Genomic DNA, 144,179 nt, shown 5'->3' with positions numbered 1-144,179 from the left:
AAGGTTCCTGACATGGAGGGCGGCAGACATTGGTTGGGGAGAGTTGAATCAAGCAGCAACCTTGCCTGGAGGTCCTCTGGGTTAAACGCATGCAGCGTTCCCACGAAACACAGTCAAATGCTCTTGGAAGGATGTCAAAATACATCTCTTGATCCCCAAATACTCCTCCCCCAAAGATGCTTCCAAGGATAGTTTCCAACTAGCCTCGTGTTCCATGAAGATCAGGGCAGCTCAGATTAATATCAACATTTCATAGAGTCTAATAACAAAATGCTCCACAAAGATGTTGTCTATCAAAAAAGTACATGAGACAAAGACTTTGTAATATTAAGACCAGATGTGGGAAATATCGGGGAAGGGATTTACTTTCGGCATACCCGGTGAGATACAGGAAAAATGTATGTAATATCAAACGAATGTGGCTTTTGCTGGATTTTGTTCCCCACAAATATTGACCAGTAACAAAGCAATTTGTGCTTAAAGATATAATCCAAAAAAGAAAAAAAAATGGTGGTTTCATTCTTGGCAGGAGCTCCTCTTAGTGCTAAGCCATAACAGCTCAATAAATAAACAAAGTCACCTTTCATTGCGCTCAAGTGCTGGGGAGGGCAAATAGTTCACCTTCTCTCCAGCACCCACCATTTCCATCATAATTACTCCCCCGGTGACAGCCAACAGGGTTAGAGAGGCCAGCAAGCAGGACGGTCCCCAGATGGACAGGTTTCTCTCGCCTTGAAAGGCGGATCCCATTAAGAGAGGGTCGCCTGGGGCCCATGGGTGGGATGCTCACTACCTTTCCCACCTGCTGCCCCTTGCGACACAGATAGAAGGACACAGGTTAAGAGCAGGTGGGAGCCTCACAATTGCCAAATTAATGCTTGCTGGCACAACAGGACCTACTGACGCGATTGGCAGAGACACCCCCAGTCTACTGATAGGACTTTCCAGGCTGCCCCACCACGCCCTGTAGCTAGGTGGTGGAGAGCTCGCAGTGGACGCTCCAGCAGAGGAGGAGGGTGCAGCCCTGTGTTTCAAATTTCCTGGCTATTGTCAATTTGTCTAGCAAGCTCCACATTATCTACACTTAAGAGACTTTTAATTTCCTTCCTTAATAACAAAAATCTGTCCGAGGTGGTTATAAAACATGTATTTATTTACCTCTGGGACTAGGGCTGAGGGTCATGTGAACATGCAGTGGGTTAGGGAGGAAGAAGGGGATGAGGGAGAAAATCTGCTTTTCCTTTTCTTGACCGGCTCAAGCCTCCTGGGTCTCATCCTCCCTCGCTCTGGCTGATCTCAGGAACAAAGCTGTCAGACCCCGGGGCTAATTCACCTGAGTGCCCTGGGCCACTTGAACCTTTGCTGAGGTGATCCCAAGTCCCAGCAACAGAGGCTTGGACTGATCATGGGAGGAGAAGTCGGGAACACCCACCACTGGGCAGTGGGGTTTGTCTACTGCAAACTGCAGTCGTAAGCTCGATGTGACCCACGGGAGATTCTGGAAGGCTCTTCAGGAACTCCGCAGTCACCTCTGGGCAGGGAACTGCTGCAGAGATGAATGATGGGCATGTGGCCTATGTCACCTCAAACGTCTGCTAGCTGGTTCTTTGCAGAAAAAGGCTGCTTGCTCTTGGCCAGAGAGGGAACAGAGCACACACACGAGGTTGTTCTCAAGGAGACAGTCCTGTCTTGGTGGATGCTGCCAATTTTGACAGTATATTCATGGAGGAAAGAGCTGCGAAAGCACTTAACATCCTCTGTTCTGTCTGTGATCCAAGATCTAATGAGAGAGGGGTGGCCAGGGGCTAGGGCACCAGAGAGACATTCAGTGCAGGGTAAGGGAACTAAGGTGATAGCTGGGCTAGAGATGCATAACCTGAGAAACCAATGTTCTTGGTAAGGGTTCAGCACCAAATGGAAGGAACTCCCCAAGGCCTGTGAGCCAGCTTCAGAGGAACACAGAACCCCAAATACACAGGAGCAGAAATGATAGCTGCCACCGATCATGTGCTCGTTAGAATTTGTGCCTTTAGCAATTCATTCTGTCCTCACAACGGCAGCCTCCCCTTGCAGATGAGGCACAAGGGTTAAACAGCTTGCTTAAGGTCATGCAGCAATTAGCAGGAGGGTTTGTGAGTCTAGAAGAGTGAACGTGGCACAAGCCCTAACCATGATGTTGCAATAATGCCAATTGGGCATTTTAAAAAAGGGGGGGGATTAACTGGTTTGATGGGATGATTGGTATTTGTGATTTACTGTTTTTAGAAAATTGTCTCTTGTATATTGATATATTGAATATTGAATGTAAGTGTTCCTACCTCTATTTTTGTATAAGAGTATGTTTATAACTTTGTCTATATTGTATTGATACATCTACCATATTACAATGTACATTTCTACCTCTGATACTATTTATATAATAACATTGTTTACATTTAATATGTAATGACATTGTTTACAGTTAAAGATCATTGTCTTCATATATTGCACAGTTGTTTATTCTCTTAGTCTTCAAGTTAGATAGGTATTGAAAATTATATGCTTGTCATATTTATTTTTAGGTTAATCAGGTTTTTTAGATAAATAAAGATTATATTTAGTATAGATAGTATGATCTTCAGCCTCTTTGAAGAGCTGTAGAATATGGCCTTTAATTTAACCTAGAATTCTGTGCCAACGAGACACAATCACTCCTGGCAACGCCACTCTACTCCCGAGAGAACGTTGAGCACCAAAGACACTCCATTGGGAGCTTGTCTTCTTGGCATAACTGGCCTTTGGGTTAAGAAAAGCCCATACCTCGACTACTGACAAAGATACAGAATATCCATAAGTGGATAAAACAGGATTGTTTTATCTTTCCAAGACAGGGTAGGATAATTCTAAGAAAGTTCTTTGCCTTTAATAATGGTATGTCAGTTATGTTAGGCCTTAACCAAAGTTGGTTGACTCAACATTGCAAACGAGACTTTGGGTGATTGCCCAGGTAGTCAGTTGTCTCTGTCATTTGTTGCACATTTTGGATATCTCTCGTTTGTTAAGTAATATTAATTCCCTTCTCAGATCTTTGACGGAGTTGAAGATTAGATAATTGTAGTTACTCTCTACCTTATTTAGACTCCTTGAGATAGAATGTTTAGCAAAACTTTTGTTATATGTTTCTTGCTCAATATTGATTGTTATATTTATTTGTTACTATTGTATATATAATTGTATTTGGTTTAGTTCTGTCTTATTTAGACAAAAAGGGGAGATGTAGGGGAAACTCCGCCCAATGGGGGGCGTGTTTGCCTTGGGCTAATGTTTACTTATAAATCTGGCGGTGTGAGCCCCGCCAGTCTCTCTTTTTTGTATCTCCTGCTCATCGCTGGATCCCTGGTGTTGTAAGCTATTCCTTCATTAAAATTTGCGGTTTCATATTAAGCTAGCCTGGTTATTACGTCGCCTACATTTTTTCCCTAAGAGCTGGTGTAACCTGGTGGTGGGGGTGGGGGAGTAAGATAGTGATGGGCAGAGACTCAAAACCAGAGGAGACCCCAGTGGTGATCTAGCTTTGATGAGCAGTGCATGGAACTCCATAGTGGCGACAAGAATGGGAAGGAAGCCCACACATCACTCTCCTGTTTGCCTCGAGACGCTGATGTCTCTCTCCCTTCTTCAGAGCGAGTTCTGTATATTCTCTTGATGGCTTTCTTGACTCTTCTTGCCCTGAGCCCAACCTTGCCTCCCCATACAGGGCAAACATTTGATAGAGTTGAAGTTTCTAGCTGGAAACTCTGGGAAACGAGACAGGAGCCCTACAGGGACACCCAGAAGAGCAAGCCACCTTGCTGAGTGTGAATGGGACAGAACCCTCTAAGGTGGAGAGGCCTGCAGGATACAGGAGGGGAGATGACCTGTCAGCAATTCAAACTGTTGTCTGGGGCCAGGGGGAAAGGGTCATTTCATGGCTGTAGAGGTCATCTGTAAGGAGGTGTTAATGAAGCCATGAGAATGGATAAGCTCAGAGAGAGGCAAATGGTAGTGAGAAAGGACAGGGCCTGAAAGAAAGCCATTGTTGGAGAAGACAAAGGAGGTGAGGAGAGGAGACTGGGAAGGAATGGCCCAGGAGGTAAGGGGAGAAGAAAGCCAGGGCAAGCCAGAGGGCAGCCCCCTCTTTGGAGCTGACAGACATTCTTATCAGCTGGGACAGGAACTTTCACAGCCAGAGGCCCACCCCTCCCACCCTGTCACAAGAGCTCTCTGCAGAGAAGTCCCCCTTAGGGAATAACAGAAAGTCAAGAGGACCCTGAACTTGGAGAGCTTGGGGTCACTTAAAGAAACTAAGCAAAGCCCTCCTGGCCTAAGGGGCCACCATTTTTCTTGGACTCTGTTCCAGTTAAAACAGGTTGTACTGCACAAGAAGAACACCACAGGTGAGTTACTCTGTAGTGATCGCAGGCTCTGCAAGCAGGCTTTGGAGCAGAGTCCAAAGATAAGGATCAGGTCACTAGGCTCACAAAGGTTCGAAAAAAGGGGTAAGGCAAGAAATAAAAGACTGAACAGTCAGTAACTTTGCCAAAGCAGGAGCGGTCAGAGGGCATCAGCCAACTCCTGGTGTTTATTCACTGAGGGGTCAACATGCCAATAAGATCCAAGCAAGCAAGTGGTTGAAGCTCACTATGACCAAATTAACTGTCCACCTATGACTAGCCATTTCTAGCCTGTCTGCCGAGTGGAAAGGCAGACTCCAGGCCCACGGAGGTTGCTCAGTGCCAGGAGTCATGGGAGGAAGAGACAAAACCTGGCCCTTCAGATGAGGGGTGTCACCTATATAGATCTGAATGTTGCAGGAGCCCCAGATGGACATGAGGGTACCATCCTTCAGAGCCTAGTGGAAGAAGAAGCAATTTGAGTCTCCTCTTAGAGATGCAGAGATCTTTGGTGGAGATAGAAACAGGGTCTCCAGTCTGAGGCCAACGGTGGGAGAGAAGTCAGGGATGGATGAGGGAAACAGCACAGGACTCAAGCGTCTGCTAAGGGCTGACTGGTCTCTGGCTGAGGAGGGCCTTGAATGTCAGGTGAAGGAACAAGGCTTTGGATGGGTTAGAGGCTGAATGCCAGAAAAGACCAGAGCGAAAGCAAGCAAGGAAGGGGGTAAAGTGGGGAGGGACGGAGGGAGGGAGGGAGGGAGGGAGGGAGGGAGGGAGGGAGGGAGGAAGGGAGGGAGGGAGGGGGAGGGAGGGAGGGGGAGGGAGGGGGAGGGAGGGAGGGAGGGAGGGAAGGAGGGAGGGAAAGAAGTACTCAAGTGCCTCCGTGGAAACTGGATAAGCCCTTCGAATTCCTGTTGCAACTCAAACACTGGGGTCCAGGCATTCTTTAACCTGAGAAAGCCCAGCCAGCCTCGCCTCTGTGACCAGGGCACTTATGTGTTGATTTCAAAGACTGATTAGAAAACAAACCAGGACCATGCACACCCACAGGGTGCCTCTCATGCTGAGAGCCTGATCATCACATTTGAGTTACTGAACCTGCAAGAACATTAGAGACATGAAGTTTTCGGGGACCCGTCCCCCCTGGTCATGACTCGAAGAAGCTGATGTATCTATCCAGACATTAAGAATCTACCGGCTAAGCAGATTCTCTCTGTCCTTGGTACATTAGTGGCCAGTGGGCTGGGCAGGGCAGGAGGCAGGGTCTTGGGTGCAGCCGAGCAAGCCCAGACTTGGAGGTCTCCCGACATCAAATGTCTGGTAGCAGTTTCACTCTGTATATGCTGACTCTGGTGTCAGGCACACCAGTGCAGGTAAAAAGTAGTTGGGAAGATGGAAACATGGGATCTCCGTGGAAACCCTTACAAGTCTTCCAGTTCCCATAGGATCCCCCCTCCCCGGCTAATTGCTAAAATGTCCATGAATAATTTGTAAGATTGAAAAGCCCACTCTGGGGGCCAGTGGATAGGGAGCCTCTTTGCTGTCAAACTGAGGTTCCATCCTCAGAACCCACATGGTGGAAAGATGGAGCCAACTACTTCAAGTTGTCCTCCACCCTCCACATGCATGCGCGTGAAGGCTCAGGGGCACACACGCATTCACACACACACAGAGTTGACTGTGGCTAACACACACACACCTGCACACGCACACACACACACACACTTTAGGCCATCTGTGGGTGAGTTTTAAAGAACAGCCTTAACATGTAAAGGAGCTAGGAGAACCCAGGCCAGTGATGACAAAACTCAATCAGTTTCAAAATGTCACTCCATTGTTATTATAATCTATATTTCCCCTTCTTTTTTCTCTTTCGCTATCAAGATGTGAACTTACATGAACGATCCAGAAGGGAACAAGTTTGAAATTCTGCTGGTAAAAGCTGTCCATTCCAGCTCACTCACTGTGAATGTAGGAAAGTCACAATCGAGGGGTTACACCCAGGTGACAAACAGCCACTGAAGCCACCCTTACCGTGAGCATCCACTTAACACTGTTTCTAAAAGCTTCTAGGAAAATGAGCTTTTCATATGTGAGTAAGGAAATAGCTCAGAGCAGGTGAGATGGCCCCACCCCAATGGGAGAGTGGCCCTCACACTCCATAGCCATGTCCCCACACCACACCACAGACAGGGATGTAGAAGAGCTGGCCCCTGCAGCATGGGCCTAGGAGAGCAGGCTCTACATCTTGCCTGTGGGGGAGGGGGTCCCAGTGGCACAGACCAACCAGCACAGCTACCGCCCAGACCCACATTCTAGGCCCCTTCAATTGGCCCACCCTAACATCCACCACATCTATGAGCTGCTGAGTGGGGGAAGGGACTAGTCATGTGGAGCGATAACCACAAAATCACCATGACTTGGGGGCAACAGCGGTATGTCTGAGAGGTGTTTTGGTGAGGGTCCAGTGATGACGGTGTGCCAGAGGCTTTGACCAGACCAGTGACTCATTGTAATGGCCATTTTGTGGGTGGCACTGATTGAACAAAAGGGTATACTGAATGACACACTGCAGTGCCCAGTGCCATTAGGACGAATGAAAATGTGTTGGAAAGACAGAGGAGTGAGTTGGTGTGTGTGTGTTGTTGTTGTTGTTAATTGGTTTGGAGGCCTCTGGGGGGAAGCTTCATGGGTGAAGGGAGGATACAGAGGAACTGGGAGGTGAACAGGACTGGGGTATATGATATGAAATTCCCAAAGAATCAATAAAGAATTATGTTTTGAAAAGAAAAGAAAATAGCTCAGGCACTCTTGATGCCCTTCAGCAGAATCTCTCATCCCCTTAGGAGCATCTGCTGCTGTTTTCAACTTTACCATGAAGTATGCCCTAGATGCCTCTGGGATACAATTATCATTTGCCTCTACTGCTCAGGTCTCCCTTGTACTTTGCCTCCTTACACTTGTAATTCCCAGGGACATCAGAAATGACGTGAATGTGGAGGTAAGCGCACATATGCTTCCAATATGCCATTCATCCCTGTTACATTTGGAGGCCGTTTAGCAACAACAACAAAATTGGAACCTTGAACTTGAGAAAATGTCTGGGAATGTTGTGAGTCAGGATCCCCACACGTCAAGGCTTCCATAAACTGACCTTCAACACAGATCCAGGAGGTTTGAAGGTCAAGAGAGGGGTCAGAGATACAAATCTAAGCGTTTCTCTTTACACAAAAGAAATGTTAAGAGTATGGGTGAGGTAGTTCTACTGTGGAAGCCTGGGCTCTCTCTCACCACTACAGCTCTTAGAAAAAATTACCCAAACCTATGAGAGACAAAGAAGACATCCTAAGAGGAAGATTTTCAACTCTAAATGCCTATGTAAGAAAAAAGCGGAGAGATCTCAAACAAACAACCTAATGATGCACATTAAGGCAGCGGACAAACAAGAACAAACCAACCCCAAAAGCAGTAGATGGAAGAAACAACTAAGACCAGAGCAGAAAGTCATGAAATTGAAACAAACAAACAAACTACAAAGAGAATTAGGTAGAACTCAATAGTAGGAAAAGCAGGGAACAAATGGGTGAAAAGTTTCTCAGTTTACATTTGCTTGGTGGTTCCTTCAAAGACGGCAGTGGATGGACATGTCCCTTTTTCATTTTTAATATTTCAAGATGCCTAAAGAAATTGCATATACATTTATTTTCTTTGTATAGACTAGATGTCCATTCTGTGAGTGAGTATGGAATTCACAATGAGGGGAACTGGTAGTGAACACGTCCTTGGGTGCATAACCAAGCCAATTGTTATCATGTAAGTAAGACTGCTTCTGAAGGAAGTCCTAGCTGTGTGTGTGTGGGAGGGATGAGTGTCAGAGCCATCGCTGAGGAAGAGAACAGAACACTGGGTGGGCTGCACTGACGTGAGCAGAGTCAACCAGCCATGTGGAGTTAGTAGGGATCTATCACTCCATTCAGATTAATGTTTTTTTTCTTAAATGTATTTCAAGTATATTTTATGTTCCTAAGCCTTCCAGGGGGTTGCAGGGAACATGGTGTGTTGTTTTGCAATCTGGATGCTGGAGAGAAGCAGAGTCAATTTGGAAATAAAAGATATTTAATTGAATTGGCTTTTGTTTTGACAGATGTTTTATACAGTACTTTGTCTGTTAAGAACAAGATGTTCCAATAAATACTGGATAAGTGGGAGAGAAAATTTACTATGGGGCCGTAAATCAATTGGCAAGAGGTCGTAAACTGAAGATTGGTGCTCGGAGCATTTATTAGATTATCAGACTCTAAGATTGATCTGTAGTTTTATCTACCTTCCCTCATCCGTCATTTTTATGGGATGTGAAAAAGAGTTATAAAGGATAAATTGCTTCAAAAATTAAAATATGGGTTTTAGACAAAGCAGTCCAGCAAGATATGGAGCAGAGACGTTTTAAAGTGATGTACCCAGAGAGATATCCAAAATAGAAATATATTTGATACTTTGTAGGAGGTAATTGCCAGTTTAATAGGAAATTAAACACTAAGATGGAGGAATGACAGAAGTCTAGAGGGTATTGCATCAGAGCCCCACCATCTCACAAACGAGGGGACTACAGTCTTCAAGATCAAGGGCTTGTATGGAAACTGTCAGTGGCATCAGTGGCCCTCTCTGTACTAGAGATAACGCAAAATGTTCGTGATTTTTTTTTCTTTTTGGAGGAAAGATAATTTTAACAGATATACACACACACACATAATATAATTTTAACTTAATACACATGCATGGGTTGGGGAGATTACTACATAAATAGAGTGCTTGCTGCAGAAGCAAGAGGCCCTGAGTTCTATCCCCAGCACCTACATAAAAAAGCCAGTATCATGGTGTGCAACTGTAACCCTGGCACTGAGGAGGTAGAAACAGGAGTCTCTCTGAGCTTTACTGCCCAGCCACTCTAGCCAAATCTGTGAGCTATGGATCTAGTGAGAAGCCTTGTTTCAAAAAACTAAGATGGAGCTATTGAAGAAAACAGCCAATGTTGACCTCTACCCCTGCCCCACAAACATACATGACAGACACATGTATAAACTACTCCAGACAGAAATCAGTTCTCCCATTCAGTATGTTGTTTTCAGGGTCGATGAATATCTGTCTACACACTTTGGTATGTTTCTGAGAACCTTTTCTGCACCTCAAGTCTGTGTTTTGTGTGCTTCTCTGTGTTGGCAATGCCCTAGTAGCCCTACAAACCAAGAAAGCAGACCTCTGCACCAAGTGCTGTGGATGAGGCAAGTGGTCAAAACCAACTATTGGAGGCTTGTGAGACACACCTTTCTACTAGGGTGATCTAAAGCCTGTGTCAAACTTAGATGTTAACTAATCCTCTCAACCAAGGGCAGGGCCAAGCTAAAATGATGCAAGCCAGACATTAAGGTGTCCAATTTAAGGAGCCAGATTGGGAGAATAGAGTGTCTGCTGAAGGAAGAGCTAGCAGGTGGGATCAGCCTCACCATGCAATGTCAAGAAGAACCAGGAGACACAGAGGACCTGAAGACTGGCTGCTTCCTGATCAAAGTTGCACTGATCCCAGAGTCCTGGACAGGAGCACTGTGTATACAGTGTCCAGATTAAATGCAGACACTTAGTTGAGCTGGAATGTTAACAAATTGCTAATAACCTTCTAATAGAGACGTAATGGGACGTACTATAAATGTTTCTTATATGAAATTCAGATTTGACTCATTGTCTATATTTTTTTAAAAAATTTATTTATTATGTCTACAGTGTTCTGCCTACACACCAGAAGAGTGCACCGGATCTCATTACAGATGACTGTGAGCTACTATGTGGTTGCCAGGAATTGAACTCAGCACTTCTGGAAAAGCAGCCAGTGCTCTTAACCTCTGAGCCATCTCTCCAGTCCTAATTGTCTCCAATTTTATTTGCTAATCCTGACAGTTTTATCTAAAGAGAGCTGAGAAAAGCCCACAGAAGCAAAAAGATGCAGAGTTATGAAGGAACCGGTCCAAGGAGACTCACAGAGAGATCCAGACTGCCATACTGCAAAATAAAGAGGAAGTGATGGAACATTCTGGAAAAGTACAAACATAGACTCTCAACCCAAAGTGCATGTCAGAACCTCGCAGATAGCCCCACCCCAAATTAGCACACACATTAAAAATACACTGTCAAGCTCTTTCTACATTTTACGAATCAATAACTATCTATTTGGTGTCATTTTATGTATGTACTGACTGTGTAAACGGGGCTAGATGAGTCTCTGAAGACATGTCATTTGGTCCCATTGTGCTGGGTTAGGGGTATCCTCCACCACTGCCCAGCTTCACTGTATTTTTCCAGACAAGGTTTCTCACTGAACCTGTAGCTTACTAGTTGGGCTAGATGGACAGACTGGTCAACAAGATCCAGGGAACTTCTTGTCTCCATGCTGGTGTTAAAATTTTTAAAAATTTATGTGTATGGGTTGTTTTGCCTTCAGGATCCACAGAGGCCCATAGAGGGTGTTGTATCCCTTGGAACTGTAGTTAGAGATGGCTGCGAGCTGCCCTGTGGGGGCTAGGAACTGAGCCCAGGTCCTCTGCAAGAGCAGTCAGTGCTTTTAGTTACTGAGTCATCTCTCCAGCCACTCAGCTTTTTTAATTAAAAAAAAAAATGTGTTCTGGAGGATCCCTTATCTGAAATGCTTAGAATCAAAGTCTTTCAAATTCAGGACTTTTGTTGGGATTTTTTGTAGATTTACGTATCACGAATGAGAGTTCATGGGGGGTGGAATTCAAGTGGAAACATTGAATCATTCATGTTTTATATTTACTTTATTCCAGGGGTGAAGGTATTTTATACAGCAATTAACAATCTTGCCTGTGAAATGAAAGCTCATGGCGCATAGCATGGCTGCTTGTTGCTCACTGCGTATAAGGCAGCATTGGAGACTGCATTTGAGCATCAGGAAAGCTTAGCCTGAGCAGGGGAGATGGCTGCAGCGAAGGATTGCTGCACAGGATGTGGACGCCAGTTTGAGCCCTAGAAACTGTGACTTAAAAAACAGGAGGAGGAAGAGCAGCAGCTCACTGGATGTCGTGGTGCACACTTTAAATTCCTGCACTCAGGAGGCGGAAGTAGGTACAGCTCTGAGTTTGAGACCAGCCTGATCCACATAGGGAGTCCAGGCCAGTCGCAGCTACATAGTGAGATCCTGTCCCAGAGGGCACAGAGGTGTGTATTTGCAATTTCCGAACTGAGGAGGTAGAGACAGGGAGATCCTGGGGCTTGCTAATCAGCCAGCCTAGCCTAGTTAGTGAGCTCCAGGCTATGGAGACTTTCTCAATAAACAAGGTGGACAGCCATCCTGAGAAACAGCACCTAAGGTTAACCTTTGGCCTTCACACACATGTGCCCACAAATGCAGCCAAACACACAAATGTGAACACAGGTAAGCACAGAGCACGTGCAAATAAACGAATGCTAAACCCATGTCGTGTCCCGAATTTATAATTAGACAGAATGGAGGCATCGTGGCTTACCTAAAGAGTCCTCCTCCCAGAACTCTCAGAGGCAGAGCTAGATCTTCTGTACTCAGAGCACCATCAGAGCACATCGGGGTTAGACCGGGGGTGAGGTACACCTGCGCACGGGTGTGCAATTTGCTCAGGGAAGAGGAGCCAGAACACACAACTAGTTCTACCAAGCAGCTTCATCAAGCTCTGGGTAACAAGGTCCCAATAGTCTGGTTTAGGAACAAGATGTTCCGTTCACATCCTAATCTCAAGGCCAGAGTGGGTCATAAATATCACTAATGTTTAATCAATGAATCCTTGGGCTCTCTGGGAGTAATGCATGCAATTCATCACGTTTTCCTATTGTTTTCGATTCCAAGCGGAAATCCTGCATTCACATTTTAAACTTATTTCTTGTGCATGTGCGTGTTTGTTTCGGGGGTGGGGGGGCAGTACACGGGTGCTTGTGTACATATGCATGCAGAGACCAGAGGACAAACGCAGGTGTCCTTCCTCGTGAACTCCATCCACCCGCTTTCCTTCCAGACAGGACCTCTCACCCGGCTGGAGCTCCCTGGCAAGCCCCAGGATCTCCCTCTCTTGGCCACCCCAACACTAAAGTTGAAAGAGTGAGTCGCATGCCCAGCTGTTTTGCTTCAGTTTTGAAACTTAGGTTCTGAAGACCCAAACTCAGGTCCTCGTGGTTGCAAGGCAAGCAGCGACTGAGCTCTCTTCCCAGCCTAAATTTTCAAATGTATAGCAGCTGCTACATGACTATCTTCATTTCTGACGATTGTCGTGAAGCCGGGCCCACTCAGCACCACCAGCCCACACTGCCCACGGTCATTCTGCTGCTTTTCCCACTGAGACCAGCACTCCAGACAGTCAGAGCCTGGTGCCTGGTCCCCTTTTACAGTCATCTGAAGGTCCCTGGCTGGGAATGGCCATGCCTGACAAGTTCACAGAATGCCTAGAGTTCTAAAAGTCTCCGAAAAATAAAATAATAATAACAATAATACTAAAAAAAAAAATCAAGCTCAGCTGGGTTCTGAATTTAACAGCATCTGGCAGGCTAACTATATTATTTTTGAACACACAGACATAAATTTGATATGAATAATAAAACAAGTATACCATGGACAAAGGAAATATAGAATTCACCTAATCTTCAAAAGAAATTCTATACTTGAATAATTAACTACGCTCTATTTATAAAACTGGAGTAATTGAAAACAGAATTTCTCAGTTGATTCATATAGCCTCTGAAATATTTATTATTGCAAGTCGAAAGATCTGTCTGGGGTTTGTCACCGAAAATGTCTAAACTCAGTGTCCAGATGTTTATTTAAGTCGCTCCCACAGAGTTCTAATGTCAATACCAGGGGTTATCAGAGAGCATCGCTGTGTATCTTCCCTGACTAATATTCTCATTTCTCCTGCATCTTTGATGTTTTCTTTCATTAAAATTCCTGGCCTAGATCCACAAAAATCTGCTGAGCTTGCATAAAAATTAGTCCGCTGATTTGACATCCGAGGATGCCCTGCATCTCCACAAAGATAAAATATATCAGTGGTTATCACTGAGGCATCACCGTCAGCCGTGTAGGGTCAGCTTCAGAATGAAAAAGAGCTCAGAACCAAGACTTTAGAACACCTAGGTCTCTGAGAGCATGTACAGTCTTTGCCCCCAGTGTCACATGATGGGATTCCTCACCATTAGCCCAAGTGCAAACTTTGCCCTCACTCTCACACACCGGGTCTTCTTTTGAAAAACATGAAGATGATTTTAAAATAAAGGAAAGCAGGCTCTGTCTCAACTCACTTCCCACAGGCAGCTGCAGAATATGACACCTGGGAGCATGTTTTAAAGATGTATTATGGGTGTCTCTTCCCTTGGTATGAGGCTTCAAAGACAAAGGGAGTCTGTCTGTAGGGTGACCATGAGAATGCAAACTCCCAGTTTTCCCTTCCCCGAATGAACTGCTATTATCCAAATTGAAGCATCTAAAACCCGAAGAAAATGAGTCAATGACGTTTGCATGGATTCTCAAAAGAGCCCAGTGCCCCTGAAGGCTGGTCTCTTCCCCTCAACTAGGATGAGGTGGGATGCTAGGAGAAACTGAGGCAAACCCAATTTCCCCCCCACTCATCATCTCTGGCTAAAAAGAACGGCAGTTTGCACTGGTGTTTCAAAGCCCTAAGAGCACTAAACAATGGCCCCTGCAAAGAAGGGGTCACTCCTGTCGGAAGGTTAATTAGAAAACGTGATTAAATTGTCATAAACTCGATGCAGTACAGCCCAAGAAGTAACACCCGAGCACAAAAGAGTCAATGAAAGTTTATCGGCTTCTCCTGAACATGCAGTCTAACATTTCCGTGTTAATAGGTATTATATAAAATTGGGTCTGTACACAAACGTCTTTGTGAAATGCTGGGTGAAATAAAGGTAAGTGAACTCTTTATCTCAAGGCTCTCAAACCTTCTAATTATGATAAAGTGATTTTGAATTGCCACAGGGAGAGGAGCGAAGCTGTCTCCCAGATGCATTTCCCCACCAAATTCTGATTGTTTCTGTTTTGAGAGACCCATTTGGAGACCCTTCCATTTGGCAAGTGATGATTCAGATGCCCAGAAGTTAACTGACTTGGCCAAGCACTCGGTTTGTTAACAGAAAATCCAGAACTCTGCCACTGCCCTCACCTCCCACCTCATCCTTACCCCCACCTCCCAGCCCACCCTCACATCCTACCCCGCCCTTACCCTCACCCTTACCTCCATCACTCGGTTTCTCCTGACTTGTACCTGAGAGCCCAGAACTCTTCCTGGGAGCATTCTTGCTTTTGCTCTTTTGCTAACAGATTCATTTTCACTTCAGGTTGAGCCCAAATGGAACACATTTATTTGTTTACTTTAAATTTTATTATGAGGGTGTGTGCATGATGGGGTAGGTGGGGCATGTGTGCCTCTGCAGAGTGCGGAGGTCAGAGCTCTCCTTCCACCTTTACCTGCCAAGCCACGTCGACAGCAAGGAGCACATGTCAAAAAGCAACACTTGAGGGGACACAGCGTTAGCCGGAGATGTGCCTCGGCGTGGTGAATAAAGGCCTTGGAATAACTTCAGTACTTGGGATATGGAAGAAGGTAAACAAAAGCATTTGGGGGTAAGACGGGTAGAATGCCTGTTTCCATAGCATGTTTCTATTATATTCTATTAACTATTGCGTTTTCCACTGGACTATTGATTTTTAATAAGAAAAGTTATAGTTTATTGTGTGTCATGGAATAGATGGTGACAAGCACCAGTGGGCAGGGAGGCTGGCCGGGTGGCTGGCCGGGTGGCTGGGTAGCTGGGTGGATGGATGGATGAATCCAACTAAGCAAGCCACCATGCAGTGTCTTGCTTTAAAGAAGACCTCAAAGGTCTCACTCTCTTCCAGGTTGCTAATACAATGGGACAGGCCAGCCTTACCTCTTGCTGCCATGTACTGCATCCCCTCTGGAATAATAAGTCAACATAAACCCTTTCCCCCAGGGTGTGAGGGTGGGGGACACAGCAAGAGAGGAGGGAGAGACAGCCAGCCAGCAAGAGGGCTTTCCGGCCTTTTGAAGAAGACTCAGTGATCTAAAAAGAAAATGATTTCTGTGCCCATTGATGATCGAGGCTGTGCTACAGGGGCTAGGCCTGGACACGGAGAAGGCCGACGGCTAACCGTATTGACCTTGGGATTTCACAAAGAGTAGCTAAAGAGAAACAATGCAGTCGGTACCCACTAAAGAAAATATGCAAACTTGAGGCCGGAGAGATGTCTCAGCGGTGAAGAACATGAGCCGTTCTTGTAGAGGACATGGATTCAGATCCCAGCATCCACCTGGTGAGTCACAACTGTCTGTAACTCCAGTTCCAGAGGATCCACCGCCGTCTTCTGGCCTCCACAGGACCTTCATACATGGTGGACATATGCAGGCATGTATGTGCATAAAATAAAACAAAAATGAATCTTTATTATAAAAGAAGTTTGCAAACTATTTTTTTGTGTTGGTCATTCTTTTAAAATATGGAAGAGAATCAAAAGCACAGAACCGGGGCATGACTAAGGTCAGAAGTGACAACAGTCTCAAGGTAAGGTACCCAGTTTGGAAGATAGTTTTGCCTAAAAACCTGGAAATTATTGACTGTGTTTGGGACATCAAGTGTGTAATTAGGGTCTAGCCCTCTAGTGGTGAAAACTCACAGCATGGTACTCGCTAGTAAAAGAGATGCCTATGAACATTTCTGGATGGCCGTGGCCCTTCCTGTTCCCCAGACTGAGGCACTGTAAATTTTATCTAAGAGTTTTGCTCAGGGCAGAAATTCCTTTTAACATTAACAATTTGGCTAATGCTTCTGTATGCAGATTCTTCTGAAAAGAAATGCGTAGGCTTGGCCTGAAGGAGTCTCCTTAGTTCTGAATGTGCCATGCCAAAACTGCTTGACAAAAGAAGTGTTTAAGAACATTTAAGCAAGCTGCATCTATCTTTGTTATTCTCAATAAAGTGACTGCTTTCTAAGGGTGGGAAATTTAGTTTCTTTTTTTTTTTCTTTTTTTTTTTTTTTAGAGTCAGTGGAACACAAAGGAAGCAGTAACCCAGGGACACACAGAGCAGCCACCCACGAACTCAGCCCAGGTGCACATCCTGGGACCCAGGGTCGGGCAGGATCCCAGCGAAGGAATGTGGCAGGGCCTTACTGATGAGAAATCCCATCTGGGACCTCAGAAATCTGGATCCAATTCTGGGCTCCATCTCTAGCTCACCACATAATTAAGGGGGCAACTTGGCTAATCTGTCCTTCACTTTGTCCTCTTTAAAACGATAGGATCTGGCCTCTCCCCACGTCTCAGGAATGCCATGTCAGCAGAGGCGGGGGATGTGGAGCGCCAACGGCCAAGGAGCTGCAGGCAGCCGGGAGCTGTGCCCAGCCCCAGCTGCCCTCCTGCCCCAGCCTGTCTCACAAATCAATGCCTTTGGTCACACAGGGTCTGCTGGAGAGAGCTCAAATGAGCTGAACACCACTCCAAACCTTCCTTAGATAACGAGGCAAAATAACATTTCTTTGGCGAAGCACAAATTTCAGCTGCATATAAATACTTCCGTGAACTACAGCCCTACATAGACACACATAGGGAACGGTTTGTTATGGAAGCAACTGCCCAAGTCTTGGGAGATGTGGGGTCTATCACAGCTCTGGCAGGTGAGTGACCTGGGAAGTTTTTCCTCAGCAGCTACTGTGTACTGGAGGTCTAACCTATGCAGGGCATTTGGCATGTCTGGCACACATACAGTACGTGCTCCATTAATGCTATCTGTATAACCGACTAATTAATCCCCTGTGCTATGCAGGTCTTATTCCCATTGTGTAGATGGGGAGAACTGGGGGACAGGGAGTGGCTCTTCTGCTATTCTGCCCAGACCTCTCCAGAATAAAGAGCGCATTCCCCCAGCTGCTGGGAATGCTGCCAGACCAAGACCTGCCAGCCCTCCTGGGAGACTGCCGCAGTTGAAGAAGGCTAGCTCACTCAAGGTCATGCTTGCTGCCAGGGCCCTGCTTTCTACACCCAGTGATTGGTCAGACATGGTTAAAGGGCCTGGCTTCCTGGATTAGTTTCCCGGAGCTGCCATAACAAATTACCACAAACTGGGTGGCTTAAAACAGCAGAAAGGTATTTCCTCAAAGTTATGGGTACCAAGGCCTAAGTTCAGTTGTTGGCAGGTTGGCTCCTTCCGGAGGCTCTTGCCTCTTCAAAACTCTTGGGGGCAGCAGGTCACCCTTGGCACTTCCAGCTGGTCTGGTAGATGCTTCCTTCTGCTCTCTGCTCTGACTTCTTTCGTCCTGCATGCCAGTCTGAGGAGTGACCAGTCTCCCTCCCCGTCACCCCCCCATGTGTGTGTGTCATATGTACTAGTTCATGGGTGTATGTGTGTGCCAGCCTGAGGAGTGTCCAATCTCCCTCCTCCTCCCCACCCGTGTATGTGTGTGATGTGTGTGCAAGTGTGCATGTGGAGGTCAGAGGTCAAACTCAGCATCTTCCTCACTCACGCTCCACTAGAGATAGGGTTCTCACCTTGGAACTAGACAGGCTGACCAGTGAGCTCCAGATCCTCCTGACTTTGCCTTCCTAGTTCTTGAATTTTAGGTGAACACAGCCACACTCTGCTTCTTATGTGGGTGCTGGGGATCCAAACTCAGGTCCTCACATTTTCACAGGAAGTATTTTACTCACTGAGACACCCCTGCCCCCAACTTCCCTCTCCTTTTTCCTAGGAGGACCACAGCCATTGTTTAAGACTAAACAGAATGATTACATTTCATTTGATTCTGCTTACAGATACCCAGTGTCTTGATTCATAGGTACTGAGGGTTGCCACTAGGGCCATTATTCAGTCTGTTCCACTCCCAACAGGTTTCTGAAGTACTGTTCCATCTCTGAGATCACCTGAGGCCTTGGCAGAGACCTCATCAGAGCCCTGTGATCACCCTTCTAGGCCACTTCTCTCCTTTTCCTTCTACCAGGTCTTCTCCCTAACAAACATCTTCCACACGACTCTCGGTGTGTGATCATAGGATGCATTTCAGAGATTTAAAAAAAAAAAGATTTTTGGGGATGGAGAGATGACTCAGTCAATGACGTGTCTGCCACATAAAAACGAGGACCCAAAGTCCATGTAAAAAGTTAGGCATGGTTTGTGCCTACATCCCAGCTCTGGGGAGGCAGAGCAGGAGAATCTTTGACCTTGCTGCCTAGCCAGTGTAGCCAAACCTCAAGTTTCAGGTTTAGCACAAACCATCAGAATGTTTCTGTTGCAACAAAGAGCAACTTGTGTGTGGAAGGGCTTGTTTTACAGTCCTAGGTTACAGTCCATTATTGAGGGAAAATGGATAAGAACTTAAAGAAGACTTGAAGCAGAAGCCATGGAGGAACATGGCTTGCTGGCTCCTGCTCAGCTAGCTTTCTTACTCAGTCCAGGACCACCTACCTAGGAAAGATGCTGCCCACAGTAGACTAGGCCCTTTTACAGATATTGGCAATCAAAGTGCCAAGGTCCCAGGCCAATCTGATGTAGGCAATGCCTCACTTGAGGCTCCTCCTCTCAGGTGACTCCAGGCTGTGTCGGGCTGATGGTTAAAGCTAACCAGGACAATCACCCTTCTCCGCTCTCCATTTTCCATTCCTCTCTTTTTCCCTACCACCTATCCAGTCCCATAAAACTTTCCAGCTTCTATTCCCATGTAAGGCCAACTTCCCTCAGGAAGTCACCTGAGAAAACTAGTATGTTCCATGAGACAGTAAGGTCTGTATGAAGCTAACCAGCTGGCAATAATGGTCAGGGTTCAAAAACCTTCCAGAAGGTGATGGAAGACTGAAACATCACAGTAGAATGGGTAAGACATTCTGTTAGGTAATGCAATTCAAGCTGCTAACCTCCAGGAGGTGTGGTGAAGCTGGGCTCATTCAAAACCCCCAGTCAGGCAATGAAAAGAATGGGACTGTATTTATAAATGATACTGCGGGCAGCACACCCTCCAGACGAAACACTTGTTTGGTTAGTAACTGGGCTTACCTGCAATAATAGTTAGAGCTATGTAATGAATATAAAATTTTTAAATTAGAAAAGGCTTTTCTAATTTAAAAATTTAATTGTGACTTTTCTGTAATTGTAAATTGTGACTCAGTAAGCAAGGGCATTGGGCAGAGTTGGCACTCTCAGATACAGCTGCACAGCCATAAGCAAAGCTTCCTTCTGCTTTGTGCCTCAATTTCCCCATTTGCAGTGTGGAGCACACATACGGCACTGAAAAGGAAGACATTTATTTCCTAGCTATGTTTTCAGATCAAATGCACATGTATAGAGTCAAGACCTCCACGTCCCCTAAGGAATGCACCTAAGTGCTCAAAATACTGTATGCCTCCCTTTTGCCTTACTGTGATTCTTTTTTCCTTATGAAGCAGGGGCTCTCTTTATGTCAATGCTCATCCAATTAACATAAAGGAATTCTCCATTGTTCTCAATTGTTTTTGTCAACATAAACTATCATACATAATGGGTTTCACCATGACATTCCCATGTATGTCTGTGATGTAGTATGACCGTATTCACCCTCATTACCCCCCTGTTCACTTCCTACCCCCACTGATCACTGGCCTCCTCCCACAGACCCCAGCATTGGTTACTTTTCGTTGCTGTGGTAAGACAGCATGACCAAGAGAACGTACAGAACAAAGCGTTTATTTGGATTTTATAGTTCCTGGGAGGGTCCACCAGGGTGGGGGAGGCATGGGAGCAGTGGCAGGCATGGCAATAGGAGCAGGAAGCTGGGAGATCACCTCTCAACCATAAACAGGAAGCAGCACACTGGAAGTGGGGAAAAGCCTGCAAACTCCCCCAAGCTACCTTCTTCGGTGACATGTGTCCTCTGAGGCTCCACCACCTAAATCTCCCCACCAGCAACCCCAGCCAGGGACCAAGAGTTCAAATAGATGAGCCTATAGGGGCATTTGTCATTCAAACCACCGCAACCTCTTCTATTTCGTGTGCATGTTTTATGACCCAACAAGTTTCACTAAGGTTGCTTACAGGAATATGAGCCTTGCTCATGGCTACATTACTAAAGAAAGTATCTTTCCCTCCCCCAAGCAACTATTAACTGCCTACATATGCTCAGGGAGGGGTGAAGCAACCTGAGACCTTCCCACTTCTCAATTGACTTAAATACTAAATTTAAAGTTTACTTTCTCTTTAAATTGACAGCTTCTATTTTAAATTTTTGCATTTATTATGTCCACATATGTCTTTGTGTATGCACCCTCATGTGGAGGTCAGAGGACAAGTTGTGGGAATGGGTTATCTCCTTCCGCCGTTCCAGTCATCAGGCTTGGTGGCAATCTGCCTTTACCCCCCACCCCTTCCCAGAGCCATCTTACGAGCCTCAGTGGCCATTTAAGATTTTGCTTTATATCTAACATGTCTCAGTCATTATTGTTACCATAGATAGAGTAAGGCTTTCATCACTTTTCTGCTTTCAAAGAGGTCTATGAAGACCATATTTGAAGCTGTGTTCTCCCCAAACATATCCCATATCTGCTGACCCCATCTTACAGACTTTGTAGTTGGGAGAGCCCACAACTTCCCATTGGAATAAAAGGAAATCATGGTATTTAAATCCTGAACCTAATAACCCAGTGCTATTTCCAGTGGCTCACTCTCATTTGCTTTTTTTTTTTTAAATTCCAGTTTTCTAAAGTCATCTGGGAAGTAATAGATCATGGTTAATTGTCCAGGCTTTTGTGCTGTGCTTTCAGAATCGGGTCTGATTTGTGGTCTGGCTCCAGTTCAGTATTATCCAGCGTGAGCTTTATTTCATCAGCCCAGTATCAAAGCTTCCACACTTTAGCCAGAAATTAAAATAATAGCTTTAAGTTTCTCCCTGCTGTCAGGCAGCTGGTCAATAATGAGACATGCCGTGCTTTAAAAAATGATTTTTCATGCTCCCTATAAAAAGCTAGAAATATAATCCTTTTATTGAGCACAGACGCTCTACTCTTCCCATATAAAGACAAATCTTTTTATATTTTCTAACAACCTCATCTCTTGTAATATTACAAACTGTGCCATTGAACCCACTGAGTGTACAACTGTCAGGTCCACCTGGTTGTCTGAGCAGTCTATGATGCCCACACCATTCCTCAATGTTAATCTAGCCTAAAGGGGACGCTCTAAATACTGTCTCAAAAACGAAGGTGGAGAGTAATTAAGAGAGACATTCAACATCAACCTTTGGCACATGTGTGCATTTGTGCGTGTATGTCACACAAGAAACCATTCTAAATAGAAAAATCCCAGAATGAAAAGTTTGTAGTGTCCAGGTTATCTGAAGACCTTACCAAGGACTCACTTTCGAAAGCCCACTGCAGCCTTGACGTGTTGGTATTCACCTCCACCACCACGCAGCCCAAGTCCCCATATTCATGAGTGCTGGTTCCTTTCCTGGTGGCGTCTGAGTGGCCCCGAGCAAAGGAGAGCTATCCTAGCAGCTATCATCTGCTTCCACCTCTGCTTGCCGCCATCACCCCGGCTGCCCTGGGAATGCGGTGCGGATGACAGTCAGGGCCGTGAAATGTGAAAATGGAAGTAGCACTATGGACAACTGTTATGGGAAGAGATCAGTCTTGTGCTGCCCATGGCTCAGATTAAGCCCAAGCGTTAGTACTCACCTCCTTTTCTAGATGTAATCACTTAAATGTAGACGGCTGCAGACTCGGCCCAGTCTTCAGTTTTAAGTCTCTAACTTTTAAAATAGTCGCGCTGTTACCTCTTCTTAACCAAAACCACTTGACACTAGATATTAACACAAATGCAGCCTTCTGCAATTTCTATCTAGATTACGGAAAACAGGAGGCACCCTCATGAAAATGCCAGTAGACTTCAGGAGAAAACGTGCTGCCAACCCCCACCTCCCAAGTTTCACAGCAGAATGTTAGGGGTACAAACGTTTTAAGTGAGCTTTAAATAAGCTTGTATTCCCAAGTTATTGTTTGTGGAACATGACAAATTGATCCCTAAAATTCTATATTTTTATGAAAATGGAAAGATCTGTTTAAAACTAACAAAGAGGGACTGGAGAGGTTAAGAGCACTGGATGCTCTTACAGATGGTCCCAGGTAATTCCCAGCCGATATGGCAGCTTACAATAGTTCTTACCCTAGTCCTAAGGGGTCTGATGCCCTCTTTGGCCTCCTCAAGCACCAGGAACATACATGGGACATATAAACATATCCAGGCAAAATACTCAAATACATAAAGCTTTTTTAAAAGCTATTCAACATGAAGAAAAGGAGGCCTTGCTTCAGCAATTAAGGCAATATATTGTTAACACAAATAGGTTAATGAGACTGAAGAGAAAATGTACAAAGTGCCAGACATGTAAGTGTGCAGGGGAGTAGGTGAGGGCTGTATGTGCATTCCACAATGCTAGGAAAAGTGGCTACCTAAGTCCCACCTTCTCCCTCACACTATAATTACTATCTTCTAGGTGACATAAAGACCTAATGCAAAAGGCCAAAGTATAAAGCATTCTCTAACCAGAGAGGTTTTCTTGGAGGGATGGCCCCATGGTCAGAGTGCACAATGCACAAGTATAAGAATCAGACTTCAGATTCCAGTTCCACAGAACGCTGGCTGTAGCTTGTGCATGCTCGTAATTTCAGCACTGAAGAGCCCAGAGACAGGAAGGGCCTACTGAATGCCAGCCTCGCAGAAAAACATCCACTCTGGATCAGATCCAGGGAGAGACTGTATTTCAAAGAAATAAGGCAGTATCATAAAGGAGGGACTGACCCCCTCATGAGGACATCACACACACATGCACACACATACTCACAAGCACATGCACACGCACATCACTTAACTCCTCTGGAACTAGAGTTAAAGACGGTTGTTGGTACCATGTGGCCCAACATGTGGAATGGAGTAGTTTGAGTAAACAGGTACCCCATAAACTCAGATATTTGAATGCTTGCTCCCGTGGGGTGGCAGTATTTGGGGAGGTTTAAGTACGGTATTGCTAGAGGAAATATGTCACTAGGACAGGCTTGAGTGTTCATAATCTCATCCCGTGTCCACTCCTGTTCATGCCTGCAGTTAAGGACTCTAGTCACTGTTTCCACCACGATGGATTCTTATCTAAAATCATAACCCCAAATCAATTCTTCTTTAGGCTACCCTGGTCATGGTGTTTTATCACAGAAACAGACACATAACTAGAGGAACCAATGCCCTCTTCTGACTTCTGCAGACAAAGTATGCACAAGATAAAAAAATAAATTGTTAAAAAAAAAACTTTAAATTGGTAAGTTCAGGACAGGAAAAGAATCCTTTTAAGAAACCATGCACATTAAGAAAATTAAAAACCTCCACTAAACAAAAAATTTAGAAAGATTTGCCATTAAATTACTTTTTATCAATACACCATAAAAAGGATAAAATACCAAAAAATGCAGAGGATATGTATAATAACATAACTAAACAAAGTACTTTGATTGAGTACCAAAAATTAAATCCATGCATCTGTATATGCACCAGTAAGAAAGCAGAGAGCGAATAGAGCACAATAAACCAAGTGGACAGCATGCAAATGGACAGTATCCCAATGGCTCTTCGGAAAAGAGCTAAATGTGTGACATTCCTAATTAGGGGAATGCAAAATAATAAAACCAGTGTTATCGATATGAAATGCCCCCCACGGGCCATGTGTTTGAACACTTGATCCCAGGCCAGAGCACTGTTTGGGAAGGTAGAACCTGTAGGAGATGGAGCCTTGCTGGAGGAAGTATGTCACGGGGGCTAACTCCACTTCTTGCACATGACTTGTGATTGAGCAGCCTCACATTCCTGCTGCCAGGACCCCCTGTCCCCATAGGAAATGCATCCCCTCTGGAACTAAACCAAGTAAACCCTTTCTCCCAAAGGTGCTTTTTGACAGTTTTCTATCGCCACAGTAGAAAAGTAACAAACACAGCCACAATAACCTACAATCTGGCAATGCCAAATGGAAGGGAATTCTCATACCATCAAGAAGTAATGGGAGTATAAAATGTTAGAGGCAAGCCAGGAGGTGGTGGTGCACCCCTTTTATCCCAGCACTTGGGAGGCAGAGGCAGGCTAGTTCCAGGACAAGCTCCAAAACCACAGAGAAACCCTGTCTTGAAAAGCCACACACACACACACACACACACACACACACACACACACACACACGTTAAATGCAGGCAGACATCATAACCCAACAACTCTACTCCTGAATTACATTCTATAAAATGTGTAAGAAGTCAGGCATGGTGGCACATACTTCTAATGCAAGCCATGGGAAGGCAAAGGCAGGCCTATCTCTAGTTCAACTCTAGTCTATACAGTGAGTTCCAGGCAGGCTAGCCAGGCTAGAGTGAGACTCTGTCTCAAAACAAAACCAAAAATGTCCAGGTGTGCAGAGAGACTGTCACTGCTTTCCACACCCCAAACTCAAATGTCAACCACAGAAGAAACCACATACTAATGAAATAGCACGATATATTAATCACAATGAGAATTATTAACCACACCACCTGAGATGAATTTTCCAAACTATGTTGAGTGAAAGGCGCAGGGCACAACAAAGAATGACTGGATCTTTGTAGCAGTCCTTAGTGGACATGCATGGATGGTAACTAACAAAAGAGGACTTAGGTGACATTACCATTATCAGGACAGCAATTACTCCTTTGGGGAGGAGAGCATGTGGACATGCGGAAAGGTGGGGAGGGCTGGGAGCAGCTTCTCTGTATCTGCTTTGGTCATAGTTGTTGCTTTATCTATTAAACTGATCATATTTTATGTAATTTTCTGTAGGTTGTATCACAGAACTTAAAGAGAAGGACTTGTTCTACTGAGTATTAATACCAATTAAAGGCATAATGAACAGTTTGAAAATATTAAAGGCCAAGAAATAAGCTCAAGAAATAAAAAGCACTTTTATAGGACTGTACTATCCCCTGAAAGCAGCCTTAAAAAGCACAGTGGTTTCTGATACTGAACCAATGATTAAATATTCTGCAAGCACCGACATGCAGCTCTTCCCTCACCCGGTGCCCACGGGTAGATGAAATCTGATATGGCGCCAATATTGCTTTCACCCCAAAGTTGTACAGACTAAATGAGTTGATATATGGAAACAAAAATTAAAATTCCTTCCCAGTGAAAGGTTAACTATAAAAAATGAATAAAGGGACTGGAGAGACGGCTCAGCAGTGAAGACCCCATACTGCTCTTGCAAAGGATACCAGTTCTATTCCAACACCCACAACCATCTCTTGAGTTCGAGGGCAGCCTGGTTATGTAGTGAGTTTCAGGACAGTAAGAGCTACATAGTGGGGGGAGGAGGAGGACAACGACACGCAATGACATGGGCATAGCACACAACATACAGGAGATAGGAGGGGGATGGGAGAGGGATGGGGACACCACAATGGGAGCGCGGAGATGACATAAAAACAAGTTCTTTGAAGTATACAAGCAAAGGCAGACTTCTGGATAAAGCCAAGATAAACATCATAAACTATATTAAAAGGCAAATTTTTTAGGTTCACTAAAAAAATAATTGCATGACCAAGGGTGAAAAGTGAGAAGCCAAGGAAAGGGGGCAAACTGTCCAAAAGATTGCAAACATATGGATAAAGCCATTCTCAGACAAGTGCTTCAAAGAGGAGCAGTCACTTGCCTAGTAAGCCAGTAACATTAAAAAAAAAAAACCCACTTCATTCAGAAACACGCATTTTAAATGTAGCCCTTTTCAGCAATTATTCAATTTGCAAATCTCTTTTTAAGAGATTTTAATTATGCTTATTTCTAGTAAGACTATAAATAATCTCTGCAGTAACACACATGAAGATCCTCAAAAACTGACCTGCATTCTCACTTAGAAGCTTCACTTCTAAGCTGTGACTGAGGGTGCAGACTGTCACCCCAACTTCCCAGAGGTGGAAACAGGAGAAAAGCTCAACCCGAGTAACTTGGGGAGACCTTGTCTCAAAAATGAAGTTGAGAGAGAGCTCAGAGGTTAAGAGCACTGGCTGCTCTTCCAGAGGTCCTGAGTTCAATTCCCAGCACCGACATGGTGGCTCACAACCATCTATATTAAGATAAGGTGCCCTCTTCTGACATGCAGGCACACATGTCGACAGAACACTATACATAATAAATAAATACATTTAATAAATAAATATTTTAAAAACTGAAGTCAGCTGAGGCTGGTGATACACATCAGTGGTAGAACATAGGCTCAGCCTGTGCTGGGCCCTAGGTTCAACCCCAGCATCATGGGAAAACAAGTTCATTTCTAGAAAAAGTCTGGGAATAAGCAGATGTGAGGACCTTCTGAGGTGTTGGTCCCATCACCATTCACTGATTATACTATACTTAGTGAAATATGCAATTGTTTAAAGAGCTATGGAGCAGCCATGAAAAGCATTTTGTGGCTGAGATATGAAATATTTAACACAGGAAAATGTTAGCAAAGCGAAACACACTGAGAATATGCATAAAATGACTGTGTAGTTAAGGATATCAAGGAATGAACACTCAAATATTAGCAGATGGAATGAATGTCAGCTCACAGGGATGGACTTGGCAACTTCATGCATGTGCATGAGCTCTCCTTTACCAACCACCCAGAAACGCTAGTTCACTCTATAAAGAATGTCAAACCATCTATTAGTAGTTTTAAAACCACAGATTCTGTCTAGTTCTTACTGCAGCCTTTTCTTAGTGGGAGAGATATGGAAAGTACTTATTTCAGCTAGAAGCATCCACTATGGAACCGTCACATGTGTATCTGACCTGAATGCTTTCAGTCCATTTTCATGTACAAACATAGCTTTTAAAGAAGTAAACTTCAAACAAGTACCACAAACCATTAGCATGTGAGTTGCTCTGATTGGTATTTTATTTCTCCTTTACAGGTTCCACATAATAGACAAAGGTTTTTTGATAACATATCGTTATCTTTGCTGGAGATGATCATATGATCATTCTAAACAACACAAATGTATACATACAAGAGACTGAGGTTTCTGCAGCCTATAAACACCTCTTTGGGTTTAAAAAGGAAAAAAGCAATATACGACAATTCAACCGCAACTCTCAGAAAAACAAGTTTCCTGACCAAACATGAGCGCCCTGTACATGGACCTATCATCAAAGACAGCAAGGCGCCGGAGGAAGCCAAGAGCAGCTCCTCACACCAGCTCAGAAGACCCTCCCCATCCAGCACCTCCTCAAGGTGCTCCATCTTCATCACAGGAAGATAGCGGTCACCCCAAAAGAAGACAGGAGCAGCAAATAAACATTGTTGTAAAATCTGAGTGTCTTCCACAGTATTTCACACCAGCATCTCAGGAACTCCATGCAAGCATGCGTACCATTCTCTAGATTGCTCCCTTCATTTCTCAAGAAAGGGAACCAGGTCTTCCTAACTGATTTTAGGTGCCTGGGAAAACTAAGTATTTCACCAGAAGGGATATAAGCAATGCTATCTGATAAGAGTAAGAATAAGGAGAAAGCAGCTATCTTAAAGAAAAGTGTGCTCTACTCACACTAAAGTATCAGACCAATGCACAACATACTGCAAAACTGTAATACAATACGGTCAAACACAATGTCAAATATGAAACTGTTCAAGCACATGAAGATCATCTTCGGAAAGACAAGCTGGGTTCTTATTTGTAGCTACCTTTGTGTAACTTTAAAAACTGTTGTCCCTCAACAAGGTCTGACACTGATCTTGATACTTGTTAGGAAGTTTGCTATGAGGCAATGGCGGCTCAACAGTCAGGTTCAGAGTTCGCCCGGTGGTCATCTTCAGAATTCATCCGAGGACTGGGCATCATCTTCATCCCTCACTTCTCGGTATCTCCCTGAAGACTCCCCTTCTGGATTGTAGCTCTGCATTTTAATATTCAGTCTCTCAGCTAGTTTCTGTGCTGCGAGCTTTGCCTGCATCTCCTTGAAAATAAGAACAAAGCCCAGGTTACGCGTGTACAGCTTCCCTTACAATATTTCAATATGACCTGGGGAAAAGGAGCTTATACAGGAAGTTGACAGTTGTGTCCTGTCAGACATGAGGTGATGTGTCTGAGAGTTGTCAGCCTGCTGCAGGTGCTAGTGAGTTCCACTAACAAGCCATGCTGCAGTTGAAACAGCTTACTTCTGCACAAGAAACTGAGAAATCAAATTAGCACTACGGCAGCTAGGAACAGACAGATATACTAAGTATGCGTACACACTGAACCAGCTGCCTATATTAGAGATCACCAACGTGGTGCCAACGTCTCCATCGGACAAGACTTTCTTCTCTAGATGAAATCATGTTGTCTAGGTTTGAAGAGTATACCTCAAAGGCACACACACACACAAAAAGCCAAGCATTAATGCTGCATGCTGACTGCTCCTTGGTAAGTTTTACAGAAATTAACACTCAAGAAGGTCCAGGTAAGTTTCAGACTGGCAGTGGACTTTTCCATACATAAGAATTACCACCAACTGCTGGTAGGCCTCAGGGCTCATCTCTGATTCACCTGACACCCCCCGCCCCCACTTCCAGAAAGTCAACAGCCCCTTACCTCAGCCCACAAACATGGGTAGGCATAAGTGGTATCTACTACTACTATTCTGTCAAGCCAACCCATTTCAGAAGGGTTCAACCTAAAAATATCTCAAGACAGGTATTTAAACTACCCCTAGAGACAATTCAAAGGCCACTCCTCCAGCACAGCAGTTGGATCTGATACTAATTTTAATGCAGTGAGAAAAGAAACACAAAGGGCCAAAGGGCTGTAAAGATCCATGCCAGCTGAATGTTTAGGAAAAGCCAAGCAGAGTCAAAGCTAGTTTGACTTTAGAAGATGCAGGAACCTGACTAAAATCCAACTAAATAGTTCAGGAGACGAGGGGAACTCTTTCTTTCCCAGAAACTCAGAATGTTATAATCTAACCATAACTAATCTCCACACTTATTTCTCCCATCCTGCTAATCTGAACAAACTATATCAGTATTATACATTTTATTTATAGACAAGGTCTCACCATTTATTTGCTGTGTAGACCAGGCTAGCCTCAAATTCAAAGAGATCTGGCTGCCTTCACCTCCCAACTGCTAGAATTAAAGTGACAGAACTATCGGTGTACACCACCACACCTTAATATCCATTTTCAATGTTATATGCAAAACACAGTGCTATATACAACTGAGTAAGACCCGAAGTAGGAAGGGCCATGAATAATCGTCTCAAGCACCCCACCAGCAGCTGGCAACCCAGCATGATCTCCTGTCCTTCTGGGCTGGCTCCTGCACTGTGGGAGATGGAACTAGAACTGTCTCCCTAGGCAGGTCACTGAGACAATGCCGCATGGGAGAGGGACATATGCTGTCCCAGCAGCAGCAGCAGCAGGTTGATTCACATCACTCCAATCCTCTCCCTGGGTCTACTGGCGAATTACTACTAAAGTTTCCTATAGTTCTAGCAACTTTGTGACTGAAAACTAGTAGCACATCTCTAAAACCTGATCCTTCTATTCAGCCAGGGTAATTTCTGACTCCTGAAGCAGTAGCCAACACAGACAAGAAAAACCCAAGACTCCAGAACTACCTCGTAATTTTGCTTCTGTTCTTTCTGCAGGGCCAGTGACTCTTCTATGGAGAGCAGCTGTGCAGGTAGGTGGTGGAGCGGAAGGAGGCGTGCTGCTGTGATGTCATCAAGATGCTGCCTAGCCCTGCGTCGCTGCTCTTCTGAGGAAGCAGGAGATTCACCCCTCTGACAATGACCTGGTGAGTCACTCTGCTGAGTGGGTAACCTGAGAAAGGAAGAGCAGGCACAATCAATGCACGGGCCAAAGATGGTCTTTAGCCCAGAAGCCTACTGCTTCTGTAGGGTAAAGAATGAAGTCTGTCCATGTTCAGTGCTGACAATGGGTACATGTAGATTCCTGCCTCTCCTCCTCACACCTTACACGCCCCTTCCGTTCACCCAGAGAACACTGTAAAAGAGCTTAATGCCTAGTCAAAGGAAGTAAACGTGGTACTATTCCTGTGGAATATATAATAGGCACTGACAGACTGACCAGTTCTGAAGAAAAGGGAGGGGTTGGAGGTGGAGGCTCGAGGGAGGAACTGACAATTATAGCCCCAGAAATGAGAACCTTCTCCTTCAAAGATTGAAGAATCACTGTGGACAGGAGATGGTAGAAGGGATGGGGTGGTCATGTATGAGACAGTGCTGTCACTATTAACTTCATGAATGAGTAAGTCTCAGAAGAAACTGGCATTCTGCACTGTAAATGAACCTGAGATGTCACTGAACACTCAGGTACTGTTTTATAGCTAACTGGCCATGTACATAGCAAGTTCTGCAGAGCTGTGAGCAGATGAGGCAGTCTCTAATATCCAGATAGTACACAGATCAGAAAAAGAAAAGTCAGAGAAACTAGCAGGGGTTCTCAACCTTCCTAATGCTGCAACCCTTTAATATAGTTCCTCCTGTGGCGATCCCCAACCATAAAATTATTTCATTGCTACTTCATAACTGGAATTTTGCTGTTATGAATCATAATGTAAATATGATATGCAGGATATCAGATTTGACCCCTATCAAAGAGTCATTCGAACACCCACAAAGATGTCATGACCCCCAGGTTGAGAACTGCTACTAGCACACCCCCATCTCACTGTGCACACAAAGCTCCACTCACACACAAGCCCAATGACACATATTGGTGGTCAGATGCAGCCTCTCTTGGTCTCTTTCATGCACAGGCTGCCCCTTCACTCTCCAACTCACCAATCCTGGTGGCCCTCACTGCTCATTCCTCACCTTCCCTATTTCTAGCCACAAGGCCATGACTGGGCCACCTTACTCTTTGACACCGTGGCCTTCCAATGTGACCTCCTAGGAAGACGGGGGCTGGGCACCGAAGACGAGACTCCTTCAAGACACCTTTATCAAAGGCTATTTTTCTAGCTAAAAATTAATGTACCAGGACCTTGTTTCTAAACAGAAGAAACCACTGAAGGTTAAAATGATAGTTAGTGGAGTAGGATTAAAGTCTTTGCAAGAACAAACATGATGTTGGTTTTGGAAGCTTTCTAAGAAAATGCCAGTTCCCCTTGTGTCTGGCACCACCTACGTATGTCAAGATGGGCAATTACCCTGCACAGTTGGCCTAAATGCTACAAACACAATTCCTTTCTCCTCAAAGAACTCGTTTTTTTCTCAGAAACATTATAGCAAAGAACTTAAATGCAAGATTTTTCTCCCCCATTTCCACCAATCTATTTTTAGTTAATTTTTTTTTTAAAAAAATCCTTTTAGCTTCCCTTCCCTGGGAACTACTATCACCTAGTTTAACGTTTCTCCCAAATTTGGAAACCTTGAGTGGCTCTCTAGCTCCCAGCCTCTTCAAGAAGGAAAATCTTTACATCACCCTGCCCCACCGCTCTGCTGTCTACTTGTAGTGAACTCGCTTCATTGTGTTTTGTTTTTGCTGATGAGGAGCCCATTAGTTCCTGCAATTGCTTCTCTCGGCTTACAACACAGTTGAGGGGGAGCTGCACATAGCAAATGGTACCAAAAAAAGTCATGATCCATCTGCCCTCCCACTGTGTTTATTATGAAACACTGGCTAAGTATCTTGATACACACTATTCCCCATCTGCTTCTTAAAACCCTGTTAATAACTTGCCTTCAAAACTAACATTTTCCCAAAAACAGTCCTGCCGTCGAGCCATGCTGGTCTATTTCAGTCTGCTCACTCCTGCTTACACCCCTCACAGCACACACATTCCCAGAGCAAGCCTGTTCCTGACACTTACACATTGGTCTTAAACTTATGAGGAGGGGGCACTGGGTTTTTGGCTCGCATTTCTAGCACTTCCATGTAATGAGGCCTCTTAGGAGTCTCGCTCTGGAGCCCTGGCACGTTTTCAGTGCTGGTGTTTTCTTCTGAGGGCTCACTCTGGTCTGCAATTGTGATCTTTTGCAACTTAGTGAGAAACAGACTGTCAATGCCGCTGGAAATGTCTTCCGCTTGACTTGAAACAGGGCGTTGGGGGAGATGTTCGTTAACTTCAGATGAGGGTGCCCTGGCTTTGCTGCCGGGAGCTGCACCCGGGTTCACTGTGCAGCCAGCCTCCAAAGTCTCTTCGTTGCCTCTGGGAGTGAGATGTGCAGGTCCTTGTGTTTCTGAGGTTGTTCTGAATGATTTGTCTACAGAGGAACAGTCAGGAACTAATGATGAAGTATCAAGCATCAGGTCAGAATTCTGGGCCTTGTCTACGTCGGTATCGACTCTTGTGGCTGCTTTTTGCCTTAGCTTACAGTCTACACTAACAGGATGAAACAGTTCACTTCTCGCTCTAACCTCTTCGTGTTCTGCAATGGCAGCTTTCAGTTTGGCGATGGTGTCTGAGATCTTTTTACCTTTGTCGGGCAATTTGCAAATGAATTTTCTGTCAAGTGCAAAAAAGAAACCAACATGTACACATTAGAGCCATGTTTTTAAACATGAAAACACAGTATTTAAAAGACAAATGTAATCCTCGAAGAAAAGACAGGAGGAATCAAATGAATAAAATTATTCTTATGCTCCCCCAATCAAGGGAGTGCTTTGAATGGGTAATTATTTCAGAAATAAAAGTTGAATCTTACTAAGCTAAAATCTGAAATTCTTCAAGCCCAGTCATCGACTGCCCCATGGAAAGTTATACACCCGACCATATGTTGAGATGCAGTCAAAACCCAAGCTATAAAGAACACAGCACAAAACTACCTGAGGCACGAATAAGAAACACCTGAAATCCGTCTCTGCACACGCACACATTTATTCTGAGCCCCCTAAAAATATGAAAGTCTGTTATTAAGCATTTAGAAAAACAGACAGTCAACCAGTATAATAAAAATAAAGACCAGTGATTTAAAACAAACAAAAAAACATGATCTCTGAATGAGGCCACTCTTTTGGGTCAAAGGCACAGTTTGCCATTTCTGTCGGGAAAGGAGAGTACATCAGGTTTCACAGAGGTCACATAATGGGACGACATCACTATCTTACAAAGGAAGATGGACTTGCGTGTTTTTGTGTTTGAAAGACTGCTTAGTTGTTTCTGATAAATCGGTAATGTTCTAGATTCAGTATACACAAACAGGATCTCTTAGGGATGCCCAGTAAATCATAAAGAATCTAAAACTGAGCCAGCCTTTAATCCCAGCACTCAAGAGGCAGAGGCAGGCAAATCTCTGTGAGTTCAAGGCCAGGCTGGGCCAGAGCGAGTTCAAGGACAGGTTCCAAAGCTACACAGAGAAACACTGTCTCAAAAACACAAAACACACACACACAAACAACAAACAAACAAGAAGAATTTAAAAATGTCCCATGATCAGCAGGACAGTGGTGGCACACGCCTTTAATCCCAGCACTCTGGAGGCAGAGGCAGGCGAATCTTTGTGAGTTCGAAGCCAGCCTGGTTTATAAGAGACAGCCTCCAAAGCTACAGAGAAACCCTGTGTCGGAAAAACCACACACGCGCGCGCACATACCACACAAACACACAAAGAGGTCCCATGATCAAAAGGTAAATTTATTGCTAATATTAACAGCCCATCTACCTGTCTCGAGTAGGAACCCATCCTGCAAAGTGATCACTGGCTCCTTGCGCTCAGTGAAATTCCCTTTCTGGTTCTTTTCTTTGGTTACGTAACAAATGGAGCCCTCTTAGGTCCTCTATTCATCGGCATACCACGCATTCTTAAGGACGTTTTCAACGGTATTAATGCCTCTCTGCACCTCAGCGTCCTCTGCTTTTCCAGCCTTCTCCCCTTCGAGCCCGGCGCCCATTTGTCAGGATTCCATCAGTTTGGCTTTTAACTAACTAAACGTCTGCCATTATTCCCCTCAACTAAATAGACCCGAAATAAAAATAAATAAATAAATAACCTTGAATCCATTCCTCTCTCCCAATTTTCTCATTATCCTTTGTGGCTCCCCGAAACTTAAGCCACCTGTTAACTATGAATACATATTTATCTCCAAATTATTCCACCAGCACTTAGTCTTCCCAGTCCCTCGGCTGCCTTCATAGTTCCCTTTCCCCCTTGCTGAAAATCTCTAGAAAATTATCCTTTTGGTGTCTTTTGCCTCTTATTACTTCAATTCCTTTCCAGAACAAAGCTGCCTTTCAAAAAAAAAAAAACAAACCAAAAAACAGCTATCGTCATCTACCCGTTTACAGGGGAAACTTTCCAGGCCTAATTGGCCACTCTTTACAGCTCGTTCTCCCATCTCCTTTGGTTTGGGAAAATGTGGGGCTCTAGATGGAGAAGGGGGAATCAACACGTTCTGCTCAGGAGGATTGGGTACCCAGACTCTCTCAAAGCCGTTGTGGGAACACGGAATCAAGCAGGCACTGCTGCCTAGTGAGGGCCAGGCAGCATGGAGGCGCGCCGCGCGCAGTACGGGCCTGGCCAGGAGGCCTGAGCACGCAAGGTCACCTTCGCCCAAAAGGCCGCAGTGGGGAGCGAGGGGCTGGTCCTGGATCCCGACCCCCGAGGGCCTAGTCCTTGATCCCCATCCCGATCGCCGGCTTCCGCGACCCCCCCCCCCCCCGCCCCCGGGCCACTGCTTACTCGTTGCGCAAAAGTCTCTCCTGGCGCCTCAACCTCTCCCGCAGCTCCGCCGAACTCCGCTGCCCCAAGTCCTCGGGAGCTGGGGGCTCGAAGCCGCGGGGCAGCGAGAACATTGTGCACGGGCTGCGGCTGGCGCGGCGGGCAGGGTTCCGCGGCGGGGCCCACAGCGGGCGCAGGCTCCGCGGCCGGCGGCGACTCTGGTGCGGGAGCGGGAGTCGCCATTTTCCCGGAAGAGCGCGGCTTCTTCCAGCCGAACGGAGTTTTCTGGAAATGCCGGAAACGGACAGCGCCAGGAGCAGGGGGCGCCCGGGGAAGCGCGCAGGGGCGGAAGTTACATCACCGCAGACACGGGTTTGGCGGGCTTTCGCGGGGTGTGTGTCTTTTGCTTTACTGGTTTTTCGCCTGCGATTTGAGAAAGTATGGGACTCCCACTCCAAAGACCTACTGACTCACTTCTAGTAAGTAAAATATGGCAGAAGTAATAGACTGTCTCATCTAAAATTAAGCAATACAATTTTTGGACAAACATTTCGCAGGGATTTCTGAATGAACAATAACCACAGTAAAAATAAATGACGGGGTTGTAGAGATGGCTCGGTAGTTAAGAGTGCAAAGTGTTCTTGCAGAGGACCAGAGCTTGGATACCAGCACCCCTGTTGAGTAGCTCACAATTGCCTTTAACTGCACCGCGGAGCATCTCACAACCTTCTCTGACTTCTGCAGGCACCTGGTTCGCATGTACACACACAATCTAAACTTAATAAATCTTTAAAAAGTAATGAATGACCAATATAACTAGTCATAATAAAGTGCATATTATGAATACAATATAGCTAGGCGTGGTGGTTCATGCCTATAATCTCAGCATTTGGGAGGCAGAGGTAGGGTTATTTCCATGAGTTCAAGACCAGCCTGATCTACACAGTGAGTTCGAAGCTACATAATGAGACCCTGTTTCAGACAAAACAAGATTTGGTTATTTGACCAAGTCAGACTATCAGAAATTAGAAAGATTGACTGTGTCAACTTAGAAAAAAAATGAAGAACAAGTGAGATTCTTATAGACTGCTAATGTTCGGAAGGGGCTTGCAAAGAACCTTTCTGAAAAATAGTTTGATAATTTCTGATTCTGGATTTATTAACGTTTAATGATCTTGAGGTTCATCTATGCCAATGCTTTTTATATTGCTAAGTAGTACTGCACTGTATGAGTTTGTTTATGCTGAAGGATATTTGAGTTGTTTTCAGTTATTATTGGTCATAAATCACTGTCAATATTTTTGTATAGGTGTTCATGTCAACATAAACTTTCATTTTTCATAAGCACAGACTTATTAGGCCATATTACCAAAGGGGACAGGATGGAAGAACAGCATCATTCTGTTGCCCTCCACAGCCTGAGAAGTTCCTCTAATCTTTTAAGGACTTCAACTCAGGCCAAAACACGGTTTGTAGCTTTAATGCAGAAAATATTCAGGACTAGCAGAGTAGGAGGCTAATAAAACTATTTTAATATAGGCTTAATTAGGAGTGTTAAGAGAGGTGCTCGGACAGAATGTATGACAATCCCAGATGCGGACATGGGCTTCTCGAGGGAGAGTTGCCATTCGTTGTTTTTACTGTACTTATACTTGATGGGTTTTGAAGCTATTATCTTTGTAGCATTGCTAAGAAAGCTAAAAGAGACCACAGGGTGTGGTTCCTGACTGTTAGCTCTCAGGAAGTCCATATATCCAGAAATGAACTCAAGATGGACTATAGAAGGATTTCTGGTGGTTAGATAAAAGCCAGCATTTTTCAAGAACTTGTGAAAAGGACTTTCCATCCCCAGAAGGAGTACACACACACACACCTACTTGCCCTATTTATAATCCGCATGATTTAGTCACCCCAGGCTTCTCTAGCACTCTCTCACTATGATCTATCTGTTGCTATTTCCATTATTCTACACCCCCCACCCCGCTACATCCCTAACCCTGGACATGTTCAGTCTGCTTTTTCTCTGGATAGTTCTCTCTCTCTCTCTCTCTCTCTCTCTCTCTCTCTCTCTCTCTCTCTCTCTCTCATTCTCAATAAAAAACCTTGCCTCTAATAATGGAACAGTAATGTTGAAAGTTTCTTTACTGTGCCCCCTCACATGCACTGACAAGACTACAATTGTTTGGGTAAAAATATAGACCAGAGGGATGCAGGAAGGTAGGGCACCTTCACTGTAAACAGAATTGAAGTCTTGTTTGAGATTCGCAGAAAATGTAAAGACCTGCTCAAAGTCAAACATGTTCAGAGAGCTTAAGCCTGGTTTATGGCTATTTTAGCATAAAGTCATTCCCAATGAAAGGGATATTCTCTCTGGTACAGCCTTTGTAGCAAGTGTGCTAGAGTGCTTGCTTCTGAGCTGGCACGAGACTTTAACAAACTCCAGGGTGAGAGGATCCCTTCCCTTCGCATGTCCCCATATTTTCCCCCATCTTTCTATACTGCTTCAATATGGGGTAAATGAATGTTTAGCCTCTTAAGAAGCCTTGGGGTAGTGAATGTTTAACTTCTAAGAAGCCGCCAAACTGTTTCCAAAGTGTCCCTATCATTTTTCACTCCACAGGCAATGTATATGAGCACCAGTTTTCCCACCTCTCCCTCATCAGTTGGTTTTTCTCTCAGTTTGCTTTTAAGATTTTAGGCTCTAGCCCTTTGCCCAAGTGCCCTGGCTTAGATACACTTAAGAAATTGCACAGAACTTGCACTAAACATTTTTATGGTGTTTTAGTTAATATTGTCAACTTGACAGGCTTGACACAAACTTCTGACCTTCCTGATTTTCTATCTATTGGCCACTCTCACCCTCTTCCCTGTCACAGCCTCACACATTCAGGTAGGAGAGAGTAAGAGAGGGAACGGGGAACTAGAATGGAGGTATGAGGAAAACAGTGAGAAAAGGAAAAAAGAATGGGAAGAGACTGATGTAAGAAAAGAAAGACAAGGGGATGAGTGAACAAGAGTATATGCTTTATTTCAGAAAAACCTCCCAGGGGCATCTCTAGTGAGAGCTCCAGAGAGCTCAGTGCCTACTTATATATAGGCTGGGACAGATATTGTCTCGGGACAAAAGGTAAAGAGTTTGGGGGGAAATTTGGGGTGTATATTTGAAACTTCCATGTCTACAGTCCTGCTAGTTAGGAGAGGGAAGTCCCAAGACCAGGGAAGAGAGATCCCTCCCTCAGGAATAGGCAGGTGGGGAAACTTAGCAGTACTTATCTGAGTTCGTTGGACCTACAAAGGATAGATCCAAGTTGACTTCATGAAGCTTACATGATTTTTTATATTTATTTATTTATTATATATACAATAGTCTGTCTACATGTATGCCTACAGGCCAGAAGAGGGCACCAGACCTCATTACAGATGGTTGTGACCCACCATGTGGTTGCTGGGAATTGAGCTCAGGACCTTTGGAAGAGCAAGCAATGCTCTTAACCACTGAGCCATCTCTCCAGCCCCCGAAAGCTTTTTTCATAAACAGTTTAAAGGTCATATTCAGCAGATCGCTGAAGAGTTTGAGGACCATAATCTATAGGTGCACCTGAGTTAAATAAGCTTTGTTTTTAGTTACTTGTTTTAGACTTAACCTTAAAAACACATACAGGAGGCTAACTAAAGCTTGTCTTCAAATGAATCATGTAACAGTTTATAAGTTAGTAGTTTTTAAAAGATCAGAATTTTATAGCTTTATTCCTACTAAGCGTCTGCCTTTAAAAATATTGAGTTGAAGATTTAATTGAAGATCCTTCAGTATCAAAATAAAACTTTAAACCATAAATACAGTTCATAGGGAGACTGGGAACTTTGCTTTTCTGATTCTAATGTTGTTTCTTATTCTACAATTTCTAGAAGCCTGGTGTTGAACACAGTTAGCAAAGATATAAGTAGTTAGACGTGCAGTTTTAAATTGGTTTTTGTTAATTTGAGTAGACCTTGGTAATCTTAGTAATTTATAAACCTTGATTATATTTAATGACCCTTATCCAAGATAGTTTGGAGACTTGCTGCTGTCTCCTCAGTCTAAAACGGAAATACAACAATAAGCATGGAGCTCACTAGGACTAAGATGTTTTAGTTGCTTTATGCCATGTGGTCACCTTAATCAAGATGGTCATATAGTCACATGGCATGTAACCTTTGACTTTAGTAAAGATGACTGCCAGCCACATGCTTTCTTTTATCCTGATGAAGTTATCAGGTGAGATGGAGATAAGTCACATGGTTGCTATTTTAAAACATCTATTTTCTTAAACAAGAGTTGAATCCAAGTTACATATGTGTATATATTCTAAACAGAAGTTGAATCACATCTATGGTATGTTGTAGCAAATTAAAATTACCTATGTATATAAAGGTTTTTAATTATCAGCCTTTTTGTTATAAGTTTTAAGCCAATTTTCATTACAGATTTTACAGATTATTTAGCCACACCCAATGAACTTACAAATCTTATACAATAGCCTTAAAAGATTTCTTGAGAGCAGAGTAGAGAGAAATCATAGATAAAAAAAAATTTCAAGAGTGGAAAGTTGAAAATCCTTAGAGATAGGAGACTTTAGGGTCATTTGCTTGTGCGGTGACAGAAGTTGTTACAATCTGTAAAAATTTGGAACTCGAGTATGGCATCTTTGGCCCGTTGAGCTCTACTGAAGCCAAGCCATTTGAAGTAAGACAGTGAGACTTTAATAAAACCTCTGAGTCTGAAGAAGGAATTGAGTCCAAGGAGAAAGGAGGAAGGGTCGTGGAAACAAACTCTCTCTGCCATGGAGAGAGTTCCAATATGCTCCAAGAGGAAGCTGAATGTCAGTGAGCAGTGTAAACATGAGCAATAAGCGAGGACAAGCAAGTATCCTTCCCGAGAGAGGGTTCCAATATTTTAGAGGCCATGAGGGCATGGAGAAGCTGCAGGCTTAGTAAATAGAGAGTTGCCCAAGTGGTGAGGCCCTGGAGGGTATGGTGGGGGCTGGAAGCCAGAGAGAGAGAGAGAGAGAGAGAGAGAGAGAGAGAGAACCCAGTGATGGGTGCCCCAGAGGGCATTGCAGGGTCCAGGAGTCAGGGACACAGAGAGGTGCCCAGGTGATGGACATCCCAGAGGGTGTAGCAGGCTCCAGGAGCCAGAGAAAGGACACTTACCAAGTAGGCAGAGAGACAGATAGAGTGGGTAGAGGCAAGAAGCCACTGAAGAGGTAGACTCTAGAATTTGGAATCAAATGTGGGGGTGGCAGAAGCCAGCAGAAACAAATGATTTACATATACCTTAGGAGAGTTAAATCCACAGCACGGTTTGGAGAGGCTGATTTTCTTGGAAGGAAGCTCATTTATTGCCCCCCACCCCCACCCCCTGCCCCATGGTTTCAGTACCAGATAAATGAAAAAAAATGAAATAAAAGAAGGAAGACATAGCTACTCCTAAAGCCTGGAGATTTTCATTGTTGACATGAGGGAGAAACAGGCAGAAGGGAGAATCCAGGCTAAACTGCACCTTGAAGGGGTCGGGCGGGGGGGGGGGGGGAGAGGAAGAGCAAGAGAGGTATCACTGACCAAGGGAGATAGCCAAGGCCAAGAGACCAGGAGAGCAGTATAGGCAAAATGGCTGAGCTCTACAGACATCAGTGAAATTGATTACCTGGCTCGAGTGAGAAGGAAACACGAAACGTACAACAAACCCACTTAGGAGTTTACTAAGGGTGTGTGTAGGTGTGTGTGTGTGTGTGTGCAGGCCTAATGAGGTCAGTGAGGTGGCGGTAGATGATGCAACCATGCCCAACGTGGGTCATGACTGAGGGCTTGTCCGTGAGTGGCCCTGGAACCCAGAAGTGTCAGCCATATTGTGGCTGGAATCATAACAATCAGACTGAAGGAGGGAGAGGTTTAGGGTACTGATCAGTCAGGTGAGGGATACTGAGGGAGACTTCTCCTGGGTTTGAGACCTAACAAGGAGAGAGAAGGAAGCAGGTTGTTTGTTTTGTTTTGTTTTGGCCTTCGAGATCACTGCTAGGGATAACTAGGGAAAGAAGGTGAACTGAAGAATGTCAGGTGACTGGTGTGAGACCCTCACCCCTTATTCTCAAAGAAACAAGAAGGAATTTCCTGGCAGGGTGTTTTAAAATCAAAAACCCAGACTAGCTTCATGTTCCCAGAAAAGATAGTGCCCCTCCACTCGGGTCCTGAGAGCAGCCAGACCCAGGCATGGATGGTGCATGAGACCATGCCACAGGTCTCCAAAGGTGACTGGTCCGGGGGAGGGAGCCACCTGCTGCAGACGAGAAACAGAGACATGGATAGGCACACCATGCAGACTGAGGTCAGATATTTATTTAGTGTTAATGGAGGGGAAAGGGAGAAGGGGAGAAGAGCAGAGAGATGGGGGGGGAGAGAAACAGAAAGAGAAGGGGTAAGGGGAGAAGTGGGAAGAGATAGAAGCTGCCTCTTCTAGAGGGAGATAGAAAAGGGCTACAAGCAGGAAGATCTGCCTGCCTCAGCGGACAGGGGAGGGAGTGGGTGGGGCTTGTCTCTTAAAGGGACAGGACAGATCATTACAGAAATTGTTATTGTTTAACCAAAATAGAAGAGCTTTATAAAATGGCATGGTCATGGCTAACTGGGGACAAAGGCATAGGAAAGGAGGTGAGAACACCAAAGAGCTCTGAAACATAGAGGACCCTAGGTCCATAGGAATTAGGGTAGAGTCATTTCTGGTCCAGCTCTAAAGTTGAGAACTTCTATAAAATGACACATTTCCCCCCCAGCTAATTTCCCTGAGATTAGGACACTGAGCTGCTTTCCTCATCTACCCCAGGGTTTGGGTTGTAAAGAGGCAATCCAGTAGGAAAGTAAATCCTAGCATTAGTTATCCAAACCGAGATGCCGGACTGAATGCTCGCCTCCTATCTCCCTTTTTATCAGCAAATAGTAATTTAAAGTCATTTGCTGGGTTATGGTTCCTGGGCGGCAGCCTGCAGTCTATTAAAATTAATCCTGACAGAGGTCCCTGGTTGCTTGCTTTCTCCGGGCCCATCCAGGCTCCTGTTTATGGACAAGATGAACAGCCCACCCATCCCAGAGGGTCTGGGAGAGGAAGCACATTAAAATGGCCGCCTGCATCTTTGTTTGCTCAGCTGCTCGGACAAGCTAGAACTGGGGGAAATGGGATTAATTAAGGGGCAGTTGCCCATGGGGGAAAAATAATACAAGGACTCTGGTGAGAAAAATCTCAACTAAATAAGTTTCAAGTCAGAGGAAAGAACTCTTTTTCTCTTCAGACATTTGCATGGTTGAGTGCTGGTCAGTGAGGAATTGCTCATTCCAGGCCACCGGTGTGTTTTATGAGCTGGACAGTGTCAGGAGAGCTAATCTGGGGTGAGGAAGGATTGCCAAATGTATGGTTCTTTGAATCTTCATCTGTCTTCATCTAATTTTCCTTTTTATGCGAAAGTTAAAGGACCATTCTTAGTTAAATATCATGGCCATTTACGGATACTAAGCATTGGTAAGATTTTTTTCTATGAATAAATTCATAAACCAGAAATAAAAATATCCTTGAACATGTCCATGCCCTTATCTTTAGTACAGATCACAGAGGCACTCTGGCTCCGACCCCTACTTCCTCTTCAGGTCAGAAAGTCTTAAGGAAGAGTTCAAATGCTTTTTCCCTCCTTTGTCCTGTTTTACTTCTCTTTGGCACATTGGCTGAAATTCCACCTCTAAAAAGACAGTTTGGTTAACAAAGATTTTCCTTTGAGGCCTTAGAGCCTTCTGGAAGGGCTGTGGACTGTCAGTCATCTGCATAAGACCCTGTCTTAGTTCCAAATGATCCTGCTCATAAAAACTCAGCTGAGATGATGACCTACAGTTAAAAAAAAAGTAGAATTTAATGGGGGAGGACAGAAAATGGAGATGACATTGAGCCCTCTGAGAAGGACAAACCAGAGAGCATCACTGAGCAGAGTTTCGGGCAGTAGGAAGACCCTGGGAGTCCTTACCCTAAGGACTGGGGAGCAGGCAGGTAATACTTAGAGTTTGCTTAGAAGTCATTCAAGTTGCTTACTGGAGTCCAGAGCCCTTATACGTAAGGGCCTCCTTGAGTGTTGTTTTCTCATAAAATATCTAGTACATTTTGTATCATAATTCTGGCTATAAAAATTATTTTAGGGCTGGAGAGATGACTCAGTATTTAAGAGCACTGGTTACTCCTCCTGACGACCCAATTTGCTTTCCAATGCCCATATGGCAACCAGCAACAATTTATAACTCCAGTTCCAAGGGATCCAATGCCATCTTCTGGTCACTTAGGGTGCCAAGCACGCACATATTCACATACAAATACACATACAGGGAAAACACATACACATAAAATAAAAATAAATAAATCTTTAAAAATTATGTAAGTAATAAAAAGGGGTCAAGTGAACTATGCTGGCAGTTCTTTTCTGCTGCAGGAAAGACAGTTTGTACACACAGAAAAGGGGAAGGGTGGTAATTAACAAAGTTTCTAGGGCAAGACATTTCAGCCTTGCTCCCAGGCTCAGCGGCAGACTGCGGCCTCTGTAGCGACTAGAAACAAGCGAGTCTTCATTGTAATCACATCTCTCACTCTTTTAAAAAATATTTATTTTGCTGGGCAGTGGTGGCACACACCTTTAATTCCAGCACTTGCTAGGCAGAGGCAGTTGGATCTCTGTGAGTTTGAGGCCAGATTTGTCTAGACAAATCTGTCCAAGACAGCCAGAGCTGTTAAACAGAGAAATCCTGTTTTGAATATATATATAATTTGATTAAAAATCAAATACGTATAGGTGTACATATATGGCATATGCATGTGTCAGGGTGTGGCTGAGGAATGTAGACGAGGTTGTTGGACCCCTGGAGCCAGAGTTAACCAGTTTTTGTGATTTCCCGACATGGATGCTGAGACCCAATCCTGAGTCCTCTGCAAAGGCAGCACACATTCCTAGGCACGAAGCCATTGTTCTCGTCCACATATTATTCTTTGGAAGGAGCTCAGAAGCCAGTGAGATAAAGAAAGCGGTAATCCACAGCCTAGAGCAGGGGAAAGCTGACTACCCCATCCTCTCAGTATCCCTGACCAGAATCCTATATGGTCACCTTACATGAAAGAGAAAAGCTCTGAACCATACCAACCAAGAGTTGAAAAAGAGGAGGCATATGGGATGCCTACAAATATACAGTCAGAACTGCTCAGGACAAAACAAAACAAAAAACCAGAAAACAGAAAATTCCCCAAATGGAAGAGACATGGCACAAGGTAATCCAGACAGGATTGAACACAGTCTTAAGAAAATTAGTCCATTTCAGGCCAACAAGATGGCTCAGTGGGTTAGGGCACTTGGGTACAAGCCTGGAGACTTGAGTTTAATCTGTGGGACCCACATATAGATGCAAAGAGGGAATCAATTCCACAGTGGTCCTCTGACACCCATTCTCAGACAGACAGACAGACACATATACACACCCACACATACACACATTCACACACACACACACACTGAATACCAGGACAAAGGCAATCTACAACTAAGCCTTCAGGGATATGATCTGCATACATTACCTTCGTATTAAGTCCATGGACTTCTCAGAGCCTCAGTTTCCTCCCATTTAAAAGAAGGGTGCGGAGCTATCCTCCAACAGGCCTCTCAGTACTCAAACGGCACGATTCTAAGATGGCTGATCTTACAACACATTCTTTGGCAACATCTGCATCTATTTAAGCTCATAAATGTTGAGAAGAAATACTTGGTATGTTGTAAAGCAGGAAGCAGGTATCTCCTTTAAATAAACACCCCTCCAGTGCTGATGAAGTTCCAGGCTTATCAGCTCCGCCACTCTCCCATGCTCATCTGTATCTGTATCTTAAGGGGCTGGCTAATGTTTTCCGTCACCTAGAATTCTTGAGCGTAATTTGATTTTCATATCTAGGGGATGACAGCTTTGAGTAGTTTAAGATTATTTATAGGGTTAAAAATTCAAAATTTGTCAAAATAGCAGAAGACAAGCAAATTATAATAAATGGTGTGGGAAGGATGCCGTTTGGAATGGGCTGAAAAGAGAGGTCATTTTCAAGAAATAACCCTCTCTCCCTCCTCTCTCTCTCTCTCCAAAATCCAAAACTTTTTTTTTTCAGTAAGATCAGATTCAGAGGTAGTTTTTGTAGCTGCGATGGCCCATCTGCCTCTGGCACATTTGAACTTGCGGCCCCTGGGACGGATATAAGGTTTAGTGTGGTTGGTGTGGTTATGTGGGGTTCCTGGGGCCTTGTCAAAATGCCAGTACACCTCTTGGCCCTTCTGAGGACCAGACAAGAGCATGGTGCCACCACTCTTGGGAGACTCCAGGGCCAGGGGGTTGGAGATGAGGATCTTACCCCCAGCCTTGAGGATGCGACTTCCCGCCTGGCTCACCCTCAGTGCACACACCTTTAGCTTGGGTACTTCCAGAATCTGCACATCATCTGTGACTGTCCCCCATGGCCACAGTTGTTTTGATCTCTCAGCCAGAAAGCTTCATCTTTCGGATTATCCGTGACAGGGACAGAAGTGGCTGGAGAGTGCAACTCATAAATCACTTTCAGGACAACCTGATTGGAGATGGAGTTGGTTTGTCTAGCCAGAAACTTGAACAGCTTGACTAGCAGTCATGGGTGGATGTCCTGGCTCTTGGGATCCTTGTGCCAAACACTTTGGTCCTTGTGGCGAATGTCAACACCCATGATGGTGCCTCCTGTTTGGTCAGGTCCAGAAAGCAACAGTGTCTTGATAACATAAGACAGGAAACAGTTCATGTGAACTGGGGGTTATAAATTGTGGTTTTTCTAGACACATTCAGTCTCCAGATGGATGTACAGTGTTTCTAAAGTTAAGAGTAGGTGAGATTGCTCAGTGGCTATTGAATGTGCACAGCTCTTCCAAAGGACCTGTGTTACGGGAGGTCCTCCCACTCCTCCAGCCTATCACCGCTGAGATACCAGCCCCTTGGGGCGTGGTCTCTCTCCCTTTAAAAAAGCAGCCACTTCCCTCTCCTCTCTCTCTTCACTTCCTGCTCCACCGGCGACTAGACTTCCTTCCTGGTTGCGCAGAGGGCTGACGGTGATCTGTAAGTTTTTTCCCCTTTAAATAAATACCACCCTATTAATCATAATTCCAAACTTGTGTGGCATTGTTTATGACTTACGCCTTCAGACCTGAGTTCTAGCCTCAGTACCCATATCAGCATTTGATAACTGCCTGTATTCTAGATCCAGGGGACCTGATACCCTCATCTGGCCTACACAGGTACCTGAATTCACGTGTACACGCATACATGCAGATGTGCACATAAGACACACAAATAAAAATAAAATAAATCTTAAGGAAAAAAAGAGTTGGGTTTAGGATGAAAAATGTCCTTTACAATCTGGGAACTCATCCTTTCAGACTCCACCAGCCACTCACTCTACTGTCCTGCCCTTTCCTTCCTTGTGTGTGGGTCCCTGAATGAGAAACATCTATACTGGGACATGTGTAAACTGTTTTCTGTTCTGAGAGGCTGTACCAGGATGGAAATATCTAGAGTATCAGTACAATATCTATACTTGTTACAGGAAAATGATCTTTGCCTCAAATATCGCAACATTTTATAAAGCTTCTGCATTTCCAGAACTATCACAGGGCTGGTAGGAGTTCAGCAGGTAAAGGCACAAACCCAACAACCCGAATTCAATCCCAGAACCATGTAAAGGTTGAAGGAGAGAACTTACACCACACAGTTGTCTTCTGACCTCCACACATACACTGTGGCACATGTCCCTCAATAAATAAATGATCTAATTTGTAAAGGAATGACTGCAAATGTAGACCAGTTCTGTGGTCTACACAAAACAATGCAATCCCATGTTCCAAAGTTAGCTGGAAGGCAAGAAACGGTAGAGTTACCCGAAGCCTTCAGGACTGCTAGCCCAGACTAGCCTAGAGCAGAGACCGGGAGACCCTGCTTCATCAATGTGGATAGTGAGAACCAAAAGCTATCATATCATGGCACATATGTTCTCTCTCTGTCTCCCTCCCTCTCTCTCCACCCCCCCCCCCACTTTTAAAAATGAACCATCCCAACCAATGTAGGACTAGCCCTCCTCCACATTATTTTTTGTTTGCTTGCTTGCTTTGTTTTTTTTTTGGGGGGGGGAGGGAGGGGCGTTGTTTTGTTTTGTTTTGAGACAGAATTTTACTGTGTAATCCTGGTTGTCCTGGAACTCACTTTGTAGACCAAGCTGGCATCAAACTCACAGAAAACTGCCTACTTCTGCCTCCCAAGAGGTGGGACTAAAGGGGTACACAACCACTGCCCAGTCCCTCCTCCAGATTATAAACTTTGTCAAGACTGCAACTTTTTAGTACCATTTATAGAAACTGAATTTTAATTCCTTTTCAACCTTACTAAGCCTATTTATAAGTAGAGTCTTGGACTTTGGAGGGGAGCACTGGTTTCCTTATTTTATAATCCAACAACTAAATGCCCTGGTCAAATGTCCAGTCTCACCACTTCAAACAATCACTGTGTTTGCAACCAGCTCAACTACATATTGATACATTTACTAATTTGCTTCCACACTCTTAGTGACAAAAGCTGTTTTTAAAACTTCAAAGAAAGGGGCTGGTGAGATTGCTCAGCAGTTAAGAGCACTGGCTGTACTTCAAGTGGTCCTGAGTTCAATTCCCAGTAACTACACGGTGGTTTACAACCATCTATAATGGAATCTGATGCCCTCTTCTGGTGTGCAGTTGTACATGCAGAACAGAGCACTCAAAAAAAAAAACTTCAAAGAAAATAGAAATCTTTATGATTACTGTGAAAACAGTATCTTTAATGCCAGGTCTAATACTTTAAATTTCATATTGAGGATTTTGTAAAAAAGCAATGCAAAACACAACAATAACAACAATAAATGGTCAACTTGAGACAATCCTAGTTTTTCGTCCCCAGGTCTTCAAAAGTTTTAAAATAAATCTGTGGGTACTATAAAGATCTTTTATTTTAGGGTAGGGCTACAAAATGATCAGCTAAGTTGTTTTCAGCCTGAGTATGTTTTGTTTAAGAGGTGGCAAAGTTAAGAGGAAGAGAGAGCATTAATATTTGCAAGATGTCATTAATCTCCAGAAAGAGCCCAGGACAGTCTGCCCTGCCCCCACCCCAGCTCTCATTTCAGAACTAACCCAGTTTTCTGTTATTTGGCTCTGAAAAGTCTTAAATCTGTAACAAGAGACTGACTTCCTGTTCTCAAGAGTGTGCCTGCCAACAAAAACATTTACAAGAAAAGCCCCAGGGCCAAAAAATTGCCTACTAATTATTTCTCAGCACCCCCACCCCTAATTCAGGAAGGTGAATGCTGTAAACGCTGCATCTTAAAACTCTGAAGTATGTGTTGAAAAATTAAGAGAAAGCCCACAAGAACTGTTTGCTGCTTGCTTATATTTTATTGCATTCAAATTACATCAGTTTTATGGCCCTTGGGCACAAATGATGGGTTTTTTATATAATATTTTATTTAGAATTCCACAAAGATTATACTATATAGTTATCAAAAGTGCCCACTGGACGTTGTATTCCCATTACCTTTCCAAGCGAGGAAGCAGCAGCCTTGACACCTGAAGCCGCCCTGAGCTCTTCCAGATGGCAGAGTGTGCCCTAGCTGGACTGACAAGGCTAGGGCTGGGTGTTCTTCATGGTCCATCCATCCAGGGTGAGCCCTGTCAGCATCCTAGCAGCCCCCGTGTAAGAATGCACAGACTTGGTAATCGGTGTGAGCATGGAGAAGACTAGAATAGGGACAATTATGAAAAGGACTGGAGAGGAGACACTACCTGATCCCATGGCCCGCGGCAAAGCTACCATCCTCAGGTGTCAATCCATGCAACTGGGTCACAATAACAGGACCAAGAGCATAGAAATGAACCCAGGCCTCTTTAGCCAGTTGACATTCAAGAATTGTGCAAGGGAAAGACAATGGTAAATGAGTTGTGTTCTCAACAACTGTGCTAGACAATCAGATACCTACATGCAAAAGAAGAGAGAGGGACAGAGGGAGGGGAGGAGGGGAAAGGAAAGAAGGAGAAAGAGGCTGCAGGAAAAAAAGAAAAGAGAAAAACACCCCTTGCTTTAACACATACTTTACACCAGGTTTTAGAGAATTTGCCCCGTGACTCACCCCCAAGGCTTCAGCATTCATCCCTTTCAGATTCCCTTGTTTTTGACCTCTCCTTCTAGAAACACATCAGTCTCCTCTTTTCTCTAACAGGACGCACTCTTTGGAATTCTCATCTTTGGGGCTGAGGAAAAGAAGGCATGCTTTTTAATCACCTGATTACTTGACCACATCTCCTCTCACTGGGGGTTGGATGTGGCTTGTTCCCTGAAAGTCCATTTGCTAGAATCTTGATTCCTAGGGTGGTGATGTAGAGAGAGCTGGGATACTTGGGGGAGGGAAGCTGAGGGAAGGTGGGTACATCACTGAGGATACTGTCTGTAGAGTTGATTGACATATTCTTGTAGGACCCTTTAATTGCTAAGAGAGCAGATTGCTACAGAATAAGAGAGTCTGGCTTCAGAATCTCCCCCAACTTCCTGTTGCATCTTGTGGCATCTTCCTCTCCCACATGCCCCCACCATGAAAGACTCCAACAAAGTGCTGCCTCACTGAGCAGCGGGTCCTGGATCCCAGGGGATACTGGTTCCTTCTGAGTCCCCTCTTAGTTCCCATCAGCTTCTGAGACCCTCTCTGGGCCCTGAGAGAACACAACTCACAAGTGAAGTTCTTGAACTTAGCTATCCAAGGGCAATATATCCTGCAGGAAATGTTCTTACTGCTTGCAGAAGGACGGGTCTCCCGAAAACGAGAGATTCCTCATGTTCTCCATTTCTCATTGCTAATGTTGGCTGAGGGGTCAGAGAGTCACTTCCTTATAGTATTGGTGAGTTTCAGTGCACACAAATTTCCACAGAACAAATGAGACTTTGCGCATTGAAAGATTTAACGCTTGTACACTGTCGGGTCTGGCAATTCTTCTTCGAGGAATTTAACCTGAGAAAACAATTAGGAGAATGTCCACAGACGTGTGCAGAAGATGGATTGCTTAAGAAAGAGTAAAGACAACCTTTGAAATTCCAGTGTGGCAGGATAGGTTAATTGAATCACTGTGCTTGAATGAAATAGAATCCAATTCATTATATACTTTTTTTTTAAAAAAAAAAAAAAGGTAGAGCTGGAGAGAGGGCTCAGCAGTTAAGAGCACTCGCTGCTCACTTGTGAGGAGCTGAGTCCAGCATCCACATCAAGTAACTCACAACTAATTTTAGGGAACCTGATGCCCTCTTGTGGCCTCTGCAGGCACCTGTGCCCGTATATGTGCATATACTAACACAGACACACACACATCCTTTTACAAAGATGCAGTGGTGCAAGGGTTATGGATGTGGGTCATTTGACAGACATTGCCTAGCAGGCACAAAGCCCTAGGCTCCATCCCTAGCACCGCATAACTGGGCATGGAGGTGCATACCTGGAATCTCAGCACTGAGAGGCAGAAGCAGGAGAATCAGAAGTTTAAGGTCATCTGTGGCTACACAAGAGTTTAAGGCCACATTAGGATACATGGGATTTTTGTCTCAAAGAAGAAGAAGAAAGAAAGAATGGTGCAGCTTCTATAATATGTACACATAAACTTTAACTGCATTAAGTCAAACTGCTTATGAAAGATGTAATGACACTGGGTGGCATCGAGTAAGGGCTTGCTGTGTACCAACTACTATTCTAAGACCTGCCCAAGGACTAGCTCAGCCATTCTTCACATCAACCCCACCAGGAAGAAACTGCCACTGTCCTGTTGCAGGGGGCTCTGGCAGGTCACATGACTTACATAGGCACACACAAGGGAGTGCACTCAGGCAGTTGAATCTCAGAGCCTTACTTAAAAACCACGTGATTCTACTTCTCTATGGAAGGTCATATGTCCCTTGAAAATGAAACAAGTAAATGTTATATATGCTTGTGTGTTATTGACAACGCAAAGGAGGACTGAAATGTGGTGCAGAACAATTGTCTATATTCTGTCAATTATGTTTTAAATAAGTGTTGATTGGCCAGTAGCCAGGAAGGAAGTATAGGTGGGACAACCAGACAGGAAGTAGAGGCAGGTCAATGAGAACAAGAGAATTCTGGGAAGGAGGAAGCCCATTCCTCCCCAGTCCTGTCCCAAACACAGAGGAAGGAAGATGTGACTGCCCCACTGAAAAAGGTACTGAGTCATATGGCTAACATGGATAAGAATAATGGGTTAATATAAGTTATAAGAGTTAATAAGAAGCCCGAGCTAAGGGCCAATCAGTTTATCATTAATATAGACCTCTGTGATTTCTTTGGGGCTAAACAGCTGTGGGACCTGGTGGGAGGACAGAAACCAGGCAGGACAGAAATCCCGACAACAGAAATGAAAATATTAACTTGAAGCACCATAATGAAATTGATTCATTTTCTTTTTTTGAGACAGAGTTTCTCTGTAGCTTTGAAGTCTGCCCTGGAACTAGCTCTTGTAGACCAGGTTGTCCTCGAACTCACAGAGATCCACCTGCCTCTGACTCCTGAGTGCTGGGATTAAAGGCATGTGCCACCACTGCCCAGATGATTCATGTTTTTAAAAAAGCCCTCCTATATATTGTGGTTCTGTACTCTGGTGAGGTAAATTCACTGTGTTAGTATTAGAATCCTTCACCCTTGTTCTACACAATACTCAGGTTCCTGGTGGGAATATGGGCCCATGTCTGCCACTGTGTCTATGGAGGTATGAGACAACTTTCTGGAGCTGGCTCTCTCCTTCCACCTTGTTTTGAGGCAGAGTCTCTTTCTCTTTCTGCTTGCTGTATACTCCAGATTGTCTGGCCTGGAACCTTCCACATTTCTCCCATCTCTCTGCCTCACATAAGACACTGAGGATCAGACTCGAGTCGTCAGGCTTACGGACACAGCAAGTGCCTTTACCAGCCGAGCTGTTCCACTGGGCCTCCCTGGATGTGATGTCAACCAAGGATCTAAAAGACTTTTCTCAGATTTTCAGTCTGTGCAATGCAGCAACTCTCTGTAACAGTCTTCCTGGATAGTTCAGTCGTCAGAGTTCACTACGTGTTATATGAAAAACACAAAGACAGATATGTTTAAGGGGTCAGCAGAAAGACCCCTTAAACATACCTGTCTGTCTGCCTGCCTGCCTGCCTATCTTTGTCATGCTTGTTTTAAAAGAGGGACAAGGAACTATGGAGTTGTTTACAGATGATTTCCATCGCCACCTCTGGTCACATTAAAACTGGCTTTCTTTTCTTTTCTTTTTAAAGATTTATTTATTTATTATATATACAGTGTTCTGTTTGCATGTATGCCACCAGACCAGAAGAGGGCACCAGATCTCATTACAGATGGTTGTGAGCCACCATGTGGTGGCTGGGAATTGAACTCAGGACCTCTGGAAGAGCAGCCAGTGCTCTTAACCTCTGAGCCATCTCTCCAGCCCAAAACTGGCTTTCTTTGAATCATTGTCTTTCACTTTGAAATCTCTTCCAGACTAGTTTCTCCAGGGACACTGACTTCCGAGGATGGCCAGCTCCTCCCTGAGGGTGCAGCTTCCCCATCTGCTGCCGTGATGGCCTCTGCCATGGCCACTCCTTGATGTCAAGAAGGAGGGTTCCTTGTTACCCCTGGGGACCACACAGGAGCCAAAAATGCTTTAAAGCAAACCTGGAGTGACAGCAGCTGTGAACTTCACTCCCACTTCCATCTACCTGGCAAGTTGCTGTGACAGTCATATTAGAGGAGGAGCTGACCTCCACAGAGCTCTTGCCACTCATCTAAGTTCCTTTAGCCAGAGTTTAAACACAAATTTGACTACAGAAAATGCATATTTTGGGTAATATCTCAGGTGGTAAAGTATTTTCTGTGCAACCATGAGGATCTGAGGTTGATCTCCTGGAATCCATGTAAAAAACAAAAACAAATAAAACCAATTAGGCCCAGTGTCATGCACTTGTTATTCCAGCACTGGGGTTGGGGAGGGGTGAAGAGAGGATCCCTGAGGCTCTCTGGGAGCAAGTTTGGCCTACTAGGCATGGTTCAGGCCAAGGAGAGATTCTGTCCCACAAAATAATAAAGCAGGTAGTACCTGAGGAAGAATACTTGACATTGTTCTCTGCTTTAAGTGTGTGCACCACACACACACACACACACACACACACACACACACACACACACACACTTTTCACTTTATCCTGACTCGGGGTGATTTATTCAATGGAACTACTTTGTCCACTTGCTTTTTCCAAACTAGATGACGTAAGCCTGTGAAGGGAGGGAGATTTCAAATTTTTATTTCTTTATTTTTATACGTATATTTGTGTGCATCAGATTCCTCAAAACTGGGGTTGCAGGCAGTTGTGAGCTGTCATGCAGATGCTGGGAACCGAACCCTGATCCTCTGCAAGAATAGCAGTTGCTCTTAACAGCTCTGCAGGCCTGGAGGGTTATTTTTAAAAGGAAGATTTAATTATTTGTGATCATGAATGTATCTTAGTCTTTTCAGAAAGTGTGTTAGCAAAATGTATTTCAGGATTTGAAAACAAATACAATCTTAGACCTCACCACTCTTCTGTGGATTAACTGAAGAAAGGTCATTGGTATCTGACCTTGACACCATTCCAGAGCCTGGTCTGCTAAGTATCTATTCCTCCTACATAGTCACGGACGAAACAGAACAGAGACAATGTTAGAACAAAATAGAAGGCATTTATTAAATATATGTGACGTGGGTTTTAATATCAAAGTAGAGCGTGCGTGAATAGACTCCTCATCCGCTTAACAAAAATATCAATGGTTACTTAAACACGAAATGACTAAATGCCACAACATACAAAATTCTTCTTTAAGTGAGAAAGGAAAGAATCACAGCTTGCATAAATATAGTGATCTCAGGTGGTCCAATCATGGCATAAGGCACACATTAAAACAGGAATCAGTGAATCAGAATGCAGTTACTCTGGCACACCCAAGTCTCTAAACGCGGCTCCCACAACCAGGCCCACATCCTCCCGACCAGAGGAGAGAGCACCGGATGCCAGGAATCTTCCCCTCCAGGTTCAAGTTTTTCCAGGTGCCCATGCTCCTTGTGCACAGGCTTCTCCATGCGGGAGAAATACTGCTGCTAATACTTTACGGGTAAACAAAGCCTTTATGCTGTAACAAACATGAAATTTTTAATTAATGCCCCTTTCTCTCCAAACCGAGTAAAACAACATAGACTGTAAAGCCAGGACTTCAACATCCACGTGGAAAGCAAATGAGGATTCTGTATAACAGGGTTGGGCGGGTGTCTGAAAGAAGACTTCATGTCCACATCCTGGCTTGTTCTCTCTGCCTCCACTGGCCTGAGATTCCCTTTCTGGCTTACACCGTGTCTATGAGGAAGCAATCATCACCCTCTCCAGACCTTTAAGTCGCAGGTTTGCAGGGCTTTTCAACGCCTGCAAGAAGCACGTGTCTCTGAGTGCCTAAGTCAGCGTTTTCTTTGAGGTTAACTCCAGGACTCGCGTGTATGGGGTGTAACTCCTGGAAGGCATCGTGAATTCGCGGGTCCTGCCTGTTGGGCTGAGAAATGAGAAAAGAAAGAAGAGGAAAATGAGACAAAACTCTCTATGTGCTTCATGTAGTAAGAACTCAACACTGAAAGATAAAAATGTGATGATTTAATAATGCAATTGAATATTACGCAGAAACACTATAAAAGGGTTTGGCTATGGACTGAATATCATTTCCCTGCAAATTCAGAGCTGAAATCCTAACCCTGGGAAGGACAGCATCAACAGGTGAAAAGGCCATGAGGGTGGCGCCCTCCTGAGTAGGATTAGGTCTCAGGGTGCTTCAAGTGAGAAATGGGAAAAGCATTGTGAACCAGATGCTGAGTCTGTTGGTGCATTGGTCTTGGACTTCCTGACCTCTGGGATAAGAAGTAAATTTGCCTGCCCTTTAGCTTCCAGTTCATTTTGACCAAATAGGAAATTACATTTCCCAGCCTCCTTTGCAATTAGGTGGACCATGTTACTGAATGGGCAGAAATGAGTCCTCTCACTTGAGGTTGAAATGGTCCATCCCTATGCATTATCTTGCATGGTCACCTTCTTTTCTCTTTTATGTAGAGGTTTGGGTTGGGGAGTGAAGGGATACTAGCCCACTTGAGCACGTAGCTCTGGTGGACTTTACCCTTCTCCCCATGCCCTCTGCCTTGCTCAAAACCATTAGATGACATTCCTAAAGCTAACCGCCAAGGTCTATTCCCTTATTTGGTTACCTCCTCTTCCCCAGGCTGACTTCCAAAGTCCAGCAATCAAAAGCTTCCTTTCACCTAGTTAACATGTCCAATAAAAATTAAACACCTCATCCTATCACAGGGTTTCCCATTTTATCTCTATAAACCGCCATTTTCCCTTGTGTCTTGTCTATCTCCTTTCTATTCAGAAGCAATCCTTTGTCCCTTGGGGACAAATACCTCTTCCCTCTTTCCCTTGTTCCCTTCCCCTTCTTCCTCTTCCCCCTTTCCTATACTACTGCATCCTAGCCCATGCTAACACAGACCTCCCCTTTTCTTCCTCTTAAAAATTACACCCGCAAGGTCATTTGCTGCTGTTTTCCTGCCTGAGTCAGAAAGCAGCCACTTTATCTTCTCTTCCCCGCTAAATAAAGGGTCTCTCTGTGAAACAGGTGTTTAGGTGTGGGTTGTGCCTAACCCAGGGTCTAGGAGGGAGTCCTCAATGTTAGGGAGTCCCCTTCATGGAGGGTGGGTCCAAGGAAGTCATTGGTGGAAGAATCTTAGAACCCTGGATGACATTTCTACCTGTCTTGATCTGTGGCATGGAAGTGACAGTTACATCCTTGACCCCAATAGCACAATGACCACATGCACAGGAAGCATAGCAGTTAACGTCCTCGCCACTAACTTTCCATGTTCTGTCATTCACAGTGGGACAGGCTGTATCAGGAGTATGAGGGGCAGGGATATCAGAGCTTACACATTGCATGTCTCCCCTAGGACATAGTTGTGTAGTAGCTTATTTCAAAATTAAAACTTTTCCTTTTGGAGGGAAGCTTATTAAGACATAGGATGTTAGGACGGAGGTCAAACAACATGATGTGGGATTCCCCTCTGTATGCTGTGAATATATTTTATTACCATTGGTTAATAAAGAAGCTGCTTTGGCCTATGTCGGGGCAGAATATAGTTAGGCTGGAAGATATCTCTCTCTCTCTCTAGAGAGAGAGAGAGAGAGAGAGAGAGAGAGAGAGAGAGAGAGAGAGAGAGTGAGTAGACAGAGTCTGGGAGATGCCAAGTAACTGCCTAAAGAGAAGGACAAAAGAACAGAGTTAAGCATGGTTTCTTGTAGCAGCATTTTCTTGATAGGGCTCTGTTTGTTAGGTGCAAGCAGAGGCGTGACTCCTTTAAGAGAAGGCTCCAGGACTCAGCATTAGCAGCAAAAACTGTGTGGCTCCTTTAAGAGTTGGCTTCCTGGTTCATGCTGGTCCTATTATGGAGAACTTCAATGGGATCTGTGAGCAGTGTGTTACAGATTGATTAATGGCAACATAGACCCGCTGTGTCTTTGGAGCTGGGGCAGTGAGCATGGATCACAGAAGCAGCGAATATACCTCTGCCATTTTGGACTGGGCAGAGCCAAAAGGCAAAACTGCAGCAATTCTGGCCATGATGTTTAGCATTTTAAAAAGTGCTCCTGGTCAGAAAAGCATTACAGATACACAGTAAAGGCAGATTCAGACAAAAGAAAAAAAGACCTCTAAGTGGGTCACAATGTTAGATAAATGTACATGGGCTTCAGAGAGAGAAGAAAGTACAGAGAGTCATAGATTAAAGGAGTAAAGATAATAAAATAAATATTTAAAAAGTAATGAGTAAAAAAAGCCATGTAAAGATGAAATATACACAAGGAGTCTGGATTATGTATATTATTGTGTTTTCTTTGAATTTTTTGACTGTTAATGAAATAACTGCAGAGAGACATTTGATTGTGGGAGCTGCTAAACTAAACATATATATTTTAAAGGTATCTTGACTTCAAAATTTGAGTCTAAGGTTATGTTGCTTTGGAAAAGAGGTTCTGCTTTTGTTTCCACAGAAAATGAGAACCTGTGGATTTCTTCCAGGCTAGCATGATCTGATGGAACAAGACCTCCTAAAAGGTCTTAATGAACCCTAAGAATACTTTGCCCAACAAACAGCAGGAAGCAGTCTAGAGAAAACAACACCCAAATTTCCAAAATGAATGTTTAAAAATGTTTGTTTTCATTTAAAGGAGATGAATATTTTGCATTGGTGTGGATCTTAGCCTATTAATAAAAATTTAAGGTCAATTTTGTTACATTGTGTATATGTATTTCTGCTCTTGTTTAAGGTATTGTGTTTGTGCAACTGATTTTAAAAAGTAATGTGTAGGGCTGGAGAGATGGCTCAGTGGTTAAGAGCATTGCCTGCTATTCCAGAGGTCCTGAGTTCAATTCCCAGCAACCACATGGTGGCTCACAACCATCTGTAATGAGGTCTGGTGCCCTCATCTGGCCTGAAGGCATACACACAGACAGAATATTGTATACATAATAAATAAATAAATATTTTTAAAAAAGTAATGTGTAGTTAAAAAAGAAATATAGATAATCCTTTATAATAGTCAAACTTGTGGTCACGTTAGTTAGGTTTTCTAGATATACAGAAATATATTTCAGTTAGATCTTCAACAGTTTGAAGACCTACAGAATGTGGTATCTAAAATGTTTTAAGAACTTAAACTTTTCTCGACAGTAAGACATGTCTGCTTCTGGCAGCACCAATTACTTTAGAGAGGCTGATGGGCATTGTAAGAAACTCATTATGAAATTTGCCTTCAATTTGACAAGGTTAGCCATTTGCACAACAAACTGCTCTTGCCTGGACTGCTTGGTGGTATGCTGTATAAACTGGATATGCAGGACCCACAGAAAAATGACTATTGAACTTGCCTAAAGAAGGTGAGACAATCCTTCAGGGTTCCTGATTTATAAAAGAAACTGCCAGACATTCTGCAGAACACAGAAGAAAGTTACTGAACAGTTTTTCAAATTTCCTGTTTCATGGAAAAGTCTGCCAGATACTATGGGCCTGTAGGCTGAAGATGGATGCCCCAATGTTACAGAAAACTTTGGGTGACTGTCCAGGCAATTAGACATCTCTGTCAATTCTAGAGTTTTGAAATTTGCTTGCAATTCACTTCCTGTTTACTTGGGTAATATTATAACCTTCTGGGGTCTTTGAAGAAGTTGAAGACACAGAGTTACAGTTATGATAAAAGATAAATTAGATATGAAACTTTAGATTCACAAAAAAATACTGTAATTCTTGCTTGATACTTATTTTGTTATATGTAATTTTACTATGTTAAAGTTAAAAACCTCTTTTATTTAGACAGAAAAAAGGAGATAATGTGGGATTCCCCTCTGTATGCTGTGAATGTTTTATTACCATTGGCTAATAAAGAAGGTGCTTTGGCCTATGGCAGGACAGAATATAGCCAGGCTGGAAGAGATATAGAGAGAGTAGGCCGAGTCAGGGAGACACCACATAAATGCCGAAGGAAAAGGATGCCTGAACCTTACCAGCCTGGGCAGGCAGGAAACAAACAAGCAGTATCCTTTTACAACAACAGGATGTTCTAAAGAGAGATGAAACATTCCATCCTGCAGGGTAGCCCCTTAATCTTAGGAAGTAAACAACACCAAGGCATCAGGAAGTTCCTGAAACTGACCAGATCCAAGCCTTCCCCAAGTATATGTAAACAAAGAGTAAGACATTCGCAGATCTGTTGAGCTTCCTTTGAGAAGCAGAGAGTAAAGGCAGGAGTGGTGGTACACATCTTTAATCTCAGCAGATCTCTGCAAGTTCAAGGCCAGCCTAGTCTACATAGCAAGTTCCAGGTCAGCCAGAGCTATACAATAAGATCCTGTTTCAAAAATAATTAAATAAAATGAACAAAAACAAAAATGGAGGAGGAGGTGGTGGTGGAGGAAGAGGAGACCTGAAAAGGGCTCAGGCAACTGAGCTACCTGGAAAGGACACTCTCCAACCTGCTGAGCTACCTTCAGGCTGTGCAATGTTCTCCAGCTACCCGCAGGCTGTGCAGTGTGCTCCAGCTACCCGCAGGCTGTGCAGCGTGCTCCATCTACCTGCAGGCTGTGCAGTGTGCTCCAGTTTTCCAGCTGGCATGAGCTGTCACCCATGCTGGAGGGGGTTTTGGGTGACACAGCTGCCTTCAAATCATTTCTGGTCCAGTAAGTAACCCCAATAAAACTCTTCGGCTCACCATGTTGAACTTTGATGGTATCCTTACTTTGTGTGGCATTATGTCCCTATCTGGGTAAGCAGACACTTGTTCCCATCTCCCCAGGGCCACACAACAGAGATTCCCATATGTCTTTTCCATGCATTCCATTCCCCAGGCACACTGAAAATGACTGTTGCCTGGGCTGTGACACACCAGTGGCGGTGTCCCCTATCACGCTGATTCGCATCTGTGTCCATTGCTAGGCCTGATTTCCCTGGGAGTGAAAACCATGTCTCACTCATCTTTGTGACCTCTGCAGGCCAGGCTGAGCATGGAGCTTTCAGCTCACACAGACATGAAGACGGAAACCAGCGGGAGTTTATGGAAGGTGGCAGTCACAGTGTCACTGCCCACAGACAGGAATCTCTGGGGTGCGGCACTTCAAGAAGGCCCTGGTGACCTGGCGAGGCAGATTAGAGGAATAACTGGAGCAGAAACCAGATGGGCCTTGTGTGCCAACTCCTATGAAAATTCCATGCAACAGAAACGGTCTCCTGTGACAATATCCTAAAAGCTCATAAAGTACAGAAATATTTATAAAGGTGAACCTCCTGTGTTTCAAAAACAGGCACTCACATCCCAACCTTTCAAAAATGTAAAGTGACAGGCGGGGGGTGGGGGGGAGGTGCTTTATGAAGCTGATCACTAGGAAGCAATAGGACTTCAAGAGCATAAGCCATTTCAATCACAGGACTGAAATTTGCTTGTTTGAGAACAGTTTCCCTGGAGGCAGGGAGCGCTTGCAGAACCAAAAAAAAATTATATTTTGATCTCCACAACAAAAAAATAAAAATAAAAACCTTTAAAGCACTTACTATGTGCAGGGCATCAGTGGCCATGGGAAATATCTGCCCCCAAACTGCACCAACTCAGATATAACCGAGGAGCTTGGAGAGATGGCTCAGCAGTTAAGAGCACTTGCTGCCTTTATAGAAGGTCCAGGCTCAGTTCCCAGTTCCTACACGGTGACTTACAGCTAGTAAGTCCAGTTCTGGGGGATCTGATGCCCTCCTCTGGCCTCCACGGACACCGAGCATGCACACAGTGCACATACATGCAGGCAAAACACTCACCACACATGAAATAAAATAAATATATCCAAAAATTAAAAGTAAATCTAATTTTTTAAAAAGTAACTAAGTTTACTGGAAACTATGTTTCAATACATTAAGGAGCAGAAGAAAGAAAAGTCTCATCGTTCATTCTTCCTTTTTCTCTGTACTCAGAGGCCAGATGACCTTAAGTAATTCTCAGTGACTAATTAATATGGATCATGCTTTTCAAACTGAATTCATTCTTAAAAACCAAAACTGGGTGTTTAAGACTCTTGAACTCACAGTGAGTCACGCTTCATATTTTCATTCCACGATGAGATCCTCGCCCACTAGAAATAAATGCAACCCAAGGATGAGACAGAGGAGGAGCAGCAGGCCAGGAAACTAGAGACAAGGAGGAAAGATGGCTGTCAGGCAGGCTGGAGAGAGGAAGGAAAGGGTCTTTCTGAGGTCACCCAGAAGGAAAGTGATAGCACAGGTAAGTAAGCGAGCCCACGGCTCAACCATGGCTGAAATACAGCTCAACTACAGATCGCTGGAAAACGGTGGAACCATCCGCAGATGATGGACATGCAAGTGCTTGAGCTGGCTGCCCTGAGTTTCTTAGCTGTCCACTTGGAAGCCAACTTTCGGGGTGCTGCACAGGAATGCTCTCATAGCCGAACAGCCACCATCTGCGGGGGTTCTGCTGTGCCTGTCGGCACCTGACCATCACAACTGGGCTGGTTGACTACTGGTCTTCCTTACAGGAGGCAGTGGCAGGAGGATCACATTCCTTCCCCTGAGTATCCAAACATTTTCCTAACCAGCTGTATTCAGCTTTTCTCTGGTCGATAGTGTCCTCGGGGGCTTGGAGTGGGGCTGGAGTACATAGGCTCGGGAGAACTAGGAGAAGGTGACTCCATCTGTGTGTCTATGGGGAAACTCTCACACATGCTGGGTGAGGACTTTCTACTGTTGCTGCCTGGGGTCACCCATGTTCCTATGAGAAATCCTTCCCCATCTCTGTAAGGAGACCCAATAGACTCACTGGTTCCCTGGGGGATGCTCTGGAGGAACAGAGTTTTGGATCGCCATTGGGACCTCCATCCCCAGCAGAGAAAATTCTCGACACAGCGCCGACCACCAAATCTCCCCTTCTTCCTTTCTTTACTTTTGTTTTTGACTTTGAAAACGGGTCTCACTATGTGGTCTCGCTACAATCCTCCTGCCTCAGCCTCCCTCATCAAATTTCCCTTCCAAGGTGAGGAAACAGAAACTCAAAGAATTTAGAATTTTCCTCAAAGTCACACAAAAAGCAAGTGGCAAATCTGAGATACAGATCCAAGTCTAACACACAAGCAGGCATCTTAACCACTTGTAAGAACTGACTTTGGAGAAAAGGCCGATACACTTAGCCTGGAAATGGTCTGTAGAGGACCAGCCACCAGTCGGAGGACTCAGGAGCTGTACAGAATGAGGGCTTGTGTTCCAGAAAGGCTCAGCCTCAGGGAGGGAAGGCAACACTATGGCCCGGTGCAGTCTTGGCAGAAATAACTGAAACCAAGGCAGAATCACGAGGTGTGCTGAGGAGAATGAGGCACGCGCCGTGGAGGAAGATGGAGGACAGGTGGGGAGGGCAGGGAGAGCTGCTTTACTCTTATTGAGTGAGAGGCCAGCATCGTTCTGCCTAGGAACTGTGTTGAAGCTCTTCAAACAAATGTTCAGAGCTGTTGAACACTCTAGGGAGATGGTGCTGCCCGAGGATGTACTGAATGGCTATTTCATGGGACCGTTCTGAGCATGCCTCACGGAGACCATGACTAGGAAAGGGAACAAACCTTCCGCTCGCACACCGGATGACAAATACAAGCAGCAAAACATGAGCCGGAGCTGCTTCTTCTAAGCCCTCCACTAAATAAACAAACCACATTTTAACACAGCGAGCTGCCTAAATCCCCACTTGGTGCAGACTTCACTTATTCACCCCCAAAATGTTTACTGAACTCAAACTAAATACACGATCCTACCATCTGAATGCTTGCTTTCCAAAGGTGTCCAGGAATCAAAAGCCCAGGCCCTGTTGGGGCACTACTAGAAGGTGACAGGACCCATAGGAGGGTGGCCTCACAGGAAAGTCTTGGGTAACAGGGGAGTATCTTTCAAGGGGGTTGTGGACCCCTAGTCTCAGCTCTTTTATTTCTGTCTCCTGGATCATGGTGTAAAGAGCTTTGCTCCACCATGCAGTGCCCTCAACAAGACTCTGGAATAAACTGAGTCAACACAGAACACAGCTCTCTTTCTAATTTGCCTCAGGTATTTAACTACAGCAGCTGTCAGGTGACTAATACCCCAGACCAGGGAGTGGCACGCTGGATCCCCATTCCTAGGCATTCACCATGCTGGCAGGAAAGGGAGCAGCACGAAGGGGTGCTTCAGAAAGGGGTTAGTGCTGCTATGAGGTCATCACAATTTTGTTTTTTAGCATGACAAAATTCCAGAAGAGTCCTAGTTGTGAGCTATACTCTGAGAGCAGCAGCAAGCATCCCGGCACCTTCAGGTGTGAGCAGAGAGTGAGCGAGGGAGCGGAGGGTTCCTGCTCCCCACAGAGCACCTGCAGTACCCGGAACACACAGGGATCACTTTTGTGTCTCAGCTGGCTTAGTGTTTATTATCCCCCAGGCCCTCTGCCCTTTGACACAGTGTCTAGGGGGATTACTGAAGAGGCCCATGCACACTAAAGCGCTGAATCCTTGACTAGGCTTCCAACCAATGATAGCTACCTATAAAATTAACAAAATCGCTTTAGCAAACCCAAATTCATGTATATAGGATACAGTGTTTTACATCTCAAAATCAGAATTTTGGTTTGGTTAATAGTAGCAGTAGCTACTTAAGCACTGTGTGTGTCTGTGTGTCTCTGTGTCTCTGTGTATCTGTTTCTGTGTTTGTACACATGAGTACAGTACTTGCAGAAGCCAGATGAGGGCATTGGAACCCCTGGAGCTGGAGTTGGAGGTGGCTGTGAGTCACCCAACACGGGTGCAAGGAACTTAAACTGCGGCTCTAACTGGCCGCACACAGCCTCAGAAGCCTCTTCACTCTGGCTGTGCAGCTTCTGCTGAGTTGCCTTTTTTCTCTGGACTTCCAATTTGTTTCCTTTGAAATGTAGGGATCCATCTAGACTATGGGGTTCGGATCTATTTTCACCCATAGGCCTCTATTTAAGAGAGTCTTCCTTAGAATCTAACATTTAGAACTAAGTGCTGGGTGTAGTTTGTTGGTACTAAGAAGATTGTGGGGAGGGAAGATGTTCCCCAGCTAGCACCTCAATAATCCTCGTCACCCACCATCCCCAAGGTCTCCTCAGAAGCCCCAGCAACAGGGCAAATCCTTCTTAAGCCAGGTGGAAACCCTGCCTCGGGACAGCTCAGAAGCTCTGTCTCCTCAGCCCTGTGACCTGGGGGGAACCCTGCCTTGAGATAGTGCAAAATCTCTGTCTCCTCACCCCTATGATCTGGGGGGGAACCCTGCCTCGGGACAGCTCAGAAGCGCTTGTCCTCACCCCTGTGACCTGGGGGCAGGAAACCCTGCCTTGAGATACCTCAGAAGCTCTGTCTCCTCACCCCTGTGACCTGGGGGCAGGAAACCCTGCCTTGAGATATCTCAGAAGCTCTGTCTCCTCACCCCTGTGACCTGGGGGTGCTTTTCACATAGTAGGCACTTCATAAATATTTGAGAGGAAACGGGTGAAATATCATTCTGCCCTTTCGGAAATGTGGTTATGTAGTTTTCATTTCCTCCGCTGACTGACCTAAGCAGTTAAACCGCAGCAATGGATCCTGAGGGAAACCCAAATGTTACATTTATGGAAAAGCTGCCTTTCTATGCTGACGTGCCTTCCAGGTTCACCGTGGCCATAAGTTAAGGGTCTGTCAGCACTTCCATTATGAAAACTGTTTTGTGGTTTCATAACGTAGCCATAAAAGTGCGCCTCCGGCCATCCTTGGGTGTACAAATTGAAAAGCTTGTTTTAAGCCAAAATGTGGGGAATCAGAAAACAAACAATTTATTGGTTTCAGACACGGTTTTGTGCCCGCCTTGGCCAAACAAGATTTATGATGTGGGGAATTAGAGTGATCTGAGACACTTGGTCTCTGAAAAGCCTAAGAAAGAGGGAAATGGCCAAATTACTCATTTTTCAAAAAGGGTCCCGGTCATTCTTTCGGTTAAATTTTCATCGAGCAAATTGTGTCATGTGTTGGTGAGATGCCGAGCCTACTTTATGTACCCTTATCTTTTTAAAAAGGCCTTTTCTGTTAATTACATTAGAATAGTAAAACTGCCTTGTTTACCTGGAAACCAGGAAATTGGCAAAGAAGGTTCAGCAGTGCTGCTCCTAAGTTCTTTGACAATGGCAAAAGGCAGGATTTTTAATCAACGAGAGCCGTCAGTCACAGTGGGGGAAATGAGGTCTCACTCTGCCACATTAGTGATTCTGGAGACTTGGTCAAGCCACTCGCTGACTTTACAGACTTGGAGGCCAAGACCTCATCCAAGAAAGAACTCCTCGATGCCAGGTTACAGGTGGGCAACAGGACCAGACCAGGGCATCCCGCATCCCAGATGGGCAATCGGCTGTCACTATTAAAGGTCCTAAGTTCTGATGTATTTTCTGGATCACTGTTTTTTAGCATAGCACATGCCCACACTCGAGTCCTTTCTTGCTCTCATGACACCAGAACTTGCCACTTCATGATCTTGATGACCTAAATCATTAGCCACAGGGAATTAATAACCATGTTATATACATAGTCACATCCTTTGTCTGAGCACAATTGAACACCCAGCCATGGTAAGTTTGTGTCAGTCAAGGGGGCCTCTAGAACAACTGTGACTAAGCAGAACACAGACCTCGCTGTGGGGAGCAGCTGAACAGTGAACAGGTCAGCCCTCTAGCCTGGTAACGAAGCTGGATGGTCAAAGGTAGAGTCAGGGTTATCATTGCTGTGATAAAACACATTGACCAAAGCTACATCACTGTTTGTCATTAAACGAAGTCAGGACAGGAACTCAAACTGCGTAGTAATTTAGAGGTAGGAGCTGGGGCAGAAGCCACAGAGGAGTGCTGCTTACTGGCTTGCTCAGCCTGTTTCCTTAAAGAACTCAGGACCACCAGCCCTGAGGTGGCTCCATCCACAATGGGCTGGGCCCGTCCCCATCAATCACTAATTAAGAAAATGTCTTACAGGCTTGCCTAAGCCAGAGATCTTCTGGAGGCTTTTTCTCAGTTGAGGCTCTTTCATCTCAGATGACCCTAGCTTGAGTCAAGTTGAAGTAAAACTAGCCAGCACACAGTCTAAGATCATTATGTTGAACCAGATTCAAACCAGACGTCTGGATATATCAGCTATGGTACTAAAGGATGGATGAATTTTGGTCCTCATTTGGATGCTCACTCTGAAGGTACCCAGCATACCCCTCTCACATGGTAATTAAGGCCTTCCTATAGCCTGTCCCTTCTCCATCTGCTACTCTGGGGCAGAAACCAATCTCATTTCTCTCTGCAACCTGTTTGCCACAGTTTGCTGAATGAATGAGAGAGAGAGAGAGAGAGAGAGAGAGAGAGAGAGAGAGTGCGAGAGCGCAAAGGCCGGCAGTAACTGATAGTTATGCTTCCTCAGTCTCTCCTTCACTTTCTCCTCCACCCACACAATTCCTCTGCCTACTTAGAAGTCACCATTAGCTCTAGAGCTGTGTTTTTCAGAGGAAGAATTCGACACTCTTCATCACAGCGCAGTGAAATAGTTTTCTTAAGTCAAAGAAGGGAAGAACAGGAAATTCCCAGCTACCTGGGTAGAAGATCGCAGCCCACTCCAACTTCTCTGGTCTCCACTTCAGTCTTGGGCTGAGTTTCCGTCAAATAGTCCAACCGGCTTTGTAGTTCATTATTCTAGAAATGAGAGGAAGGCAGCTTTAGTCAGTCAAGCATGCAGCATTGACATGCATCTCAAGGTGTGACTTCCAGAGTCGGTGCTGAAGAGCGACACCGATTCCATCATTGTACAAACCACGTGTGCACACACGCACGTCAGCTGTGCATACATGAACATAACACGTGCTGGTCTAGAGCAGAATCTGCTTTTTTCAGTCAGCAATTCATTGTCAGGATGGTGAGATGGCTCAGTGGGTAAAGGTGATGGCCGCCAAGGCTGGTGACCTGAGTTTGAACCCCATGGTGGAAGAGAACCGACCCCTCCATGCTGTCTTCTGACCTCTCCACAAGCTCTACTGCATGTATGTGGACACCCCCTCCCCCGATGTGTTGTAGCTCTCTCTCCCAAATTCACTAGTTTTCTGTTTGTGTCAACAAACTACATAAACCGAGTCACAGTGTCCTAGTGGATGGATGTACAGCATTTATTTAACTGGTCGCATACAGCGGGTAGTTACCGGCATTTAGCACATTTTTGGCATCATAAATACAGTGCGACCCAACTTTTTAACACTCCCTTACTAAGCTGTAAAATGAGTAAGTCTATTAATTTAATTTAGTGGGAAAAGCCTCTATAACTGGATAATTAGTATTTCATAGGTGTGGAAAAATTCAGAATCTCAAACATATAAACTAGAACGAGCTCCTTGGGATTAAAATTAGCATTCTGTATGCTTTTCATGCTTTTTTTTTTTAAAAAAATATGGAGCCAAACATTGCATAAACTGATGATTAGATGCCCAGGAATTGGAAATGTGCCCCATGGGGAAAATGAAGGACAGAGGGTAACAAAGGTGAGGATGGGGCTAGCTCAGCTCATTCCAGATCCAGGGGACCCAGCACCCTCTTCTGGCTACCCTGGAGCCGAAGGTGTGGATGGGGCTAGCTCAGCTCATTCCAGATCCAGGGGACCCAGCACCCTCTTCTGGCTACCCTGAAGCTGAAGTTACAGGCAGTGGTGAACTGTCTGACATAGGTGCTAGGAACCAAACATGAGCCCTCTGAAAGAGCAGCAAGTGTTCTTAACTGCGGAGCTGTCTCTCCAGCTCCCTAGCTGATTTTTAACAAGTTTGTTTTGCATTGTTTTAACTATTTTAGTGGGAGGTAATGACAGACTCAATTTTAAAACCATAATGGACCTATCTATTTTCTTGGCTGGAGTCTTTAAACTTGATGTGTAACACATACAAGATAAAATTTACTGAATAATTGTATAAATCACTTATGCACATAAAAACAAATACTTTTTTTTTTAAAAGAAAAGGGTTAAAAAAAAAAGTCCCAGGACACAGAAGCTGCCTTCAGTTTGAAGTGATGTGGGCTGTCACTCAGCAGCTCCCCTCTGAATGAGCAATGCCAAGGGGCTGTTGTGTAAAACCTTGTTCTGCACACGGTCCTGAAACAGGGAAATGGTATAAAGAAAGAGAATGCACTCATGGTGCCCTGGAAACTGATGAGCTATGACAGACCTGCGGTCCCACTCTGTCACCCAATCTTCAGAATGAAAGAAAGGTGCTGGCTTACGGGGGGCAGGGCATACTCTCTTCCGTTCTCCTATTTATAAGGGAAAAAAAGCCAAAGAGGTCTTTCTTGCTGGCAACTCCAGCCCCCATAGCCTGTTTCTCTCCAGTGCAGACTTTAATCCTGAAGGTTTCATGGAATACCAGGTGAGGCTATATAATCAGGAGGCATAAGAGATGGAGTTAGCAAATTTGCCTAGACTGGTATACAGGGAAGGGTGAACAGGTGGCCCCGAAATATTTTGTTTAAGTTCATAGGGATTCTGTGTATATTGTCAAATACCCTCAAAAGTACAGACATTAAAAATTAATACTTTTGAAATGGGATGAAATTGGTAAAAAAAAAAAAATGTGTCTTTTCTGTATATCAGACAGCCTAAAGGGAGCCAGTGATCAGTTAAATACAGCCCAGTGTGTATCCCTGTGGATCTTGGTCTTGCTGGGGAACAGATAGCTGAACAGAACAGAACAATGTGACAGCATTACAAAAACATCCACGAAGTAATTAGAGCGAACCCAGAGGGGATATATCAGAGTGGCGAGAGGGAATGAAGTCACTAGAGAGGGCTGGGAAAAGCTAAAGAGGTGAGCACCAATGCTGGGCAGCTCACAACCACCTGGCGCCCTCTTCTGGCCCAGAAAGGGAGCCTTAGCTCACCAAGACTATGAGACAGAAGGGAAGGTGAGAATCAGAGTAGCAGGAACCCCCACTCGGTTCTGGCTTCAGCGGAGAGCTTTAACAGACCTTGAGCTAAAAGAAGTTTGAATCTGAGTGGTAAAGAAGTGAACTGAGCCATTACCCATGACAGGCACAGCAGGAAGTAGCTGGGTCTAAACAAACTCATTTGTTTTGAAGGGGAAAATCTTCACTGCTCTTTAAAAGAGGGAGACAGAAGCTAAAGCAGTGGTTCTCAACCTGTGGGTCACAACCCCCTGGGGTCAAACAACCCTCTCATAGGGGTCGTCTAAGACCATTGGAAAACACAGATAGTTTCATTATAATTCAAAACAGTAGCAAAGTTACAGGTATGAAGTAACAAGGAAAATCATTTTATGGTTGGGGGTCACCACAATATGAGGAACTGCATTAAAGGGTCGCAGCATTAGGTTGAGAACAACTAATCTAAAGTATCTCTATTAAAGGGTTCACAATGCCTGTCTTAGAATCCAAAGTCACATGGCCTATGAGAAGTCAGGAAGATGTGACCTGTTGTTGGGGAAACAGGGATGGGCAGACAACGGTCCTGATGTGACTGTGATACTAGACTTTGCAGGTGAGGATTTAATGTATCCATCAAACCATAATAACCAAGGGATAAAGGAAAATATGTTCACAGACATGAACTAGTAAAGAAAAAAATAAGAGAGCCATGAAAGATTCAATTGGGAATTTTAAAATAGAGAAGTACAACATTTATAATTATTGTTGTTTTCTTTCTTAGGGAAAGCAGGGAGATGGTAAAGGAAAGAACCCGTACATCTAAAGGTACATTAATAGAAAGCATCCAATTAGAAGAAGTTAGGGCTGGGAGATGGCTCAGTGGGTGAAGTGCTTGCCTTATAAGCAAGAAGACGAGTTTGGTCCCCAGAACCCACATAAAAAAGGCCAGTGTTAGGAAGAAGATAAGGGAGAAGCTTGGGGACTCACCAGCCAGAAACCCTCATCAAAGCAGTGAGATCCAGGATTGCTGAAAATCCCTGTCTTAAAAAGTAAAATAAGGCGGAGGGAGCTGAAGGAAAACATCCAACATAGGCATCTGGCCTTTACATCCATGTAGGCATGTGTGTGCATGTGCATGCACGCATACACACACTCATGCACGCATACACACATGCACGCATGCATGCACACACATATGCATACAAGACTAATAAAAAGAAGTGAGCCAGCTGAAGTGAAATGGCTGAACTCTGCAGAAGCGTCTAGGACTGAGGGACCGTGGACTGGCTTTCCCGCTTTCCAACACCACCACCTTGTGTTTGCATGTGTAATGAGTACCTTTGTATGGACAGGGAGGTTCACTGGTGCTCCAGGAAGAGAGAAGAACCTGGTTGGTCCCTCTAGGTATATGGGGAAATTAACACACACACATACACATACCACACACACACATCACACACACACCACACACACACACACACACACACACACACACACACACACAGCAGTCACTCTCCTCAGGCCAGTGGCCAGGAGCTGACTCAGACTCCTAGAGAAGAACACGTCCAATAACATGCATGTGGGGAACAAGGTGCTGGGTGCTGCAGCTCCAATGCCACCCAGGAAACTTCCCGAGAGTCCTAGTATAGTTCCCCAGACACACAGAGAGGCATGTGCCCCGTACTGTGTATGTTAAGGATGGGGTGGTAACAAGCCTGACTTTGGAATGGTTTCCTGTGGCTCTTCAAAGCCACCATAACTTCAAGATTTTCAGGGGGGAAAAAAAGCAGTCCAGAAGGAATAGTTTTCTGAAGACCAGGCCTCTGATGTTACTTTAGAGCGTTCTTTATGAGATTTGTTCTCTTTCATTTTATGAGTGTGAGGTTTGCATGTCTGTGCATTCATGGAGTGTGTGCCTGGTGCCCAAAGAAGGCCAGAAGAAGGCATCAGATCCCCTGGAGCTGGAGTTACTGGTACCTATGAGTCACCTGATACAGGTGCTGGGAACTGAACTCCAGTCCTTTGCAAGTGTAGCAAATTTTATGAACCACTGAGCCATCTATCCAGCCCCAAAACATTTTCTTAAGTGTCAGAAATAGGGAATGGAATATATCTTCTCCAGAAGATTGGTAAACAAAAAGTTTTTGGGGAAGAAAAAAATAGAATTGGCTAAAGCCAGACAAAAAGGAAATTTGAGAATCTGGTATGTATTTTTGAGGTATGTGTGCACGTAAAACCTAATAGCTTTAAACAACAGTTAAGAGTGAATGATAAAAGAAAGGAGTAACTGATATTCTCTATTTGAAAGGGAAAGAAGCTTTCAGACCACGACACAGGAGGCACCCAGGATCGAGCACCGAATGCTCCCCTGGACTACTTGTCTATTGTCTTGCAGGGGTAGGACAACATTGAAAATCAAAGCAGTCTCAGAGGTGATGAGTTCTCTCTCCCTCCTCTTGCCTTTTGAAAGATGGAGTCACTGAGCCTAGGCACGGATGGAATGATCTACTCATGCTCGTGCACAGATAGTGATGAAACATGGATCAGAATCTAGCCTCGAATCAGATACATGCAACTTAAGACTGCAACCCAACACTGTCATCTGCAAAGTTCAAGCTGGAGAACTATGCTGTTGAGTGACAAATAGGGAAAAAAAATCACAAAATAAATCTCAATTTTGTATGTTTGTGTATGTACAGTTGCACGTGTGTAGACGCAGAGGTGAGAGGTCAACTTCAACTATCATTCCCCAGGCACTATCAACCTTGTCTTTTGAGATACAGTCTCTCATGGGCCTGGAGCTCACTAAGGAACATAAGCTGGCTGCACAGAAAGCCCTAGGAATCACCTGTCTTGAGCATGTCATCACTCCCTGCCTATTATGTGGGTTCTGGGAATTGAATCAGGTCCTCCTGCTCACAAGGCAACTACTTTCCCAAGTGAGTTTTTCCCCCAGTTTTCTCCCCCAGAATGCTTTAAGGAAACATCTGATCATTCATGGGGCTCCTTGGCTCCGCACAAGAGCAGGTTGAGCCTGCCCTGGTCCTGAGCCTGACCGAGTCCTATGTGGTACCACGGTGTGAAGAACTAAGATGTATGTGGGTGCATACAGCTAACTCTTGTGAGTCAGCTCTGGTTCATGACTATACCCTTCCCACAGACCTCAGGACACTTGCGGGACTGAGCAAAGGCACGTGTAAGAACCAAGGCTCGTCAGCCATTTACCTACCTTAGGCATTTTCTTATAGCAACAGAAAATTGCTTGAAAGTAAAGGATATAAAATCATTATGATATGGCAGCAAGCTGAGTCTGAGAAACGCCTTTTGTTCATCATGTCAAAGACAAAATTAATATACAATGTATAAGGAAAATTACTAGATGTTGTCTTTATATCAGCATCTAAGATAATTTTACAATAGAAAACTGAGGTGATTATAAGCTATGTAAGAAATGTAATGGATATTTTTAACCTAGAAAGATTTTTCTAAAGCCATGTAGTTTATTGTGTGCTAATTATATGCCTGCCTGTAACACCTCTGTGCAAAGAATAATAGAGTGAAGTGAGAGTCAGGCCATATCTGCCTGGGATTTAAATATCTTAAGGAAGTTAACGAGCTTTATAATCAGTGTTTAAATGCTTACGGAAGACGGGATTCCCCGCCGTGTTCTGAGATAGGTGTAGTGGACACTGTAGGGCCCTCCTGCACCCTCTGATGCTCACGGCCTCCCGATACACACATCACCTCCTCAGTCTTTACCTGGGGTTTCCTGTGATCACCACAGGCAAATGATCCTACCTAGGTGGCTAAACATCCAGAACCCCAGGAGCAGACCCTAGCCACTGTCTGGTGGGAGTCAGTGAATACTCAATCTGCTGAAGATAACTCAAGCTAGTTCCATACTATATCCCAGAGACCCCATGTGCATGAGCCTCAGCTGCCCACAGAGGTCAGCTTCCTTTCCCAGCCTCGTCTCCTCCACTATATACTGGGGGCTCCTGGAATCGCCTTCCAATTTTCACGTCTCAGAAGCCCAAACCATGAGTTGAGCCTAATCGTCTGAGCAAAGCAAAGCATACATTTGTAAGCCCTCTCTATGCACAGCACTGCCCTGGATACTTAGTGTTCTACCAGAAAACATGGGAGCACCACAGACAGAAACATGGTGGGCCCTCTGGGGTGAGCTCCTGTCTCCGTCAGCATCTCTTCCTCATCTTCTGACAACAGACCTCTTCCAGGGACTCTTGACTGTTACCAGGGAATGTGTGCGCCTGCACCTCCACCCCCAGTACACACAGGGCTGCGGCTGCAGAAAGCAGGGGAGGCAGCACATACCTGTAACCTTGTCATTAGAAGGTGGAGACAGAAAAGCATGTGCCAAGGTCACCCTTGGCTACATACAGGGTTTGGGGTCAATCTAGGCTACTGGAGATACTGTCTTTAAAAAATAAAAAAAAATAAAAGTTGATGCTGGGCCTAGTGACCAAGGAGGAGAAGACATGAGCAGAAACAGAAAAAATATCCATTTACTCAGCTTTAAGACACTGAAACTTATGAATCTCCAGGTCCCTAGAGGCCATGGAGACTCCTGGTTACTGCAGCCATAGGCAGTCCCGCCATCAACGTAAATGACGACCTGACTCACCATGCGTGCAAGCATGCATCAAGGAAATCAGTTCTAGATTCAGACACACAATCTCTACTGTAAGTGTGGGCAGAAAAATATTTTCCTGAAACTCAGTCCCTTATCTTTAAAACAGGGGATACATAATTTATCCAGAGGACAGCTCTTTCAATAACCTAAGAGCAGAGCTCACTCAGCATGCCAGGCGTTTCCGTATAGTTTTGGTTGTGCTCCTAGCCTTTAACTGCTGATCCATCTCTCCAGGCATTTTCTACGTGCTCTCGTGGGACTGTCCCACACAGGTACAGTTATGATTCCTTCGTGGAGATAAGCTACCTTCCTGGTCACTCAGTCAATAAGCAGGCAAGTGCTTCGATAGATCTGATTCCATTCTTTATGCCTATGTGAAAAGGAACCAGCAAACGCCCAGCACACACTAGGCACCCAAGAAATGCCTACTTTTCTTCTGGCTTCACTGTTGTGTCCTGGACTGTCTCGTGGGGGAAGGGCCACAGAGAGGGGCAGTGACAAGGACAGCTGCTTGGCAAACCAGCTCTTCATGGAGTCGAAGGAGACAAAGGCTCAATGCCAAGTTTTTAATAAAGAGCCTACAGGGAAAATGGATTTCGGCTCCTTCTATTAATACCCAGCCTCCTAAGAGTCTTCCAGCTCATAATTTCTTTCCCTGTAACTGCCACAAAATCCCCCAAATGCCTTTCAAAAGGCCAGAAGCAAGATTATGAAGCAACTTCAAGTTGCAGGTGGAACTAAGTCACCTTTAAAACATGTTTACGTGAAGTAACAGAAGACTAGTGTTGGATTGGGAGTCTGTTCTCCAACTGGGTTTTCATGGGCTGTGTGATGCTGCCTCCCTTTCTGCTCCCTTTTTTCCATTTCACATAGAAATCACAATCCTTCTCTAGACGTTTTAAAAGTTGCCAAGAAAATCATGGGAGGGACATTGTGTGTAGATCATTCACAAATTATAAAACCCTATATACTCGTGAGTACTGACAGCTTATCAGACTTGCCTAGAGAATTCTTAAAGAAGAATTTAAAAATTATTTGAAAACGCAGCCACAAGTAGCAGGCTGAGGCGTGGGGAGGGCAAGCGTAGAGAAAAAAGAGCTGTCAGAGCTCCTTCGCAGAGCTGGCAGTTAACCTTCAATCCATTTTATAAGGCCAGGAAATAGCCATATTTTTAATTAAGTGTCCACAGCAGGATCAGCAACATAAAATTTAATGGCAGGGAAGACACCAACTTGAAAGAGCCGCAGCCTCTTACCTCGCCTTCCAGGAAAGAGATTTTTTCTAGAAGCTGCAGTATGAGGAGCTGCTTCTGCTGCACTTTCTTCTTTAATGATTCAATCTAGAAAGAGACAAGAGGAAAATTGTCAGACGAAACTGCAGAACCGTACGACTGCAAGGTAATCAATCAACGGGCAGAAATACTTCGCTTGCTCACATAGAACCTATGTGCAGATTCCTTTTAGATTTATTTATTTTTCATTTTGAGGCAGGGTGGGTCTCACGTATCTCAGGCTGGTCTCCAATGCTACATAGCTGGACATGACCTTGAACCTCTGATCTTCTTGCCTCCACCTCCTGGGTGCTGGGATTTCAGGTGTGTACCACCACATCTGTTTTATGGGGTGCTGGGATTGAACTTGGGGCTTTGTGCACATCAGGTAAGCATTCTACCCACTGAGCTATATCCTGGCCCTTCTATATGGATTCTCTGTTTCCTGGGTCACAGCTGACCTGAGAATCTCTGGCAACAGGGGATTCTGAGACCCAGGGATGTCCCGTTAGGTTTGTGTAGCCAACCCCTCCACACAGATTGTGTTGTTTGGATAACACCCCCGTACGGTTCAGGGAGTCTTTTTCAGGATGGACACACAAGTCAACAGAGATGGTCTAGGTTAGACTGATGAAACACCTGCATTTCAAACATTTGGCTACTTCTCTTAATACATTTGTACCTGACCAACCAGGTGTCAAATGTTTGTTCAGGGCTACGGACAACTAAAGTTATTCTGGAATTCAGAAGGCTAAGGACTCATGAGGACTACAGTAGGCAGGACCGGCTCCACGAGCAGACCTGGGCTGCCCTGTCACCTTTGTAACACATATTACACCTATAGCATCATGTGACACACCATGGACTCCTCTTGGCTTTTCATTCGGCCATCTTGTTTCCTGGGACAGAGCAGAGGGTCTCCGAAAGCAAGAAACGGGGTACTCTGTGCCAGGTTCTGTCTTGAACAAAATGAGAGTGGTATGCAGACTCAACAAGCTTCCAACGAGCTTGTGTGGTGTGTGTTGGGCATTCGGGCATTGATTTACTAAAATCTCAGTGCAAAGTGATAGGGCTCCCATGGAAGGGAACCAAGAGACACCTGGAAGAGCGTAAGCATGCTGATCGCTTGACCCAGAAAGACTGTCTCTAGGCATAGCTCCCAAACACACATCGGACAGATTATAAATGACTTAGATGTATGACTTTTGATTTTCGAAAATACAAAACCAAATCCATCAATAGGTGACTGGTTGAACAACCTACCTTATACCCTGCCAGTGAAGATCTAGGCAGCCTTCAAAAATAAGGATCTCTTACACACTGATATGAGAAACTTAGTTTAATTAGTTAATTTTATGTTGTATGGGTGTTTTGCCTGAAATGTATGTATGTGTACCATATCTGTGGACTCTCCAAAGAAGCCAGAAGAGGGCATCAGATCTTCTGGGGTTTGAGTTACAAAGGTCACATGGACGCTGAGAATCAAACCTGGGTCCTCTGCAAGAAAAGCCAGTGCTCCTAACTGCTGAGCCGTCTGTCCAGCCCCAACTTTAGAAGTGTAAGAATGTGTGTGGCGGCTGGAACAAAACAGCCGGAAAAAGACTCTGGAAAACTGTATCGCACCCTGGTGCTGAAACTGAGGAACTGTCACTGTGTTCGGTGTGGTGGCAGCGTTATGACTGTCTTAGAACAAGTGCACACTTTGGACACGCACTGCGCAGCGTGCAGGGAATTTACATATATGAGCTAGGATTTGCTTTAACACGGGAGACAGGAGAATGAAAAAAGAGGAATAAAGAAAACCAATGTGGCCGAATGGGTCATGTGTTGAACCAGGAATGAGCCCAGTGGGCTTCACTGATACTCTCTTTGTGCTGGGTGAACTGAACGCTTTCTTCTTCATTTTGAGACTGGGTCTCTAACCCAGGCTAGCCTCAAACTCCCTATGCAGCTTATATAACCTCAAACACTCGGCCCTCCTGCTAGACTTACGGGTCACACCATCACAGTTTTATGCTGTGCTGGGGATCAAACCCAGGCCCTTCTGCATCCCAGGTGGTCAGTCTGTCAACTGACATTTTTATTATAAGATATTTTCAATCTCATGTGATATCAAGACGCACCACCCTATGGAAAGAAAAGCTGGCCAAAGAAAATAGAACCAGATAAACACATTTAAGGTTTTTAATTACTGAAGAAACTAAAGAGAGTAGCAAGTTGCCTTAATACCTCTGAAATCTGCCTCCAAAGAAGTGCCTGGAGAGGTTGGCAAGCCTGGGAGGGACAGACACTCGTGTGTTGCAGGTGGCACTGCAAATCAGAATGACCCTTCAGGCAATTTAGCAATAAATATTAAGAGCCATAAAGCTGCTCAGACCCTTTGACCCACTAATCCCACTCCTGGGAATTTGTCCTAAGGATATAACTCACACACAGGAAAAAAGCTGCACGCAGAAAGATGTTCTTGCTTCCATTATTTATAATAGAGAGAAAATGGAAATAACCTTAATGCCTCGCACTAAAGGAACCGGCCATAAATTACGAGATACCAGCGTGATGGAGTGTATTACACAAACACTAGACACAAACACCGCGCACAGTGGGAAAGTGTTCGTAAAAAGCCTCGAGGGACGAAAACAAAAGTTTACCCAAGTGAAAAGGAAAGCCGCGGAAGGGATGAGGGAAGAGAAACAGTTCTGATGTTGGTGTAAGACTGTGGGCTAAAAGAAAAAAAAAATCATGTAATTCTCTCCATTTTGCATAGGAATGGCTTACAGAAATCACCCCATAATGCTCGTTTTCCTTTCCTTCCTACAGTATTGAGGTCTTGTGTGTTGATATACAAATGTATCTGTTTGCACACAAATGCGTGCACATATGTGTGCACATGCGTGTGAGGCCTGAGGGCGACACCGTGCATCTTCCTCTGCTACCTTTCACCCTCCGTTTTGAGACGAGCTCTCTCACTGACGTGGAGCTTACTCGGTTCACTAGGCGGGCTGCTCAGGGGTCTTGCCTTGTCCCATCTCATCATCGCTGGAACAACAGGCACAGTCCACCATGATCAGCTTTGTGGGTGCTAGGAATTCAAACTCAGGTCCTCAGCTTTCAGGGCAAGTGCTTTGCCAGCTCAATCGTCTTCCCAGCCCTTGAGATTTTTTTAAATTAACTTTTAGTTGTTTTTTTTTTTCTTTTGCTTTGTTTTTCACTTATGGTAGCACTGGGTATTGAACCCAGGGCCTTGTACCTGCTAAGCAAGCACTCTACCACTAAGCTATGCCCCCAGTCCTATAATGACTTAAGTCTTTAGGTGACAGCCAAAATGAGACCAGAAATTCACTGTAGGGCCTAAGACGGTAAGGAGAAAAATTCTATCAAATAACGTAAAAAGCGATTTCAAATACCCTAGCCTTCTGCTGCTAAAGGACTCTTGAATGGCTTGAAAGTCAAGGACACAAGAGTCTTCTTTAAACACTAAAATCAGGCCACAGAGAGCAGCAGGACCTGGGGACATCTATCTCATGGGGAGACGGAGGTCATCCTGCTGACCACTACCCTTAGATTCTAGGGAGGGGGAGAAGGGTGGGAGGAGGGGGAGAAGGGTGGGAGGAGGGGGAGGGAAATGGGAGGCTGGGAGGAGGTGGAAACTTGTTTTTTTTCTCCTTTTCTCAATAAAATAATAATAATAATAAAAATAAAATGACATCGGCTTTCCATATCTATGGGTTCTGCATTCTCAGATTCAAACCGTAGGCCAGAAATAATCTTTAAGTGTGAAACATGCACAGATTGTTCTCTTGCTAAGATTCCTTGTATGATATGGTATAAAAACTATTCACACAGTGTTGGTATTTTATTAGTTCCTATCAGTAATCTAGAGATGCTTAAAGAAGAAGAATACAGACTTTGCACAATTTCCTGAAAGACCTCGAGATTCTCAGATTGTTGGTCTTTATGAGGGATTCTAGAACCAGACAATAACAGATACTGAGCAATGGCTATAAATCAAGCCATGGCAAAGGCATCATCAAGAAGCAAGACAGAGAATGTTCTGGGAGTTTTTTTTTAAAGGAGAAATAGACTGTTGTCACTCTGAGGAGGCATTTAGTTAGGAGGAGGAAGAGAGGATGTGGTGGGGATTCAGGGATTTTAGCAAACATTCACCATACAGGGTGGTGTAGATGAACATTCCTCATATGCAGCCAAACCAGGTTTATACGGTGCTGGGGATCAAACCTAGGGTTCTTTGTATGCTGGGTAAGCACTCTCCCAACTGAGCTATGCCTCAGCCCTCTTTTCTGTCACTATTTATATTCTGAAGCAGGGCCTCAAGTAGCCAAGACTGGCTAGGAACTCACTCTGTTGCTGAAGACCTTGAACTCGGCCTGATCCCCCCCCCCCTCTGAGTGCTGACATTGCAGGCCTGCTCTACTACCCAGGCTTTTTGTGACTTCTTCAGGCATTCCAAATTTGTAACTTGACCCTCAGGAAGTTCAGTTATTCTTCAGAAAATCTGCATTTAAGTCTAACTCTTACCAGGTGGTGGTGAATGATCCAGAATACTGGGCTTACATCAGGATGTTAGGAAGCAGGAAGTCAGAGAACCCGCTTTTCAGACTTTCCTAGGTGACTTCTACAATGCCTAACCTTCTTATGCTAGCTGAGCCCTAACACACATTGAATGGCTCACAACCATGTGCAGTACCCATAGACACCAGAAGAGGGCGTGAGATTCCCAGAGCTGGAAACACAACAACAACTTTCAGTTAATTTTTTAAAGAGAAGGGAAATAACAGTTGAGTTTGTTATAACTGATCGTTGCTTTTCTCCTCAGCCAGTTGAGACACCTGCTTCTGTAGTTTGAGCTGAGCAGTCACCTTTAAGCATGGCCACACACGCATTGCCTGGGGAGGTAGGGGGCTCACAACCTGGGGTTTTGTTGGTGGTGGTGTTTGTTTTTATGAGCTGCTTTGAAAACATTACTGTAGCAAAAGGATTTCCTCCAATTTGCCTCAAAAAGAGTCACCAACTAGGCCAAGAAGAAATCATACAAAAGTTTAGGAACAGGGTTGGGGAGACTCTGTAACCGACATACTATGTCAGCTCAGTCAGGTAGTTACAGTGCTGAACTGGATCCTCAGAGCATGCATTTAAAATGTTAGGCACGGTGGTGAGCCCTGTGTTGGGAAGCAGGAACTAGCAGATTCCTGAGGCTCAGTGGCCAGTAAGGCCAGCCTAATCAACAAGCTGGAGAGCTGTCTCAACAAACAAACAACAACAAACAAGTGGATGGCTCTTGAGGAATGTCGCTGACACTCGAGGTTGTACTCCGGCCATCGCGAGCATGCACACAGAAATGCCCCCAAATAATACCGCACCCCACCTCCCCGCTACACACAGATTAGGACAGAGACTTGCAACTTCCTGGGCCTGCCTGCCTGCCTGCCTCCCTTTCTTTCCTCCCTCCCTCCCTCCCTCCCTCCCTCCCTCCCTCCCTCCCTCCCTCCCTCCCTCCCTCTTTTCCTCTCTTCCTATTCCTCCTTCTTCTTTTTTGATTTTTCAAGACAGGCTTACAGGGTTTCTCTGTGTAGCTTTGGTGCCTGTCCTGGAACTAGCTCTTGTAGACCAGGCTGGCCTCGAACTCACAGAGATCCACCTGCCTCTGCCAAGTGCTGGGATTAAAGGCGTGCGCCACCACCGCCCGGCTTGGGCTTTTTCTTTCTAGCAGTAACATATAGGATACAGGTCATTTTCTGTTAGAGGATGAAAAATGACACCCTCTATAGGTGAGTTTATGTGACCAACACCCAGTTGTGCAAGGCTCAGGAAACAACTTGAGAACTGCGAGGAGAAATTAGTGAAGAAATACAGCTGTAAGTACGAGCTGTTACACAGGATTGACACAGGCTGCTAAGAAAAAACACTTTCTTATTCCCGTTGGGAAATAATTATATATGTGAAAAATGCCTCATAAAAGAGGAAGTCCACGGAAGCAGAGTCCATGCAAGATTCCTACCAGCTAGATGCCAGAGCCAAGTGTGCAATCAGATTTCCTCCCGCCCCAAATCTGTACTGAAAGGCATGCTAAAATCTGGTGGGAGAGATGGGTGGTGGTGGTGCACACCTTTAATCCTAGCACACGTGAGGCACAGGCTGGTAGAGCTGAGTCTGAGGCCAGCCTGGTTTATAGAGTGAGTTCCAGGGACAGACAGGGTTACACAGTAAAATCCTGTCTTAAACCACCCTCTATAAAAACAAAAACCTAACTGGTGGCCAGGAGCTGGGGATGCGCCTTACTTGGTAGACATTTCCTAGCATGCTGAAGCCGGTTTCTAGCACCAGCAACCTGATTAAGCTGGGTGGTGGTGCAAACCTGTAATCCCTATACTCAGGTACTGACCAGTAGGAGGATAGGAAGTTACATAGAATGTCTGAGGCTGTTCTGAACTATGTGAGTCTGCCTCAGACAGCCACCAGAGTCAAGGGTGAATACAGGAACTCACACTTGTGATTCCAGCACTCAGGAGGCCAAGACAGGGGAACTGTCACAGATTCCAGGCCAGCAGAGGCCACATAGTGAAGCCCAGACCAGCCTAGGCTACAGTAGAAGGTCCCATTATAAACAAAAAGCAAACACATTGATCACAATCAGAAGTCTTACACTGGAGAAAGACAAACCAGCCATGATGGAGACAGACAGGTTTGGGTGAAAATCTTCAAAATAAGAGGCTGCAAACCAGGGAAGTGTTGAAATAGTTAGGGCTCAATGCCTCGGATTCTGACCCAAGCAAATAGAACCTCTTGGGGGAGTTACTGGTCAACAGCTGGCTTAGAAAATGAAACACAGATTTAATCAAAAGGCAAAAATTATTTTATAATTAGGAGCATCACCAATCAGAAGCAAGTACTGGACCTAGACCAGAATCCACTAATGAACCTAGCTAGGAGCTTCAGAGATCAGAAACTGCCAACTAACTTCTAACTAGGCACGTTCCAATTTAAATGCATGCGCGCGTGCGTGCGTGTGTGTGTGTGTGTGTGTGTGTGTGTGTGTGCACGCACACACACACACACACACACACACACACACACACACGCACACTTTATCTTTTAATTTACTTGAAGGTCTCATGGATCCCAGGCTGGCCTTGACCTCCCACGTAACTGAGAATGACTTTGAACTTGATCCCTGCTTCCACTTAAAGAGTGTACACCATGCCTGGTTCATTCTGGGGATTAAACCCAGGGCTTCATGGAACTAGGCAGACACTAGGAACCACACTACACCCCCAGTCCTCAATATTTCTTTGTCTTGTTTCAGACAACACCTTGTGAGAGTTTCTCCCTTGTCAAGTCCTGGATTGAAAGACTTTGCATGGTGCTGTCTGCTTCATGAATGGACTGAAACACTTCCGTGTGGTGCTCATGAATGTGCTCTCAGAGTTAAAAACAAGACAAAGCAAAAAATATCGGTAGTCACACTGATCCACTGCTTCAGCATATTGGACAGAAGCTAGGTTAAATCTGTGGCATTTCTGCCTATTTCCTTTAAAATCTGCTTTACTGTGTCTTTGTTTTCATCTTGGGAACAGCCACAAGACCTGCAGGCACATGGATTCAAGGTCAGGACTGAAGGGCTGTGGGAGCATTAAGGTTAATGAAGAATCCACCCCTGCCATCACCAGCACATGGCTGTGTTATTGCTTCCTTCCTGAGGACCCCTTCATCCCCACCAGGGCCATCTACTTGAAACTTTGTTCACTCTGCCCTTGAAACATTTGCCAAAGATGTGTAAATGCTATCCCATGTTTCTGAATACTGAGAAACTGAATTTTAGTCCAAAATAAAGTGATATGAAACTTTATCATGAGTCTCTACAGCCTTCTCATGGGGAAATATATGTTGTCATAGCATCTGAAAACTTAAAATTTCCACAAGGAACTAGCTCAGATCCTCAGTACTGTTTTCAGAATGTATTTATTTTTTATGTATATGTGCCTGCATGAGTTTTATATACACTGCATGCATGCAGGTACCCTTTGAGCCCAGAAGGTGTAGGATCCCTTGGAACTGGAGTTATAGGCAGTTATAAGTGCTGGGAACTAAACCTGATTCTAGGTAAGAGCAACAAGTGTTCTTCACTGAGCCATCTCTCCAATTAACTCCCCTCCCTACACCAGTACTGTTTTCAAAACCACTAGGGATCTATTGAGTCAGGGATGGGACAGGACAGCAAGAACCTTCTAGAATTCATTCAAACTTCCACCTCTTGTTTTTGCTTCCTCTTGTCCTTAGAGAGCCTTCTGTATTTTCAATCCAATCTCTTGCTCCACGATCTGGCAGTCATTGCCTATACCCTCAGCAAAGTAGGGATCATGTTTGATCTCCACATCACACCATAAAAACATGAATGTAAACAGCATTTTATACCCTTCTTCCAAAGGGTTTGGCTTGGCACAACTTCCCATGAATCTAGTTCAGAAGTTTGTGGGGATGGGCTGGGGTGGGGTAGGGGGTGGTAGTTGGTTCTTTTCAAGCAGGGTTTCTCTGTAAAACAGCCATAGCTAATGTTCTCGAACTAGCTCTTGTAGACCAGGCTGACCTTGAACTCACAGAGATCCTCCCGCCTCTGCCAGAGCTGGGATTAAAGGCCGATGCTGCCACCGCCTGGCCCTAGTTTAGAAGTTTTGTGGTACTGTCATACCGTCATATTTTCAAGTTTGGTTTGGCTTGGTTTATTTGCAATGCTGAGGATTGAGCCTAGGGCCTTGAGTACCAAGTCATTCTGCCACTAAGCTACATCTCTACCCTTTTAAGTTACAAATTTAAACTTCATTCTCCTTGATAAAGGAAAAGTCATCATAAAAACAAAACAAAAAAACCCCAATAAACCTTTGCCTCCTTTTCGATATAATAGCGCACAGAGCAGTTTGACAAGCGTCCTGCACTAACACAGCCCAGAAAAATGGCTTCACAAGGATGAAGAGGGGGGTGCATCACTTCATGGGAGGGGATGAATCAAGGCCCCAACCAAATGAAACTGAAAATTGCTAAATGAAGCCCTGAGTGGAGAAAATGAAAAATCAATGGAAGCCGAGAGGAGAAAGGCACATCCTTCATCTTCATGGGGCTTGAGGAGGCAGTGGAAATCCACTTTCAATTAATGTGTCTTGTGGCATGCAGCCAGGCTGGGTACGAACAGGGCGCGTGTTTTAATCAATTTTTTCTATTAAGTTTGAAGTAATATATAACAATAGAACTATGCTAGTCAAAAGGATCAGATGAAATGGGCTTCTGAGCTAAGATAATCTTATTTGGTTTGATTTCCACCTTAGATTGATGAGAACTCAACTTCTCAGAGTAGAACAGCATGCAGATACTCCTGGGTACCTAAGGATGACTTAGATGTCAGGGAAGAATGAATACATTGGCTTCCCGATGCCAATGCATCTACTGGGGAGAAAGGAAGACTTGTTCTGGGTATCAGACCTTGGAAGGCTTAGTTTGAGATGCTCACAAACAACGCTAAGTGGGTATCGCCCCAAGCAAGGAACCAAGGTTCAAGATGCTGGCAAGAGCTGAGATCTCAGTTGCAGCCTTTCTAATGCTGAGACATGGGTTCTTTTTAGCCACATCCTGTTGTTCTGGGATTCATCTGCTACCATCCACCTGACGACCATACCTTAGCATTGTGGGGATAAATGGTGGGCTGGGGAAAAAATGGTGGTGTGGAATTTGCCCTTACAAAGGACCTGTTGGGGCTGTCCAGTGCCTACATGTGAGTGCGTGTGTTGCCCATGTGGTATGTATTTATGTGTGTCGGTACACATACACACGTGTTCATGCAGAGGTTGATGCCAGAAGTCTTCCTCACTGATCCTGGATCTCACCAATTAAGCTGGACCGGCCAGCAAGTTCAAGGGACCTTCCTGTGTCTGCCTGGTGCAGCCACACCCAGCTTCTCGTCAGTGCTGGGGATCTGAACTTGGGTCCTCATTTTTTCATGGCAAGCACTTGCCAACTGAGCCATCCCCCTGTCGTCCCCACCCATTTTATTTTCTGAGACAGGGTCTCACTGGTCCAGGCTAGCTGAGGATGACTTTGAACTTGAGATTCTCCTGTCTCCATATGCTATGTTCTGGGACTGCAGGCCACAGTCTGTGCCACCATACCCAGAAGGGGCCCCGATTCTTTAAACCACCCCTTTTAGCACCCTAGGGAGGTGAGTGGGGTGGAGAAAGAAAGCAATGACCTGCTTGTGTGTCTCTGAGCATCCAGAGAGACAACTCCAGATGCTGATGGAACTATCTGGAAGAAGACAGACTCAGAGCAAGGCCATACCCATCTCTTCACAGCTGCAACAAACTGATGCTAAAACTGGTCCTTTTGCATTGTGACTATGAACCCTGCCCACCCCAGCCAAGCTCTCTCCAAGCCTTCTTTCTTCCTTCGTCCCTGCTATTAGCCTGGCACCCTAGACACTACTCTGAGGCTCAGGCCCAATCAAGCAGTAGGAGCCACTGGGCAATCTTGAGTAGTAATAGCCTTGTTCTTGGCTCAGTGCCCACCACCCACCACAATGGGTCTCAACCCACATTTTCCCGCCTCTTCATTTGCCACTCCCTCATCTAATTCAGTCAAACAAGATCCATGCCTCGACTCACCCCATACTTTCTGGTCTTCATATTTTTGGTTTCATTTATTTTATATCTTATCTGGCGTGACCTCTTCCACCCATTCAGTTACTGCCTAGAAGACTCTAACCCATCCTGCAAGCCGCTGCCAGACGCTGCCTCCTCCCTGCGCACGGTCCACCTGCGGGAGAATTGGTTCACATTTGGAGGCACTGTGGTAATGAAGCACTTGGCATGCATGCCACCATCAGTCCACACCTGAGATGGGCGCTGTCATGACTGGTCTTATTTTGCTGAAAAGGAACCAGAATCTTAGAAAGGATGAGGACTTTGTGGATTTGTAAAGACAAAGCCTCATCATCATCAGAAGCAGAGGTAGGGGCAAGGCTAGATTGCATTTCCTCAGAGTATAGGATTTGGCTCTCCAGCTTCTGTGCTCCCAGAAACAATCCTTTCAAGATAGCATATTCACAACACCTCAACTTTGACCATTTCAAAGGACCATGGCTTAGAACCGGGAATGTCACTCAGCACACTCTCCCTGATCCTTGGAAGAGTTTAAAGGTCATCCAGAGAGTCCCTTGAGAGCAGGAGCTCACGTCCATGTTTGCACCTGCTTATATAGGAGGTTGTTCTTACATGCTCGCTGATGACCTCTGTAGAAAGAGCTACCAGGAGGTTGCACCTGGCTCTCCTCCCTCCCCACGCCAACTGCTAAGTCTAAAGACTGGGCTTCCCTACAGACTCTGGTGGAGGGGCAGGGCAAGGATGTTCAAAGACAATAGTACAGGGGGAAGGAACTCCAGCTTGACAAACGTGACATGAAAAATAAGATCAGTGGAGAATGATATTGAAAAACAAGCTTCTCATCAGCCAGAAAGAGACAAGAGTGAGCCCTGGCCACACCAGAGACACAAAAAATAAATTCCAGATGGCTTAGTCTTTATTTGTCCAAAAATAATATTTATTGAGCCACCTACTGGATACCAGTAACCATTCTAGATGATGGGAATACAGTCAAGAATGAATTAGGCCAAAACCCCTGCCCTCAGAGAGCTTCCATTCTACGAGGGAGAGAGACAAAAACAAACAAGCAAAACAACAGCAACAGCGACAGATGAGCTAAGGGAAGACACACCAGGTGCAGTGTACGTGCCATAGACAAAAAGAGGGGGGATCAGACATGTGGGTTTCAGTAAAAGATAAAGATGACAAACCAAACTTTAATACTGTTACAGAAAAATGACAAACAAGACATACAATGGGAAAATTGATAACTGTAACCCTCAGAAAAAAACTCAATATTTGTACAAGAGATGCCACAAACAAATACCACTGACAGATGAGACCATCACAAGTATTTTTCAATAAATTATCCATGCCAGCAACACAGAGAATTCATACAAACTATCAGGAGGGAAGATAAAGGAATTGATTTAAAAACTCAATGAAGGACATGTGCATTAGTTCAGAGGCCAGCCATATTGCCTCCCATTGCAGTGAGCGCTCACCAGGCCGACAAAGATGGTGTATTAAATACACTGTGGCCTGCTTATGCTCTTGGGAAGGTTTTTCTAGAATACACAGGGAAGAAAAGCTACCTCAACTGTGTTCTTTGTGATACCTCTAAAAATTTCATATTTTAGACAAAGTGTTAAGATTTTAATTAAAATAAAGAAGTGACTACATTATGCTAACCACTAGAATTCAAAACGACAACTGGGATCACTGGCTATAAAGAAATCCTTCCTCAAGGTGAGTAGTAGCACCTCCTGTAGATGGGGTGGAGAGTGGGCAGGAGACAAGATAAGCCTTAGGAGACCAGGCAAAGAGTCTAAATAAGAGCCAGGGGATATAGGGTGACCAAAGGTTTGAACACGAGTTGGGTTTGGTAGCAATTTAAGTCAAGTTGACCTCATACCAATCTAGGTAGGAAGACAGAACAGTAAGACACAGGATTGTAAGTTGAAGCAAAGGACCCAGATCAAAGAAGATTAGTCTACAACCAGGGTCAGGACAGCAGGAGGGAGCAGCATTCAGGACGCCTCACCATCTGCTCCACAGAACAAGACATCTCTGGCTTCCAGGCACTGACCACAGCCCAAGAGGAGAGAAACCTCAGACAGACAAAAGTATTCCCCATCACATTGGAAGAGAGATTCACCCGGCAAGCACCTTCTCTAAAGGTCCCTTCCTTAGAGCCAGTGATCCCACCTCCTGAGACTGGGTAATGACTCGTTCCGGAAGAAATGCTGGAGAATGGATTCCATGCCCTAGGAATGGCGCAGGTAAGTGACCACTTAGGGTCACCAGGGGATGAGTGACTTTTGACTCTGACTCCAGCTCTCCACAAACCCCTACAGGGTACATGGGGCCCAGCTTTAAACAGGTCCCCACCCCCAGGTTCACATCACTGAGAGCTCCTCTCAGGTGTGGACTTGTCTTGTCTGCTCCCTTCCCTTCCGTGCCACCCTAAGCTGGGCCTGACAAGGGCACCAATACGAAAGGACAAGGACAACCCTCCCCTAATACACTTGCCTACAAAAAGCTCCTAGAAATGCCAAGGGCAGAGGGATACCCACCCCATCACCACAGTCTACCGACTTATATAGGCTAGCATCGCTGCTAACTAAAATTGCCACCATAGCATCCACTAGCTCCCAGCAACCCTTGCTGTGTTGACGAAATAACAGCACACGGGCTATGAGCAAAGGCCTCTATGGAGATAACCCGCGAAGCCTGCGTCTCTCATCTCACTCCCACACACCTCAGCGAGGCACGTTTCTCTTTTCACTGGCATAGCCCCGCCTTTCCTGAAGTTGGCTGAACCACGTCTATTCAGGAAAGACAGCCAGAAGGGAAGAAGCAAACCGAACTTTCCTTAAACGAAAAGAGACATTAACTGACAATGACTGTGGACAGTAATTCAGAAAGGACACCCAGAGGGCCCCCTCCAAATACGAGGGTGGCCATATACAAATATGATCAAACTACCACGACATCTGGCCGAGTCTGTGTTTTCAGGAGTGTGATCCAGTGAGGCGCGCTTCCTTCCCAGAGCTCTGACACGGTTTGCCTCGCTTCCCTTCTCCTTAGCGGGCGTCTTCTGCGGCTGTTCCACCTGGCCCTTTCTGAATTATTTTTAATAGTCTTTTTCAGCGCAGTTCTTGCTTTGATGTCTAGAAACCCAAGTTTCTAAAAAAAAATATCCTGTGGATCTCTGAGGTCTCTTTGATCTGTAGTTTGAGGTTGTATGTGTTGAGGCTACTGCCTGAGAGTGTTTTCACAAAGGAGGGTCCCACAGGGTCAAGGTTTCCTTTGCATAGCATATCTTCCCTGCTTGCTCCGGGACTCAGCACAGATAAACACCACCTCTTCCCCGCAGAGTCTGCAAGGATTCTTCTAATCACACCCAGTAAGACGCGATCACCTCTGCTTCTACCCAGAGCAGGCTAGCATCTTATCATCTTCCAAAAAGCCGGAGACTAAATGTGGAGAAGAGTTCGTGCGACATGATCTGGGGACAGTTCAATTGAGTGGGTTAGGGTTGAGGGTTCAGGGCCATGGCTCCTTCCCTGACCCCCAAGGATCTAATTCCCAGCTACGGGAAGTACTGGGGACACAGGGCACTTCCCCAAAGCACATCTCAACACATAGCTGAACCATGTAAAACAGAAGATCTTTGAGATAGAGAAAATTTAACTATTCTACTCAAGCACCTGATGAGGGACATGGCTCAGTTGGCAGAGTGCTTGCCTAGGGTGCATGGGACCCCGGGTTCAAGCTCTAGCAATCCATAAACTAGGCACGGTGACACACATGTAATCCCAGAACTTGGGAGGTGAAGACAGGAGGATCTGAAGAGTAGAGTCATCCTTGGCTACATGGTGAGTTTGAGGCTAGCCTGGACAACATGAGACCCTACCCCACCTCAAAGAAATGAAGAAGTAGCTTGATGGCTAAGCTAGAAAGTGGTAAACAGCACAGAAAAGAAGAAAAGCATGCTCAAAGATTCGATGTGGTTCCCAAGATTCCCACAGAGAAGAAGGCCAGCTCTGAGTATGTGGGAAACCATAAACCAGAGACTTCGGTCACTTACCTCCACTGTGGGTGTGCGTCACAAGAAACCATTTACTGAGAGCAGTAATATTAGCGGTAGCTAGCATTCATTAGATATTTTCCGTGATGTTCCAATGATAAGTGATATACATATACAATCTCGATTAACTTGCACCCACAAAACCCTCTCAGGCAGACATTCCTATTAATTCTATTTTACAGAAAGGGAAATGAATAAATTTTCAAAGCCCCACAACTGGTACACACAGGTCCACCCAACTCTAAAGTGTGCGTCTATGGGTATCTTCTGGGCCACTATTCACACTATGTCCATAAATATCTCTGGCTGAAGGAGGTGTATGTGGACTCAGGGCCTGCAGGGGTTCGGTTCAGAAGCCTTATACGGACAGAAAGGAAACCGCTCTGGCAACTGATGGAAGAGCCAGGAACTCAACGCTTCAACCTCAGACAAGTTATTCCCTAGATGCTCCCCCGAGGGACTTGCCTCCCCAAGGCCATGGTACTGGCACCCTGCAAATGTCTGAGGTGAAGAGTGGCAACTGCAAACACGTCCTGCCCTGGCTTTCATGTGAAAGGTGGGCCCGGCTAATAAAGCCACGGCATTTGGTTATTCACAGAAGGGCTGAAGTAAAAGACAGAAAGCCACCCTCTAAACCAATGTGGGGACAGTCCATGAATACAGATAGGGAGAACACACACACACACACACACATACACACACACACACACAGGGAAAGCCCACACGTACCCATATTCTCTACTTTCTGCTCCACAATTGACCTCACCCTCCACTGGCAAAGCCTTCCAGGCAGGTTCACACACAACCCACGGGCCTCATGAATGTGGACAACGGCTATGAATATGGCTCAAACACAAAACCATAAATGTACTTAATACAGGATAAGATTTTCGGTTGTCCTTTCTCCCTCCCTCCCTGTCTCCTTTCTTCCTGGTTCTTGAACATCCACTTTGATGATGACAATGCTGTGCTGTGCTATCAAAATGTGGGACACACCTGTAAATCTGGACGGATTCTGGGCACCCCTGGGCATTCCTACACTATGGGGGCCATCAGCCACTACTACACATTAGCATGCTACCACAGAAGTCTTCCAGGACCCAGAACCTAGGGCTAGCAGGAAGAGATGGCCCCCACTTTTTAAATTTCCTGCCCTTGTCCCTGGTTGCTATTCCCCAGGCTTTTCTTCTATGACTGTCCTTCTGTAGGTTCACTGCCAGATTTCCACCTTGGGTACAGGAGCTTCGAAGGTAGCCTGACCAGACAGTGTGACAGCATGAAGCTCTACAAGGAAACCAGTCTGCTGTGTACTAGACACACCACACACACTCAAAAGACCCCAGTACCCAACCTGTTCCCACCAACATCTGCCAACTTTGGAGGTTGAAGGCTCCCCAGGTGATTCTAGCCAGGTGGAGAAGCAGAAAAGGGAACATCATTTCTATCTTCACATGTTAACCAAACAGCTATGTTAGGGGGTAGGGAGGTGGCTCAGTGGATAGGGTGCTTGCTGCACAAGTGTAAGGACGTGAGTTCGAATCCCCAGCCTCCCCATAAAAAGTAAGGTGGGTGTGGTGGCCTCCCGTAATCCTAATGACTGGGAAGTGGAGACAGGGGCTGCCTGGGGCAAGCTGACTAGCTAGACCAGCTGTAGCAGTGAGTTCCAGGGGCAGTGGCAGACCCGGCCTCAGGAAATACAGCGAAGGGTGATCCAGAAAGACACATGACATCAATCTCTGGCCTCCATATGCACACATGCGCTCATATGCATGCAAGCACACGTATTTACACAGACCAAAAGAAAGTCATCATGAGAAAGGGTGAGCAATAACATGAAAAGATGCTTAAGAGTCAACCTGGAACACAGTTAAGGAACACACAGTTGGCCTTACTACACGGTGCAAGACCTCACTGCTCCACACAGTGGAAGCCAAAAGACAGCAGCAGGAGCTGGGACAATCACTTTTATCTTGATCACTGCTCTGAAAAGTGATATTCATGTCAGGAAGGGGTGGTGCACTTGGGAGGCAGAGGCTGGCGAATCTCAGGTCCGAGGGCCAGCCTGCTCTATGCAGTGAGTTCCAGGACAACAGAGGAATTCTGTCTCAAACAGCAACAACAACACAAACAAACAAACAAAAAGATATTCTACTGAGGTAGGGAAAATATATTGCTTAACACAAAAAGATCTTGAAGAAACTCGGGAGTGAGAGCTGAATGTTTGGGGCTGATAAACAAGCCCACACTGACGCATTGTTTAAAGCTGTAGTTGCCAAAGGAGGACCAAAAATGACAGGAGACGTCACCAAGGAGTCCCCGTCTGTGCACAGAAAAGCTTTGGGACGTCAAGGGAAAGAGGGAAAGCATCCCTGGCAGCAGCTGCACCACCAGGCTGCCTCTCCCTCTGGGTACCCGGTGTTGACAGATAAAAATACACTTCTCCACTGGAGTGGGAACTCAGCATTCCACGGTGACCAATTCAGTACGCAAATGAGGCCCAAGTGACCTGGGGTGACTGAGTTGTGACTTTGTTGATTTTGTGACCGGGAAACTGGAGTCCTCAGAAAAAGCCACACCTATGCCAAAGGTTGTACAAGGCTGGATGACTGACGAGGGCTTGCTGGTTGTGGGGAGTAAGAATGTTGCAGATCCAGAGCCAAATTATCTTAGGCTGTTATTAATTGCCCAGCTGGGTCTGACCTAATACCCCTGTGACGACCAGGCAGGACCTTCTGAGATATATTAACCTAACTGGTCATTAGCTTTCAACAGCCCCGCAGCTAAGGGTGTCAACAAACACCACCCAAGACCTGCCTGCCCAAGGCTCCTAACAATGTACTTGAAAAGTGCCTTGATTTATAACTTATTTCTCTTCTGTAACTATAAAGACTTTACAAAACAGCTAACCACATTGGAACATGGCGTTTGGGGTAGCCTGAACGTATGCATCCAGGTAGGGTCATTCAAAGCTGGCTCCAGAGTGAACTATTTCTTATTCCGTTTGAGGTGAGAGCTATGTTTTTGTGTGTGTACTCTCTTTACATAACGACAAAGCCGAGATCACAGTAACAGACTATGTAAGAGAGAGAGAGAGAGAGAGAGAGAGAGAGAGAGAGAGAGAGAGAGAGAGAGAGAGAGACTTTTATCTAAAGAGCGTGGCAGAACTAGTGAGATGGCTCTGTGGATAAAGGCACTCGCTGTACAAGCCTCGTGACCTGGGTTGAGCCCTGGGACTCGTTTAAAAGTGGAAGGAGGTACTGACTCCATACAGTTATCCTCTGACCTCTACATGTGCCTACTCACACACACACACACACACACACACACACACACACACACACGTACGTATGCATACACACAATTAAGAAAAACTAAAGAACATTGTCAAACTCAGCAGATTTCCACCAACTGTCCCTGCAGATCGCACGGGGCCCAGGAGCAACACTAGCAAGCTCTGGGTTCGCTTTCTCACTTTGGAAGGGGTGCACCTGTGATCTGGGCTAACTATTTCCTCTGAGCAGCCAGTATCTTAAATGTTGCCTGTGTTCTGAAAGACTCCATGCTTTCCTCATTGAGAGCGCCACCCAGTGGCTCTGGCCTGGCCTTGCACCAGAATAACACCCCACCCCTTTTTCTAAGACCCCAGTCAGCCCAGCACCTTGACCATGTCCTCCTCAGACTCTCCACCCCGCCCCCCACCAACTCCTGTCTCCTTTCAGTCTGGTGGCTCCTCTGAACACGCTCATTTGTCCATGACACTCTTCCACACTTTTAACTTTAAACAACATAAGTGCCCACAATAATTAAGATTTTTTTTAAAAAAACAAAACTATTGTTTTTCTGTAGGCGTGATCACTGTGTGCTGGACAAACTTGATTATTTTTACTTCCTGATTAAAAGATTTTAAATTCAGAATATAGACTTTAAAAAAATATCTGCTTTCTCTGTTAAAGCCCAGGCAGCTGGTAGGCGGCATCAGTGTTGCTCACCGAGCTCTCCTGGCAGTGCGTGCTGGTTCACCGCATACACCGATCTCCCACAACTCAATGCGAGAAGTTTGCGTGGGAAATGTGAAATAAAAGGCATGGATGTCAATCTTTGCACACGTCCCTGTTTAAACACACACCCGCATATGCAGATCCAGCCCTCTGTATCCACGGGATTCATACCATGGATTCAACCACCTTCAGATTAAAAACAGTTGAAAAAAATAAAATTCCATCTGTGCTGAACATGTACAGATTTTTCTCCTCATCGTTACCCTCTAAAAAAATACAGAGAGAAGCAGCAATTTACACTGTATTCAGTATTGTAAGTAATCTAGAATAATTTCAAACACACAGAAGGGAGACTGGAGAGGTGGCTCAACAGTTAAGAGCACTTGCTGCCGCTCACAACTGCATGTCACTCCAGCTCCAGGGGATCTGATGCCCTCTGCTGGATAAAACAAGCAGTGAACTCATACAACACAAACACACAAAGACACACACATTACAAGTAAATCTTTTTAAAAAAAAATACATAGGAGGATTACAGGTGTAATATATATATATATATATATATATATATATATATATATATATATATATATACATGGCCATTTTATATATGAGACTTGAGTATCCAAAAATGTTGGGATCCTTGAAATATTCTAGAACAAAATTGCTCAGATACTGAGATATTGAGAGCCAAACTGTGTGTGTGTGTGTGTGTGTGTTCCTTCACTCCCTTTCATTAAGAATATACTCTGTAATATGATATAAAACCCAGATTCTGAGCTTATCTGAGAGTGCCTTTAAAAAAAACTCTCTGACTTTGGTGTCAGTCGCAATATCTGATAGACAAGGATTTAACTGACCCGAACGCCAATCAACCCAAGACTAACTCAGAGCCTCTTTACTGCGCACACAAGCAATACACACCCCTGCTGTGAGGAAAGAGAAATGGTAGCCCCAGTGAGAACCATGCAAATTAAGACACCACCCTGCCTCCAACTTTAAATGCGGGAAACTCGGAGGTGGAGAGGGTGTGCTCTGATAGCCAAGGTCCATCAAGATGACAGACGCCTTCCCTTAGCAAACACACTTCTGCCCGTGCTGGGGTGGGGTGGGATGGGATCTCGCCCGTCACTGTTCTGATGCTCCCACACGAGTGCATGAGTTCAAGAAGGTGCAGCTTGGCTCCTCCCCTCTTCTGCTGCCCCGCGCACTCTTGCGTGCAAGCCATAGAGACTCCACTCGGTACGGCTGACTTCTCAGTTGGAGACAAGATTTTATCTACTGTGGATGTTTATTCTAGACCTAATAAAACAGTGTCCCTCCCACCCTCATAATTCCCTGACTTTACCTCTACCACAGGAACACCTGGCATCTTCTAGACTGCTAAAGTAGATACGCTTTTAATTTTATCTGTCACGTATAAATTTACTGAAAAGAGCTACACTTTAAATATTCATGATTCGTTCAAAACTTGTCATAGAGCTGGGGAGACTTCAGTTGGTCATGTAATTTCTTACAAGTATGAGGATCAGAATTCAACCCCAGAACCTATGGAAAGGCTAGGTATGGTGATACAGGCTAGCTATGATGGTACAGGCAGGGTGTTGTAGTACAGGCTAGGTGTCGTGGTACAGGCTAGCTATGGTGGTACAGGCTAGGTGTGGTGGTACAGGCTATGTGCGGTGGTACAGGCTAGGAGTGGTGGTACACACTTGCAATCCCAGCCCTGGGGAAGTGGAGACAGGAGGATGCCTGAGGCTGACTGGCCAGCCAGAATGGCCTAATTGGCAAGCTTCAGGCCAGTAAGAGACCCCATCTCCAGAATATGGTGAATGGTGCCTGAGACAAACAGCAAGGTTGTCTCCTGTTCTTCACACACCTGCACACACATGGAACATGCATGTACATGAGCACACGCATACACAGGCATACATAAGATGGACACATATTTTAAAGTAGTGATTATTGTAAGTGAAAGAGCTTTTCCTGTTTTCTTCTGTCAACCAAACTTTTTATTCATTTGACTTTATTCTTCAAGTTAGAGAATTAGACCCTAGATATTCTTAGAACTCTTACTTATATATTCTTATGACAGTTACTATATTTTTCTATCAGATTTTTTCTATCCAATTATTTTCTACCAATTTTTTAAAAATTAAGTCAGAAACACCTACAATGACAGTGTGGCTTGCTTTAACCACTCACAGATTTTCGTGTACCAAGTATCACAAGAAAGGGAGGCAGCGCATGATAAGCCAAGGCAAAATCATTTCCTTTTCTTCTTAGAGAACTGCATGTTCAACCTACCTGCTTTTCTTCTCATTTAGAAAACACAGCGAGTGATTAACTTCCCCAGCAGATTAAATATCTAACTTTTTGTATTCCACAGGAGAGAAAGGATGCAGACGAGAAAAGATGGAGGAGAAACAAGAGTGAGGACCGAGCGAGGACACAGGGAGTAGAGAGCATCAGGAGAACAGAACGAAAGGGGCAGAACCACAAGAGGACGCCCAGGAGCAGAGACAGGGCACAGCAGTGGTGCAGGAGATGAGGGTGGGTTTGGGAGGTGCACAGAAACCTGAGCTGAGGTCACCTCTGTCACTTTTGTCCCCTAAACTACAGGCCTTGGAGACTGTATGCACTGTGAACTGCACTTGGCAACTCTTCGGTCTAGAGAAAAGCCTCCTTAGAAAGAACAACCATTGGTCCACACGGCACACAAGGGGAGCTGTCCCTTTGGGCTGTGATGACAGTGGCCTGCGTAGTCACGTGTGAGCTGGAGTGGTATCTTTTCCCCGCCACAGGAAGCTGTCCTGGGTCCCAGGCTTCCATGAGAGCTTACCTCCTCCACCATCTGCTTGACTTTCTTCTGCTGGCAATGCACCATGTCATCCAGGTGCCTGATCCGCTCTCGGAGGCTGGCGGATGCCTCCTCCAGCTGCTGGTACCTAAGGGGAAAAAGAAGCTCTGAGCCCTGACTCAGAACAGTCATGGAGACAGAGAATGCCACAGCATTGTAGAAGCATTGCAAGAACAAAAACTCAAGCCACGCCCTCCTCCCAGGGAACTCTAGGGATCAACTTAGAATCCATATCACCCCAGAAAGAGAACAGGCATCCTTCAGATCCCTTCCTCAAGTTTCACTTTGTATAATGACATTCCTGGGGCAGATGAGTTTTTTCTCCACTGATAGGCATGAAAGGATTTCTGCTTGGGGTTAATACAGACTGGGATACTCAATCACTGACCTTAATTAGGGGAGTCTAAGAACCCGGGGAAGCCCTGAAATCAAGGGTGGAGTCCAGGAAAGCCTGTAGCCAGTACTGTTGTGCCCATCACTTACTGAACAAACAAGGTCCACGTGGAAAGCCCTTCGCTGCATCACTGTCCTGCACCACAGAACATTTCTGAGCTTTTTCAGAGACATTATTCTGTCTTTGCTTGGCTCAAACCAACCAAAAGGAGCTGGCAGATAGATGATTGTGTTCTGTGTGTCATGAGAGCAGAACCCTGGAAGGATGTTCAGGGTCTCTGCCCCACTTCTCAGCAACACCAGGTCCCTCAGTAGCACCAAAGTAAAAACTAGTAAGGAGCCCTGCAACTTTGGAAATTCTCGAGTTACAGGAGAAGGGTGAGTGAGCCTGCGCAGCAGCTGGAGGTGCTTGCAGCTAAGCCTGGTGATCTGAGTTTGATTCCCCACATGAGCCATGTGACAAAGGAAAGAATTAATTCCTGAGAGTTGTCTTCTGACCTCCACACCCATGTCATGGAACAACTGCAAAATATACACACACCTGCACAATAAATAAATAAACATAATTTTTTTAACTGAGGAAAACATTTTTTTTCCCGGCACATACTATGCCAGTGTGATAGCTGAGACACCTGATCCACATTCCTCACAGAGAAAAAGAGTTCCCATGCGACAGTTAGGCTGAGAGCCTCCGGGGTCAGGTAACTTTCCTAAGTGCTCCAATCATCCCAGCCTTGCTTTCCTTCCTCTCTGCCTTTCGATTTCTAGAAAAGACCATGTACGGCTCCTGTATTTTCCATCCCGGGTTTCACAAAGGGCAATGCAAGGCTTGAGAACATGCACCACTTTAAAGTTAACTGCCAGGACGAACGGTGTCAGTCACAGCTGACGAGTTATCTCATTAACCGGTGTATCCTGTGAGCTCAGGGTCGTAAGCAGGCAGAGACCAAACCATCTTTGATACGTCCCGCTGAACTAACAGCCAGCCTTGGGCAGTGAGATGTGACTGTATGCTTCTGAAGGAACTGGACCCACACTGGGTGTTCTCAGCCAATGTCATACTTACATAGGTCGGTACTAAGTGAGGACCACGTGAATGAAAACACAAGAGTCAAGTGAGCTAGCCAAGGCAGGGCACATGGTGTTGGGGACATGGCTCGGTGGATAGGGGAGGACTCATTGGGCAAGCATGAAGACCTGAGTTCAAATCCCCAGTACTCCTGTAAAACGTTGAGCACAGCTGTAGGGTAGAGTGTTGTAGGAGGGTAGACAGAAGGATGAGCGGGGCTTGCTGGCTTCTAGCCTAGCTCCAGGTTCATGGAGAGACCCAAGATCAAGAGAATAAGGTAGAAAGTGGGAACAGGACACCAGACATCTTCCTCTGGCCTCTGTCTGCATGAACACACACACACATGTGCATACAGCACACACAGAGACACACACACAACACCAATGTGTGTGTTGGCCGCCTCACCTGTCCTTGTCAGAATCTGCAATCTCCCCCGACATTTCTGTTTCATGTTCAAGGAGCTGCAGCTGGAGTTGATGCCGTTCCTAAAAGAGACATGATAAAATGAAGCCAGATAAAGCCAAATGGAGCCAGACAGAAGCTGACACCATGCCCAGCTCTGGTGTGTCTGAGTCTGCACATCACCCCCTGGATGTCAAAAATCTACTCGCCCAGTGCTCAAAATTCAAAGGGGCCAATGCATAGACATACTTACGGATTAGACAAAACACTCCAATCAAATCACATGAGCACCAGCCCAGGCTCACATGTCTTATAATAGATAGATAGATAGATAGATAGATAGATAGATAGATAGATAGATAGATAGATAGATAGACTCTCTGTGTAACCCTAGCTGTCCTGAAACTCACTCTGTAGACCTGGCTGGCCTCACACTCAGAGATCCATCTGCCTCTGCCTTCTGACTGCTGAGATTAAAGGTGTGCGCTACCACCATCCAGTTTGAAAATGTATATTTCTAACTAATGATAAAAATGTCATAAATCAGTGGCCTGTGGCAGTGTACAATTCTTGATTGTTTTCAAAATCTTCCAGCAAAGAGGCTCTGAAAATCTGGCAGTGTTTACACAGGGGTAGTCACAAATAAAACAGATAGCCATTATGGCCAGAACAATGGTCCCTCCCCACACACAAAGAAGTTCAGAGTTAATCCCTTATAAACACATCATCTCACACAGGAAGGGAACTTTGCCAGCATAGTTAATGATCTGGAGAGTCTCATGGGTAGAGTGTAACTCTTACTAGGGGGGGCAGCAGAGTTAAAATCAGGGGGCTAGGAAGATGTTCCGTGGCTGACTCTGATGCCAGGGTATAGGCACAAGCCAAGTAGTACAGGTAGTGCCCAGGAGTTAGAAAGAGCAAGGAAATCGACTTTGTCTTAGAACGTCCAAACACCTGCCAATGTCGTCGTTCTGGGACGTCTCACCTCCAGAACAGAAGCTGACTTTTCGGGAATTTATTTCAGCAGCAAGAGAAACACAGGTGCATCAAGCTATGCGCTTCATGCACTTTGCTGAATACATAGACATACCTGTGTAAATTTCAGTTTACCCCAAACAGTAAGAATTTTTACAATCACTTCTTTGAAAAGGAAATGCAGGAAAATGTTAATAAAAGCACAGTGCCTGTCATCATTGGAGTGATAGGAGACAGATATTATAGATATTAATATAGCCAGGTCCCTTAAAACACATTTGCCCGCTAAGGGCAGGGTGCTGCTTTGAGCACTCCTCTGAGAAGGCTGTGCCTCGCTTCTACTCACAGCAGTTCCTACCCAAACAACTGTACGAGTTACATAGGCTCCAAACTAAGTGGTGAGATTCTGTTTTCAGTGTGGGAGAGGGAAAGGAACCTATAATCATGCCCATCAGAGGTGTGAAGGCCTGGGTGGCAAGTAAGGAGAAGTCAGAGACCTATCCTCAGATCTATCTGAAGCTGAGACAGGGTCTTACTCCATCATTAGGTTGGGGGTCCCAGCTTGCAGAGTCTGGCACTTGGTGCTAATGACATCATGTCCATGATGGGTCAGTGCTATCAGCACCTTCCAGAAACTAGACCCGGCTTTGGCCCTCAACTCCAGAAGTCCACCCAGAAGTCAGCTGCTCAATGTCACCATGCCTTCTCCTCCTCTCCTTCCTTCCTGTCTTTCCTCTTCCACTTCCTGCCTCATGTCTGCAGCCCAGCCCAAGACTAGCTTGTCAACGCTGTAAGCCCCCACCCCGTTGTCAGCCTGTTTGCCACACACAGATGAGTTTACCTCCCCATCTCATTCAGGTCCCAGGCGTGTCATGGAAAAGTCAACCTGTCCCAGACACATGCCCCAGAAACAAGAGGGGTGGGGTGCTGATGGAGCCTCCAAATACATTGCCTCATCAGGTTAAATGACAAGTATGTCTTGAGATCCCACACAGCTAGCTGCTGCAATATTAATCTGTAGAAAGAATTTTACAGATGACTTTTTAAAAATGTAGCAAAATAATTTTGATGGGCTGGGCTGGGGTTTGCCTAATACACACACAAGGCCGTGGGTTCGATTGCCAACACTACAGAAACAAAAACAATAAGAATAGTTACCAGAGAGGAAGACAAGAAAGTTGTTCAGCTCCCTTCTGTGTTAATTAGGCTGTATTGCACTGAAAACTGGGGGCTGAGAGGAGATAGTACTGAGGCTTCTGACTCTAGGTAGGTCTTGAAGGAGCTGTGGGGTCAGGGGGACTGGGCAGATGGGTGGCAGGCCCAGGGGGACTGGGCAGCGGGGGCAGCAGGCCCAGGGGGACTGGGCAGCAGGGGCAGCAGGCCCAGGCTGCATCAGTTACCTTCTCCATTCGCTCAATCAACCTGTCCAGCTCCCCGATCCTCTGGTCTTTCTCCTCCAGGCTGAGCTCAGCTGCCTCCATCTTTTTATTGGCCTCTTTGATCGCTTTCAGAAAGCTATTCGTTTCCTCCTGCAATAGGCACACACTCTCCTCAGCAAGGCCTCGATACCCAGGTGACTCACCTACGTCCAGACAGTGCCTCACTGGGTCATCATCTCCCTGTGAAAGCATGACCCTGGGGCCCACGTTTATCACAGGGAGAACTCAACTGTTAAGAGTCTGGTTTCACCTCCGAACAAAGCACACCATGTAGCTATTCTTCTTCAACTTTATTTAAGATTTTATACTGATTTTATTTTGTGTATGGGGGGATACGGGTTCCAGGGTACGTGCGTGGAGGTCAGAAGTGTGGAGAGGATAGCCTTCAATGTTCCCTCCTTCCACCATGTGGGCTTCAGGATGAGCTCAGCTTATCACCTTGGCAGTGGGCATCTTTATCTGCTGAGCACTCTCATTGGCCCCTCGTGTGGCTTTTCAATGGGCCCAGTAACTCTCTAAAAGCTTACGTTCCAAAGGTATGAAAAAATAAACAAAACAAAATAGCTGTGAAGGCTTAAATAATATTGTACAAATGCTCAGAGCGTCACTGTGTGGGCCAACATGCTACTGGAGCAGAATGAAGAAATCCCAGATCTTCCTCCCACCGTGCATTGTGCCAAGTTACTCTTACAGAAAAACCCAAACATCTGGTGCATTGACTAAACCTCCAAGGACACAGATAAACCAGACGCAGAGGGACTCCCCAAAGATTGTGGGCCCTCCGAGAGAGGCTGATGTGAGTCTGCGTCTAGTCAGAGGCACAGTCCAATCCCACAGCCAGGAGGAGGAAGGGAGAATGAACGGCTTTCAGAGGGCAAGAGTCACTTCTAGCTGTGGGAATGGCAGACCTCGGGATGGAGATGGTGGAGCTTCCAAGGGTGGGGCAATGGTATAATCCAGGATGGGGACATGGGAGGAACAAACAGAGTAAACCCACAAACCCAGGATCTACTTGGATGTGGGCTAATGGTACTATAATCTGGAAAAATGTGTATTTCGAGACAGAGACAGTGGAGATTTTACTCCAGGAGGAGGAAAAATGGGGGTGAATAAACAATCAAACAAATCTCTTGGACCGGGGCGTTAGCTCAGTGGGTGAAGAGCCTGGTATGCGAGCATGAGGACCTGAGTTCAGATTCCTAGCATGAGGTAAAAGCTGGGCATGGCTGGGCATGCCTGTGACCCCAGCACTGTGGAGGCTAACACGGGGCTATGGGGGTGGGTAGTCTGGGCCAAGACTAAATGGCAAGCTCCAAGTTCGGGTCAAATGGCAGAGGCACACTACCAGCATCAATCTGTCGCCTCTACAAGTACACACATGAGCAAGAACACCCGTATACACAGTGCACACATGCACATAACACACACATGAAATAGACAGTGAACGAGTGAATGAATGAAGGAATGAAGGAATGAATCCCCTGACTCCTCTCCACATCCAACCTCATGACTCCCTTTGAGGACTAAACTTTTCTGTTAAACCTGCCATCCACATCCCACGTATTCTGTTCCGAGAGGCACACACGCACCAGGAGCACCTCCTTCTCAGCAGTGTGCTTGCGCTGCGCCTCCTGCAGCTTCTCCTCATACTGGCTGTACAGCTTCCTCGTCATCTCCCGCATCACCTCCGCGTTGGCTTCTTGAGACGACTCCACCTGCAAAGAGTCTCATTGCAGAACTGCAGCCTGGACCTTGCCCCTCTCGTGTCTCTACACACAGAGGTCAGAACATGACTCCCAGGGGTCTGTAGTTGACCGGAGCAGCAGGTGGGAGGGCAGGGGGAGAGAGAGAGCAGCGTACAGCACACACCAGTGCAAGATGGCGCTGTACGCCGAGCTATTTAGGGTGACAGGGACAAAGTGTTTCAAAGAACAGATCTTTCCGGAGGTCACTTCTTGGGGCTGGGGAGATGGGCTAAGTAAAGTTTTTCTAGAACCCAAGCAGAGAGAGAGAGAGAGAGAGAGAGAGAGAGAGAGAGAGAGAGAGAGAGAGAGAGAGAGAAGAGGGGGGAACCTTTGTGTGCCTGTTCAGACCACAAGCACTTACTGAGCACCCACTGTTTGGGTCTGCCCACTCTCTTGCTGTCTGCTCTGAGGTGGTTGGTCACCAGGCATGGCTAGGTAGCCTGACAGTCCAGGTCCCTTGTGTCCAGCCTACAGTAACCTGTTTTTAGAGACCGATGCTGAATTTGCTCCTGACCACTGGAGCTCAAAAGGTTTTTCTCCACTCTTCCTTTTGCTTTATCCTTCAAACTAAGAATGAAAGAGGTTGCAGGGACTCGAGGTGCCTCACATGACTGGAATGCAGCTTGAACAGGTCTCAGGCAGAGCCCTTTTCTATGGCACTTGTGCAGTAGAAAGGAGTGTGAGGTTGGACCTGCGTTCTAAGCTAATAATTTTTGCTCATGAATTTCCACCCTGTGGCTTTTCGGTGCCGACACTTTCCCAGAGATGAGCATTCAAGGGCATCAAGAGGGACTTGTCACGGCTTTGGAGTAACACTAGGCAAGTTATTAAGGCCAAAGGACACCTCCCTTTCCCAGAGGTGAGGTGCTCATGTGCTCAGGCATCTTGGACAAGCAGAAGCCTGATAGGAGGGGCAAGGGCACACCCGCAGCAGCCTTGGGTCAGTGATATGATATCTTTACTAAAGGCCAGAAAGGAGACACCTGCACCTGTCTCCAGTCCTGACCCTCACAGAAGCAGCATCACCTCCACTGATGTGTGTGTTCAGCAGCCTGGTTTATGTTTCTACTCCATCCTTTTCGATTGTAAGACCATAGGTTAATTGTGTAATCGTTCTAGAAGTCAGTTTTCCCACCTGTAAGCTGAAGTTTATGAGAGTGTCGCCTTCATCGAGAGGATGCAGCACAATGTATGTATTATTATATGTTAATATGCACGCAAATAAACATATATAGCACATAATGAGATAATATGGGAAACTTTCTATAGGGGACCCACAGATGCCCTGAGCAACACAACCCCTGCTATTTATATGGGCTCTTTCCTTCTTCTGCCTTCTTGCCTTTGTTATTGGGGTGCTCAGAAGACATCAGTCAGATCGATCACCTGGGCTCTTGGCCACATTTCACCCATTTATTAGCTGATGGGCATCTGGGTTGCCTTTACTTACATGGGGTTGGGAAATGAGTAAACCCATGTGTGTGGAGGCCAGAAGACAACCTCGCCCATCGTGTCTCTGGTGAATTGGGGGTAGTGGGGGTACCAGTGAGCAACTGTGTCTTGAACTTCTGGCATCCTTCACAACAATCTTTTTTAATTTTCAAAGTAACTCCTAGAGAGAAATAGAATGTATAAAACTGTCCAACAGAAAGACTGGCCTGGGGCTGGAGAGACGGCTCAGCAGTTAAGAGCACTGGTCTTCCAGAGGCCCCGAGTTCCCTTCTCGGGAACTCACAATCAGGTGACTCACAATCGCCTGTAACTCCAGCTCTGGGGGATCTGGGCACTGCAGTCAGGTATACAAACCACACTCAGATACATACATAGATACAGAATTTAAAAAATGAAAAAGTTGCCTTATTTGAAGGGAAAGCAAAGAGGGGCTGAGATATTCTGCCCAAGCCTGACCCCACGGTGGCTGTAATAGCAGGACCCCAGAGGCAAACGACAGAGTCTGCAGTGCAGCGTGGCAGACGCAGGGAAGGACACACTGCCAGACGGTTTTCCTGAGTTATCAGCAGCTCCACCCTTCACTAGCACACGCTGGCTTAGGCAATAAGTTATACATGATCCACAGAACAGCTTAAGGCTGCACAGAACACAGCTTGAAAACCACAGTATTGGAGGAGGGGCTTGTGAGCCCACACCCTTTCTTGACACTGTAGGCTAAGAAAGGCATGCCTCCAATATCTGTGCAGCACCCCAACTCTAGGCAACACCCCAAGGAGGCAGACACCTCCTTGCCACCTTCAGACCATGGCTGTGGGTAAGGAAGCCTAATGAGAAAGAGAATGGAGAAACGGAGATGGAAAATTAAAGAGAGGAGCGAGAGGTGAGTGGGAACAGGCCAGTTGCCGTACCTTCATTTTCAGCAGCTGGTTTTCCATTTGCACAGCCTCTAACTGCCTCTGCTTCTCCCGCAGCTTGTCCATGGACGCTTCATAGGTCTGCTGCAGATGTCTGATCTGATCCTTGATGTTGCTGTTTTCCAAGGTCACATCCACAAGGGTTTTCTATTTGGGTGAAAATTAAAAGCCCAGATCGAGCGGTATGAGAACCCACAGGCGTGGCATCCCACTCTGGGTTATGCTGCAGCAGCTTCCGGGTTGGGAACCAGGGGTCCCTACAGTGGCTGGGGCCTATCCCACTGTGGCTTCGTGGACCACAGCCTTCTCGACCATCCCCAACAGCTGTGGGCCATTAGTTTGCCACTGCTTAGGATGGGAAGATGGATTAATGAGAATCTTTCTCAGGGAAAATGCTCATAATAGTATCATTTTACATGGGGGAGCATGTGTAAAGTAATAAACACAGGCCAATCCCACTCATAAATCCAAACCATGATACCTTTTGCTACATAAGAGAATTGAGATATTTATTTCTATTTTGTTGTTTCCCTGTCTTTCCTATATTTCCACGATAAAATAAACAAAAACCAAAGTGTTTTCTAGACTAGAGATAAAGTCAACAACTTTTCCTGACAAGGGTCAAGAGCCTGTGAAGGGGGCCGCAGATGTGATTCAGATGCTCGTGTACTGCTAAGTCAGCTCGACACAAGCCAGGGTTGAGAAAATGCCTCCTTCAGACTGGCTTGTGGGCAAGCTTGTGGTATATTTTCTTGATCGATCATCAATGTGAGGATGCACAGCGCACTGTGGGCTATGCTGCCCCTGGGCAGGAGGTTCTGAATTATGTAAGGAAACAGGCAAAGCAACCAGTAAGCAGAGCTCCGCCACTCTCTGCCTCAGCCCCGCCTCCAGGTCTGAATAAACCCAGCCCCCACACAGTCGAGGGTCCACTCCCAGCACTGCGTACAGGATGCGTGGTGGCTCAGGCCTGTAATCATAGCACTTAACAAGTAGAGTCAGGAAGGTCATATTCAAGAACACCCTGGGCTACATAGTGAGTTTGAAGCCAGCCTGAGCTACATGAGACCATGTCTCAGGGGAATAATGCTGTTGACTGTTGCTGCGGTACACTCGTGTGGTCAGAACTTATTAAACTAATAATGCTGCTGTTTGTTGCTTCTGTTTCTATTTAATCGGAGAGAAATGATTCCCATAGTTCTGTACTCTCCACCACTGGACACGGGGTGTGGGTTTTATCTGCAACTTCGGGATGCAGGACTCGGAACCTGGTGCGGATGGTGCCGTGAAATAAGCTTTCTGCCTGCTGTGAAGATGTGTCTTTGCCAAGGCACCTTCTGATTGGTTTAATAAAAGAGCTGACTGGCCAATAACTAGGCAGGTTGAAGTTAGGCAGGATTTGTGGTGTGTGTCAGGGAAGAGGGTGGGGAAGGAAGGGAGTCACCAGCCAGATGCAGAGGAAACAGGAGATGAACATGCCATGATGAAAAACAGTACCTCCACATGGCAGAATGTAGACAAGAAATGAGTTAATTTAAGTTGTAAAACCTAGTTAGTAACAAGCCTAAGCTATTGGCTGAGTGTTTATAACTGATAAGTTTCTGTGTGGTTATTTGGGATCTGACTGGTGAGACAGAGCTGACTAGCAGAACAGAGGAAGTCTGCCTACAAGGTGGCAGGCCCATCTCCTCTGTCCTCTGACGGATGGCTGGTCTCTGAAGATTCTCCACCACTCCTCGTTGGACAGCAACATACCTAAACCCACTTGAACTACTTTAGAAACTGTCACTAGAGGCAAAAAGTTACCAAAGGAAACACTGAAATCATTGGAAGATTCCAGGGCTGCAGAAGACGTCTAGTCTAATGTGCAAGTCCTTCTGGGAGAAAATGGATGCACAAACACTTAGCCTTGACCAAGAGACCAGATTTGTCTAATCCCGTCTCTGCCACTAACTAGACACTTCATGTCGTTGATTTCTGTGACCTCAGTTTATCCACGGGAGTCAGGATTTGGAGGCCACCTCTACAGTCTGCCCAGCTCTGCCTTTCTAAGAGCTGAAGCCGAGAGTCTGGTCTCTATCAATAATGACAAACACAGGTAGAAGGGACAAGTGGAAGAGGCTGGGATCTTGCACAGGTAAGAAGCCAGTGACCTTCAGATATGACCGATAGGTGTAACCTTCTAGTTGCATAGCTCTGTTGGCAGCCCAGGATTAAGAGACTAAGGGTCCTTGGGTTGGAGATAACCTTGTTCTAATAAGTGACCAATGAGGTAAATGCCTAGATTGTCAACTAAACAGCGCATGAGAAGAATTTGCTTAGAAATATATTATTTTTCTGGGGAGAAAATCCCAGAGACAGTGCAGATAGAAGCAGGCCTCAGCTCAGGTGGGGCAAGGTCCTCTCTGGTAAGCGGGGGAATGAACATGTTTCCAAAAGGGAAAGAAAGAGGGCCTTGGCAATCCCCCTTCAAGATAGGAGGAAGGGAACAAAGGGCTCCTGAGTAAATCAGGGGCTTGGCCTGAGGCCAGGTGGAAGCTGGCATACACAAAAGGGAGCCAGGAAAAGCCTGGGACCGCAGCCCAACCAGAAATGGGCATCCCAGACAAACCCAAACACAGCCCTGCCCCACCCACTGCTGGAAGCTGGCCGAGCTTTGTTGCCGCTGGGGCTCTATCAGCTAAGGCTGGTGAATACCAAGATCTGTGGGAAATGAAGGAGCCCAGTATGGTGGTCTGTTTGCTTATCCACAAAACTATTTACACAGTACCAGAAAGGATTAGAAAGAAGTGGGCTGACCATTTAAGAGGACAAAAAAGATAAGCCAAATAAACTCGGGGGATGACAGAAACAATTGTGTATTTGGAAAGCAAGACCAAGGGCTTGCTCTGAACATCTTCAGACGAACTTGCATGCTAGGCAGAAAACCCCTTGGATGGAAGAGCAAAGACTGGAAATCCCTTAATGGTTAGCTCAAAGCCAAATTCTGGTAATAGGTCTTAATTAAGAATGTCTGTCTTTTAAGAATGTCTTCATTCTCTGGAACACACGGTACTGGTACTCTTTCCAACATAGAATCATTTCTAAGTCAAGAAAGAGTGCTTCCTGTGAGAGCTACTTCCCATGAGAAGTTGTATTTTGTCACTGGATAAATATGTCTTTTCTGCAACCAAGTGGGACTTCTTGAAGCACCCAAGCTACAAGGAGAAGGCAGCTGATGTGTTGCGTAAATAGAGGACCTTTTAGGTACCTACAGAGCAAGAGGCATCTCCATCCCAGAGCTGAGCCTAAAACCCCGTTGACACGGCACCTGACAGAGCCTCAGCATTTCTGCTGGAAGCATTTTCTCCGACTTCCTCCCCACCTTACATGCGTTTATCACGCCTGTGACTAAAGGACCATGACTGACCATGGGACAGTCTGTGACATTTCTACACATAGGCCCCACTCCTGTTTAAGCTCGCTGCCCTCCCAGCCAAGGGGAAGCAGAGGGATACCTGCAGGCCAACCGAGTCCAACGCCAAGGCCGAGTTCATGGCACTGAAGTTATCCAGGGCTGATGACTGCGCTTGGATGTGACTGTCTAGGTAGTCCTGCCGAGCGTGGGAAACCTGGAGAGAGGAAGACAGCCACTCAAGACCAACACACACCCCACAGACTCAGCGGGGGGGGATTTCTGAGAGCAGCTTTACCTGCTTCAGTAATATTTACGGTAAAACTACAGATTACAAACCAACATCCGGGGCCCGGGAGCTAGCTTAGTTGGTAAAGAGCTGGCCAGGAAAGAGAGGACACACTTCCTTTTTCTTGGTGTGTATTTTTTAACTATTACAAATGATGCTAAAAAAATTAATTCATCTACATGTCATTTTGTATGGGGAGGGCTTATCCTTAGAGCAATTCTTAAAGATGGAATTTGAAGGCTGGAACTGTGGCTTGGTTGGTAGAGCAGGCACAATGATGAGGTTTAATCCTCATCACCCTGGAAACCAGGCATGGTGGTGCACACCTATAATCCCTTCACTGGGGAGGTGGAAGCAGGGGTTTAATCCTCATCACCCCGGAAACCAGGCATGGTGGTGCACACCTATAATCCCTTCACTGGGGAGGTGGAAGCAGGGGTTTAATCCTCATCACCCTGGAAACCAGGCATGGTGGTGCACACCTATAATCCCTTCACTGGGGAGGTGGAAGCAGAATGAATTCAAGTTCATGCGCAGTTGAAACCACCCTGGACTACACAAGACTTCATCTTTCAGAAAAGTAAAGTAGGCCATTAACTAGAACCCATCTGGACAGGGACTGGAGAGATGGTTCAGCAGTTAAGAGTGCACACCGCTCTTGTAATGCAGCTAAAGGGAAGATTATTAGTCATTCTCCTTTGAAGAATAATCTACGGCTCGAGAAAATGTCCTCTCGACATTCCTAAGGAGCATGAGCTATTTAAACATCTCTAGGCCACTGGGCACCGGTGCCAAGCCCTGCCATCCTCTCACCGCCACGGTACTGCCGAGGCCTGGACTTACCGACAGGTCCTGGGTGAGCTGGCGTATCTTCTGCCTCATCTCGTCGTAGTCTCCGTACATCCGCTTCCTCACTTTCTCCAAAGTGGCCCTCACCTGCATCACAAGACCACTAGTGAGACATCAAGGTATAATAGTTTCATAAAAGATTCTGGAGACTTTCTTAATAAGAGAAAGACCCACAAAAAAACTTCCAAGAATAAAACCTGCAGCAAATTAAGTGCAAGAATACTTTCAACATCTAGTTAGAAACCGTGGAAATGATCCAGATGATAATGTGTATATCAATGAGGAAAAGGACTCATAAACACTAAGTTACCCAGATAATGTGTATATCAATGAGGATAAGAACTCATAAACATTAAGTTATCCGAGCAATAAACTGAAGAACAACCACTTTGTTAAAACTCACCCATCACCCCCAATCACTGTTTGAACCAAGTTTACCCCTTCCAGTCCCATGTTTTTACAAGCAGGAAGTTTTTAACTAATTGACTCTAAACACATGGCTACAAGGATGAAAACACTCCAAAGCAAGCAGCAACCTCTCATTTTCTCTCTCTGTGTTCCAAATGCCAAAAAGCAATTAAATGTCTAGAATGCAAGGTGGAAAAACATGAGGCCTGAAGGGGCCAGAAACTCAGATGTCAGTTTCTCAGTAATTATCAACAGACCATACACGGGGTAACAGAGAGGAAAGTGGTCCCCACCCCGCACTCGTACAAACACTATGCAAGTCTGGACTGGGGTGACTACCAGAGGAGTGGTAAGTGGGAACACCACCCTGTTTCCCTATCCTATGGTGTCTTTAGATGTTTGGAAACGTTCTCGGAGTCCCCAACAGATAAGGCGTGGAGGCAGCTTCCTCCAGGCTGTCTACCTTACAAATGGCTGAAGAAAACCGTTTTGTTTCAGTGCTAATATTTAAGAATGGTACTGGAAGACTTGATACTGCAGGTATATTTGTGTAAGAAACACCTTGTTTTGCTTTGACGGTTTTGTTTTCTCTTTTTTATACTAGGGATTTGAACTCAAGGCCTCAAGCATGCTAGGCAAGAACTCTAACACTGAGCTACATTTTGGTTTAGAATGGATATTGATGGAAAGTTAGAAAAGAGGAGTCAAGACCTCAAGCATTCTCTAAATGAGGGTTTTTTTTTTTAAAGATTTCATTTATTTTTTAAGTGTGTGTGTGAGAGAGAGACAGACAGACAGACAGACAGACGGAGACAGAGACAGAGAGTCCGTGCTGGTTCCAGAGGAAGCCAGAAGGTGTGGGTCTCTCCTAGAACTGGAGTTACAGACATTTGTGAGCTGCCTGACATGGGTGGGTTCTGGGAATCAAATCTGGATCCTCAGCAGCAGGAACTTTTAACCCCTAAGCCGCCCCTCCAGACCCTACACAGTGAAGTTTTAATAGTCTACTTTCTTGCCATTGACCACAAACAACTGAAAAGTTGAGGCTCAAAGCATGACCCTTCATTCTAGGGGTTCAATAACTGATGTGGGATATTCTCCTGTGTATCTGTTGCTTTTATTGGTCAATGAATAAAACTGTTTGGGCCAATGGGTTAGCAGAGTAAAGCCAGGTGGAAAATCAGAACACAGAGAGAGAGTAGGCAGAGTCAAGTGAGATGCCATGTAGCTGATGAAAGAAGTCAGATACTGGAACCTTACCGGTAGGTCACAGCATCATGGTGATACATGGATTAATAGAATAGTAGAAATAGGTTAATCTAAGATGTAAAAGTTAGCCAATAAGAAGCCTGAGCTAATAAGCCAAACAGTGTTGTAATTAATATAGTTTTTGTATGATTATTCAGGTCTGGGCAGCCAGAAACGAATGAGCAGTCTCCATACAAATAACTTCATCACCCTAGCTGGCTCTTATGCTGTCACTAGAGGTGAATGGGCAGAATCTCGAGCTGGGTGTTGCTCCCACTGAACAGTGTAGGAAGCCAATAAGGCCAGGGTGTCTCCCATCAGGAGCAACAAACTCATAAACACACTGAGGAATGAGGAGGCTGGGATGGACCTAAAACCAGTCGTTGAAGGTGGGACCTAGAAATTAACTTTGTATTGCAGATCACAGTGGAGCGTGGGAATTTTGGGTCAGAACTAGCTCTGTGATTTCAACATATGTCATTTATAGCTAAGGATTGGCCTGGACCTGCTGTATTTGTCTTCAACAATTTAGGAGCCTGGGTTCTACTTAGAAGTTTTACCTCTAAAGCAATCCCAAGCTCTAAGGAGCATATAAATGAAGAAGGTCTAAATAGTTCCTTGAGAAAGTCTTCATTGTTTAAAAGCAGTCTGGGTGCTGGAGAGATGGCTCAGCAGTTAAGAGCAGAGGACCTGGGTTTATTTCCACATCACAGCTCACACCTGTCTATAACACCAGTTCCAGGGCTTCTGACACCCTCCCACAGTTATAAATGCAGGCAAAACACCAATGCACATAAAATAAAAATAAGTTATATTTAAAAATAACAATCTGGAATCCAACATCCTGCATGATTAAAGAAACGATCTTTGGGAGGTCAGATAACTGGGTGTTCAAGACTGGTGGCTGTGATACACTGTGTGTTTGTGTGTGTGTGTTTATGTGCAAATGCACATATATGTATGTGTGTTTGTACCTGTTCTTGTGAGGGATGCATGTATGTGTATGGGTGTGTATACATATATATGTGTATACATGTATGGAGGCCAGAAGTTAACATTAGGTATCTTCCTTGGTCATTCTCCACCTTATTTTTCGAGGTAGGATCTCTCACTGTACTTGGAGGTCATCTATTCAGCTACACGGGCTGGACAGTGAGCTCCAGGGATCATCGTATGTCACAAATGCCACCGACCACACACTTTTTCATGGATACTAGGGGGCTGAAGTCTCGGGTCCTCATGCGTGTGCAGTAGGCACTTTATGGACTGTATCATCTCCCAGCCCGTGAATTTGTTATAAAAAACAAAACAACTCATACAATATCTAAGGCAATATGGCTTTGCACATCATCTGTTCCAAATCAAATGAGACTCACAAAGCCAGTGGTTTTGACCTCACGGATAAGAGCCACCTGTAGATGCATAAACGGAGGGCTAGAGAGGACAGAAGGTCACACTAAGAAGAACCTGGATCTGATACAGAAGCAATGAGCTCACAGGTCTGGGGAACTTCTCCAGCCCCGTGTAGACATTTGCTTCCTCTGGCACTGAGCTATGGGTCTGTGTTTGGAACCCCATGGGCACCAGAGCAGTTCATTTCTTCTCTCCTCTAACTAATCTGGTTTGAGCTTAACAGTATCAGTCAGACTTGTCTGGAAAGGGGACACTAGGTAACACAAAGAAACAGTCAGACAGCCATCAAAGTATTCGAAGAAAATGACCCAAAATGTCAACATCTAGGACAGGCTGAATGGTGACACAATGGCCAATTGTTTTCTTCTTCATATACTTCTCCCAAACTTTCTCAACTTAAAAGACACAAGACAATACATTGATGTGGGATTACCCTCTGTATGTTATGACTACCATCGGTAAAAAAGAAACTGACTTGGGCCTGCACAGAGAATAATAGAGGCAGAGCAGAATAGAGGTAGGTGGGGAAAACTAAACTGAATTCTGGGAGAAGGAAGGCAGTGTCAGAGAGAAGCCATGGAGCTGCCACTGGAGAAAGATACATCGGAACCTTGCTGGTAAGCCATGAGCTTCACGGTAAAATATAAAATAACAGAGATGGGTTAATTCTAGATGTAAGAGCTAGCTAGCAATATGCTTAAGTAATTGGCCAAAAAGTGATTTAATTAATACAGTTTTTGTGTGATATTTCGGGAGTCTGGGCAGTCGGGAAATGAACAAGCGGCCTCCCTACTACAATACATTAAATACAAATTAATTTCAGTGATTCACATAGACTGTACTTTGTCTATTGTAGTTGACTTCCCAACATTCATTTTAACCCAAATCATTGATGTGAACCTTCCAAGTCTGCCTATGCTCCCTGTAAGTGATTGGTGTAGGAGGGGTATGTAACAAACCCTGGTCAAGAAGCCATGTAAGGCGAAGTCTAATGGGAGCAGGGCAACTTCAAAAAATTTCAAGATGTGGGAAATTTTAATATATATTTATATGTACATATATGTGAGACATAAAAATAATTTCATATATATGTATATATGTGTGTATATATGTGTACATACATATATGAGACAATATTGAGGCTAAAGAAAGAAAACATACAAAGAAATACAAAAAACTAGATCCAGAGCCCAGTTATGCCCTGCCCAGAACCCCCGCCTCTACACTTCATCTCCAGAGAAGATGCATTTCTTTCTGAGTTGGCAGTTCTCTTTTGAGTAGCCAGTAACACCCACACTTATACAGCCGCCCAAACACATACATTATATGTGTCTGGTATCTTACGCAAAACCACCCAAGAGCCTCCAGACCACACCCAGCAGGAGCCCTGGCTCTCATGTAAGTAACAGCCACCCAAGAGAAGCTTGTTGAAGAATTATACCCATCCCTTTAGCATCACCACAAAGAAACAGAGAAACATTTCCAATCCAAATAAGACTTTCAAAATGCCTACTTAACATTCCCATCCACGCTTCCAACCCCACCCTCCTAGCTGCTTCAAAGGACAGAAAAACAAAGCATCCCCGAGTAGCTCACATCTTTGATGTAGTTCATCTCTTCTTTCAGCTGATTGGTGGACCAGCCATACACGACCATTTCCTTCTGTTGGTTGGGATCCGATCTGCGCACCACACCGTAGACAACGCCCTGAGGAAGCTTCCTCGTAGGTTCCCCATGGCTTGGTTCTGGAGGCTAGGAAAAGGCAGGAAATGAGAAAAAGAATGTAAGTCTCACAAACACAGCACTAATAATGGATACCCACTTACGATTAAGCAGCCCTGGGTGTGTGAGCAGCAGAAGCAAGAGGGTAGAAGGCCAGCTTGGCATCTCCTGGTCATACTGGACCTGGCATAAGCTGGGGCTGCTTGTCCCCTGGGGAAAACATCAATTGCCCACTTCAATCGATAGAAGTCCTGGTCCACCATCCTCATTCGGAAGAACCTTCATAAACCATTTTTTCCAACGGGACATCCATTTCTAATTCTCACAAAAATGCCAGAGGAAGTTTGTCATGAAACCCTACACCGAGGTGACACTGTTTCTGTCCTGTCTTATGCCAGTTCCTCTGATGGCTTTAACTGCCTCACTAACCTCATGGCCTGAAATGTGGGAAGTTGAGATTGAATGTCATCTAGTAGCGAAACTGTCCTATGACGGCAGAGCTGACCATGCAGCCAAGCTCTGAGGGAAAGAGGTGGGGTTGACACACGATCTGTTGTGTCCCTTGATGAAATATTTCTGGAAAGCCAAGCAGGGGTGGTGTGACTCCAGCCCCAAAGAATCTCCACACTCTGCTTAGCTGGCCTTTAATCCAGCAGTTAAATCCTGAATCATCAGTAAGCTGCAACTCAAAAGGACCATGTCCAAATCTAACACAGTAGGATGAATGAAGGCTTCAGGAAGCAGGAAAAGGAAAAAAGAAGTGTTTTTGTGATCACCAAGAAAATTCCTTCAAATGTGTAATGTTTACAGGCAGTCACCAACACAGAGTTCTTTCCTGTCTTCTTCATAGCTGAGGGCGTTCAAGTTCAAAAGGGCTAAACTGCTGTGTGACCGCACATTCACACCGGGGGTAATCCTGTTGGTGCTAAGATAGTTCCTCGTACTGAGGGTCAGTTAGATGTAGGGAGACGGGGTACGGACCTCCTCAAACATGAAAGGGACAAAGACAAGGACAAGAAAGAAAAAACGGGGGAGAGAAACGGAGTTAGAAACAGAGAATAGGGACAAGGGTTGGTGAAACGGCTCAACCAATAGTTTTGTCACCAAGCCCAATAACCTGAGTTTGATCCTCAGGGTCTACATGGTGGAAGGAAAGAACTAACTCCTATAAGTTTTCTGACCTCCACATGGGCACTGTGGTTCACTAGCTGGCATATAGGTGCTGTGCGCATGCACACACACACACACACACACACACACACACACACACACACACACACACACACTTTGGAGCCTGTCCTGGAACTAGCTCTTGTAGACCAGGCTGGCCTTGAACTCAAAGAGATCCGCCAGCCTCTGCCTCCTGAGTGCTGGGATTAAAGGCATGCACCATCACCACTCAGCAAAAGAAGTAACTTTTAAAATAGAAAGAAAACAAGACCCAGGCTGAGACATCATAGACAAGCGGCTTCTATAGAGCTCTCCCTGGAGTTGACCCAGTATTCAGTCTACACCACACAACTACAACATCAGTCAACTCCCCTACACCACCGACTTTTCTTCCTTCCTTTCTTTCTTCTTTTCTTTCCTTCCTTCCTTCCTTCCTTCCTTCCTTCCTTCCTTCTTCCCTCCCTCCCTCCCTCCCTCCCTTCCTTTCTTTCTTTGTTTTTGAGACAGGGTCTCACTACATAGTCTTAGCTGGACTGGAACTCACTCTGTAGACCAGGTGAACTCACAGAGAACCACCCGATCCTGCCTCCATAGTGCTGGGATTAAAGGTGTACACCACCACACTGGACTCTGTACCAACTTTTCCAATTACCTTTTTGTAGACTTTTACCAAGTTTTCAGAAAATATTTTTGAAATACAAAACTTTAATTTGCATTTTAAATTACTTACTGTCACAAAATAATGACTACTGAAAACACTCAAAGTTTGTAAAATAAAAAATAAAAACCAGTAAGATTCATGACAAATTGTTAATCCCTTTTGAAGAGCGAACAGTGAAACACATTAGAGATGTTGGAGAATAAAAGGGAATCTTCCTTTTTTTTGGTTCTCTGCATTATTTGTGAGCACTTTTACCACAAGGGCTTTTTAAAAAAGGGAACACATCCAATGCCTTCTACTATTCGGTACAAACTGGGACGCGATGTAGCATGAGGATCTGGGACACTGGCGTTCGGCTTCTGGCAACAGCTTGGATATGTGATGTGCCCTAGGCACCAGATCTCATGGGTGCTGCTGCTACCCTTGAAATTGGTTGTCATTCAGTGACTAAGGCTGCTAAATGGCTCAGGTGGAGCGACATGCTGACATTCAGATACCCCCAGTTTGCGAGGAGAAGGAAAAGCTCCAATGAAACTCCCCACAGACCAGGAAACACAAGCTGTTCTTCCAGCCCTGGACCCCACCCAGTTCCTGAAAAACAGGTTGTTGACGACACTGGGCTCTGATGAGACCCACAGCGCAGCAAGGTGCCCAGAGGACTGGTGGCTAGACAGAGGAGCTCACCACCTGGGAGATGAGGACAATGCCAGGACAGGGTCAGGCCTACTATAACAGCACTGAGAAGTCTGAGGCAGGGGGATTGCCCTGAGTTTGAGACTAATTGGGATTGCACAGTGAGTTCAGGTCTATTTGGGCTGCACAGTGAACCACTATCTCAACAAAGAGCAGGATCTGTGTGCATCGAAAGATGCCTAAGATACACTGAGTGAAAAAGAGAAAATTTTACATTCCTGTTTTTTATTTTAAGATTGTGAGTAAAATTTTCTATGTCAAGTGGTGGTGACATACACCTTTAATCCCAGTACTCAGGAGACAGAGGGAGGCAGATCTCTGTGAGTTCGGGGTCAACCTGGTCTACAGAGCAAGTTCTAGGGCAGTCAGGGCTACACAGAGAAATCCTGTCTCAAAAAGCAAAAACAAACAAACAAACAAACAAAAAGAAAATTTCTAAAAAGATACAATCCCAACGTTTGGTGACAATCTCCTCAGTGAGAACAGAATGTCATCTTTCCTTCAGCGTCCTTTAGTCCCATGACCTGTTGTTGTTGTTGAATCATTTTTATGTAAACTTTTTTTTTTTAAAAAAAAAGATGATTTATTTTGGGGGTGGATATGAAGTCCCGCCCCTAGCTGGAGCTATTGGCAGCTGATAACTGCCGAGAGGGCCCGTTTTCTTTAAGGGTGTGACAGCTGGAAGGTCGGCCACACTCCAGGGGACAGCCCCACACCCAAAAATATCTGGGCAGCACAAGCTGGACTAGATTGTTTTTTTAAATAAAGGAGGACATGAAGTTGGGAGATAGTGAAATGGGGGTGGGTAAGGGAGGAGTTGGGGGAGGGGTGAATATGAATACAAACATATAGCATGAAAGTCTCAAAAAGTTAATAAAATGTTAGTTTTAAGAGACGTATTTGTAGTTATCTGTATATGTGTGTGTCTGTGTAGGGGTACACGAACAGGTAAGCACAGGTATGCACAAACCTAAAAGAGGGTGCCAGATGCCCTGAAGCTAGAATTGCAGGCAGTTGTGAACCACCCAATACGGATGTTGGAAACTAAACTCAGGTCCTCTGCAAAAGCAGAACACCTTTTTAACCATTAAGCCATCGCCCCAGCCCTCCTTTATTTCAATTTTCAAAGGAAACAAAAAGTAAAAATTGTTAGAATGTCGTCTAAATAAAAGACCTCCAAAAAAGGGCTTGGTCACAGGGCTCTACTGAGAAGCAGGGCTGGGGGCATGATGTTCCTTAGGGGATAACACTGGACCACGCAGGGAAAGGCTGCACATGAAAAATGAAAAGGAGGATAATGTTTGCCGCACAGTGATTTTTATGATGCTAAAGGAAACTCTTATTTCCTTGAGCCCTCACATCCCTACTGTGTAAATGTTACTGGTTCATCCAGGGTGAGCACTGAGGTTCCTGCCTCTGTCTTTCGGCATCCCAGAGTTTAAAGGGGCAGGGAAGCCAGGAGCCCAGCCCTCAAGGGCCAGAACCATTTGGAAGAGGAAGGCCAGAGTTGGGGGCTCCTCTCCACTCCCCATCCTCACCTACCCCATTCTTCTACCAACTCCTCTTGCCTCAGGCCGCTCACAGGGCCCTTCCCTCTGCCACACTGCTAGACAGACATGTCTCTTCCTCCAGAGTGACTTCCTTAACCCTCCAGAAGTTAAGCTCCTCGTGCCCATTCTCCCCATGACCGCAGCCATGCCTAGGTGACTCTGGGTGTCCTTCGGATCAGAGGCCTGCTCCCCAGGCAGCCACGGGTCCAGGCCTCATCTGTCTTCTTTCCCACACTAACTGCAGCAGCCAACAGTGATGGACACATTGTGACTCTCGGCAAATATTTGCTGATTGAATAGGAGCTTTAAAAGCCAGAAGGGCCTCTGGGGAATCACCTCGAATATGCAAATAGAGTCCAGCTGACGGGAGCAACCTTGGTCCCTCCTAGAGCAAGGGACAGACAGCAGTCCAGAGCCTCAGCCACAACATGAAACAACATCCAACCCTGAGAAGTACCAACAACACCGTGTTTGGAAAATACCAACATGCTTGAGGTCAAATGCTAGAGAACACACAAGGACCTAAGAGCTAACATGTTTGCAAATGTTTAAAGGCCATTTCTTTTCTCCTCCTAAAATAGCCCTAAAACGAATATTACTTTTAAGCATGATGAAAATTATTGTGCTAATACTAAAAAGTAATGTTTACCTTTGAGAGAAGCATGCTAAAATATTTATGACATACTTATTTATTTATGCAGGTGAAGGAAGTGGACAGGATGTAGACGAGGCAGGACTGGCCATGGGTGGAGGGCTAGTGAGGCTGAGTCCAAGGCTAGCAGCTTCTTCCACATCTCAGCTTCCTCTGGTATAAGTTTCAATTGCTCCATAGTTAAAAGATCTTTTTAAAGCTTTAGAATGATGCTTTATATCTTTTTTTTAAAAAAAGTTTTAAATTACATTCAGAGGCTGGCAAGATGGTTGGTTCAGCTGGGAAAGGTGCGTGCTACCTCGCCTGAAACCCCAAGTTCTATCCCTGGAATCCCCATGGCAGAAGGAAATAACTGACTCCTGCAACTTGTCCTCTGACCTCTGCGCGTGCGTCATCTCACACAGAGGGAGAAAGACAGACAGACAAAGACAAACAGAATAAAATAGATATAGAAAACAAAAACATGTCTAAAATATTTTAAGGGCTGGAGAGATGGCTCGGTGGTTAAGAGCATGTGATGCTCTTTCAGAGGACCCTAGTTTGGTTACCAGCATCCACCCTTGTTGGGCAGTTCACAACCACGTGTAACTCCAGCTCCAGGAAATCTGATGCCCTCTTCTGATTCCAAAAGAACCTGCATCCACATGAACACACACACCTTAAAAATAACAAATCTTTAAAAAATTATGAATATGTCGGACCTATTGTGAATATGCTAGGTCTGAAACAACACCAGGCAAAAGCGCCTTGAAAACTAAAGCCCTTTAAGTGTTGGGATGAAAAGAAAGTTCCTGCCATAGAAAGGAGCAGAGACAATTCACCAAATTGGCTTTCCATAAACCCCACATAAAATGCACCAGGATTAAGAGCAGGTGCACACAGTAACACACAGACTGCGATTGGTGATTTCCCATGAGCACTCACAGCTCAGAATTTACCTCGGGCACTAGCTGCAGCTGTTTTCCCTGGGCTGGAAAAGGAAGAGGAGCCACATCTTAAACATGTGATCTGACAGCACAATAAACTCCACGAAGGCAGGGAGTGTATCTATTACTCTCACGGCTGTAACTCCACACCCAGAATAGACACTCAATAAATACGGGAGGAGTGAATGCATGTTCATGTGTGTGTTCCATGTTGGTAGGTGTGCATGTGGGTGCATGCCAGTATGCATATGAAAGTATATATGTGCGTGTGCACATGTAGGGGTCACAGGTTGACCTCAGGTGTCAACCTCAGCAATACCGTTCACCTCCTTTGAGACACTGTTCTGGCATTGTGTTGTATGAGTGTATAGAGTTCCACCGCTGAAGAAGTTTTGGAGAGGGGTGAACTCTGTGTTCTAGAAGAGGAACCGGGGTCCCCTTGTGAGGGCTTGAGACGGGAGCACTGCAGAGATTGGTGAAGGCCCAGGAGCAGAACCTCAGGCCTCTTGTTGAGAGGCAGAGACAGGCCCTGCGCACTGTCATAGAGGCAGCCCAGCCCCAGCTGCAGCCATGAATCATGGCCGCACACCCGCTCACTTGGCAACAGTCAGGATGTTGTATAAACAGGTTCTCCAAGGACAAGAACCAGCAGGCTTGTTCATCTAAGCTTTTGAAGGAAAGGGGCTATAAAATCTGCCGGTGGGGGTTTCCTCCTCTGACACACTGCTGGCTCCGGGAGTCCTGGACTCTGTACCCGTATGCACACAGCCAGTCTCGCTCACTTAGCTTCTCCGAGTCTCAAAACAGAGTAATTAAAGGTCACTGAAGGACACATAATGTCCTTCCTGCTGTGTGTTAGTAGCTTCTCATAGCAGAGTCTCTTCTAGCTGCTCTATTAATATATGCACATAATGAAGATTTTGCTCATGATGAAGATCACAGAGCCAGCGCCAACCAGATCCAAGACTATGAAGCCACATTCTGGTTCAGTGTGATGCATCTGTCATAGCTAATATTGGTCTCCTCTCTCTCACACACACTCTCTCCCCCCTCCTTCCCCTCTCTCCTTTCTTTCCCTCTCCTTTTCTATCCGTGTGTGTGTGTGTGTGTGTGTGTGTACTCACAGGATTACAGGGCATACAGATTTGGGCAAGAAAATGGATACAGAACTTCAGAGAGTTACAGAGTTTTTTGAAAATGAAAGGATAACAGTATCTAATTTCAAAATGATCTATAAATTTTATTCCTAAAGTTTAACCCTCTTTATAGACATCCCACATTTCCAATTCTTCTCCATGAAATCTGTGATGATAAGAAATCATTGCTCCTTCTTCCATTATTATGTTTAATAAAAAAATTAAAAAGCCAGGGGCAGTGGCAGACACCTGTAATCCCAGTCCTTGGAAGGTAGAGGCAAGAGGATCAGTAGTTCAAAGACAGCCTCAGCTACATGAGACAAACAAGCAAACAAACAAAAAGTAAAAAGAAAACAAAAAGCTAATTTATCTGAGTTGCTCAAACAATTTAAAGAACTTTCTATGATGAACCATGTCACTCCCCAATAAAAAATATGCTGGAGTCTTAACTGCTAGTCACTTAAAATCTGACCTTACTTAGAGACAGGATCAACTTAAAATACGGTTGTTAAGACTGGGATCTACACCATGGTCACCAGCATCCTTACAGAAAAAGGGTATTTGGACAGACGCGAACACAGGGGCTGCTCCATCTGTGGACAGCAATTACATAGCCACAAGACAAGGACTAACAAGAGCCTCAGTACCTCCAGAGAGAATGTGGCCCTGCATCCATTCCAGGCTTCTAGTCCTCAGAACTATGCAATAATAAAATTCTATTTTTCAGCCCATGTAGTCTACAGTGTTGTTATGGCAACTTATGAAACTGATCATCACAGTCACTAAACACCTACTGTGTGCAGAGAGTAAGGCTCTGTAGAGACGGAATAGAGTCAATGCCTTTGGTTCTGTGTGTTTCTATGCTAACTCAATGTCATTTTCACATTCAAATGTTTACAGAAACGTGTATCCGTTCTTATGGACATTTCTTTGCTAAGAACACTACAGGTAAAGCAATAAAGCCAGTCTGGAACCTGGAGCTTGAAGGAGGGGCAATCATGGATGCACAGGATAGACAGGCAGGGTCTCAATGGAAAAGCAAGCCATTGTTGAGCCTGGAGGGGCAGGTTGTCTGAGTAGAGACTCGTTTACTCTTTTTAGAAAGTTTATTATTTTTAATTATGCACATGTCTGTGTGTAGGTATAAACATGGATGTACAAAGGATGCCAGAGATGTTGGGCATCCCCAGCTGTAATTGCAGGCAGTTATGAGCTGTCCGTCTCAGGTGTTGGGAACTGAACTCGGGTCCTCTGCAAGAAAGGTTTGTGTTCTTAACCACTGACCGTCTCTCCAGCCCTGGCTCATTTACTTTATAGTAAGGCTGGGGCTGAATATCTCAGTAGCTATTTGAGGAAGAAGGTTCTAGGGAAAAACTGATATCAGAGTCTAAAAGTGAATGAATTGTTCTCTGGAGAAATGAGGGGTGAGGGACAAAGGGATTCTGTTAAAGATAGGAATAGTTCAACCCCAGGGAAGGATGGGGCTCTCTCCCAACACCTCTCCTCCTCCACTAACCATTCTATTTATTCCCTATAATATCCTTATGTCTATTCCCTATAATATCCCCAGATCCAGGCCCAAGACTGACCCTACCAGGTTCCCTAGAAGTGCATGAGCCAGACTAGCTCTGGAAGAAATACACTCAGTGAATGAGCCTAAGAAAAAAACCCATTCTCACCAGGAATCAGGGTATGGGACTGTCATGTGTATAGCTCACAGCCAGAATGTCTTCTAAATGTGTGTGCCCATGTTCCATTCAAGGTTCCAATGTTGCCTAAAACTTTTTTAAATGTGGAAATAGTAATAAGAGTAATAGTAGCAACACACCAATCAACTCTCATCGCTCTGGTGGGCAGAAAAAAAAAATCACAAACCAGCATGGCTTTCATCAGGAGAGGATGCAGAAACCACAGCTGGTTATGCCATCTCCAAACCAGGCAAGAGTGAGTTCTCTACGGTTGGGTCTTTGCAGACCAAGGAGGTGGAGGCAGGTAGGTCTTGCAAAGAGGGAACGTGGGGGTCAGAGGACTCTGAAGAGGAAAATGTGGACCAGGTAATGGTAGAGTGATGCTCAGATCAATGAGAAGAGTAGCATGACATCAGCAAGGATGCAGAAGGAGAAGCCCAAGAGGAAAAAGAAAGACAAGACAGTGCTTCATGGATGGGAATGATTGATTCCACGACAGCTAAAGGGAGAGATGCTGAGGCCAAGGCTAAGTCCATTGGGTTTGACCTTCAAAAGACAAAGGTGGTATTAAGTCACTCCACCTTATAGGCCAGATATATAGTGGTGGTGGGGGGGGGCACCTTTCCCATACTAGTTTACTTTTTAAATGTGTATATATGGGGGATGGAGGGGCATGTGCCTATGTGTACAGAGGCCAGAAAATGGCCTCATGTGTCACCCTCAAGAACATTGTCTACTACCTTTGAGAAGTTTTCTCATGGACCTGGAGCTCACCAACTAGGCTGGACTGGCTGGCCAGCAAGCTCCAGTGACCCACACATCTCTGTCTCCCCAGGGCTGTGATTGCAAGTGCCCATCTCCATGCAGAGCACTTTTCATTGAGTGCTGAGCTTTAAGCTCAGGTCCTCATGTGTGTGACGCAAGAGCTTTACAGCCTGAACTTTCTCCCCAGCTCTGCTCAGCTCATTTGCTCTTTGAGACTGGACATCACCACACCTGCTTACAGAAGAAACTAGTGTGTGTTTTCCAGACCTGGTGGCCAGGAGAAAAATTCTCAAGAGAAAGACTGAGTCTCAGGCAGGTGAACATCTGCTTTAGAGTTAGGAACACTCCACAATACACCCCATGATTCCATGTCTCTGGCACAGTGCTGACTACTGAACTTGCCTTGAGCATCCTCCCAACACATCTCCATGAAACAGGACAAAATGTGCCCTTTCAAGCCTTCTGAGCTGTGAAGCATTCCTCTCTGTGATGAACAGAGAACAGCTAGAAGAATAGCCAGCAGGCAGCGGGTTTATGTAGAGTTATGCCCCCTGGCAGCATCTGCTATGGCAGTGCAATGACTAAGGCCCAGCTGCCCGCAGCCAGCTGCAGCTCTAATGCTCTGGAAATCCTCGGTGAAGTTTCACTTGATTAGAAGTCAATCAGGCCATTTGACATCTTCAGACTTCCATGTCCCATCTAACCGCAATCCCTGGTTTAGGAAAACCAGGGATTCCCCTTCAAAGGAACCAAAGTCATTTAAGCCTGGGAAGATCACCCAGAATGTTGGGTACCTTGCAATTTTGTGGCTTCCAGGTAGGAGCAGACACACTGCAACCACATCAGAAGAAGTGGCTCCTCCAGGGAAGCCTTGTTGGTATGTGAACCCTGTTCCCAGTGAGTCAAGTCCAGAAATCCAGTGTCAAAGTCACTGTCTGCCCAGTGAGCACCAGGATATCTGAGTGCTGCCACCACCCAAGTCCTGGGGAACTAGCCAGCCTCACCCTCCCCTCTACTCCAGTTCTCCTGCAGTGAGTCACCAGATTGCTACAGATGAACACTTCATATCTCACACCCGGTGCCCCAGTGGGCCAGAGGCATCAGGGTGCACAGCTCCCGAGGTTCTCAGAACCTGGCTGTTCCTAAGTACCTGCAGTGGGCTATCTGAGGGCATAAGGAGAAAGGTGACCCTGCTTTGCTATAAATATATGAAGGCTCAGTGTGTGTGTGTGTGTGTGTGTGTGTGTGTGTGCGTGCGTGCGTGTGTGTGTGTGTGTGTGTGCGTGTGTGTGTGCGTGCGTGTGTGTGTGCGTGTGTGTGTGTGTGTGTGCGTGTGTGTGTGTGTGCGTGCGTGTGTGTGTGTGCGTGTGTGTGTGTGCGTGTGTGTGTGTGCGTGTGTGTGTGTGCGCGCGTGCGTGCATGTGTGTGTGTGTGCGTGCATGTGTGTGTGTGTGTGCGTGCATGTGTGTGTGTGTGCGTGCGTGTGTGTGTGTGTGTGCGTGCGTGCGTGTGTGTGTGTGCGTGTGTGTGTGTGCGTGCGTGCGTGCGCGTGTGTGTGTGTGCGTGCGTGCGTGCGTGCGTGTGTGTGTGTGTGTGTGTGTGTGTTAATTTGAAGAAGAAATTAAGAAAGTCGCAAATGATATTCTTGGAAAGGTTAATGTTGAGGTTTTTGAACCATTTCATCTTCGTAACTTTCTCCTTATAAGTCCCATTTGTCAAGTGAGCCCGTCATTGCTCCTAACAGTAAGATTTGTGAAGGCTGGGACTCCTCTAATCCTTTCAGTGATGCCACTTGGCCTGGGGGAATCTGAGTAAGTATATCCCAGAAAAAAAGAAAAAAAAAAGGCAAATAAATCCAAAAGCCTGTACTTAGCCTCAGGGTGGATGACAGATCTTAGTTTGGGGACCAGACTTAGATTTTTCACTCTGATTACTAAGGCGGTTGGAAATGACACCACTGAAGGAGTGATGTGCCCTTTCCCGGTCCAACAACTTCTATCACTTTTATGTGACTTAATTTGGAAGCAGGATCATTCCTTTGTATGTCTTCCACCTTTATTGATAAAATCTTCCAGCAAGGGCCATTTCTCTTCAAGTCTAGAGCTGTTCTGTGGCTTCTCAATTGTATAGGATCTGGCTTCTTTTTGTCATTTATCACTTCCTTTAACTTTTGAAATATTTATTTATTGTATTGTGGGTTTGCACACATTCTAGCTTACATGTGGAAGGAAAAGGACAGCTTGGAAGAATCAGATGTCTCTTTCTACCATGTTTGATCGAGGGATCAAACTCAGGTTGTCAGGCTTAGTGACAGATGTCTTTACCAGCCGAGCCATCTCTCCAATCCCCTCCACTCCCCACCCCCACGAGCCTCTTGGAAAAGAGAGCTCTCTGCTGACTGCTCTGAGTATAAATGTCGTTTTCATCTAATTGTAATCATTATGGAGTTGCAATTATCATGGTGAAATACAGAGTGGATATATTCTGCCATGGCCTTTTTCTCCCCAAATAGGTGGTTTCCCATTGAATGAGTATCTGTCATAAAAATATTCCTTTGAGTTCTAGTGCAATTTACAGCAATCTGCACGCGCTTTCAGAGAAAATGATGCCATCAATGTCTTTAGCAACTTGCATAAAGCTATTTTTAATTTTCATTTTAACTTTTGATACTTTTCCCCTCCATAAATAAAAGTAATACCTGATGCTTACTAATTCGGAAAGCATTCTTCAAGACAAAAGATGGGCAGGCATACAACTCCACAAACTAACTCTACAGCTAAGCATTCGAACTCTTTCCAGGGGAGCGTTTGGTTCTTCTATGAGAACAACCACTCCGGGGCACCTTCCCTGACTGTAGCTTCCAGAAACATCTCATTCCCTCTGACTCTACCACATACATGGACACAGCCACTATGGCCCTGGTCCCATCACCCACTCTGGACCGGCCTTCTTCCTCAAACTTTCCCAGATGCCATCAGCTCTAAAAGGGACAGAGAGAGTGAGGACAAAAAGGGAAGAAGGGGATGCTCCCCAACAAGTGGGCCCCATTCAATCCTGGTAATCACAAGCGTCTAGTAGCTAAAGCCTCACTGCCCTGTTCTTACACTGTTATGAGCTTCAGCTAACACCAATTATCAACTTGACAGGATCTAGAACTGCCTAGGATATCAAGTACTAGGTATTTCTGTGAGGGAGTCTCTAGATTGGGTAAACTGAGGTAGGAATTCCCATCCTGACTGTGTGGGCACTGTCCCATGGGCTAAGTTAAAAGGGAGGAGCAAACTAAGGGCCACTCCATCTCTCCCTGCTTCCTGACTGCAGATGCACTGTGAGTGACCAGATGCCTCAGGTCTCTGCCACCATGCCTCCACACCATGATGTATCCTTGAACCCTTAGCCCAGTGCAAACGCTTCCTTCCTCAAGCTGTATCTGTCACAGTTCGCCACAGCAATGAAAGAAACGCAATGAATACAGCTACCAAGCATTTCCTTTGCTGAGTGTTCATAGCCTTGGGGAAGCCGAAAGAACTCTTCAATCACATTTCATACGCAGAAAAATGAAATCCATTCACTCACTATTATAGGGCTCATATTCCAAATTCAGCAAGTATATCAACATGTTTGTTACAAGGTTTTTGGCCCAGGATCTAACCAAGGTCCGCTCTGTCTAACTTCCCAACAACAAAAGCTCATCTTGTTTTTAATACCATCAAATTCATGGAGAGGGAGTCAGGCCAGTCATTCTATAGAAGGGACTGCATTTTGGAGCCTTCTGTTTCCTTATTATTAATTCAGTTACACAATTCAGTTTGGATATTACACAGGTCTTGCGTGTACTTCTTAACCACATCACTTTGGAAGTCCTCTGAGGGTTGTCATCTGCTCATAGTGCTGGGTTGGGTCCCCGGTTGAAATTTTACTCAACTGTAAGGTCCACGGCTCCTTTACAAGCCACACTTTACATGTGACTCTCCTACTCGGTGACAATGTGCAACTAACTAGTTTCTTAGCCACTGATGAGCCTATCTGGAAATTCTAAAACAAATTTTCTAAATTAGTGTTCTAGAACAAGCTCCCCCTTCCCTTCCCTCTATGCCTCTCGGGTTATCACTAGTGTTGGAAGTTTTATTATTATTCAATATATCATAATCCATGGTAGGCTGAGTGTCCTTTATCTCAAAATGCTTAGGACCAGAAGAGCCACAGATGTTGGAGTTGTTTATACTTGGTTGGGGATATTTGTACAGATGTTACCAGTTAGGCATGTCTATCCACCAAAATTCAAAATCCAAAATGTTCCAAAATCCAACTCATTATGAGGCTCATTGTTGGGGATATTTAGCTGGCACACACCTTTAATCCTAGCACTTGGGAGGCAGAAGCAGATGGATCTCTGTGAGTTTGTAGCCAGCCTGGTCTACAGAGTAAGTCTGAGGATAGTCAGGGTTGTTATACAGAGAAACCCAGTCTCAAAGAAAAAGAAAAACAGGGGAAAATAGGGCTATTTAATTTGTACTGATCTTAATCGTTTTGGTCTTGAACACCAAACAATTTAACCAGAAAGAGTTATCAGGGTTGGAGAGAAGGCTCAGGGGTTAAAAGCAACTTTTGCTCTTCCAGACGACCAGGTTAGATTCCCAACACCTACATGGCAACTCACACCATCTGTAACTCTAGTTCCAGGGATCTAATGCCTTCTTCTGGCCTCCATGGATACTAAATGCAAGTGGTACACAGATGCACATATAGGCAAAACACACAAGATAAAAATAAACAAATCTTTAATAAAATAAAATAAAACCATCTCCTAGGGCCTTGGCCAGTACCTTACTGGTGCTGCCTGATTTCCAGAACCAGGTCTACCTTGCCCTTCCCCTGTCCCCACTCCACCTGCTGGAACCAACATTCTTCCCGGTGCTGTTGGTGAGACACTTCCTCTCCTTTGAAGCAGGTCAAAGTTTACATTCTCTCATGGCTTTCTGGCCATAACTTCACCTTCCCCTACTTCCCCTGCCTCTTTGCCCTTTGCATCATCACTGATAACTTGACTTTGGTAGAAAGTGAGAAGAGGGAGCTGCGAAGATGTCTCAGTTAGCAAAGGGCTTGCTGTGCAATCTTGAGGACCTCAGATCAGCAGCCACATTAAAAGAGAGGCAAATCCCCAGAGCTCCATGGCAAACTGGTAAGTTCCTCCTTCAGAGAGAGACCCCATCTCAAGAAATAAGGCCAGGCATGGTAATGCACACCTGTAATCCACACTCAGGAGCCAGAGGCAGGCAGATCTCTATAAGTTTAGGGCCAGGCTGTCCTACACTGAGTTCCAGGACAGTCGGGAATACTTAGAGAGACCCTATCTGAAAAATGAACAAGTAGGCTAGAAGAAACGGCTCCATGGTTTAAGTGCTCTTGTTCTTGCAGAGGACCTGGATGTAGTTCCCAACACCCACATGGCGGCTCACAACCATCCATAACTTCAGTTCCAAGGAATCCAACATCCTCTTCTGACTTCTGAGGGCATCAGGCACACATGTGTTGCCCACACACATGCAGACAAAACACTCATAAATAAAATTTGAAAATTTTGAGAGAGAGAGAGAGAAGAAATAAGATGGAAAGCAACTGAAGTAGACACCCAATGTCTGCCTCTGATCACCACAGGCACATGCAGACATACAAGAACACACACACACAAAGTTAGGAGAAGAGCGCAGCAGGACAGGAGAGACGGATACACACAACAAACTCTGGGATACTAGCAGCCTCCTACTAGTCTTCAGGAAGCTTCTTTATTCATGGTTCACTACGGTATTGGTTACCTCGAAAGTGAGGCTTGCATTTCAAGAAGTTATAATCTCATAATTCTACCCATGAAATTTATAACCTATTATTTCATTTTATGTTCATATAAAACACCCACCAGAAAAAGGACTGCCTAGTGTCTGGCATGCCTATCCCTTTCTCTGACGCTGTCTCTCCAGAAAGTACATCATCATTTTGTTTGCTTTCATTCCCACCCAACTAGAATATCAGCTCCGTGAGTGACAGCCATTGCCTTGTTTACTGGTATGTTCACTACTGGAGTCCGAGTGGTTGAAATTTAGCAGGTGCCAGTCACGGCTTAGGAATGAGAAAATGGCATCAGCTGGAACACAGGTGGAGCGCTAAGCAGGCCCTCCCATTTATTTGTTAAGCCTACACTTCTGCCACCTGCCAGAGTCACTTAGCGCCACCTCTATGTTCCCAGATAGGAACACATGGGACACGACATGACCATTGTTTGTGTATATACCTGTCCCACCTGAAAAACTGCAAGTCCTTCTAATGCAAAGGTAGGGCCATGGTTATCTGCATGGTACCAGCACTCACTTCAGAAGTGACACAGAAATGTTTGTAGGTTTCCTCTTGTATCCAGCCAAGACCATGCTCAGCTGCCTGCTGGGCTCTTCCTGCCAGCCAGAGCCAGCCTTCCATCCTGGAGCTCCTGTTCCAGCAACTTACAAAAGGCCCTTTGACTCCGCCGCACGGGCCATTCCAGGAAATACCATCTTCCCTGCCACAGCACCTGACACTAAGTCCAGTGTACCCACAGCTGGGACGTTACCCAGAGCCACAGTGTTTCCAAGGAAACAAGGGCTGGGCATAAGGCTGCAGAGGCAGCTGGGAAAGCAGGGTGGAAGGCTGAGGGCCTTTTCTTCAGCAGCGGCCAATGCATAGCTCGGGGAACAGCTTTGGTGAGCGGGGAGACACAATAACATAGACCAGCCACAGCCCTGGCCTCCGAGAAGACTCACCTGATCTTTCCTCTCAATCTTCTTTTCTGTTTGCTGGGGTGCTGGACTCTCGGGAGGCACGGTCAGCCGTAGTCTGCAGACGTTTGCCTAAAAGAGGTGGAGGACAGTCCAGTTAGGATGAGTCGGGGTCAGAAGGAGCCAGAGCACCTGAGCTCTCTCTCTGCCTATGCCACAGCGATGGGCACATCGTATCACACTGACCACACTGGAAGGTGCTAGGCGTGAGACCGGCATGGCCTGGCACAGGTGCCCACCAACAGCGTCCTCTAGCAGCCTGTCACTCAAACAAGGAGCTATTAAATACCTTCAGGGATTTCAAACACTTTTAAATGGCTCGGGTTTCATAACAATATGCCTAAAATGATCTCATTTCACAGATAAAAACCAAAATCTACTAGGGAGATAGAAGCCAAATTATATAATGCAGTTACCTCTTGTCTAAAGTCTGAGACTCCCTGTGATGGGGTCAGAGGCATTTTCTACTTTTCTAGCCTAGGCATTTAACTTTTCTACAACAGATATGGAAACGTTAATCACAGGTTTTTATTTTACATGTTGTGTGTGCATGGGTGTGTGCATGGGTGTGTGCATGGGTGTGTGCATGGGTGTGTATGCCACAACACGCAGGTGGCAGGGCAAAGGACAACTCTGTGGGATCCGTGCTGTCCTTTCTCCTTTCTGTGGGTCCTGGAGATCACACTCAGGCCAGGCTTGCATGGCGAGGAGCCTTTCCTTGCTGAGCCATCTCACCGGCCCGATCACAACTTTCATAAAGTTTCTTTAATCACATTCATATTCAATATTAACAGTAGGCAGACGTGACTTAAATGTCCACTGTCAGATGGCGGAGCCAAATATATACACACAACAGAATGCTACTCAGCTTTAAAAGGGAAGGTAGATCTGATACAGTGCAGGACGGGTGAACCATGACAACACCCTACCCGAAATAAGCCAAATACATCAGAGCAAAACAACCTTCTACATGGCGTATCTAAACCAGCCACACCCATCGAGAGTGGGCGTGGAAGGGGCTGCCAGGAGTTAGGGAGATGGAGAGTGGGGGGGGGGTAGCATTTAGCGGGTATAGAACTTCAGTTTGAGACGATGGGAGAATTGGCAGTGCCAGGGGGCCAGAGTAAATGCACGCAAAGCCATGAACCTGTACACCTAAGAACAGTTAAGGTGACAAATGTAATGTCTGAGGTACTTTAGAGAGAAGGAGGAGGAGGAGATGACGACAACGAAGAAAGCCAAAGCTGCTCATGTTTGCTGAAAGTTCAAAGGGATTTTAACAGAAAAGGCTGGGAAGCAAGAGCACAACTGCCGAGGCGTGAACATCTGACAGCTTCTTTAGCAATACCATGAGCACCTGTCACTGACCTCTGAAGCGCTCTGTCAGGTTATCAAAGGCTGTCGATAAAGTCCACTGTAATTTTGGAATAAAGGCCAGGAAGAGTGGTATACATCTTTGATCTCAGCACTCAGAAGGCAGAGGCAGGTGGATCTCTGTGAGGTCGAGGCCAGCCTGGTCTACATAGCAAGTTCCCAGGAAAGTCAGACCGACACAGTGGGACCCTACCTCAAAAACAAAATATAACATACACACACACACACACATATATATATACATACATACACACACATACATATGCACATACATACATGAATAAAGGTTTCCAAGAGGCCAGCACTGGGGGTGTGGCTCGATGGGAAAACTCTGGTCTAACAGGCAGGAACACTGGGTTCAATCTCAGTACTGCAAAGCCAAGCCAACCCAATGAGAGAGAAAGTCTAAATTATACTATTCCTCTTCAGTTTAAGCACAAAAGAAGCATTTAAGCATCCCCTGAGGAGAGCTACAGCTTGTGAGATTTTCCAAGAGGCTGGTGACAGCGAGGGATCCTGAGCAGTCATTTTCCTGACTAAAAATAGACCTGTGTACTAGTAACAAGACCGTGAGAACATCCACGGGACATGCATTCACGGGGCTTGCTGTGTGCCAGGTACCAGCTAAGTGACCCTAAGTCCATCTAATATTGAACATAATCCTCCGGAGCATGTCCCCTTGCCTACCAGGCCTACTGAGTGATTAGGAAGTCACCTCTGACAAGGCTGTATGGAGGTCTCACACTAGGAGACAGCGGAGCTAAGATTTGAACCTGGCCAGTCTGCAGGGCCTGTGTTCTTCGTCTTCACAGTCTGCCACCACAATCCTGAAATACCACATGGGCCTGACTCATGGGAGGCTGCTTGGCACCTATTATACATTAAGCTGTGCCCCACTATAATTCAATGTACGCCCTCACCCCTAGTACCTCCGAGATGGCCTTATGAAACTACACAGCAGTGCTTCTCTGCCTTCCTGACACTGTGACCTCTTGACAGTTCCTCATGCTGTGGTGGCCTCCAACCATAAAATTGTTTTTTACTGTACTTCATAACTGTAATTTGGCTACTGTTATGAATCTCATGTAAATACTTTTGGAGATAGAGGTTCACCAAAGAGGTCATGAGCCACAAGTTGAAAACCACGGGTATAGAGTATCTTGCTTTGCTTTGTCTGAGACAGGGTCTCATGTATCCTAGGTAGGTCTGGAACTTGTTATGTAGCTAAGGGTAATATTGACCTTCAGATCTTCCTACCTCCACCTATCAAGTGCAGGTCTGACGGGACATGCACCACCATGCCTGGTTTATGTGCTGGGAATGGAACCCAGGGCCTTATGCAAGCCCTGTCCACTGAGCCACATCCGTCTCCTTACAGAGTCAATCAATAAAAATGAAATCACAGGGATAATTCCTATCCAAAATTATTGGTAAACTTATAAAAGTGGGCAGTTCAGAGACAGATGCACAAGGAGAAGCCTCATGACCATTAAAATGCTTATCTAATTCAGGCCCGGCAGTGCTGGTCCTTATCCTCAACTACGTGGGAGGTGGAGGCAGGAGTATAGAAGCTGCTTGGTGACAAAATGAGTTCAAAGCCAGCCTGAACAACTTAGTGAGGCCCTGTCTCAAAAAAACTACCATGCTGGGCATGATGGCACATGCCTTCAATCCCAGCACCCAGAGGATGAGGACAGGGGGATCTTTGTGAGTTCAAGACCAGCCTGGTCTACATAGCAAATTGAAGGCCAGCCAGGATTACACAGTGAGTCTTAAAAAACAAACCCCAAAAGTCATTGCCTAGCATGTACAAAGCCCTGGGTTTTGTTAACTACTGTCTTCGCTGATAAAACACATGACAAGGTTTCAAGGAACCTTTCCATCCTTACTTTCTTTTGGGAAGCTTCATCTCCCAGTGACCTCTGGATGGAGCTGGCCTGACATCCAGGGCTACCTTTGTCCCCGCCATCTTTACAACCAGCTTTCAAGGTTCATAGCCAGACATGTTGGCCAAGAGGCCAGTAAGCCATTCTACCAGGTAGCTCTTTCCGGATGGGCAACAGGACTAATGGAAAACCGGGTGTCACCTGTGGAGGGAAAACAACCTGCTGATTGCAGGCCACTCCACCCGGCTAAAACCAGACTGGCATTTACAAGCATTAAGTGTAAGCCACACCAGGTGGACCATACACATCTGTGGTTCTCGGCGATCATTTCCGCCAGGCTGAATCTGACCCAGGGCATATCTGTTGACAGAAGAGAGGAGGCGTGTTTCTACTGCACTGCATTCCATACACACATGGGGATGCACACACATGTATATGTACTCACATGCACAAATGCATACATGCACGCAGGCTTCAACATCCACTAGCTAAGTGGCTTGGGAAATTTATTCTCTGAATTTCAAGAGTAAGATGAGATGAAATCTGTGTGTGTGTGTGTGTGTGTGTGTGTGTGTGTATGTGTGTGTATGTGTTTGTGTGTGTGTATGTGTGTGTTTGTGTGTGTGTATGTGTGTGTGTGTGCATCCACATATACACACACATTTATGTTTGAAAGTATGAACACATAAATGCCACAGTAAGAAGTTGTCAGAGAACAACCTCGGATTCAGCCCTGGCTACCACATTTGAGGCAGAGCATCTTGGCTGTTTGCTGTTGCACACAGCGGACTAGCAGACCCGTGAGTTTCCAGGGATTCTCCTGCCTCTACCCACATCTCTTTGCAGGCATGTGGACAGGTTACAGTTCTTAAGTGGGCTCTAAGGATCCAGACTCAGGTCCTCACACGCGCTCAGCAAGCGCTTTACTGGCTGAGTCACCTCCCCAGCCCTGTTAAAGTATTTTTATTACTATCTAGATAGTATCACTGTGCCCTCAACCTACGCACTCCAAAACAAAACAGGCCCACTTGGCTTCCTGACCCTCATTTCCATGGAAACTATTTGGGCAATAGCATTTGGGACAGGAGATGGTAAACAATGACTTTCATTGGCCAATGGATCCTAAAGGGCGTTTCCTAATGGCCATAATTTTCAGGAAAAAGACCTTATGTATTAATTCATCCAAAAGTGAGATGGACCTTCTCCATTGTTGAACCATTCCCCACCAGCCCTCCCTGAACTCTGACATTCCTCCACATACTTCCCACAGTGGGCAGATACACCATGTCCATCAGACTGGGCTGTGAGCCATGCTCACCCTGAGGGGCACAAAGCCAACGGTAAACACAATACCTAAAAATGAACCGAGCCTGCATAAAGCTCCAAAGCTCCTGGGAAGGTGCTAGTGCCTGGGGCTACCCCTCCAGTCCTATCTGAAGCATCTGCTCTCATCAGTAGAGGGCTTGATGGGAACATTAAAGAGCACACCTATTCTTAATAGATGCTGACTGACCAAATGGCCCACTGTCAACGATACATAAGCAACTTAACCCAAGCTTGGATCACACAGCTCCCTAACAGACTTATGATCCCATTGAGAAAAAGAAAGTTACAGAACAAAATGTTAAAACTAATCCCATTTTTGCTTTCACATACACTCTTACAATTAATGTAGATTTAAATGGGGGGAGTATTATTTTATAACAGCACAACTGTTAATGCTGTTTATCTCCCCCTGAAAAAGGGGGATCTGTGTTGCTTGCAAATATTGCAAGTAGTTTTTAAGTTAAAATAATAAGAGGGGCCTGGAGTAGTGGCTCAATGATTAAAAGCATTTTTTTCCCAATCGTGAAGACCAAAGTTCGGTTCCCAGAAGCCAAATATCAAGCTAAGCATCCCATCCACACCTGTAACCCTGATTTTGAGGGGAATGGAGACAGGAGGATTGCTTGCAACATAACTGAAAAAATAAGAGTGCCAGGTGAGGGGAGAGATTCTATCTCAAAGGATTAGGTGGAGGGCAACAGAGGACACCAGATGCACGCACTCTTCTGGCCTCTCCATTATGTACAGCGCGCACGCACACACACACACACACACAAATAATTATAGTAGTAACAACAATAGTAAAAACTAAAAGAGAATATGTATGGAGGGGTGCTAATTCTTTCTAAACTGGATAGCTTCAGGAGCAGCAGATGAAGTGTACTAGAGGCCTGGAGGTATTCTGAATTCCTAATACAAGCTCTAATAAGGAACTGACCCCTGAACCCTGCCCACTAGAGTAACTGGGCATAGTCCACCTCCTTTTACCCATCTTCCCTGCGGCAAATCTCCCCCACACACACACACACACTGAGTAACACGAGCCCAATGTGGCTTATCTCAGTATTTTATGATGCTAATCAGTATGGCTTCCTGAACTCAAATACAACTCCCAGGGCTTTCCCAGGCTCAACAGTGCTCAAGAGGTAGTTAGGACAGTTTATACCCAGGGGTGCCCTCAGCAGCCAGCTCAGTCCTTGAGTTCTGAACACTGGAGAGCAGCAGTTTACACACCATTGCTGTCTCCCCATCCACCCCTGGAAGCAACGTTCTATTGCAGCGGGTCAAAGAAAGGAGCTGCACACAGCATGCCCCGTTCTTTGATCACTGAGCTCCCACAATTTGTAAACAACTTTTTATGGGCTAGAAAGGGACTGTGATGACAAAGAAGCTGATGTACTCCCAGGAGCTCGTAAGCTATTCGTATTCTCAAATAGGCTACTAAGAACCATGGTTAGCATGGCCGACGCATGGCCGTGAGATGCAGAGTAGCTTAGAGAGGAAAGCATCGGGGTCTAAACTTCTTCGGTTATACTACTGGTTTTGACACTGGCTATGAAACCCAGAAAGTGGCCTCACCCTCGGTGTTCCAGTTACCTTAGTTGTAAAATATAGCTAAGAACACTGAATTCTCTTTCAAGTGTGAAGGTTAAATTAGCTGGCATGTGTTAAGAGTATTGAGCAGTCTCTGGCACATGTTAGGATTCGGCAAGTGTATCTTATTCTAGGGATAAGTGAAGGAGAACTTTAATCCTGACTGGAAGTGGGACTCTATGAGAAAGGTAGCACCTAGAAACGTCATGTGAGCTGGGTATAAAAGGACAGAGAGGACTTGCCAGGTCACTGAGGTCTGGGAAATCCATCATCACCGAACAACAGACATCTTCCAGGCAAGATGTTCCAAGACAGCCCAGGTACCGCTCAAACCTGACATGCCAGACAGTGGCAAGTTAACCTGAGCTATTTGGTTTGCAGGTGAGATGAATGCAGGGCCCCAAGGGCTAGAGACTCGCACTGAAATATGAGTTCATTTCAACTATTAAGCTGAATAAGGTGTCTCCTAGTACTCCCTGCCCTACAGAATGGATGGAAGGAAAGACACAGGTTGAGACAAGGCAAGTGTTTAACCAGGATGACTTTATAGTCTTTCCAGGGCCTAGCAGGGTATCAATGCGGTTCGGTTGGATAGTTTGAGGGGTGGACTCAAACAAAGGAGACCATACCTGAAACTCCCTAGAGATTCACACTGTCTTCAGAGTCACCCTCTTGGGAGGGAAGGCAAGAGAAGAGCAACCAGCATTCAGGTCACCCTCACAAAAAAAAGGTATAATCCAGCCTTTGTTTGTAGCTCAGGGCACCTGGGGAGCTCAGGGCAGCCTCTGGGGCCCTGTGTGACCCCTTTTGTGAAGGCCGAGGTCCTCCTCTAGAGACACACTGGGGTTTTGCCTACCTTTTTTTTACTCTCAGTTTCTTGATATTGGGGCTCACGGGAGTAGAGGGGGTCCTATCTCAAGGAGAGAAGATGACCCAGGGCGGTGACAAGAGTTTGCTAATCAGTTTGCAAATTGGATTTCTATAAAGAAATGAACCAAATGCATTTATGTTTCCCTCGGGTCTGGTCCACGCCTATTGTGGGCCCCAGCCAAGCTACCCTTAACAACAGCAGGTGTGGCCTTAGTGGGTGTGGCTGGAGGACGGACCTTCACTCCCCGTTTAACACAAGTGTCCACCCTCTGGAACCTGTACGTCAACTGTGTGGGAACAGGCACCATCTAGATAAGGTCTGCTGTGACCCTGAACTTGTAGCTTCATTATCTATGGCAAGGTGGGGTCAGCTTTCTATATAAAGGGCTAGATAAGAACCATTCAGATTTTGTAGGCCACGGTGAAATCCACTCTTAGCTAACAAAGCAGGCCAGCCTGCCTGAAGAGCAGCATCCAGCCTCCCCTCACCATGAGAAAGGGCCCTTCTTTCTCCTGTCAGGCCTGCTGCCACACAAAAGCCACCAAGAGGGGGGCAGGGGGCACCCTTGCTCTCTCAACGCTCTCTGGATCACTTCTGTCCTGGCCACAGAATGCACTCAAAGTGCTAAGATCCGAGAAGAAAGTGTAAGTCCATGAATGCACACAAAAATTCCAGTACATCTAGCAGTGTTCTGACCCCCTGGCCCTGCCCCACCCATAACCCTGATGGCTATCCACAGGCCCAAGGGGCCTTACTGGCTGCCCCAAATATCTGCCTTTCTAAGAATCCATAAGGGGAAGCAAAGCTTTGAGAGACACTTATCCTCAAAGGAACTCATGGTTGCGTGGGCTGCTTCTCAATAAAGATGGGGCTAGGCCTTCCTTTCAGCCCATGTTCCATACAGTTCAAAGCCTGAGTTGGTTCTGAGGGAGACCCAGACATGACTGTTTCAAGTTGTCTAGTAAGTCTATGTAGAACCAAGGTTGAGAGTCACCGAATTAAGCCAATAAATGAAATCCCAACCGTGGCAGAGGAAGAGGCAAGGAGGACACTTGGGTGACCTGGCCAGAACTGTCACCCTTCTCATTCCTACCCACTTGTCACCAGCTTCCTTCCAGGTAGGACAAAAGCATCAGGCTGCCTTCATCCCAGGACATCTCTTTCTACATTCTCCTTTCCAAAATGTATGCAAAGTAGGGTTTTTTGGGGACCCTGGGTGTCATTATACCTTGTGCCACCCACCTTGGTTTTTACTGAAACTTGGTCTCTCAGTAGCCTGGAAGTCACCAAGTAGGCAGGCAATCCCCAGGGATCTGCTTGTGTCTGCCTCCGCATTGCTGAGCCCACGTAGCTGCTTACATGGATTCGGGCTTGAAGTCAGGGCCTGCGCTTGTGTGGGGAGCCCCACGTTAACACAGTGAAGCTCTAGAGCTTCTTCTCAAGTGGTCACTCAGCTCCACACAAGTGTGGGTTGCACAAGCTGAGGAAATGAGGGTTCAGGGCAGAGTCTCAACAGCAGAGAGGCAAGAAGAAAAGAGGAAAAACTGCATTGGAAGCTCAGGAGTGGGAGGTGGGAGCTTGACCACCTGGGAATTGCAGAGATACAGGACAAGAAAGGCTAGAGTCAGGTCAGGGGCCTGGACATCACACCAGGAGTTCGGCTTTACAGAGGCTCCCGAGGCAGAACCAGGTAGCTGGGTTTTTCATGGTGGAAAAGATCATTCTCTTCCATAAAGAGTGGATCTGAGTCAGCGATATGATTGACATTTGGGACACACAGCTCATCAGAAGAGGGAAAGAGGCAAACACCACTGTGTTATTCTCCTACACGCTGGAAAGTACTGGGGTCTTTTTAAGCCACAAAGCTGGTAATGGATGAAGTACTTCAGGCTGAACTCTAGCAAAATCAGCTCTTGAACTCAATCAGGCAGGCAACTGAGGCTCACTGACTTGGAAGGGGGTGCCAACCGCCAAGAAGCTTGGTGGGGACACAGAGCTCCAGGTCCCTTTGCTGGGCTGTGGGTGCACAGCACAGAAAAACGTCAACAGGGACACATTTAGGCCTCTGCAGTGGCCTAGGAAAGCCTAGACTTTCATTCTATATACTGCAGAATAAACATGGAACTCTCCATAATACAAGTGTCCTTCAGAGCCCCAAGTCAGACCACCCTACACTAAACAAGGCAAGATAGAAAAACAAAAGAAGGGGGAGGTTGGTGTTTTTCTGAGCCTGTAACTGTCAGATGCTAGTGCCAGAGGTGTTTGGGTTAAGTTCTGTTGATACCACATAAGACCACAGCCTAGCCTGGCAGGAATTGGCTCAAAGGATGCCAAGCAGGACCCACGCAGTTTTCTGAACACAATGAAAGTCTCCTCCCTCCCTGCAGCCAATACTGCAATCAGCTTCCTTCCATCTGAGGCTGAATTCCACCCAAACCCCATGTCCCTTCCCCAGATCCTACAGAATGGTAGAATTGTGTACCCATTCCCTCCCTGGATTCCCCAGGGTACAGGATACAGAGCTACGTAGACTGTTTCCTCCATTGAGAAGAGGAAGCTGGGCAAACACCTGCCAGCCCCTTTCACATGCCAGTCAAGGGGAATTCCTTGTTTTTGAACCAACAAGGCAGGAAGGAGGCTCTGGTGAGTACAGCACCAGCAGCAGGGAGTGATGACGGACAGGCCTGGGCTGGGTCTTAAGAGAGAAGTCCTTTGCCAAGGGAAGGGCTGGCTAGGAAACACTCTTACCCCAGGGCCTTGTTTGGGTTTGTTTTAGTTGGGCTTTTTCACTCCACCAAGGAATCACAATACCCAGCTCTAAGCAGCCAAGTGTCGTCTTCTCAACAGGATCCAGTGCAGGAGAGCCCCCGCGACAGGTGGTAGACCTCACAGCCCAGAGGATGAGCTGCCTTCCACTCCCAGAACACAACCTGGCCACACAACTGACTTCATTTCAAAAAACTAGGCTGTGAGGCTAACCTTCAATTACAAAATCCCTTTCCAAATCAATGAAGCCCTTCATGTAGGCTATTTTTTTTTTTAATTCCGCCCCCACATTCCCCCAAGGTCATGTTTCTAGCTGTACTTATTCTCCAAACACTTTATCTTCCCACTGTTGCCATAGATAAAGCTATTTTTAGCGCACAACTGGTTTGAAGGTAGAGCTTTTTCCTTTTTCAATTCCCACTGGTTAGCTTGTATGAATGTTTCTTGGTGTTTTGTTTATCCACTAACAGAAATCACCCTCTCCACCAGGCTTCCCCCTCCCCCGGGGATGATTTCAGATAAGAGGGAAGTAAGTACATTTGCAGGTGGCAGTCACTGAACAAAGGGTGACCTGTGACAGCCTGGTTGGCCGCACTGCCCTCACAGCTGACTCAGGGCAGCTCCTGCACAGCGTCACCGGCCACTACTACTTCTGGTTGGCTTGACGTCTGCGACAGCAAGGCCTGCTTTTCACTTTGATAAGCCCTTTGGATAAAGCTGGTCTATTTTAATAGCTAGCAGACCTTTTGACTTTGAGGCTCGGCATTGTCCTACACAAAGTTCACACGCACGAACCATGCAGTTAAATTTCCAAACAAACAAAAGCATCTCACAGTGTTTTAAAAACGTTCATGATTTGGTGTTGGACTACATTCATAGCTACCCTTGACCACCACGAGCAGCCTAAGAGTAACAGGTTAAACACGCCCCAATGTATTCCGGTTTGAGATCATCTTGTGTCCAATCCCAGGGAAGAGATGAGAGGATACAGGATTTCTTGAAAACTTTTCAATTTCAGAAACATTTCTCATGGTTACTCATTTAGTGTATGATTTATTTTCTTGTGTTTCTAAAAAGGTTTTTTTAAATAGGTGTTTTGTTCCAAAGCAGGTCTGACACACACTACCATACAGTCTATGTCAAGCATCCACTGAGAGGAATGATAATCCTCTTTTCACAATCAGTCGTGTTAATTGGCTTCAAAGGCCTGCTCCTGCTGGAAGACCATCAGCTCACCTTCAGGGAGAGGCTTGCCTCACACACCTCAGAGAGAGACTTCCTTCTAGTGCCACTGAACCCTGGAAACACCCTGCTCACAACAAAAATCACCACTGTATATCATCTGTGACAATGTCTGCCTCAAGGAACGGAGTGGAGCCAAGCACCCAGCCTTACAGCACACAGAAATAGATCTATAAATATTCAGTGAGTCAGTCAGTCATTCAACACACCTTAGCTTCCCAACACATAGCTTCCCCGCCAGCGCCAACACACACACATGCACACACAGCACCTGGAGCATTTAGAGGTGACAGGATGCTCCAGTCAGAAGCCTGAGTTCTTCAGCCTAAAGTTTTGGTATAATCTTACTCAACAGTGTGTCCAGACACCAAAGTACCATTCAAGGGCAAAATTCTCAAAGATGCTCTGAATGCATAGTCACATCTGTATTTGCCCGCATCTGTATTCGCCCGCATCTGTATTCGCCCACATCTGTATTTGCCCACATCTGTATTCGCCCACATCTGTATTCGCCCACATCTGTATTCGCCCACATCTGTATTCACCAGCATCTGTATTCGCCCACATCTGTATTTACCCACAGGATCCCACTATCTACCTCACCCAGCATCCCCCAGGGGAGAGGGAGTGCTGTACACAGCTCAGGGCTATCTGTCCGATGGTTTCATGTATTGCCAACCAAAATTTTGTTCTAATTAACAAAGCTTTCCGTGGGAAAGGTCAAACACTCTTTTTGCAGTAAGGCAGGACTATGGTTGAACTAACCAAATGTGATGCTTACTTTATGAAGTTAATGATCAAACAACCAGAGTTCTGTCAGCCGTGGGTGTCTACCACGCACACACACACACACACACACACACACACATCACTTGACCCACACCCAAAAGCAACACATGCCTTTTGTGTATTTTGAAGAAAGATAGCCGCCAACAAGAGCGTCCACAGGCCAAGCAAACTGGCCTGACTACAGAAGGGGTTTTTGGTCTGGACTTAACCTGTTCAAATGAACCGTGGGGAAACACGATTAAGAGAGGAGGTGAGAACTCAATATCATAACACCAAAACTAGAAAGCTACAGCCCAGGCTCTAACAGTGTTCTCTGAGGCCCTGGTTTTAGAAAGGGTATGGAATGTGAACCTGACTAGTCCGGTCGTTCTTTCATGAAGGAAGCATGAGGAGATAAGGAGGTGAGAGCAGACTGTGCAGAGACAGTGGCTAACCAGATTTCCATTGGGAAACCTCCCTGGAGAGGATGCCCAGGACTTTAAGACTGGCCCCGATGCCACAAAGAAGAAACTGCCTGCCTGCATAAACTAAGTCCTGCCCCGCTGAGGGTGGTCAGCTGCTCAGCTCTGACCTGCAGACAGGCTACCTTCGACAAGCAGCTCCTGAACCAAAGGCACTCTATCACTGGTGGATGGACACACAGACGATGCTCCGAACCAAGAGATGGAGGAAAGTTGGCATTTTAAATACATTCATTACTTGTGCTTCTCATGATAAGGACCTCAGAAACCTCTTCCTTGCCATCTTTTAACTAGTTCCACGTTTAATCTTGGCTTGACAGTGGAGACAAGAAAGAGAGGGAAGTTCTGGGCATTCCAGAAAGTCCCCTAAGCCCTCTCTTCCAGACGCTGGGGTATCCAGAGAGAGGGTCACTGTGCAGTCTGGAACAGGCCAGGAAACTTGTGCCAAGTTGAGATGTCTGCAGCCTGCAGCTGACCCCTAACTATCCTCCTCCCCACATCTCTACAGAGGGGCCAACAGGGATGGGTGCAGGAGAACCCAGACAGCTCCTTCTCCAGGTAGCTACTCACCCTCCTACTGGGCGTCCCAGGAGACTTAGCGCTGCCGCCTGAGAGCAGGGTGACGGTAGACGTGGAGCGCAGCATCTCGCAGCGGCTGTGGAACGAGGGCTGGGTGCTCGCGCTGCTCCGGGGCAGGATAAAGCGTGCGGGGCGCACCCTGCGCGGGGGAGGCTCAGACACTTGAGGCTGTAGCTTCCGCAGGGCTGGAGCCAGGGGGGCGGGGTCTGGGAGCAGCCTGGAAGGGGGCGGAGCCAAAGAGTGCTAGCTAGACCCGTCTGGCCTCATTCTCTCCCCAAAGTTGAGCGTTCTCCTCTCCGAATCTCCCCGTCCAGTCTTCCTGCACACACTGTAGGTTCCGCTCTCTGACGCCTGTCCATTCGACCTCACGACCCCAGTGTTTCCCGTCAAACCCAGAGGACCGCTGGGACCCTTGCTCTGTGACATTTATTCAGTAACTACCGAGCGCCTATTATTTGTGCCTCCTAGTAAATGACCGACCCCTGTCTTCACAGAATTTCACCCTGAAAGGGACCCTGAGAGGCGACAGTTGTCGTTGCTATGGTAGAAGACGGACAGGTGTTCTGGGAGCGTGCAACCGTCCTCAAGTCCTCAGTAGGAGGCTCCCAGAGGAAGTGACTAAGTTGAAGACCAGAAATGCAAGTCGCAGGAAGCCAGACACAGGCTGTCCATCACGTTTATTCAGTGATTACTGTGTGTCCACCTGGGAGGGCTGAGCACCCATTACGTCAACCAATCTTCACGACCACGCTTTGGGGTAGGTGTCATTATTATCCTGCACCCCATTTTGCAGATGAGGACATTGACTCATCAAGAGTTGAGCAAGGCAGCAGGAGCCCCAGGGACTGCTGGGTGGTCAAGCTAGGAGGTGACCTACTCTGGTCAACCCCTAGGGGCTTGCCGGAGCACTCTGCTGCCCCCTAGCAAAGACAAGAGCGAGGTGAAGGCAGACCTGCCACTTTAGAAAACCCGTCACAGTGCTAGGAGCTAAAGGTGGAGAGGAGCTAAAGAGCTGGAACCTAGTCTGAAAGAACCTGGTGAGCACGCTTTGACTTTACCAGCAGGCCAAAGTGCTTCGGGGAAAGGGAAGACACTGTCTGTATCTCCATTCACCTTTCAATGTACGGGCAAAGCTGTCTCCTCACCAACCTCCTAACTGTCCAGAGAGAGA

General features: G+C 45.5%; 2 protein-coding genes and 1 pseudogene across 3 annotated transcripts; all 3 read right to left on the bottom strand.

Moving 5' to 3' along the window:
• Nucleotides 1-27,408: 27,408 nt before the first annotated feature.
• Polr2m (RNA polymerase II subunit M) lies at nt 27,409-35,433 on the bottom strand. The gene is made up of 4 exons (XM_075965310.1): nt 35,158-35,433; nt 32,349-32,984; nt 30,130-30,334; nt 27,409-28,486 (listed from the first exon to the last, which is right to left on the bottom strand). Exons 1-4 carry the CDS (start codon nt 35,268-35,270, stop codon nt 28,343-28,345), a joined length of 1,098 nt encoding a protein of 365 aa, XP_075821425.1. The 5' UTR covers nt 35,271-35,433; the 3' UTR covers nt 27,409-28,342.
• Nucleotides 35,434-41,768: 6,335 nt separating this feature from the next.
• On the bottom strand, nt 41,769-45,919 carry LOC142846746 (large ribosomal subunit protein eL18 pseudogene; annotated as a pseudogene).
• Nucleotides 45,920-53,989: 8,070 nt separating this feature from the next.
• Myzap (myocardial zonula adherens protein) lies at nt 53,990-143,189 on the bottom strand. 2 transcript variants are annotated; one of them, XM_075965313.1, is made up of 14 exons: nt 143,000-143,168; nt 130,107-130,193; nt 113,949-114,104; nt 109,278-109,370; nt 108,249-108,362; nt 104,746-104,898; nt 102,230-102,355; nt 100,602-100,730; nt 98,230-98,309; nt 96,345-96,450; nt 74,757-74,840; nt 66,524-66,624; nt 60,975-61,076; nt 54,726-54,865 (listed from the first exon to the last, which is right to left on the bottom strand). In XM_075965313.1, exons 1-13 carry the CDS (start codon nt 143,072-143,074, stop codon nt 61,022-61,024), a joined length of 1,359 nt encoding a protein of 452 aa, XP_075821428.1. In that variant the 5' UTR covers nt 143,075-143,168; the 3' UTR covers nt 54,726-54,865; nt 60,975-61,021. The 2 variants fall into 2 exon arrangements, with proteins under 2 accessions (XP_075821426.1, XP_075821428.1); XM_075965311.1 differs by lacking the exon at nt 60,975-61,076 and having other exon boundaries at nt 53,990-54,865; nt 143,000-143,189.
• Between the last annotated feature and the right edge of the window lie 990 nt (nt 143,190-144,179).

Source organism: Microtus pennsylvanicus, chromosome 3, assembly GCF_037038515.1.
Source record: "Microtus pennsylvanicus isolate mMicPen1 chromosome 3, mMicPen1.hap1, whole genome shotgun sequence".
Taxonomy (NCBI): Eukaryota; Metazoa; Chordata; class Mammalia; order Rodentia; family Cricetidae; genus Microtus; species Microtus pennsylvanicus.
Note: the sequence above shows the minus strand (reverse complement) of the source record. Positions and strands in the feature narration are given on the sequence as shown.

What these genes read in the sequence shown, in the direction of transcription:
- Polr2m (XM_075965310.1), bottom strand. Translation starts at nt 35,270, where the DNA reads ATGTTCTCGCTGCCCCGCGGCTTCGAGCCCCCAGCTCCCGAGGACTTG. An exon ending in GAGAGACTTTTGCGCAACGA is followed by an intron (nt 32,985 to 35,157) that starts GTAAGCAGTGGC and finishes TGCACTTGACAG; the next exon opens with AAAATTCATTTGCAAATTGC. An exon ending in AACAGAAGCAAAATTACGAG is followed by an intron (nt 28,487 to 30,129) that starts GTAGTTCTGGAG and finishes CTTATTTTCAAG; the next exon opens with GAGATGCAGGCAAAGCTCGC.
- Myzap (XM_075965311.1), bottom strand. Translation starts at nt 143,074, where the DNA reads ATGCTGCGCTCCACGTCTACCGTCACCCTGCTCTCAGGCGGCAGCGCT. An exon ending in TGGACTCGGTTGGCCTGCAG is followed by an intron (nt 104,899 to 108,248) that starts GTATCCCTCTGC and finishes TCACCCAAATAG; the next exon opens with AAAACCCTTGTGGATGTGAC. An exon ending in GCAGATTCTGACAAGGACAG is followed by an intron (nt 96,451 to 98,229) that starts GTGAGGCGGCCA and finishes TTTTCCCCTTAG; the next exon opens with GTACCAGCAGCTGGAGGAGG.